Genomic DNA, 105,668 nt, shown 5'->3' with positions numbered 1-105,668 from the left:
ATTTATGCTAGCATCACCACAAGCACATTATCTTTTGGTACCACTGTTATATATGTGTTATGTGGTATATGGCTGTATTTTGTTTGCAAGTAAAAGAAACTGACTCTTGCATGATTTAACCAAAAATGAAATTTATTGGAAGGGTGAAATGGGCTCATGGACTCAATAAAAGACAGGTTTAAAGAATGAATATGATAAATACAGTTAGCCCTCCCAATCTATTTATTCCACATATGAGGTTTTAACCAACCACAGATCAAGAATATTCAGGAAAAAAAGTGGCATTTGTACTGAACATGTAAAAAATTTTGTATTATTATTATTATTATTATTAGTAGTAGTAGTAGTAGTAGTACAGGGGACTGGACTCAGGGGCACTTAATCGCTGCATCACATCCCCAGCCCTTTTATTTTTTATTTTGAGGCAGGGTCTCACTGAGTTGCTTAGGGTCTTGCTAGGTTGCTGAGGCTGACTTTGAGCTCACAATCCTCCTGCCTCAGCCTCCTGAGCCACTGGGGTTACAGATATGTACCACCGTGCCTTGCTCTTATCATATTTCCTAAGCAATATAGTATAGGAACTATTTACGTTACATTTAGTATTAAAAGTCATGTAGAAGTCATTTAAAGTATATTGGAAGATGTACACTGATTGTATTCAAATATGTCTTACTTTGTCTTTCAGTATAAGTGACTTGAGCATCGACAGATTTTGGTACCTGAAGAGGTCCCAGAGTTAATCTCATGTGGATATAGAAGGACAACCGTATAGAGATATATAAATAAATAAAGATATAGACACACTTCTATAAATGAATGAGAATGAGAGCAAATGTGTAAGCAGAGTGAGTGAACACTAAAGTTAGGCCTCAAAACTATTTATATCTCATATCTCACTTCCATAGACTTTAGTAAAGGATTGTAGAGATAAAAACAGAAAAACCACATTTCAAAAAAATTTAAAACAATAGGTCTGAATATGACTTTTCCTCTACTTTAGGAGAAAAGCCCCTAACAACATAAACTCTTCACATTGTGACTCCTTATAGATGCTCTTTAATTACTAACCTGCTTTTCTGCCCTCAAGTCCTATAGGGTAATGATTGATTGGTTTAAAATGTTTCACTAGTCATACGTAGTAAATGCTATTAGTTGGTTATCCAATAGCTATCCTTTTTCTTTTCTTCATTAATAATAAAATCCCAGTTTTATTCAATGCAACTGTTGCTTCATGTTACTAAGTTTTGAAGTAGTTTATTGGGCAACAGTACAAAGTAAACTGTGGACAGTGACTGGAGTGATATAAGCTTAATCAGGTGGTTATTCCAATTTCTACTACAGTTTCAGATGTAATCTATTTGCTAAAACAATTGTGCACCTTTCCTAACATTTTCTATTTTCATTGACCTGGCCAATGTTGAAATGGTTTCTTGAAGATTTTGCTATGTTGCTAGTTGTGACAAAACCTTGTGAGGATAGAGTACTATCCTACAGGATATGGAACATACTGTGAACCAGAGACCATTGAATGATGCATTTTTTCTCATGATCAGAATGTAAGAGGTCTGTGAAATATTGTGCTGGCAGGTTCTTTATATTAGGTATTCAAATAGGGCCAAATGGGGATGGCTTCTTTTGTTCCATGATGTCTAGGGCCCTGGCTAAGATGATGTGATGACTAGGGGCGATGTAAAAGCTTTACACTTAACACTTAAATCTAGGGTTAATTTTGAGTTCATTTTTTAAAAATATATTTATTTTAGTTGTTGATGGAACTTTTATTTTTATTTATTTATATGTGGTGCTAAGAATTGAACCCAGTGCCTGACACATGCCAGGCAAGCGCTCTACCACTGAGCTGCAGCTCTAGCCTCTTGAGTTCATTTTAATATAAGTTGAAAGGTTTATGTTAAGATTTTTGTTCATTTGATTTTTGGTTATTTTTGCCTACTGTTCTGGTACTGTTTTCTTGAAAAGGAAAACAGTTCCTCCACTGAAATGGACTTCAGTAAGGCTGAAGGGGAGAAGGAATTTGGGTGGCAAAAATCTTTTCAATTATTTCCTAAGATAACTGTAAATATTCATTTTGTCACCAAATGTCAAATTGCATATTTCTTTTTCTTTATAAAAATGTTAAGCCATAACCAAATAATAAAATAAAATTATTGTATCAAGAAAAAATTGGGGGCTGGGGATGTGGCTCAAGCGGTAGCGCGCTCGGCTGGCATGCGTGTGGCCCGGGTTCGATCCTCAGCACCACATACAAAAAAAAACCAAAGATGTTGTGTCTGCCAAAAAAACTAAAAAAAAAAAAATTAAAATTCTCTCTCTCTCTCTCTCTCTCTCTCTCTCTCTCTCTCTCTCTCTCTCTCCTCTCTCTTAAAAAAAAGAAAAAATTGGGAAATTTATGTAGGTCTATTTCTGGGTTCTCGATTCTATTTCATATATCTATATATCTATCTCTCTGCCAATACTACACAGTCTTGAATATTGTAGCTTTATAAAAATCTTTGAAATTGTATGAAGAGATTTATGTGTTGGTTTTGTATTGTAAAACCTTGCAAAATTCACATACTAGTTATGAGGGTTGTTTTTATATATTCCTTAAGATTTTCTGTGAAGACAAATATGTCATGTGCAAATCAAGACTATTTCATTCTTTCAAATCTGTATTCTTTTTGCTTCTTTTTAAAAATCTATTTTACTGGCTAGAACTTCTGTTACAGAAGGAGAGGTGTCTCCAGAGAATGGTATGAGGGGTTCCCAGAGAGAAGGGGGAACACAACTCATGACCACCAAGGGTCTTAGCTTATGTGATGGAAAAGAATTTCAACATACACTGATCAGAGGCATAAACAGTTTATTTAGGAAAGCAGATACACATTCAAGGAAGACTGTGGGCTACCTCAAGAGAGAAATGCCTTTGTGGGTAAAACAAGGAATACATACTCAGGGGAGAATATGAGCCATCTTAGGAGGGACAGATATGTTTTGGTGGTTCCTGTCTCTCTTTAAAAAGAAATTTGATGAAAGTGGGTATGAGAAGTTAGAATGATATCCGTCTGATAATCTCAAAAATGATTTATGATGGTCTAGTCAATGTCAGGATCCTTAGCTTGACATCATCTTTATTATCTGATCAATGGATAGTGCTGGAAAGTCTTCTAAATTATAGTTTCCTCAAGATATCATCTTTCTCTTTAATCTGTTTATTTGTGGGTTAATTAATAGTGAACAGATAGAATTACAGATTTTCTGACTTTGGAAATGACAAGCCTGGGAGAAAGACTGGCTTAGGGAGTAACAGGTATGAAAAAGGATGTGGGATTTTTTAATTAAAAATTTATTTTCTATTCTTACCTTTATGTCTCCTTTCTACCTACTTTAAATTTCTTCTGTTCTACCTAATTTCCAATACTGTATTGAATAAGAGTGGTAAGAGTGAGCTGGGCACAGTGGTACATGGTTGTAATCCCAGCAGCTGGGGAGGCTGAGGCAGGAGGACTGTGAGTTCAAAGCCAGTCTTAGCAACTTAGTGAGGTCCTAAGCAACTTAGGGAGACCCTACCTGTAAATAAAATATAAAAAGCACTGGGGATGTGGGTTATTGGTTAAGCACCCCTGGGGTCAAAGCCCTGGTACCACACACACCACAAAAAAAAAGAGTAGATATCCTCTCTAGGCTCACAATCTTAATGAAACAGTGTGCAATTTCTCACCATGAAATATGATGTTAGCTAAAGAACATCCTGTAGATATTCTTTAATGGTTTATTGAAATTCTGTCAAATGCTTGTTCTGTATTAAATGATATAATAAAATAAGACTTTTTTCTTTTAATTTTTAATGTAGTGACTTGCATTGATTGTATTTCAAATATTGAATGACCTTGACATGTCTGGGGTAAACCCCACTTTGACATGGTATACAATTCTTTTTATGGTTTTTTTTGTGTTCCTTTTGCTAGTATTTTGCTAAAATTTTTTGTGTCTGTAGTAATGAGGCATACCAGTCTCAGTTTTCATTTCATTTTTTTCAAAAAACTGTCTTTTTCTGGTTTGGGTATCAGAGTAATACAGGCTTCACAGAATGAGTTGAAAAGTATTTGATTTGGGCTTGTGACAACAGTTTCATGTGATTTAAAATATAACAATAGTGGATGGATGGGGATATGGCTCAGTGTTAAGTGCCCTTTTGGCTTAATTGGCTTAATCCCTGGAGTGTGTGCGTGTGTGTGTGTGTGTGTGTGTGTGTGTGTATAACAATAGTGGATATGATATCAGTATTTTCTCATAAGAAGTGAGAAATACTATCATTCACAATAATAAAGCCAAATATCATACTTCAGATGGAAACTAGGTGGATTTCACTCTGAGAGAGAGATTTTTATAGATGCTTGAATAGAAGAAAGAGAGTTCTCCTTTCTGAATTTTTACCATGACACTCCAGGCTTTATAGATTTATTAAAACAAGAGGTGGATAGGAAGTGGGAGATAAAGAAAGTACAGTACCCTGATATTATTATTGGACTCCGTACACACAAGTATAGCTGTTTCCTTATATCTCTCCATGATCCAGAATTTTCTTTTCAAATTTCTTTTCTTTTTGTAGCACATAATTTAGATGCATACTTCATGCCCATTATGACATAGTTGAAATAGAAACTCTTCTGTAAGAGTGAATGTTTATTTCCACAAATCCTTGTAGTTATAAGATTTATAGTACTAAATGAACTGCCAAACAAAACCTTTCACTTTCTTTTTTTTTTTAATCAATCAAGAGAATTATGCATGTTAAGCAAGTGCTCTACCACTGGGCTACATCCCAGGCTGGAGTGCCTTTATAAAGGTGTGAGCAAGGCTGTGAATCAGTAATGAACAGTGAAGCTCCCAAGGATTTACTACATTTGATATGGCTACAATTACTTCTAAGAGCTCAACCTGCCCCAAACTGAGACCAACAAAGAGTCCCAGTTATGGCAGCATTCTTTGGAGGGACCAGCCAGGCACCTGGTGGCAGACTGATGAAATTCATCTAGAAGGAGCAGCATTTTTTTTTTCCTCAAATAGGCATTTATTTTGTACATGGATTTTTTTGAACCCACATTTCTGCTTATTCTCACCCATGGAGTTCCTGAACCCCTATTTGTATGTGCAATATCTCACATAATAGCACTTCTGACTAAGGAAACCATCCTAAGGAAAAAGACACATGTCAGTGTGCTCATGTTCACCAGCAAAACTGGTGTTACAATGTATCTTATGACCCAGAAGCACCAATGGTGCAACATTGGTTTTATCCCACTGCAAGTTGCTTGAGACTGCCATCCAATCATATGGAATGCTTTTCTTTCTTTCTTTCTTTCTTTTCTTTTCTTTTCTTTTCTTTTCTTTTCTTTTCTTTTCTTTTCTTTTCTTTTCTTTCTTTCTGGCAGTAAGAAATACTATCATTATGATTGAACCCAGGATGTTTGCATACTAGACAAGTGCTCCACCAATGAGCAATAATCCCCAGCCCACAGCCCCCGTTTGGCATTTGTTTTGCCATTGAACCAACTGGCAAACCATAGGTCCTACTGAATTGGCTCAGATGATTGATCTTTATTATCAAGTGGAAATACAGTTATTGTTAAATAATGGGGTCAGGTAGTCTGTTTTCAATACAAGGGATTCTCTGGGGCACTTACTAATATTTCCATGACTAAGCAGCACCACTGAAGATCCAGACTTATTAGGAATACTGGTTTGGGTCACTCACTAAGCAAAGACTTGTGACCTCTTGAGGAGAGTAACAGTAGAATATTGGAAGAAGGAAGTTATAAATACCAATTATGGTCTCATGACCAGACACAGAAATGAGAATTGTAGTAGCCCCTCCCACAGAATATTTCCCATCTTCCTCTTTATATTTTTGTATGTATGAAATAAATGTTGATAGAGGTTAGCTTTATCATTTTTCTTTAGCTTATAAGATACTGATGTAGGGTGGTACTTGAACTAGAAGGGGAACCACTCTCTTCTAGACACTGGTATAACCTTTTTGTTTTGTGTACAAGTCTGTGTGTCTCAACTTCCATTTCACACTCATTATATTGGAGAGGTGGAAAAGCTAAAAAGGTGTTTAATGCTCTCTCTAATCTAGATTCTGGATGTCATTTAGGTTTGGCTAGTCAGATTAGCTGATGTGAGATTTAGAATGCAGAGAGGATGCAGACGGTTGCAGTGGTGGTGAGAATATAAGCGGGCTCTGAGATGTGAGTGTTGGCAGCAGCTGGAGCCAGCTTTGTGCCAGAAATTGTTTCCAAGCCTCTGCTTTGCAGCTCCTGTGGTGTGCCTTAAGTCCAAACTCTGATGCACTCCCGATCTCATTGCTCCTGCACTGCAAACGATTTTCTAAGTACCTACCTCTGTAAAATAAATCCCCTTCTGCTTGGAACATCTAAATTCTCTTCCCTCTCTTATCCCTGACTGATTATAGAAGCAAAATGAACCCTGCCATACAAAATAGTCATCTCTTGGGGGCTGGAGTTGTGGTTTGGTGGTAGAACACCCCCTGTCTCACAATGTGTGAGGCTCTGGGTTCCATCCTCAGCACCACATAAAAATAAATAAATTAAATAAAGGTATTAATTTTTTTTAAAAATAGACATTTCTCCCTGGAAATTCTGATTATATGTAGGGTATCAGGTTAAGAATTCTCTTTGTAAATCATTTGTTTTTTCCAAGTGTCACTTCCAAGTGAGAAGCATTGTATCCAGTGAAAACAGCATTGTAGAACAGGGAGCTGGCCAGATGCCAGCAAACATCACAGAGATGGTTACCACATCATGGATACTGGTTCTAACTTTTTAAAACAATATTTATTTTTTTAGGTGTAGATGGACACAACACAATGCCTTTATTTTTATGTGGTGCTGAGGATCGAACCTGGGTCCTGCGCATGCTAGGCCAGCGGTCTACTGCTGAGCCACAATCCCAGCCCCTGCTTCTAACTTTGATATGGTGCTTTTCAGTTATAAAGTATGTTCCCAAAGAGTGGAGAGTGGTGCTTGGCAGGAGGTTCTTGAGACAAACAGCCTTGACTACTTATGAATAATTTCTCAGTTGTGTGGCTCTGAACAAATGATATTATTACCCTATTTTTCGTTTTACTTACCTGAAAAATTGAGATAACAACACGGCCTATTGGATAGGATGTTTGTGCAGATCCAATGAGGTGATGCTTATAAAGTGCTTAGGACCATAAATGGCATAGTGTTAGCTTGGCACTGACAAATGTCACAATAAATATTAGGTCTTTTATTGTTATCATTATCATTTAGAGTTCTTACCATGCTTCCTGGTATAATTAACTTTAGATTCATCTTTTTAAATCTTAGAGTCAAAGAAATTGCTAGTACTCACTAGAAATTGTTAGTACTCACTAACTTTTGAATTTGGATCATTTGGGTTCATTAAGACATTTAAATAGTTTTGCCAGCTGAGGTTATCATTGATCTTTAGGAGCAGCATAAAAAACATAGTATTCTGCAAATAATCAAGTGGACAGGGAACTCACGGAGGAGTCCTTTTTTTTCTTCCTCTATGAACTACATGCATGGCACAAGTGGGTCATAGGTTTCTGCTCTGGTGCCCCAAGAGGCCCAGAGACCAACCCTTGTTGACGTGGTTGACTGGGGATGCGGATGAAGGCAATAAGTTCCACATGCTGTGCTCGCGTTGGGTCACAGAGCTCTTTCCGTGGGCGCTCTTCCGTGGCCCTTGCTACTCTGAGCTTGGGCTCTGCCATTAGCACAGTCCTTTGGGCCCCTGAGTGAGAGCGCCAAGGCGCCCTGCCCAGGGTCCCCAGTCACAGCACTTGCTCGAAGGGGCTTTCTCGACTTCGTTGCTTGCTTTTTCCCGCCATCTAAGACTGCGTGCAACTGCTCCTGTCCCTTCCCCGGGGGCCTTGGTGGCCGGAGGTGGGGGTCGCAGCGGCCTCTTGGAGCGGCGCTGGGCGGGCAGGCTTTGGGCCCGCCCCGCCAGCATCCCTGGCCCGACTTCCTCCTGCTGCAGGCGGCCGGCCCAGCTGGAGGAAGCGGCGGCGGCAGCGGCCACGATGAGCACGGGCGACGCCGTGTGCACCGGCTGGCTGGTCAAGTCGCCCCCGGAGAGGAAGCTGCAGCGCTACGTGAGTAGGGGCGCTATGCACCCCTGGCCTTCGTGTCCTGCTACCCCTGCCGGTACAGTGGCCGCCCCAAGGCCACGGGGAGCCCCAGGGCTCTGGGCGCGCCAAATGCAGCCGCTCCCAGAGCCCCGTCTGCAGGCGAGGCCGATCGACGGAAAGCGAAATCGCACGTCGAGCCAGCGTCGCGGCTGTGCCCTGCAGCGGGGCAGATCCCGGTGGCTCTTGCTTGTGGGTTTCAGCGGCTTTGGACAGTTGCTGACCGTGGCAGAGGGAGGCGGGTTGGGGCTGAAGCCCCAGGCACAAGTCCAGGTGCTAGAGAGACCAGGGAGACATCTCCATGAGTGCTCCTGCCTCTGGCGGGAAGTGGATCTGATTCCCATTGCCCAGCGAAGGGAACAGGGCAAGGGATAGGAAAGTGGACAGCAAGAGGAAACCTGCCTGAATACTGCAGGCAGGGAGGCTCCTGCATTACCCTTGGACTCTAAGGAGTGATCTCTCATTTAGTTACCACTAGGGATATGCCTGTCTAGAGACTTCTACATAGTATGAACTCATTTCTCTTCGTGTCGCTTCTCAGCTTTTTTTAAATGCTGACACCGCATTTTTCTCGTCCAGCAGGAATGATTGACTTTTACTATTATTAAGTAAGGGACACTTGGAAGAGCACATCTTCCTACACATCCTATTACCGTCTTTAATTATGCTACTAACAGCTCATCCTAAGAACTCAGGATAAGGTCTTAAAAACATTCTGCTTAAAGACCTGATTGCTACTGAGCTTGTTCTTCAGCGACTAGGAAGAAACACTTCAGTCCTCTGGGAGTAGAATATAAATAGATATTAGAGCTTTAAAAAGTTTTTGGTTGGGAGTAGCCTGATGGATCCATCTTATTCATAATTTCTAATTTCTCAGCAACTGTAGAACACTGGGGTGGGAACAAATCCACCCATGCCAGCGCCGATCTGAGGTAGCTGGGGCCAAATGCCTGTTCAGCCTGGTGCTCTTGTCTATAGCTCTCAAACAGCTGTCCCTAACCTCAGCAATATTTTTCATTCCCACATTTAAGAGCACACATTGTATGGAAATTGAAGAGACAAGATCACACAGAAAACTTAGGTAATGTATGAATACTTCTAGAATTTGTGACAGGATCTTTTCCTGAAGTACAATTTTTCACAGCCTCTTTCTCCATTCACCCTGGGAAAGACTCCTCACTCTTTGGTGTCTTTGAAAAGATTTTTGTTGTTTGCACCTATGAGCAACATTTTAGGAGAATGTTGTTCTACTTAGCATATAGACAAGGGAGATGGATAAGCCAGTAACATTTCTCTGATTAGCCACAAGTATGTCGCTGCATCATTCTTTTCGAGTCCAAGAGTCCATAAGAGCAAGGCTTGTATCTCACTGCTTTACCTCATCCAGCTGCTTCCCTTAACTGTGCAGTTGCTTAAAGTCTCATTAACACTAAAAGGAAACAAGAGAAGAAAACCTACTTCTACTCTCATGCTCTACTTTTTCGATGTTTTTTAGAGCATGGGTCTCTGAAACACACCTCAAAAAGAAAAGTCGATTTCCTCTATCATTAAGGTCTGCAGGAACCCTTTTAGCCACAAGATGTCGATCGTGTGTCACTTCCACCAGGCCTAGACAGAGCTGTTACTCACTAAGGCTTAATTAAAGGTTTTAATTAAGCTCCTGTCACAACTAGTTTCTCCTTCCTCCTATGAACTGGGCACCAACTCTAAACTAGGTTTTGTGCTGGGAATACAGAGAAATAAGACTTGATCCTAGTCCTCAAGAAGTTCATAATCTAACATGTTTAACACAATACCAACCAAAGCTAGTGGCACAACCAGGACAATAATTCAGTTCTTTGTATTGGCAGGTCAGCAAGCAGCACTGCATCAGTACCACAAATGCAAGCTCAGTCTGTGTTTAGGCAAAATGGTTAGTTCAATCTAAGCTTGTACTTCATCCACTTCATTCCATTAGCCAAGGCAACCAGAAAGTTATTCTTGCTTACTGATCTTTTAAAAGTTAGTTGACGTTTTTCTTTTGTAATTTTTGTTTTACAAGTAATAGAGAGATTTATTCCTACAGTAAAAATTCAAACAATATAGGAATAAGCACAAAGAGAAAGTCCCCTCTTCCACCATCCTATCTTCCCTTTGCACCCCTTCTTATTCCACTCCCCTCCCCGGGGATAACAGCTGTTAGCAGTGTAGTATCATGCTAGAAAATTTTCCAGAAAATATGTAACTATTTTTGCACAAATAGATCACTTTATAGTAATTGTCCTGCAGTTTGCTTTCTTCACAACAATTCTGGATATTTTTTCCAGGTTAGCACATATAGGTTTACTTTGTTTTTCTTTTAAACCATTGCCTTGTGATAAATGTATTATCATAACTTAACTATTTCCCAATTGACAAAATTTGGTTTACTTCTATTTTCTCATTTTTAAAGAATTCTATAACAATCATAACAAAGCTATAATAGTTCACACTTATTGACTGTTTATACCTGTTGGGCACTATGCTAAGGGCTTTACTTGTATTGTCTCTGGATACAAGTTATTTGTTCAGTATGTAATTCACAAATATTTTCTACTACTCTGTAGTCTTTTCACATTCTTTACAGTGTCTTTGGTAAAACTGGAATTTTAATTTTTTATGGAATAAAAACACCATTTTTTTCTTTTATGGATCATGCTCTCATTGTCAAATCTAAGAACACCTCACCTCCCTATGATTCTGAAAAATTTCTCCTGTTTTTCCTAAAATTTTTATGATTTTACATTTTATATTTAGATGCATCATTCATTTGAAGTTAATCTGTAAAAGTTGTAAAGTATATGTCATGGTTCACTTTCCTCCATATGGATTCCATTTGCTCTGATGCCACTTATTGAGTTGACTGTTTTTATTCCATTGATTTATTTTTGCAACTTTGTAAAAAAATCAATTTATCACATTTAATGTACGTCTGGTTCTTGATTCTCCAGCCTGTTCCATTGAGCTATTTGTTCATTTTTATGCCAACATCATGTGATTTGATGACCACAGATTTATAATAATTCTTGAAATGAGATAGTTTAGACCACCAACTTTGGTTTTCTTTGTCAGGGTTATATTGACCATTTTAGGTCCTTTGTTTTGGTCAATTTTAGAATTAGTTTGACATTTGGTTTTGTTGCTCTTGTATCCTGTATCCTTGCTAAAAATTACTGATTAGTTCTAGGAGCCTTGTTTGTTCTTGGAACTTGCAGTATGGTGAATGTTGCATAGAAATTATAAAAGCAGACATCCTTTACTGTTTCTTGATCTTAGTATGTCATCTGTAGGGTTTTTGTAGGTGTCCTTAACAAAGCTGAGGAATTGTCCCTGTATTGCTAATTTTGTCAAAAAATTTTTAAAAAATCATGAATTGGATTTTGTTCAATGATTTTCCTGCATCTATAAAAATAATAATAAGCTTTTTTCTTTATAGCATGTTACTAAGGTAAATTATTCTGATTCATTTTTTAATGTTGAACCAGAATTGAACTCCTAAGATAAACTTTACTTGGTTGTAATGTCTTATTCTTTTCATGTATTGCTGGATTTGTTTTTCTAATATTTTGCTGAAGATATTTGTGTCTCTGTTAGTGGGGGATATGGGCTTCAGTTTTCCTTTTTTTGTGCTGTCTTTGTTAGGTTTTGATATTAGCATAATGCTGGCTTCATAAAATAAAATGGGAAGTGTTCCCTCCTCTTTTTTTTTTTCTGAAAGATACCGTACTAAATTTGTATTCCTTCTTCCTTAAATGAATGTTAGAATCCACCATTTAACCATTTGGGACTGGGCTTTTCTTTGTGAGAAGATGAACTATGAATTCCACTTGTTTAACAGATACAGGGCTAAACAGATTATCTATATCTTCTTGATTGAGCTTCAATATTTTGTGACTTTCAAGGATTTTTTTTCTATTTCATCTGCATTCTTGAATTTATTGGCATTAAGTTGGTCATTTTCTCTTATTAGTATTTGCAATGATGGCTCCTTTTTCATTTGTGATGCTGTAGTTTATGTCCTCTTTATTTTTTCCCTAATCAGTTTTGTATCTTTTCTAAGAACCAGTTTTGAGTTTCATTGGTCTCTGCTTGTTTCCTGCTTTTGATTTAATTGATTTACCCACCTATCTTTATTATCTCCTTCCTTCTAATTGTTTTGGGTTTAATTTTATCACTTCTTTATCTAGTTTATTAAAGTGGAAACTTAATTTACTGATATGAGATCTTTCTTATTTTCTAATATAAGCATTTAATGCTACAAACTTCTCTCTAAAAGTGGTTTAAGTGCATCCCACAAAATTGGAATTGTTATGTTTTAATTTCACTCATTTTAAAACATTATTTAATTTCTGTCTGAGATTTCCTTTTTGACTTAAGGATTGCCCACAATTTTTTGTTTGATTTCCAAATATTGGGGGATTTTCTAAATTTCATTGTCATTAATTTCTAGCTAAATTTCATTATGATCTAAGAACAAACTATATCATTTCTATTCTTTAAATTTTATTAGGTTATATTATGGCCCACAACATAATTTCCCTTATTGAATATTATGTACACTTGAAGAAAATGGGTTTTCTATTATTGGGTGGAATGTTCTAGAAATTTTAATTAGGCCACCTTGGTTGATAGTGTTTTCAGTTCTTCCATATCCTTAATGATTTTCTGCTTACTTTTACCATCAGTTACTAAGAGATGAGTATGAAAATTTCTATCTGTAGTTGTGAATTTGTCCAGCCCAGTTCCATTTTTATGTCATGTATTTTGATGATCATTTGTTACATACATTTAGCGCTATTATTTTATTGGGTAACAGAAATCATTTTGTTTATTTATTTCTATAACTCTGATGTTATTCTTTGTTTTGAAGTCTTGCTTTTTTATTCATTCTTACCTTCTTTGTTTTTGCCTTCTCCTGAGTTAAATAAGCATTTTTATTATTGCACTTGTCTCCATTACTAACTTACTATTCATAACTTTTTACAAATTTTTAGCAGTTGCCTTAGAGCATAAAAAGACATTTTTAATTAATTGGAGGCTTCCTTTAAGTAATATACTACTTCTTGAGCAGTGTGAGGCCCTTAAAACAATATAGTGCCATGCCAATGTCATGCATTGTAAATACTAGAAACATGATACATTGCTTCTAATTTTGTTTTAACCAATCAGTTTTTTTCAAGCAATTAAAATGAGAAAAAATGTATTTTGCTTATTTCATTTCCAACACACTTCACTTTAGGCAGGCTCAAGTTTCTGCCTGTAGTATTGCTTTTCAGTGAGACTTCATTTCGTGCAGCATCCCCAGCAGTATTTCATTGTTGGTTTTACTCCATGCACTTCATAGGATTTGTGGAGGAAAAGCCAAGAGTGCAAACCTCTTCTACCTATGGTCCTTAAGGGCTTCACATTTTCTTGCTAGACTACCCTCAGCCTCTACCAATTCATCAACTATGCTAGGTGAATTCTTCTTACTGGTATTTGGTGGTCTCTGACCCAGATAAGTATGAGCTTGGTTCTAATCTCTCCCTGAAAGCTCCTGTTTCTTCCCAGATTTAACATGTATATGTTGCACTGCAACCTCAGGTTATTTAAGATCATGTTTATTTGGTTACTTGATTCCTTTATTATTATGAAATAATAATAAAATAATGTTATATAAATAATATTATGGGATATAAATTGCCAATTTTTAAAATTTAAACGGCCAGTTTTCTTTTTTTATTTCTTTGCTCTGAAATCTGCATTGTTTGATACTAATACAGCCATTCTAGCTTTCTTTTTTTATTAATGATATGATTTTTATCATTTTACTTTTAATTTTTCAGTGTTTACACTTAAAGTGGTTTTCTTATAGGTAGCTATAGTCAGTCTTGCTTTTTAAATCCAATCTGACAATCCTTTCCTTTTATTTAGACCATTGCATTTAATTTGACTATTAATATCATTGATTTTCAATCTCTTATCTTGCTACTTGTCTCATTTATTCTTTGTTTCTTTTTTTCTCTTTGTGCTCTGTTTCAGGTCAATTATTTTTATAATTCCATTTTATCTTCTTTGTTAGCTTTGCCTTTTGTGTTTAATTTGAAATTATGGTGGTGGCTTTAGAGTTTTAGTATACACTTTAACTGATCATAGTCTGCCTCAAAGTAATATTATATCACTTCATGTATTGTATATAAACTTACAAAAGTATACTTCAATTATCCCTCTCCCAGACTTTGTGCTTCTGCTGTTATATATTTTACTTCTACATATGTTATAAACCCCACAATAAATTGCTAATTCTTTTTTTTTTTGCTTTAAACAGCCAATTGTCTTTTTTAATTTTTTGGTACTGGGTATTGAACTCAGGGACACTAAGTCACATCCCCAGCCCTTTTTATATTTTATTTAGAGACAGGGTCTCACTAAGTTGCTTAGCACCTCACTAAGTTGCTGAGGCTGGTCTTGAATTTGCAGTCCTCCTACATCACTGGAACTACAGACATGTGCCACCACGCCCAGCAAAACAGCCAATTATCTTTTAAACAGATTTTTAAAAGAAAAGTGTATTTATGCACATATTTACAAGATCTGAGATTCTTTCTGTTCATCCATGTTTCCCACCTGGAATAATTTGCCTTCTGCTCTGTAGGTCTGCTGGTGACAAAGCCTTTAAGCCTTTGTACATCTGAAAAAGATATTTATTCTACCTCAGTTTTTAAATTATTTTTTTGCTGGGTAAAGGAGTCTTGCTTAATTTTTTTCCCTTTGAGTATTTTACGTATGTTATTCACTGTCTTCTCGTGTGTATTATTCCTTTGTACATAATGTGCCTTTTTTTCCTCCAGCACTGTTAGTATCAGTTTGGGGTTCATTGAGCTTCTTGGATGCACAGATCTGTAGTTTTTTCTTGGCAATAGTAATACTTTAAATATTTATTCTCTATCCCATCTCTTTCCTTTTACTCGGAGATTCCAATTACACCTATAATAGACTGCTTGAAATTGTTCATTTATCTTTTTTTCTGCACTGTCTACAATCTCCTGTTAATTTTATACAGTGTATCTTTTACCTGAGACCTTTTATTTTTCATATTGTGCATTTTAATCTTTTACATGTCTCCTTAATATTTTCATGATTTCCTCTACCTTCTTGAACATGAATTACAATCTGTCAATGTTCTTGTCTACAAATGAAATGTGCACAACTTCTTTATAGAGATTAACCTGTCCATATCATTAGAAATTTATCTTAGGGGCCAGGTTCCTGATATTTGTAGCATTAAATACATATTTTCTGGCTTTGCATAGCTTTGACCATATTAACCTAGAAGAGGCAAAGTTTATTTGGGCTCACAGTTCAGAGATTCAATCCACAGTTGGCCGAGTTCATTACTGTGGGCCCAAGTTGAGGCAGAACATCATGGTAGAAGGATGTGGCAGAGAAAAGCTGCTCAGCTCATGGCTCATCAAGAAGTAGAGAAAAGGGGAGGGGGCCACAGGGAAGACACACACTTCCAGGGCATACTCAAAGTGACCCACCTTCTCCAGCCATGCCCTACCTGCCCACAGTTACCACTCAGTCCATTCAAACTAGGAAGGACTGATTAGATTATACCTTTCACATTCCAATCATTTCACTTCTGAATATTTCTGCAGAAACATAGGAGCATTTGGGGGACAGCTCATATCCAAACTATAAAAAATATTTTACTAAATCTAAGGTCTTCTCTACTTTGTGCTCAGCTGGTCTCATCAGTATGATGTCATTAAGTATAGTGATTGCAAGTATGATGGTCTGTGAGATGTCTAAAGATCACTATCCCCACAGGCTAGATTGAAGTAGTAGGCAGCAGAGTTCACAGCCTTGAGGCATAATCATAATGATCTACTATTTCTCTGCCAGTTGAAAGTGGACTGCACTGCTGACTCTGCACGCTGATTAAAAAAAAGATAAAAGCATTTGCAAGATCAATAGCTGCATACTGGGTGCCAAGATGGTATTTGTTTGATCTAGTGAAGAGACTGTATCTAGAAAAGCAATTATAATTGACATCAAAACTAGATTATGTGTATGATAATACATTTTCCAAGGCCAAACAGACATGTCAAATTGGGTTGTGGTAGGAATCATTCCTTCTACATTTTTTCAAGTCTTTGATAATCTCTGTAATTCTCTGAGGTTACTTTTCTTTTAAATGTTTAGTTGTAGATGGATACAATACCTTTATTTTATTTATTTGTATTTAAGTGGTGCTGAGCATTGAACCCAGTGCCCCACACATGCAAGGCAAGCATCCTACCACTGAACCATAACCCCAGCCCTGCCGTATTGCTTTTGAATTACTATTCTGGTAGTGGGTGTGGGGAGTGCTGGTGACTTTTTCTTTTTACTATCATAACCATCCCTCCACAGGTAAGAAGACTGATGTGGGGATTTGATCAATCACCAGGGATATTTGTTCCAATTATATATTCAAGGATTGGGGAAATGATCATAGATCCCCTGAGACCACTCTGAGATGGAATTAAGTCAAAACTTTGTTTGTTACCTGGTATCCCTAAATTTGTTTGGCCTGTTTGTCGTCCTTCCGCACTCCCATCTCCAGCCCCAGATAGGAACTGCTCTCTATAGATGCACTTTTTATAGAAATGTCTTGATTGGAATCACAGAGTATATGCTATTTTGAACCAGTCTTCTTTCTTTAGCATTGACCACACAGTAGCCAGTGCATTATATGAAATTCATTTAAGGTGTATGCTGAGGCTATTGGTTGGAGATTTTTCTTAGTTTGTAATATAGACATTTACTGCTATTAAATTTCCCTCAGCACTGTTTTAGTGGCATTCAACAAATTCTATTATATTGTGCTTTCATTTTTGTTCACTTCAAGGTATTTTCTAATTTTCCTTGTGATATCTTCTATGACCTGTGAGTTATTTAGAAGTATATTACTGAATTCCAAATATTGAGAGTTTCAAATATCTATTTTCTTTTTTAAAAAATATTTATTTATTTATTTTACTTGTAGTTAACACACAATGCGTTTATTTTATTTATTTATTTTTTATGTGGTGCTGAGGATTGAACCCAGGGCCCCCTAAGCAAGCGCTCTACCACAACCCTGAGCCACAACCCCAGCCCTCTTTCTATGTTCTAATTGTAACTTAATTTCTTTGTGGTCAGGTAACACATTTTGTATAATTTGAATCTTTTAAAATTTGTTGAGACTTGTTTTATCACCTAGCATATGGTGGTGACAGCCAGCAAATGAGCTGGGGAAATGTCCCAGCATCAGAAGACAGCATAAAGAGGTGGTCTTGGTATTAAGATAATAGGTAAGCTATTGGAGACCAAGTCTCCAGATATGTCTATAGTTTTCTCTCATACTTATTATCATGTGTGTCCTTTATCTGATGTTCTGATTGGTAGTTATGTTTTCTGTTTTTAAGGACTTTTTCCTTTCAACATCAGTATGCCTATACTTTCTGGATATCTCACCATCCTGTGAGAATTTTTTCTAACATGTTTAGTATACTCTGGCTTCCTCCATTATATCCATATCCATATTTAGAGGAACAGGTTTCTAGAAAGAGGGAACAACAAGTGCAAAGGTCCTGAAGCAGGAGTATATTTGCCATATTCAAGGAAGAGCTTTTAAAATTTAATTTGGTATTCTTCAAACATTTGATAATTCTTTGGTGTCTGCTCACATTTGTATTTGATGGTATAGAACAGTGGCTCTCAGTGGAGGAGGTATTTTGCCCCCAGTCATGATGGCCGTATTTAGCAAAATAAATAAATAATGGACCTATAAGACATCCACTTAAATTTACATTTCAGGTAATAAAAAATTTTGGAGTGTAAGCAAGATTAGTATAAGGGTATCAACATTTTGGAATAAGGGAACATTGGAAATTTTTGATGTTAAAACTAGTGGTGAGGGTGCTATTGGCACTTCACAAGTAGACACTACACATGCCATTAAATATCCTATATTACAAAGATTTCAGGCCAAAATGTCAATAGTGCCAAGCATGAGAAATTCTGTTCTACATTTTGAACAGTGAATTTCTTCAGGTTAAATGACAATCCTGTTGACAAATATCCTGTTTCTGGATCTGGTGAAAAGGAAAGTCAAGGACCTGGGTTGAACATACTGGTGGCTTGTTTCTTGGGTCATGTGCCCCACAGTAACTGGAAGTCTCTATACTCAGGATCACCCCCTAGGGTAGCTCTTCTCCAGGTATCCCAGCTATCCCAGGAGAGCTGGTGACCACAGCTCTCTGATCAGCTCAGGAAAAAAAATTCTGTGTTTTGTCTAGGTTTTTGTCTCCAGAGGGAGGGAAGTTATTTGCAACTTTTTATATCCTAGGTGTTTCTAGCCTCGTGCTACTATAAACAATATTGTGGTGAATATCTTTGTACATTGGTGTTCGTGGTCATGTGCAATGATGCTTGTAAAAACAATCTTAGAATTGCTGAATCAAAGTACAAGTGAATGTACAATGCCAATAGTGCATGAAAATGCTTGTGCCTTGTTTACTCCTCAAATATACTGCATTATTAATGATTGACCTTTACAAAGTTGATAGATGATAAATAGTATCTTATTTTGATTAAATTTCTGTATGAGTGAGGTTGAACATCTTTTCATATATAAAATCCATTTGTATTTCTGTTTCTATAAAATCATCTTAAATGCAATCTCAATCTTAAATCTTTCCTTAGGTCTGCTTTGGGGGAAATATTGTTAATCTTCCTTGTCAATTAATATACCTCTGCTCAGTTTTAAAATTGTTGTAGAAGAGGTAATACGTTAATTCACACATTTCAAAAATTTTTTACAAAGACATTTGCAGGTTTTTATTCCCCCTTTTCCTACATAAATGAGCTTGCTCTATACACTATTTAGTACCTTAATCTGCCTCATTAAAATTTGCCCTAGAATTCTTTCCATGTCAGTAACCAGAGATCATCATTTTTGACAGCTGTAGATTATTGGGTTGTGTGGGGATTCTATTCTTTTTTGTTATTTTAAAACATTTTTATTTGTTCTTTTTGGTTATACACGACAGTAAAATCTATTTTGACATGTTTATACAAACATGGAGTATATCTTATTCTAATTAGGTCTCCAGTCTTGTGGATGTGCACAGTGGTGAGATTCACTGTGGTGTATTCATATATGAGCATAGGAAATTTATATCAGATTCATTCTACTGTGTTTCCTATTCCTATATCCACTCCCTTCCCTTAATTCCCCTTTGTCTAATCCACTGAACTTCTACCCCACCCTGCTTACTGTGCATTAGCTTTCACATCTCAGCAAAAAGATTCAACCTTTGGCTTTTGGGAACTGGATTATTTCACTTAGCATGATAGTCTCTGGATCCATCTTTTCTTCTGATATTACAACTGATGTCATATGAATAACATTTTGTTTGATATTTTGTGTTGCCAAATTTCAAGATTCTTGCCAAACACAAATAGGCAAGAAGTGATATTTGTGTGAAGGTTTAATGTAGTTTTTTTATTTAGAAGGAGGTTGAGCATTTCTTCATATGTTTCTTTTGTGTGACCTGCATGCTCTTTCTTCATTGTTGTTCTTTTTATTCTTGATTTTTGAGATAAAGAGTTGTGCATAGTTTTTCCTAGTTTGTCATTTGTACTTTGACTTTTGCTTAAGTCGTTTTTTATTTCTGTGTGTGTATGTTACAAACATATTGTATCCAGTAAAAGTTATCAATATTTTGTTTTATAGTTTTTAGATTTTAAGTCATGGAGGAAGAATCTTTTCTACTCCATGATTATAAAGGAATCTGCCTGTGCCTCCTTCTAGTGCCTATGTGGTTTTACTTTATTATATTTTCTTTAGATTCATGATCAATTTGTACTTTTTCTTAATGCAGACATAAAAGATGGATCCAATTTTATTTTATTTTCCTAACAGCTATACAGTTGTCCTAAAATTACTTATTACAAAGTTCACATAGACATGTTTTATTCACCCTGGCATTTATACATTTCTTTTAAGTTTATACCTAGAATTTTTCAGTTTTGTTATTTATACTTGAGGCTTTTCCTCAATTATATCTACTAACTGATTGTTGTTTGAATATACAAAGCCATTGTTTGTGTCTTTGTCTGGGTTCCTTAGAAAACAGATCTTGATCCAAAGCTTACTTGCAATATGTTGTTGGGATCATAATTCCAGTGCAGTATGAGTGATGGAAAAAGGGACAAAGGAAAGAAAATGCAAAATAATGTTACCAAATTGACCTCAGCCTCACAAGAACACAGCTAGTTGGGTTTTATTGGATGTATTTGAACAGGTTCTGTGGACCACTGTACCTCAAAATTGTCTTTTGCTGCAAGGAAAGAAGAGAAATTTATGTACCAGTTCCTTCATGGCTCTTGTCTCTTATTGTCCCTCTAAATAGTTACTGGGAAGACCAGACTCCATATTCTGCTTATCTGAATCTAGAAGTGGTGAAAGGAGCAAAGCTTTTGAAGGTTATTGTGGTTTGTATCTGGAACGTTCCCCCAAAGCTCATGTGTTGAAAGCATAGTCCCCAATGCAGCAAATTTCAGAGGTGGAGCTTTTAGGCAATGATTAGATCATAAGGGCTCTGACCTCATTTAGTGGATTAACTCATTTAATGGATTAATCCTTTGATAGCTGAATGGACTATTGCAAGGTGGGATCTATATGGGAGAAGTAAATCACTGGGGGTTACCCTGGCAAGGTTTAACGTGTCCCTACCCCCTTCTTCTCACCTGCTCTATTTCCCACCTACCATGAGCACACCATTTCATCTTGATGGGCTGCCTCACCTGAGGCCCAGAGCAATGGAGTCAGCCAACCATGGACTGAACCTCTGAAACCATGAGCCAAAATAAACTTTTCTTCCTCTAAGTTCTTTTTGTCATGTATTTTTGTCACAGTGATGAAAAAGCTGACTAACACAAGGATTCAGTTGGGATAGGCCTGGACATAGGAGCTTCTGTGCTTCTATCATGGCAGATACAATAGAAGAAGGTATTATCTGCAGGGAGGATAAAGTAGCCAGAATATGAGGGGCTATCAACAGAGGCCATTGCTGCCCATTAAGGGAGCAGCCAAGACCAGGAGGGCAGGTGGAACCAAATTCAGCTAAAGGTGCACAAAATTGTGACCAATATAATTTCCACATATAAACACCATATCCTCTTACCTTGGAATTTTCTTGATATTTGTAGTAGTTCTTCACTTGATTCTTTTGGGTTTTTCACATATACAATCATTTCATCTGAAGAGAACTAGTTTCACAACATTTTTTTCCAATTCTGATGTTTTTTTTTTTTTGTGTGTGTGTAAATATGTTGGATAACACCCCTATGTGAAACAGTATTATTGATAGTGGGCTATCTTATTTTGATCATATGTATATATGTCATATTAGAGAAATATTTCACTGATTCCTGTATTACTGAGTGTTTTTTAACCAGTCATTGTTGAACTTTATCAAAAGGTTTTTCAGTATCTCTAAAGATGATCATATGATTTTTTCATTGAATTTAGTAAAGTAATGATTTCTGTTAATAGATTATCAAATATTGAACTACATTTACACTTCTGGAGTAAATTACAGTTGATTGGGTTATTTTTAGTTGTGTTATTGAATTATTCATGCTAATATTTTATATTTTATTTTTGCATCAGTATTTGTAGGCATGATTGCTATTTGGTTTTATTTTCTGCACAAACTTTAGCTGATTTTTCACATAAATATTATATTTGGTTGATATAAAACTTTGGTTTTTGTGTATTCAGATCTTTGTCAACTTTCTCTATTCTTCTTTGGAAATTGATCTGTTTAGTCTCTCTCTCTCTCTCTCAGTCAATTTTGGTAAATTATACTTTTCTGGAAAAAATATTCCTATAATCCTGGTGTTCCAGTTCTTCCACATATGATTTAAAAAAATGATTCCTATGAATTTTATTTTTTATTCTTTCCTCCCCCACCCCATTAATTAGGTTTTTCAGTAGTTTTTCTATTTTTTATTTGTTTTTGTTAATAAATGGCTCTGTGTTAACTAGTCCTATTGAAATATCTTTGAACTCTTTAATATCTTCTGTCATATTTATTAATTCTTTTCCCCTAGTTGTATATTTTAGAGATGAGGAAACTCAAACTGATTACACATTCTGTGTAGATGTTGTACCAGTCAAGGTTTTAAGTGGCAAGCAAGCTGACCCTAAGTGGTTTAAACAGAAAAGGTGTTTATCAAAATGATATTGGGTAGCTCACAGAAATGTTCAGAGGATGGGAGAACCAGCTTTGAGGTTAAACAGCCAGGAAAAAACACCCCAAACCACAAGTCAGAACTAGTGCTGGTGAGAAATCCGCTGCCACGACTGCCTACTTCTTCCTTCCCTCCTGTGTCAAAGGGAGTAGGTTTGTCTGAGTGATGGCCTTTGTCTCTAGTATTGTCAAAAGTCTACCAAAGAGTCTGTAACTCTGTGAATTAAATTGAAAAACTTACTGCCTCCATCACATCCTAGATAAAAAAGTACAGAAAGGAAAGAAAAAGATGATTACAAAGTGTCAGAGCAGTGCAGAACAAATGGATCTGTGTTCTCCTTTTGCTTGCCAATACCTCAGTTGGTCAGGGCCACATTTTGCCCAGCCATTTGTTATCTGGACAATTCCAGGGACAGGAAAGTGGTTCCCAAATAATTGTTCAATAGCCTTGGTTGTGAGAAATTGGTCCTAGTGTCACCTCTTTAGAGAAAAACAGAACACATCTAGTTCTTTTTCAGTTTTAGAGCCCTACAACTATTCACTCCAAATGTTAGCAGTTTGTTCAGCTATTCCTTAGGACACAACAGGATTCTGAGTTTGCTCACTGTCCTATCTCTTCTGAACTCAATGGCTATCAGAACTGAATAATACCAGTTCTCTGACCTAGACAATTCAGGGCTAAGCAGAGCAGGATGATCACTCCTCATCTGGATGCTATGCTTCTGAGAAGGCAGCTGGAGATTCCATTAGCTTTGTTCTGGCAGCCACACCACACCGTTGACTCACACTGAGCTTCCTGTCAAGTGAACTTACTTTTCCTCTGTGTTTTGCTAAGCTATCTATTCTCCAGTCTGTTTTTGTGCACTGGTGTTTTGGATAAGTCCAGGAACAGTACCTTATTACTGTTAAATTTCATTTTTTTTTTTTTGGCAATTGGTTCTTCTTGTCAGTGTATGAAGATCTTTTGGGGTATGGAATAAAAGACCTAGTTTGGGGGCACATAATTAAGACTAGTACAAGCAGGCCAGGGCCTGCTTTTGTCAGCCAACTTCCAGACACCCCTCCTTCTCAGAGTTCTGACCAGTAGGGAAATGACAAGAAGCACAAGACGAGGCAGATGGAGGCAAAACAGCTGTTGCACTACTGAAAAAAAAAAAAAGCTGAATTGGAGAAAGCCACTTGGGCGTAAAGCCAAAGTGGGGCTTCCTACTCTTTCTGGTGAAGCTGATTCCTAATATTAGTAGTTTAGGACTGAATGGATGATGAGGGCAGTGAGAAGAGTGTCAGTGAGAGAGTGGTTAAGGTTAGTTGAACATCAAAGAGTGAAAACAAAGGGGAAGAAGGCATTTTATTCACTTGCAATTATAGTGACTAGAAATTCAGAGAGTTAGTCAGGTGACCAGACTGGGGCCTGACAGAGAAAGAAATACAGCCAAGTCATGAGCAGGAATCAAACAATTTCCAAAGGCACAGCTACATCTTCAGGCTCTGTATCATGTTTTTTTAAAATATGTTTTAAGTTGTAGGTGAACACAATACCTTTATTTTATTTATTCATATGTGGTGCTGAGGATTGAACCCAGGGCCCCATGTGTAAGTAGGCAAGTGCTCTACCACGGAGCTATAGCTCCAGCCTATACCATGTGTTTTACATGAGTTTCACTCATAGATGTTTGTGAGAGTGAGGATAGAACCTTAATGGGAAAACCTCTTGAAAAGCCTTTCCACAGTTCTTGTTCAGAACCTGGACCATGAGTGCAGGAACATAGCAGATTTAGTTCTCTGTAGGAAAAGCTTCCTAAAAGGTGTCCATAAGCTGTCAATAAAAGTGACCAATTCATATTTTATTACTAATACTGCAGAAAGATATCAGACGTATGCTTCTCCTCCCCCACCTGCCAACAGCTCTCACCCGAGGTTCCTATTGAAGGAATTGCTTTTGGCCTTCCAGAGACCTTTGTGCTTGTACTTGAGAGAGCTAAAACTGTCTGAAAATTTGCATTATCCAACTCCTTAATTAGGTGACAGAATGGACAATGTTCCAAGGTGGTGGTGGGTTGGACTGAAGCCCAAGGAGAGAGAGATGGAGTAGCTGTGAGGAGAGGGGTGATGGCAGCAGGTGAGAAACTCATGTAGGGTCTTATAGGCTAAAGTAAGGCCTTTAGCTTTTCCTCTGAGTGACAGAGGAAGACATTGGGGGTTTATGAACACAGAAATGACATTATTTGATATGAATTGCAACAGGACCACTCTGGTATCTGCATTGAATGCAGGAACTAGGGCAGAAGCAGTGATGGCTCCTAGCAGGAATGGAGTGGTAGAGGTGGATATATCCTGAAGGTAGAGCTAGCAGGATTATTTGATGGATCGGTTACTCTGTGTGAAAAAAAAAATGAGTCAAGAATTCCAGTGTGCTTTGCCCAAGCAAATATATCCCATTTTAAATTAGCATACTCTCTCTCTCTCTCTCTCTCTCTATATATATATATATATATATATATATACACACACACACACACACACACACACACACACACACACACACTTGTCATTTATACCTAAAAGGACAAATAGAGAAAGAGAAAAAATAGCGATTTCTGGATATATGATTTGAAGCCATTTCTGATTCTTTTTGTATGATATGCTTATTTATATATTTTGCCCTTTTATCTTACTGTTTCATAGAAGCTCTTTATTCATTTGATTTATTAACTATACAGTTACCTACATATTGATAATCTCAACTTCGCTAACCATGTGTATGTGTGTATATATATATTACTTTTTATAAGTAAATCTCTTCCTTTATAGTTTTTTGTGATTTGTTTGGCATTTCACAATTACATTCACATAATAATGAAACATAAAAGATTTAAATATTTTATAATCTTGGAATGGGGAAGGCCTCCAAACTTGCATGTGGGGTCTCTCCGCACTTCAGATAAGCTAGTATGGCCTGAAGCATGCTGGGAAACCCTGGCTGGGGTGGCTCCAGATCTGCTGTCTCCATAGCTAAGGGCTGGTGTTGGAGTAGAAACAGAGATCAAAGTTGATTTCCTTCCCTTGCAGAGCACCCTGTCTTGTTTACTTGTCTTTCTCTCTCCCTGAGCTGTTAACCTGTGAGCACAGGGATTGTGGTGGGCTTGCTCAGCACCATCATTCCCAGGGGCTTGGAATGGGAGACATCAAAGTTGGGGTTCCTTCCCTTGTGGGTCATGTGCAGTGCCTGAAAACACACTGTCTTCCTGCCAAGTAGAGCCTCATAAGAACATCCCATTGACCTGCAAAGTGCAGGACAGAAAAGCCTTCCCGTCCTCCCTTTCTGGCCCTGAACTTCCTTCTGTTACAACATCCATCATGCTGTATTGTGATTATTTGTTTGACTTGCTGATATCTGTAGCCCCAGTAGTTAGAAAAGCATTTTACTGGAGACTTTCTATCCAAGTAATTCAGCCCTTCTTGTCTTCTCTATGGATAAGAATTTGAACTTGCTTCATGCCAAGATAAAGCTCTTGCTATTACTTACTAAATGGTGGCAGCAGCAAAATGACAGCAAGGCTGTTTTCTTATCCCCTCACATACCTCTTTTTTCTATGCTTATTTCAGTTCATTGCCACTAGGTCATGACTTCCTATTTCACAATAAGTGAGTCTGTTATGTTGTGGCTTTCAGCACTGACAAGAAATCTGTGGTTTGGGGTCTTTGACCATGAGAATGGTATAATTACATTTAAAACCAGGTTCAAATACTAATCTAACCCCACCCAAATTTTCATACCAAATGAGAATTCTAACATCACCTTGCCAAAAGAAAAGGTACACTCTTCAGTCTTCACCCCTAAAAAGTCATCCTGATCAATATTATAAAGTAAAAATGAAATGAACATTATTGTCAAATAAACCTCCAAGACAGATACTTGACTCAAAGTTTTTATGTCTGAGTTCTTTTGAAATTTAAAGAGCAGATTACTCTGGGCTGGGGCTGGGGCTCAGTGGTAGAGTGCTTATCTCACATGTGTGAGGCACTAGGCTCAATTCTCAGCACTGCATATAAATAAATAAAATAAAGGTCTATTGACAACTAAAAAGTATTTTTTTTTAAAAAGAACAGATTACTCCTATGCTCTTTTTTTAAGAAGAGAAAGACTTAAGCACTTTATTTATTTATTTATGATGCTGGGGATTGAATCCAGGAGTGCTTTACCATTGAACTACATTCCCAGCTCTTTAAAAAAGAATTTTAAATTTTGAGTCAGGGTCTTCCTAAGTTGCTGAGGCTGGCCTTGAACTTGTAATCCTCCTGCCTTAGCTTCCTGAGTCTCTGGGATGGTATGCATGCGCTATGGTGCCTGACCTATCCTCTTGAAACCACTTAGAGTAAGATGCAAACTTCTTTCATTCATTGTATGTTAGTATGACATTGGGTAAGGAGTTTAAAGTACACAGAAGAGAACTATAGATCATTGTCTCTTAATGTACATATTAAAAATGAATTCCAGATGTATTACATTTAAATGTAAAGAAAATGAAATGATATAAACTTTATAAGAGAATGTTGTTGGATACCTATCTGATCATGGGAAGAGAAAAATTATCTAAACATGACTGTTGAAGAAAAATTATAAAGGAAGAAACTCAGATATTTGCTGTATAGAAATAAAATACTTTTGGGACTGGGGTTGTGGCTCAGTGGTAGAGCACTTGCCTAGCATATGTGAGGCACTGGGTTCAATCCTCAGCACCACATATAAATAAACAAATAAAATAAAGGTATTGAGTCCATCTACAACTAAAAAAATGAATAGAAATAAAGCACATTTGTTCATTCATTTACTCATTCAACACATATTTACTGAGCATCTACTATGTGCTGAATGCTATTTTAGTTATAATATAAACATAATATCATGACAAAGTTTGAAGGTTTTTATTGTATGTGTCAAGCAAAGAGTTCATATCCTTCTATGAGAAATCTTTTTCGGTTATCAGGAAAAGATCAACATCACAATTGAAAAATTGTCCAAGGATACTAACAGCGATTTACAGAAGAACTATAAAGGGCTGGGTACAATGATACAGACCTGCAATGCCAGTGACTGAGGAGGCTTGAGTCAGGAGGATTGCAAGTTCAAGGCCAGCATCAGAATTTAGCAAGACCCTGTCTCAAAATGAAAAATAAAAACGGTCAGGGATGTAGCTCACTGGTAGAACAGGGGCAGGAGATAGGGACCAGGGCATGTCTTGCACTGAGGCAAACCTGATATTAGTGTTCACACAGTAAATGAAAAGTATGACTGGTTACTGTTGTTGTGTCCAAGCTTGTTGGTATGTTTTGGACCAGAGCTCATGGATTCATTCAACAAATATTTTCTGAACCCTGAATTGCACATGTGTTCTTGGAAGGAAAAAAGGACATTTGGATCATCAGTGAGGAGACCAAGGGAATTTGCCTGAAACTATAAATAATAAAATTCTACTTTCTAGAAGATGTGCTTTGAGCCAAAAAATAATGAAACCAAGTTGAAACTGAGAATGTTCTCTCTCTGAAATTAAGAATTCGCTCCAGGTATCAGAGTATAAGTTAGCTGAAAGATCCCTCTGTGGTCTTAGCTTTGCCTATACTAAGACAGGAGCTTAAATAAATATTGGTGCCCCGTGGTGTTCTGGGTGGAGTGGTTTCTGTTGATTCATGATTATGTGTTGGTCTGAAGCTTGCAAGTTTTGTCAAGTTCCTCTAGCTAGAGGAGGACATAAAGCTGATGAACCTCCCTGTAAAAATCCATTGGGGGCCTTAGCTGACTATTGAACTTCCGACTAACCACAGGTGCTGAGACCCCTTTCAGGATTGCCCATATCATCCCTTATCGTCTCTTTGCATCCTCCCAGCCTCCCATACTCAGGCTCACATGGAACACATAGGTGTTTTAAGAATAATGAATTACAGTAGATGGGGTAGAGAGAGAAGATGGGAGGGGAGGGGAGGGGGGATAGTAGAGGATAGGAAAGGTAGCAGAATACAACAGTCACTAATATGGCAGTATGTAAAAATGTGATGTGTAACCAATGTGATTCTGCAATCTGTATTTGGGGAAAAAATGGGAGTTCATAACCCAATTGATTCTATTTTATGAAATATGATTGGTCATGAGCTTTGTAAAGTTGTGAACATCCAATAAAAAAAAAATAAAATAAAAAAAAAAAAAGAATAAGGTTTAATTCAAAATAAACCTTCCCTCAATTTCAGCTGACTCAATACATTCCTTTCTTCCTGAGGATCTCAATTCCTCTCAAATACCTCACCTATGGCCTCAGTCTTCTGGCATAGCTAAGCCCTTTGACCCAGTCAAAGGTTCAGCCACACAAAGAATAATGAGAAATTATCAGTCAGTGGATGACAGCTTCTCATCACGGCACACAGTGTGTGGTTAGGAATAAGGCTGAAATAGATGATCTCAGTTCACATATTAGCTTTTACCTTTAGGAAAGTTAATTAACCACTCTGCACCCCAGTTTTTGCATACATATATAATAACATAAAAACAATATGTACCTCATGTGGGGTTCATGTCAGGAGCAACTGATGTGATTTACTCCATCTAAAACACTTAGAACAATTTTGGAGCATATTGTTAACTTTTGTTAATCCTACTGCATATTTTGAGGATCCGTCTTTCTTTGGTCTTGGTTACTCTGGTTGTGACATCTTCTTTCGGGTGGAAGGATCATATTTTTCATTGTGGTAAAATAAGCATAACATAATATTAACCATATTAACCTTTTGCTATTGTACAGTTCAGTGACATTAAACACATTTATGATATTGTGTAGCTGTCACTACTACTTATGCCTAACACTTTGATGTGAGGGTACTTTTAGAAAGGTTATTCTCATGCTTTCATGTCTTTTTACAAGTACCTCTGTTTAGAAGTACCTCCTCTCCGCCATTTTGGTCTGGTTCAGCTCAGCTCCATCATTGCTTCCTCTGTATTGTAGCTTCCTTGAATCTTCATCCAGATTTGATTACCCCTTTTATGTTTCCATTGCAGTTTAGACTCAGTCTATCACAGAATTTACCAGAGTTTAAAATAACTGTTTATTCCTGAGTTGATTTCAGCTCATTGTTTCAACCCACTACTTTGTATCCTGATCCTGTACCTAATGTATTGGTGACCCTCCCAGGTTTGTAACACCTGCAAATTTGATTAGCTGCTCTTAGTGACCTCTAAGGTTCAGCCACACAAAGAATAATGAGAAATTACCAGGATATGCAATGGCACTTAGTTTGACAATACATGAGGAAGGTCAAGTTCATGTCATGTACTGGGGCTGTGCTTGAACATAGGCTCTCTTGTTACACTTATCTCTGCTGAACATTTCTCCTCAGGATTCCTCCTCCCAATGCCCCCCACAGCACAGAGATACAGGAATTTTCTGCCTCTGTTGACAAGCTATGGGAATAGATCATGTGGGCCAGGCCATCTCCAGGACAATCACAGGAAGTTATTCCATGTCTGGGACAAGTCCCAAGTCTATCTGGCAGGGAGCAGAAGGTTACAGGCCATCAGGCTGAAGGGTCACCAGCAATTCCAGGGCCCGTGGCACTGAGCCAGGACAGAGAAGTGCAATGTAACCTGTCCTGGAAATTCCCAACCCACTGCCCTTGGATTCCATGCCCTTTGTGGTCTCCCTTGGCAAGGAAGTGGAAGGCAGAGGGAACAGGCCCTCTTGAGTAAAGCTCAGCAGAAAATAGAAGGTTAACCAGAATTTGGTTTCTTCAGTTTTTATCTTTTGCAACTCATAAGTACAGCCCAAACTTCCTGAGTGCAGCAAGGTGTAAGCATGGAAAGAAAATGGGCTCTTAGCTTAGAGGAGCAAGTTTTGGGTAGTAACCAAAAATGTCCAAGTTGTTACCAAATGTTTCCTTTCATTTTATGCCTTGGGATACATCCAAGATTCTTAGAGGCCTTACAAATTGCAGTTAATAATTGAGTTGTTAGTTTTCCTAAACACTAACTAGCTTTTACTAAGCATGTGTCATTAGCAACCCTAGAACAAGAAAAACACAGTAGTGGAAACTTGTTCACAGTCAGAGGAACAAGGATGAGGAAGGATGTAAAAGGAAATGAAAAGTCAGTAAATCAGACAAGAGCAAGTCATATTCCTCTTTCCCTTTTTCCTCTCTGTTTTCTGGCCTCCAAAGAATAATGTTTGAATGTGAAGAGACAGAGTATTCCACTTTTAGGAAACAGCTTGATAGTTCCATGTGATAGAACAGTTTTTGTTGAAAGTGCTCTAACATGTGACTTTGAGAGTAACTTACTCTGTCACTCTTGCTTTCCTCAAAATACCTTCCAGTAAGCTGCAGAATATGGCAGGAGCAAGAAGCTTGAAAAACTACACAGTTAAGTTTTAAGCTATCTTGAAGGGTCACCAATCAACGTTGGTGGATATGTACCCTCTTGAACACTGAATGGGGATTCATGAGACTTGAGTTTCAGATTTACTGTCAGTCAATGAGCAAACCATTTCATTTGTCTGAGTGCCAGTCTCTTTATCTGGAAAATTTGTATAGTGGCTGCATTGATCCCTTCAAACATTTATGAATATAAGTTGATAAATTTATAAGAGAAAAAAATTCTATCCATGAAAGTTCATATGCCTTTGTTCCATGCAAGAGACTCTGAGTCCTTGATAATATGTTTCATGACATTACATGCCAATTGCAAAGCAGAAACTTGGGATTCAACCTGTAACCCTTCTCCCCCATCGCCCACATGTAGTTGGTGACTCAGTCATATTAATTCTGTCCCTAACTTGGCTTGTGTCTCTAGCCCCTGCCACCTCTATAGCTTCATCTTCTGTCACTCTTACCCTCCTGACAGGTATGAATTTGTCCATGTAGAATACTTCATGATGGTATTTGCCTAACACTTGGATCCAGTGGCACACATCCTAGGGCTTGACCTACAGTGGGCATTCAATAAACATCTTTTTACTAGAGCATCGAATTGATTTACATTTAAAGGGATTATAGATATATTTGGATTGAAAGCAAGCATCTTATTTTATGCTTTTTATATGTCCCACCTTTTCTAGGTTTCTTTTTCTGTACTTTTAAAATCTCTCTTGGATTTAGTATCTTTTTAAATTATTATTTTGAAATAATTTTATTTGGATGATTTTTTTAAAGAGACACTCAGAAAGCCAATTCATCCAGTTCCTTCAGTGTCAGCATCAAGAGCTACAATAGATGTGGAGCATGATGGCACATGCCTGTAATCCCAGTGGCATGGGAAGCTGAGGAAGGAGGATTGTGAGTTCAAATCCAGCCTCAGCAATTAGCAAAGCCCTAAGCAACTCAGGGAGGCCCTGTCTCTAAATAAAATATAAAAAGAGTTGGGAATATGGCTTAGGGGTTAAATGCCCCTGTTTTCAATCCCCAGTACCAAAAAAAGAAAGAAAGAAAAGAAAAAAAAAAGCTACAGTAGGTGTCATTTGTTGTATGTATGTGTCCTCATGTATCCATGTGTACATGTGTATAGCTCTGTTCAAGACTGCTAAAGGTACATTATGTACTTTAGGGACTAAAACACGTCATTCCTATTGTCCGAGAGCATGTAATTTATATCGGAACAGGCTAAGTTTCCAGGGAGAGTTGGAAATCAGTTAATGTTCATTGGCTGTGGCTTGGTTTCTAGGGTTATATTCTGCCTCTAATTTCAGATATTCCCAAAGTAGTCCACTTCCAACTTTATACCTCTCTTCATATGTGAAAGTGAGAAAATCCTGTATTAGGCCAGTTCACACAACCTGGAAGCCACTGAAAAAGTGACACTGAAGGAGACCAGCACCTATTCACAATCTGAATAATCAGACTCTGAGCACCAAAATCCTGGATCCCTAGACACCTTTAGGCAAGGACAGCACAGAGCATATCCATGGGTCAGGAGTGGAAGAGGCTTGCATAGTTCCTTTTGGTAAGTTAGGAAAAACTGCCATTGCTGAAATGACTATTTTGAAGGATCAAAACCAATAGCTCCAAGTGCAGATGGCTGTCAGTTTGCTCCCTCAGCCCAAGTTGGCCATGGAGACAGGTTGCTGATCCATCCTGTGCACATGCAAAGGAAATGATTTCATAGCTTAGGGATTTCAGCACTGCAGAGGGGGCAAGAGGCCAATTCTGTTGAAACAAAGGGACAGTAATCACTCTTGCCAGAAAAGCAGTTTAAATCAGAGGTGTCTCTTTACAGCCTCAGAGGCTTTCAGGATGTTTCTCCGTTCATTTCAGTGTCTTTTGACAATGGATACAATCCAGATGGACCACTTCAATTTTATTGGAGTGAATTCTGGAGCCAAAAAAGTGAAAATTGCTATAACCTAGCCAGATTTATTTTACTGTATAAGAATAAGTTTGAGTACAAGAATAAAGTGCTCAACTTCAGCCTTTATAGCTTATCCTACTAATTGATAAGTGCTCATTTTAGGTAAAATCTGGGAAGTCATTACCCCATCATTTTCACACTGAGTTTAATCCTGAGCAACATGCTACAATGTCTGGATACATCATTTGCTTGTTTTGAGTTAAAACTCTTGGTACTAAGCCCCCTCCTCCATCTAGACCCCCTTTCCTTACTGAACTACACACAATCTTCCTAATTAGTTTTATCTAGTCTTCTTTCTCTTAGCTATCATTCATTTGGTGATGATTTACAAAATTGTATTTCCAATCTGGATCTTTCCAGTGAATTTCTGACCCATATAAACAACCATCTAACTGACATCTCTACTTACAAATCTAAGAGTTCTCTCAAACTTAACACAGCCATTACAAAACTTTTGATTTCAGATCTCTCAGACTCACTCTTCTGCCAGCTTTCCAATGTCTCAGAAACATTAGAGTGATTCTTACTTCTAATCTTTCCATGCAAATCATTAGCAAGTTCTGTTGCCTTTACTTCAAAGCATTTTCTGGTCTATCCACTTCTCTCTATGCACATCTCACCACAGTAATTGTAGCCTCTCATCTTCCCATATACACTCTCAACTCCCTGCATAAATTTGTTATCAATGACCTTATAAAATCACAAATCAGATCATGTTACTCCCTTGGTTAGCACTGTCCAAAGGTATATGATTAAATACTACATCACCTATATATTACTTCCTTAGTGTTTTTCTTTCTGTGCTTCAGGTTCACTGATCACCTCTTCAGTATCTTAGATGGTGTTATGCTCATCTAGTGAATTTCTGTTTCAGATATTGTATTTTTACCTACACAATTTTCATTTTTTCTTGTCTACATTTTCCATTTCTTTCAAAAAATATATATGTATATATATTTTTTTTCTTTAAGCCTTAAACAACAATAGCTGTTTAAAACTTGTTTTCTTCTTATTCTATCATCTCTGTCATTTTTAGGTCTCTTTCTAATTACTGATTGTTCTCTTGGTTATGCATATTTTTCTGTTTCTTTGCACTTTTAGAAGCTGTACATTGCAAATATTATATTGTTGAGTGGAGTTTGTTATCTTCCCTTAAAAAGTGCTGAATTATGTTTTAGAAGGCAGTTCAGAAACTTGCAGATCAGCTTGGTCATTCTAAGGCTACTTTTTACATATTTTAGGGCATGTCTAGAATAGTCTATACTGTAGGACTAGTTCAGCACTATCCTACTTCTAAGGCACCTTTCTAGAGTCTCTACTGAATGTTCCAGGCCTCTCCATTCTGGCTTTTGCACTTGTCTCATTGGATTTAATTCTACCCACATACATGTTAGTATTCTAACAATGCCAAAGTCTCCTGAGGGAACCCCTATTCAGATATCTGTAGTTCTTTATCTACATAGTTCCGTCCTATTTAGTCCCGTTTCTTGCAAATTCTAGTCACTTCAACCACCCAGAATTCTAATCTCTATTTTCTCAACTCTGCCAGATCACTGTGGTCTGTAAAGTGCCTACAGGCTAAAAGCCAAAGTGGTCATAGGGTTCACCTCTTTTGTTTCCCTTCCCATAGAGATCACAGACCTGAACTGACTCTCTTCCAATGGCCGAAAGCGATTGTTTCATATATTTATTTTGGCTAGTTTCTAGTTTATTTTATGGATAGGAGGCAAAAGTGCCAGGAGCAGTAATATGGCTGGAAGTGGAAGTTCGCCTATGTAATTCAGACATACAGTAAAACTTGAGAAATGTATTAATTTCTTAGGGCTGCTGTAACCAAGTTCCAGAGATTAAGTGGTTTCTACAACAGAAGTGTATTGCCCCACAATGTCTTCTCTCTGTGCATTCCTATGTTCCAATTTCCCTTTTTATAAGAATATCAGTCATATTTTTATTAAGACTCATTCTAATGACCTTACTCTACCTTGATAAAGCCTCTATTTCCCAATAACATCATATTTTGAGATACTGAGGGGAACCAATGACAAAATTTAGATTCAAATCTCAGTCCGTCTTCCCTGGATAGTATGTCCTTTCCATCTACTTGCCACACACAAGACCCACTTTAGCCTTATGGGCATTTGCATCTTTGTTTACGGTGATGTGTGCCTTTCAATTGAGACACAAATTAGTATCTGTAAACTGTGAAATTAGAAAGTTGGGTTGTTTCAAAAGGAGAACAATGTATACTGTTTACCCTCAGAGATGGTATTCAATGATTTCTCTAGCAATTCCATAAAAACTAATAGACCCATGACCTAAAAACACCTTCCTAAAGGAGTTCGGTTTAACCTCCATCCAATTCTAGAAATGAGCACAAACACTTTTCCACAAGGTACAGGATGTAACAGGTTTTTGTTGTTGGAGATGATACTAGTGGGGTGGTAATGATTCAGCTTGGTGCCTGTGACAGGAAAGGCTGATGGGAAATGGATCTTTTGCTGGTCAGAGCTGGAAAAGTCCTCAGAGCTCATCATTGATAATGGTGGGATATGGGCTCCAGAAGGGCAGACATAGCCAAGGGTAAGTGGTACTATGGCCAAAAGTCACATTGCCATTTTATAAGTTACTTTAAAATTGATAATATTCTGCCATCCATTTCTTATTGGTTCACCACAATAACACCATTTAAATTGTTGTTATGTATTTATTACAGATGATAGGACTGAGGTTTTCAGAAGTCAAGTTGCTTGTGCAAACATGCAGAAAACCAAAAGCAGATTCAAAATTGAAATGCAGGTCTCCAGACTTTCAATTCAACACCAACCATCCTTTTGCTTCTCTGAGTTTTAGTTGTAGGTACTTGTTTGCATAGTGATTCTGCTTTCTAGATGCACTTGACCTAGGTTCATCTTCATTTCTCTTCTAAACTGTAGACCTCACCCTTTTCCAACTTGGCTTGCCATGTCACTTATGACCTTCTCAACAGAGGGGGCCTGAGGAGAGAAGGTGAAGTGCAGCACTCCTACATTTATCAAATGTTAACATTTCGCCAAGAATAAGAGTGGGCAGCCCTCACATCCTCACATTCTCACACCCTCTGTTCCAAACTACTTACACATTATACACAATAGCCAAGGTATGGAAACAACTGAAATGTACATAAACAGGTGAATGCATAAATAAAATGTGGTATGTACATGCAGTGGAGTACTGTTCAGCCTTAAAAGGGAAGATCATAGCGTTTGGTACAACCTGGATGGACCTGGAGAATATTATACCAGGTGAAATAAGCCATACACAAAAAGAAAAATATTGTATGAGATCACTTATATGTGGAATCCATTTTTTAAAAATACAGGGAGATAATGAAACAAAAGGCTTAGGAGGAAATGGGGTGATGCATGTCAGAGGATACAAACTAGCAGATAGAATTAATAAGTCTAGAGATTTAATGTATAAAATGAGGACTGTAGTTTAAAATTTTATTGTATTAAGGATTTTTGTCAAATAAGTAGAATTTAGCTGTTCTTGTCAAAAAGAAAATAATGATATGAGATGATAGATATGGTAATATGCCTCACTATGGTAACAATTTAAATGGTGTTATTGTGGTGAACCAATAAGAAATGGATGGCAGAATAAAGTAACTTATAAAATGGCGATGTGACTTTTGGCCATTCGAATGTTTTCTTTGTAGAAATTTCTGTTTAGGTCTTTTATCCATTTGCTAATTGTATCATTTGTTTTGTGTTAATAAGTTCTAAGAATTCTTTATAAGTTTCACATATGAAACCCTTATCAGACATGTGGTTTGCAAATATTTTTCACAGCTCAGAGGTGGCCATCTAATTTGTTGATTAATTCCTTTACTGTGCAGAAGTTTTTTCTTGTCATTTATCCATTGAAGAGCCTGGGCCTTTGGCCTGCTTAGCAAAGAGCTCCAAGGTTGCTTTTTTTTTCTGTTTTGGCATAATCATAGCTCTTAGGTAGAGATGTAAGAACCTAAAGGAGGCCATGATGGTGATTTTGCATAATTTAGCATTAAGATTGCATGACATCCTATTTGAGTTCCTGTGTGATTATTCTTTTTCTTTTCTGCCCACACACCAGCCATCCAGCTCTGCTGAACTACTCACACAGAGCTTTTCCATCTTGATGCCTTTGCACAAGCTCCTTTCTCTGCCCTGCCAGTCTCAGTTTAGCTACCACTTCTTCCTGGAAGCCTCCCCAGACCACTGATCTCACAGAGATGTCTCTTTTGTTTGTTCTCATAGCATCTTGGTTTTCCCTATCATAGCACTTATCTCACTGACTGAAATTGTCTGCTTATCCATCTGCCTGTTTCCCCTGCTCAAGACTGTGTGCGGTAGGGCCTGTGGCTTGCTCAGCTTGGCTTCCCCAGTATCTATCTGCACAGTGTCCTGCATATTAGTAGGCTATTGAAAGTTTCACTGTTGAGTGAATGACGCAAAAACTTATCTATCATTCTCCCTCTTGCACTGAGAGCAGTTAACATGAAATTCGTTTCTGTGCTTAGTTCAACATCCTCTTTTGGAACCATTTTTTGGTAAATGCAACAGAGTTCCTCTTCACATTTCCCCACCAAAGTGGCCTTTGGAAAGTTTGGGGTACCTCAGCTCCTCATGGATACTTTTGTCAGCAGGCACACATGACTTATTCCAACTCCACTTTGCCCTAGTTGATGTCAAAATCCCAAGTTTCCCACCTTTTGTGCTTCTAACCCCAGAGCAATACAAGTTTATTAAGTCATTCATTTTTCTTTGCCTCTTGGGTAATCTCCATAAGCATACAAACATACTATTATTTCTTTTGTCTTAAAAACATAGACTTAACCACACTGCCTTTTCCATCCCCTGAGGGCCAAACCTCTTCTCAGAGCTTTATATTCCTGTAAAGGCAGAACCAAGTTGGGGTTCACCTGCCCTAACCCAACATAGAGTGGCTGACCTCCTTTTGTTCACTGCCTCTTGCTATGACCTCAAAAGGAATTTTTGTTCTGAGGCATACTCATGGGTCTTTTGTAACAATTGACCTTTGCTTTCACTTTTCATTGCCTCTTTGGATTCTCTGCCACCTCAGATCTCATGTTGTCTGAGCAGGGAGGAAGTTGAGAACACTCCAACTGTCTTTTTCTTTTTCCTGGGCCTCTTGGTAAGAGCTGGTGGGCTTATAAAAGTGTCAGGCACAAATGAATCTAGAGATACAAAAGACTTCCTGTCCCATTGGTCACCATGCCTTCTGGCAGAACCCCGTACTTCCTGCTGTCACACATGCCACTGCATGGGAGAGAAAACCACAGACCTATAGATCTCTCCCCTGGCATTTTCCAACTGAAAAATTGAGTTTCTAGTTGAAGAAAGACTTGCTGTTGGTCTGTTACCCTTCTCTATGCCCAATTCCCAATTGAGGCTACAGCAGACAGTAAGCACAATCCATGCAGGCTGGTCCAGTGGCATATAATGTGAGAGGGGTTCCTAAATGTAAGAAGATGGGGAACTCAAAAAGGCTCTTTACTTCCTTCTCCAAACTGTGGGAATGAATTGCATTGCTAAACTCTCCAAAAGTGACCCTTCCTCAAAAGCATACAATAAAGCAGACATAAGACAGGCCCTCATCCTTTAATACAAAGTATCTCATTACTGGAATGGCTGATTTGCTTCTTTCCTACTATCCTTGTCACAACATATGTTCTTGGCAGAGTCCGAGAAGCAGGAGAAGTTAGTCTGGTAATTCCTTGTTGAATTGCTTCTGCAGGCCTGGCGCAAACGCTGGTTTGTGCTCCGGCGGGGACGCATGAGTGGCAATCCTGACGTCTTGGAGTACTACCGGAACAAGCACTCCAGCAAGCCAATACGTGTGATAGACCTCAGCGAGTGTGCTGTGTGGAAGCATGTGGGCCCCAGCTTTGTACGGAAGGAATTTCAGAACAATTTTGTATTCATTGTCAAGACTACTTCCCGTACATTCTACCTGGTGGCCAAGACTGAAGAAGAAATGCAGGTGTGGGTGCACAGCATCAGTCAGGTCTGCAACCTTGGCCACATGGAGGGCAGTGCAGGTAAGAGCAGAGTTGGTGTCCTGTGTGCTAAGGGGTGGCCTGGGATGCTGTGCCCACTGGAGAAGCTAATGTAGAAAAATGTTGAAAGGTGCCAAGCCTTTCTCCTTGGGGGAACTTTAGCTAATTTATATCAGAGGTATTCCTACTTAATTCACTACAATAGTGGAAATTGCCCTCTTTCACCTAATTCTAGGATTCAGGTCCAAATATGAAAGGCAGAGCCTGTCCATACACTGAGCATTCCAGGTCTCTGCAGGGAAAATAAGCTATAAGTTTTCTCTGAGCCATTTCAGGGCTGTGGAAGAAATTGACCCAGGAGGAGCCCCCCCACACACACATGCACACACATTACCCTTCCCATGTAATATGCCAGATATAACCTAGGATCGTAATTCCCTTCCCGTCATAGATTTTGTTGTTGAGCTCTCACTTATTGATCCATGCTCTGATCCTGAAAATATGTTATTCAGAATTTCCTTTTAGCTTCTTTGTCTAGTAGACAAAATTTTTCCCCTAAATCCTCTGGTCTACAATTGCTTCAACATTTCAGTAGTCACTTTCACCATTTGCTACTGAAATATCTACATTGTAACACTAGGTGGCGATGGACAGTCAGAGTTAGGTCTTACTCTACCTCTACAGCCTTCTCCCTAAGGACAAAGTCCTTTTCTTTTCACGAATTGGAAAAGCTTATTTATTGAGTGATTCTATTGAATAACATTGGTGAACTTTGAGAGTGCTCAAGTAACAGGAAATGAAATGATGGTAAGTTCTTTATCCTTGGTATAACAGGTAAAGCTTACTTGCAAAGTCTGTTTCACATCCAAGAGTTACCCCAGTGACCCAAGAGGAACAGGAGTTAAATTAGATACCAGACAAAAATCAGAAAGCCTGCCCTGGTGTGAGGTTCAAGGAAGCCGGAAGCCGGAAGCCAGAAACCTCCTCTTTCACACTCTTGGCTTTTATGAGAATATGAGGACAGAGTCCACTTCATTTGAAAACCATGGCAGAGTGACTTTCTTGTGGCTTTTCACATATAATAATCCTCTTTTTTCTGTGGGAGGTACATTTCAAAGACCCCCAGTGGATGCCTGGAATTGCAGATAATAGCAAATCATACACAAACATACATGCACCATTTTTCCTATATATACATACACAAGTTTAATGCCTTTTCCATCTTTTTTAAATTTTTATTTTTTAGTTGTAGTTGGATACGTTACCTTTATTTTATTTATTTATTTTATGTGGTACTGAGGATCGAACCCAGTGCCTCACACATGGTAGGTGAGTGTTCTACCGCTGAGCCACAACCCTGGCCCTGCCTTTTCCATCTGAACTAAGCACTTATATACTATGATCATGACCATAACTTTTGCAGTTTGAAGTGCAACAGCAAAACTAGCACAGATTCATGTTCCAGGAGCACAGAATATGATATGATATTTTATTATACTATTCAGAATATCCCACAATTGAAAACTTATGAATTTTGTATTTCTGGAACTTTCCATTTAATATTTTCAGACCAAGGTTGACTGCAGGTAACTGAAACTGCAGAAAGTGAGGGCTGGGGATGTGGCTCAAGCGGTGGCACGCTCGCCTGGCATGTGTGCAGCCCAGGCTCTATCCTCAGCACCACATACCAACAAAGATGTTGTGTCTGCCAAAAACTAAAAAATGAATATTAAAAAATTCTCTCTCTCTCTCTCTCTTTAAAAATAACTGCAGAAAGTGAAACAGAAAATAAGGAGGAATGACTGCGTAGAATTTGGTTTTGTCTTAAGCAACTATAGAATAGTCAACACACTGTGTGTGTCCTGGCTAGGAGCTCTGCATATTAAGTTATCTTATCCCCTTACTGGTTCTATGGTATATGTGTTATCATGTCCACTCTACAGAGAAAGAAACTTGGAGAAGGCAAATTGTAACTTGCTCAAAGTCCCAATGGCCAGGTAGTACAGCCTAGAGGCAGTTCAGGGTCACTCTGACTCAGGAATCCTGCACTACCAACTTGGCTCAAAGGAAAAATAAATGTAGGCTTTCACTGGTCTTTTCTGATCTGAAGATCTTATTGGCTCCTGATCCAAATTCATCTTGAGGGCCATATTCTTAAGTGATGGGAGAATGTTAGACTCCTTGAGTAACACAGGCTTTTGCAGTTATCACAACAACCTGTTTTGTCACTTCCCTTTACATCTAACAATTATTAGCATGATTCTTAATGTAAATATTATTTGTCTGTCTCCTCTGCTAGAATGTGAACTCCAGTAAGGGCAGAGCCTTTGTCTCAGCTGCTTGATGAGGGTTAGAACAATTCTGGTCACGTAGTATATGCAATAGCAGGGATTATAGATAGATAGACATAAGTACATACATGTATAAGTGCATATGTAAGTATACACATATAGATTTGTTATGCATAAATACATATATATGTATATATGTATATTTGTTGGGTAGATAAACAGTGATGCAGGGCTGCTGTGTAGGGCCATAAAAAGCAGTTTATAGACTATCTGCAGAATTTTAGGCCAAGAATACTTGGGTTTTTTTTTACTCTTAATGGATTCAACACTTTATTCTTGGAACATTGGCCTTCTTTCCCAGACATTGTTTATAGCTTGGGGAAATGGCCTCTTCCATCAGTACAAACACCAGCTGTGATTTGCATCTTCTATTTGGCTTCTTAGATGCTGTTTGAGAAATTTCAATCGAATGTTATAGCCATTCTTAAAACACTAACCTGGGAAATGATTTAACCCAGCAGATTCCATGGAGAGCCTCTCTTACATGCCCTCCTCTCTCCAACCATCCTCTGCCAACTCCCTTCATACTGCCCATGCTGCCAGCTCCTTCTTGCCAAGAGATGACCCAAACACTAATACCATAGCCACTGAGGAAACCAGAAGTGAGTCAGAGTTCCTCTTCCTTCCTGATTATCTGGTTCTGTCCAACTGTGAGACTGGAAGACTGCACCATGCCAGGTATGCTTACACCTGGGCCTCTGAGCCCTATCTCCTAGTATGCTGTCCTCTGTTCACAGAGCCCACACTGCCTTCTCCTGCAGAATCTGTCTCTGAGATATACTCAATGTGCCTTCAAATCAGTCTGTTTAGTGGGAGTGTTTTCTAGTGGGTGTGTCTGCTCTCACCTCTCTTCTTGCCAGTGCTAAGGTATGGACAGATCACTATCAGCCACTATGAAAGATGAAGCATGCCAGATACTAAACAAAATGACTCATATATTTCAGCATTGTGGCTTTCATTTCTAACCTTACATTTTCATATGTATCTCATGTTTACAGGATGAAAAAAAAATAATAAACTTTTTTTTTTTTTGTAACAAAGGGTTGCTGCAAAAAACCTGAGCATTTTAGAGGGAATGTAGCTCTACAAGTAGAACAAAAGCTGGTATTGGAGGAGTGGGAATGAGGCTAGCATGGGTTTTGTGGTGGGTGGTTGGCTACATTTCAGTCAAACTTAACATGTTTTTCTTCCCTCAGTCTTCCCACCAGATGTGATAGCTGGTCAAACTCAGACCGCTCACTGGAACAGACTTCATTTGATGATGTTTTTGTTGATGGCCTGCAGCCACTACCCTCCAGTAACTTGGTCCATCTCTCACGCCATGGGAATGGATCTCAGGAGGCATCTTCCATGAGGTCCCAGGCTATTATGATCTGGAATAGAGAAATCAATGGGCCTTCCAGGGACCACTTGTCTTCTTCCTCATTGCTGGAAACATCCTTAAATTCCACCATTCAGGCAGAAAAAAGCCAACTTTCCTTGCCCTGCACAGCAAAACAACTAGATGTATCCAACACTCCACCTCCCCGCCCTCCTAAACCAAGCCATTTCTCTGAACGGCGCCAAGAGGAGCAGCACCTGTGGAGTGGGCACAGCACCAGCAAGAAACCAGAATGCACTCTTGTGCCAAGAAGAATCTCTCTTTCTGGTTTAGACCACATGAGAACCTGGAAAGGTAAGAGTCAGATCCTAAGATTCAGGTACAGAGAAAAATTTGGACTTCCCTGCCTGGATCCTTGTCATACCTTGTGTCCGTATGAGGACTTTTCCCATTTTCCTTGCTCAAACCAGTCTTATCTCCTAATGGAGACCTTGGAGGAAGTGCACAGCTGGAGGGCAGCACTGTCCTGATTCTGGGTCCCCGACGTCCTCCTTTGAATTTGGCGTCCAGAGATATTTAGATTGTCATAAAAGATAAAAAGATAAAAAAATAGCTGGAGCCCTGGTCCCTTGAGATTGGCTTGCCTATGTGAGTCCTTGACCATGTAGTAGGCCTTCCACCTGAGACTGAGCTTCTGATGTTTGTTTGGGTCACTTGGGTACACACTTGGGGTCTCTGTAGCCTTCAGAAGGTGCTCAATGCAAGTCCACACAGAATCCTCAATGTGGCTTTTTGGTACCTCTTCTTTACTAGCTTCTCTGGATTTCTTCATCTTCCTGAATGAACTGACCAACCTAAACCTTTCCTTCATGTCAGCCCATCTCTCAGACAGACAACAAAAACTAACTCTCACTCTTTCTCTCCATTTATCCAAATATAATCACCCACACACCACACTATCTACCAAGGCTATGATTTAAAGGAATTACAGAGAGTACAAAGAATGCAAATTCATTTTGAAATCTCTCATTCTGACTGAGGACGTAAGTCACTCTGACACAGACCTCCTTCAGGGTTCCTAGAGATGTGATCATTACACAGTTCACTTCCTTCTGACAATGCCTGTTAAATGGATATATGCCAATCACAAAACAGGTCTTAATGTGCTAATGTGTGAACAGTGACAAAAGTAAAAATGAAAGAATAGGTAAGCATATGTTATAATGTGAAATGAATAAAGTCAGTAGAATAATGGAGTATGAAAATGAACCAATAGTCTGAGATTTAAGAATAAAATGAAGTAATTTGATATGTCAGTATGAACACAAATAGCTAGGTTGTGTTCTTTTACATGACAGCAAACAAAGATTAAAACTAATTAAAATAGGATTTTGACCATGAAACAAACACCAAAACAACAGGGATGAGTAAAAGCAGGGGAACGTGTAAAGCTTATTGTTCTACCTCTCTGATGCTGAGTACAGGCCCCTGGGGTGTACAGGGACTTAGATTCTAATTTCAATTGATGTTTTCCTGCAGTTCTCACCAGTCTGACTTGTTTCTTGCAGCTGAGATAGAATGCCAATCCTTAAGACACCGAGACAAGCGGCTTAGTTTAAATCTGGTAAGTTTGACACTTGGGTTCCTTTAAGACTCAATTTAATCAAAAGTAGCCTGACTCATATATGATCCTTTTTTTTCTTTTTCTTTTTTTGTGGTGCTAGGGATTGACCCCAGGGCCTTGTGCATTCGAGGGAAACTCTCTACCAACTGAGCTATATCCCCAGCCCAATATATGTTCCTTTCAATTCTTTTGATATTCAGCAATCTGAATCTCTGAGAACATTTCTAGTCTCTCTTTAAGACTTGAACTGGTTTGGGAACTCCTGAACTCTGTGTTCCATAAAGGCTCTGATGTTTTAAATTAAAATATCATACCAAAAATATTTGTATGAATTCATAACTCTCAGTCTTCCACCATCAGATCTAGGAGATTATCACACATTAGGTCCAGAGGCAGATCTTTGGGTAGAGGCTTTTCTAACTTTCCTGAGGAAGTTCAGAGTCATTCTTGGGTAATCTGAAACTAAAACCATATGCACAGCCTTGATGTCCACTGGTGGTAGTTTCCATGACCTGTTTTCTTGCAGCCCTGCAGGTTCTCCCTGATGTATCCCCCAGCTTCAACCAGTGCCGAAGACAGCTATGTGCCCATGAGCCCCCAGGCCATTGCCTCTGGTCTTGGACCCCATTGCAGCCAGGATGACTACATCCCTATGAGCTCAGGAAGCATCTCAAGCCCACTGCCTGAGCTACCTGCAGACTTAGAGCCTCCACCAGTGAATAGAGATCTCAAACCTCAGAGAAAACGTAAGGCACTTAAACAGGCCTGCTGTGTAAAAAAGGGGAGCAAGGTCCTTCCTAACTTTTCTTGGGAAGGAAGCACTAGAAAAACCATCTCAGAGAGCTGCAAAACATAAGGATATGAAAGAAATGGCTGGTATAGAATGGGGAGATTGGGGGTACCTGCTGCTGAAGATTGTCATGATAAAAGGAATCAGAGAAATTGTAGGTACTGTGGACCAGCAAATGCATCCTACAAAGCTAATTCATTCCAGTGAGCTCATCTTTGCCTGTTTCCCTAATAAAGTCCCAGGGATATGTGATGATGGGTCTGAATGGAACCATTCATGCAACACTAAATGTAATAACAGTGCCAGCCTTATGGAAGGCAGCCAAGAATGACCTTTGACACCAATTCCTTAATATCCTTCATGGTCAAATATTATTTATCACTCACTGCTCTGTGTATGCCCATCAGCACAGGTGATTGGGGATGGGAGAGAACTTCTATAATTATCAGACTGACTCCTGTGTGCACAGGACACCTTGTAGCTCCTGTATGAATATAGCAGCCTCTCTGCTTTGCTCAGCAGCATGGCCAGACAAAAAGATAGAAGATAGAAAGAGAAAAGGCAGGGTGAAGTAATTTCAGTCTTACCCACCCTCACCTTCCCAGTAGATTATGTGATTTTAAGAAAAAATTTCGTGCAATCACTCTGAGGTCTGATGTTCTATCTGGTCTGCTCATACCTTTCATTGCTTTTGAGTAAAACTATCACTTCAGGTGGCCATGCCCAAAGCTGATAACTAAGGTTCCTACTCATGCCTTCTCTGTTCCAGTCAGACACACTTGAGTCTGAGTCAGACCACATTTGTACTTTTCACAGCATTGGCCATGGGTACAGCACTGTGCCTGGGGAGGATGCAAAGATGAGAGGCAGATATGTAAAAACCATCTGGAGGGAAAAGCAGAATTATGAAGTCAGTACTAAATAGGAGAACAGACCCTGTCTTATGAGGTGCAGAGGAAATAGCCTGTCCATTCTGCCAGGGACTTCATGACTCATGTGAACTAACCTTACTGTGTATTGTCTTGTAGCACGGCCACCTCCCCTGGACCTGAGAAACCTCTCCACCATCCGGGAACACACATCTTTAACCAGGACCCACACCGTGCCTTGGTAAACCACTGATTGTTAAAGGAGCCCAGACATATCCAAACTTAATTAGGTTTCTTATTGTTGAAGCCCATTTGATCTTGCCTAAGCTAAAGGACAACCTGGTTTATTATCAAGAGCTAAAGATGATTTACATATCACAAAGGAAGGAGTATGACTGAGTTTCTTGGGATACTGGAATCAGGAATTGGAGTGCTATTGAGAACTCAAGGCATCTTCTCTTTTCTCTCACATTTACCTCTTTGTCTTTGTAGAGCTATTTTCTTTGTTGCATAATTTCTATGGCTAAAGATAGTGGTACTATAGCTCCTGAGCTTATTTATATGCCTCAATTCCAGTGCTAACAGAGATGAGCTCTTTATCAATATCAAGTCAGATTTTGTGAAAGGACAGAATTATGTTGCCCAGCCAAAGTGGAATCAGTTATGGCCCAGGGGGCAGAGCCAGTACTACCAGCTGAACTTACAGAAGTTTAACTTTGTGAGTGGTTCACAGGTTGGATAGACAAGCTCAAAATTGTATCTGTACCTTTTATGAGTTGAATTTTCAGAGTCCTGAGGCTAGCCCTACGGTTTCCTAGTTCATTCTAAATGCCATAAGACAATCACTTTGTGAATCAGAATTGCACAGGGAGGTGTATTTCCAGGCAAAACTTCAGAGACAGCTTGTGCTTCTGACTCAGGAGTAGAATTGAAGGTGATTTACAGTTCTTGTTATCCTATCAAAAAGGAATGGCAACACTTTCTTACTTTTCCTAGTTTCTTTGGAAACAAAAGGGTCACAGAGAAGTATTTTTTGCTAAATGATATGATGCCTTGGTCTGTTTCTAGTAAGTTCATGACCTATGTCATATGGAGGTCCTGGGAAAAAGCAAGTGGGAGCCATTTGCTCCACAAGTGGGACAGAGCTGCTGCCACAGTCTCTGTTTCTTTAGGAACTGTTTGGGCCGGAAGGAAATTGTGTCTGGAAGGGGAAGACTGAAGCCCCATGGGGCCATGTCAGTTCCTGGCTGCCTTTCAGAGCAGCTGTAAGACATTGCTTTGACCTCATCTGTATTTTTCTTCTTAGCAATCGAACCAGCTTTCTCTCTCCAGAAAGAAATGGTATTAATCCTACAAGATTTTTTGCCAGTCCTGTTTCCAGAGAGGAGGAAGAAAACTACATCCAAATGGTAATCCTATATTTTCACATTCTTTTACTTATCCCAGTGTATATACTCTTGTGAGTTTATTATAAAGAAAACACATCCCTCAGAAATCTCTGCAAACATAAAACAATTACTTGATTGTAAAACCATGTCACAACTTTTCTAGATTGGAAACAAATCAATTTGAAGCTGTTTTTTTTTTATCTCTGCAATATTCAGCTAATTATACTATTTTAAAGCCACACTATTCAGAAGAATGTAGGGTTCAGGTCTGTATTATGGGGAAAGGAAGATGCTAGCAATTTCTTTCACCAGGGATGTGGGTGTCATGGTTGAATACAATAGGTTGGTTTGTGATCCCCTGGATGTCAGAGTCTAGGCTGTAAAATACAAATAGTACATGCTTCCTTTTATTAGAACACCTGCCTCCAAATCTTCCTGGTGTGTTGTAGCCCCTAGAGACTCTCCTCTGTAGGGTATTTCCATAGACCTGGGTGGATAGAGACCTGACATCTCTATCTTTTGATTAATCCCACAATTCAAGAGTTACAATGTCTCCCTTTTGCCCTATTGTCTCTTCTGTTCTCTTCACCTTGGGGTCTATTGAGAGTGTGGGGTTTTGAAGATGCTTTTAGTACCTCTGGCTATTAATGGACACTTTAACAACAATTGTGCCCATTCTGCAATTTGGAAATGTAGGGAACTTTAGAAAGAACTTCTGTATGAACTATGAAATTAAAATGAATTATTGGTACATTATAATTATACACAACACTGTGATTCATTGTATTATATTCACACATGCACATAACATAATTTGCTCAATTTCATTCCCTAGTACTTTTTCTTTCCCTATCCTCCTCCCTACCCTGGGTCCCCTTCTTCTTCTCTGTTGGTATCCATTCTATTTTCATGATATCCCTCTTTTCCCCTTTGTTTTTTCCCTATCTTCTCCATATGAAAGAAAACATATGACCCTTTAATTTCTGAGTATGGCTTATTTCTCTTACCATAATGTTCTCCAGTTCCATCCATTTTCCTACAAATGACACAATTTCATTATTTTTATATAGCTGAGTAATATTCCATGGTGTATATACACCACATTTTCTTTATTCATTCATCTGTTGACAGGCACCTAGGATAATTCCATATCTTGATTATTATGGATTCTGCTGCTATGAACATTGGTATGCATATATCACTATATCATGTTGGTTTTAGTTCTTTTGGATTAATACCCAGGAGTGGAGTAGCTGGATCAGATGGTAGTTTCATTCCTAGTCTACTGATGAATTTCTATATAGCTTTCCAGAGTGGTTATACTAGTTTGCAGCCCTACCAATAATGTAAGTGTACTAGTGTACCTTTTCCTCCACATTCTAACCTGCAATTATTATTTTTCTTCTTCCTCCTCCTCTTCCTCCTCTTCCTCCTCCTATTCTTCTTCTTCCTCTTCTCCTCTTTCTTCTCCTCCTCCTCCTCCTCTTCCTTCAATTTAACCCAGGGGTACTTAAGCACTGAGCCATATCCTCAGCTCTTTTTTAAAAAATATTTTTTAGTTGTAGATAGACACAATATCTTTATTTATTTTTATGTGGTGCCGAGAATTGAAAACCAGTCATTGCCTCACACATGCAAGGCAAGCACTCTACCACTGAGCCACAACCCCAGCCCTTCTCAGCCCTTTTTATTATATTTTATTTTGAGACAGAGTCTCAGTTACTAAGGACTTTATTAAGTTGCTTTGAACTTGTGATCCCCCTTATCTCAGCCCCTTGGGTTACAGGCATGTGCCACCATGCCCAGCTTGTTATTTGTATTCTTGATGATCGCCATTCTAAGTGGTTTTATTTTCTAAGCTTTAGGAGTCTTACTGAGGAAGTCAGGGCCTGTACCCATATCTTGGAGTATTGACCCTGTGTTTTCTTCTAACATTTGCAGGGTTTCTGATCTAATTCCTGTCTTTGAATCACTTTGAGTTGACTTTTATGCAGGGTGACAGGTATGGATCTAATATCATTTTTCCATATATACATATCTGGCTTTCCCAGCATTTGCTAAGAAAGCTGTTTTTTTCTCTACTGTATGTTTTTGGCTTCTTTGTCAGGATCAGATAACTTCATCTGTGTGGGTTTGTCTCTGAAACTTCTATTCTATTCCATTGATCTACATGCATGTTTTTATTCCAGAACCATGCAATTTTCATTACTTATAGCTCTCTAGTACAATTTCAAGCTGGGAAATATGTTGCCTGAAGCATTGATCATACTGCTCAGAATTACTTTGACCATTCTGGGACTTTTATTCTTCCATATGAATTTTTGTTGTTGTTTTTGGTACCAGGGATTGAACCCAAGGGTGCTTAACCACAGTGCTACATCCCCAGCTCTTTTTATTTTTTATTTTGTGACAGCATCTCAAAGTTGCTTTGGGCCTTGCTAAGCTGCTGAGGCTGGCTTTGAACTTGCAATTCTCCTGCCTCAGCCTCCTGAGCCACTAGGATTATAGGCATGCACCACTGCAACCAGCTTCCATATTAATTTATTTTTTAAATATATTTTAATTGCAGGCAGACACAATACCTTTATTTATTTATTTATTTTCATGTGGTTCTGAGGATTGAACCCAGGGCCTCACATTTGCTAGGCAAGTGCTCTACTGCTGAGCCTGCGTATGAATTTAAAGACTATTTTTCCTAGTTCTGTTGAAGAATGCCATTAGTATCTTGATGGAGATTGGACTGAATCTATATATCACTTTTGGTAATAGGTCCATTTTAATAATATTAATTCTGCCTATCCAAGAGCATGAGAGATTTTTCAGTATCCTCACATCTTCTTCAATTTCTTTCTTCTATGTTCTATAATATTCATTGTAGAGGTATTTTGCCTTCTTGTTAGAATTATTCTGAAGTATTTTTTTGAGGCTATTGTGAATGGAATTGTTTTCCTGATTTCTTTCTCAGCAGATTCATTATTGGTGTATAAGAAAGATGTTATTTTGTATCCTGCTACTTTGTTGAGTTTCTTTAGCAGCTGTAGAAGTCTTCTGATAGAATTTCTTGTGACAAAAGTCTACAATCATTTCATCTGTAAACAGTGATAATTTGATATGTTAACTTTTTGTTGCTCAGACCAAAATACCTGACAAGGACAATTTAGAAGAAGAAAAGTTTATTTCAGCTTGTGGTTTCAGAGGTTCAGTCCATGGTTGAGTGATTTCATTGCTCTGGGTCCAAGGTAAGGCAGGACCTCATGGTAGAAGGGTGTGGCACAGTACTGTGGCTCTGCTTGTGGTGGCCAGAAAGCAGAGAGAGTGGGTAAGGGGAAGCAGAGAAGACATAACTTTCTAAGGTGTTCTAGTCATCTTTTTTTACTGCTGTGACCAAAAGTACCAAAAAGAACAGTGTAGAGGAGGAAACATTTATTTGGGGCTCACAATTTCAGAGGTCTCAGTCCATAGATGGCTGATTGTTGCTCTGGGCTGAGAGCATCATGGCAGAAGAGTGTGGTGGAGCAAAGCTGCTCAAAACATGGCAACCAGGAAATAGATCTTCTCACCATGGACAAAATGTAAACCCTAAAGGCACTCTCCCAGGGACCCACCTCCTCTATCCACACCCTATGTCCTTAACAGATACCACCCAGGTAATCCCTATCTGTTGATTAATTTACTGATTAGGTTAAAGCTGTTGTGACCTAACCATTTCACCTCTAAACCTTCTTGCATTGTCCTTCATATGAGCTTTGAGGGGGGAACGTTTCATATGTAAACCATTTCATAGGACATACCCCCAGTGACCTACCTCCTCCAGCCACACCCCACCTGCTTGCAGTTACCATCCAGTTACTTCATTCAAACTAGGATGGACTGATTAGGCTACAGTTCTCATAATCTAATCATTTCACCTCTAAATATTCCTGCATTATTAATATCAGGAGCTTTTGGGAGACATCTCATATTCAAGCCATAGCATTTGAATTCTTCCTTTCCTATTTGTTTCCTTTTACTTCCTTCTCTTGCCTAAGTATTCTGGCTAAAACTTCAAGTACTATATTGAATATAAGTGGTGATGGTAGACATCCTTGTCTTGTCCCAGATTTTAAAGAAAATGCTGTCAGTTTTTTCCCATTCATTATGATATTGGCTTTGGGTTTTTCATTTATAGCTTTTATGATATTGAGGTAAGTTTTTTCTATCCCTAGTTTCTTCATTGATTTTATCATGAATTGTTGCTGAATTTTGTAAAAGGCTTTTTGTGAATCTATTGCGATGATCATGTGATTTTTGTCCTTAATTCTATTTATGTAATGAATTACACATATTGATTTGCATATGACAAATCTTCTTTTCATCCCTGGGATAAAACCAACTTGATTATGGTATAAGATCTTCTTAATGTGTTTTTGGAAGCAGGTTGCTAATATTTTATTAAGGATATTTGTGTCTATGTTCATCAGGAGTACTGGTCTGTAGTTTTCTTTACTTGATGTATTTTTAATGGGATTTCATATTAGGGTGAAACTGATTTCATAGAATGAATTTGGAAATGTTCCCTCTTTTTCTAATTCATGGAATAGTAACAGTAGGATTCACATTAGCTCCTTTTAAAGGTTTTATAGAACTCAGCTGAGAATCTATCTGGTCCCAGATTTTCTTTGTTGGGAGATATTTTTTATTACTGTGTCAATATTATTTTTTGATATTTCTCTGTTTAGGTTTTGTGTATCCTCTCAGTTCAATTTGGGTAGGTCTTATGTGTCTAGAAATTTGTCAGTAGCTTTTAGATTTTCACATCATTTTAATCTTTCACCACTTTCCCCCTTTCTCTGTCTCTGATGGAGAGTGCTGGGACTTTTTTCCACATTATTTCAGCTCACCGTATCTGGGCTTATTTTCTGCTCAAACTTTAAGGTTGTTGTTTTTTTTTTTTTTTTTGACAGCATCACCTGTTTATCTTTGTGTGTGTGTGTGTGTGTGTGTGGTGCTGGAAATTGAACCTAGGGCCTTGTACATGCTTGTCAAGCACTCTTCCAACTGAGCTACATCCCTAGCAGAACCTGTTTATCTTAAGGTCAGTGGGAGAATTTCTTTTGGCTCATTAGGGAAGAGCTTCCCCTCCCTCACTGACTACCATGCACACAACACTGCTGTCATCTATTCCTTTTTAATTTTCTTTATCTTCTGGAAACTGATATTGTTGGCTTTCACAAGATTGTTAGTTCTCTGAGTTGCCTGTGATCATTTTCCAACAGTCTCCCTACTTCAATGTTCTACTACAGACCTGTTGATTTAATTCAGTCTCATATAGCTGCTGTGATATTGTGGGTTCCTATGACCTACCATTTGTTCTCCATCTGAACTATGAAATTTTGAAAAAAAACATCTTAGAAGGAAGATATTCAAAGCACTATGGGTGTATGCTCATCAGAAGACAATCCTATCCACCTATACATAAAGATAAAGGGTAATTGGACACTTAAAAATGATACTCTCCAGAAATAAATAATTGAATGGTTTATTTTGCCTTTTTATTTGATAAAATTGTGTTGTAAGTACACTTAACTATATGCAGATGTAAATGACTCATCTACAAATTTGATATGTTCTTCTCAATATTTTTCACACTTAGTAATGGCCCTTGGGAAACTTCCACAAGAAGACACTCCTGTAAATGATGCTGAACAGCTGTGCTTTATCTCCAGAGAATAGAAAAGGGTAGTGATCCTATAACCTATTCGAAAAAACGAGTACAGACTCATTCCAAATACAAGCAGTTTACTTTTGTTCTTTGCAGTTGTGAGATAGACCTGTGTTTCATTAACAATGCAGTTTCAAATTCCTTGCTTGCCTGAGTTTGTAATCACTGGTCAATGGCTGGCTGCATGCATTATTAGGCAATAGGACAGAGCAGGTGAAGAGCCAGGAACACTAACTGAAGGTAGTTTGGAGAGAATCACCATAAAAAAAAATTTGAAAAACTATCTTATCTCAACAATTCCTTTTTTTATTTATTTTTAGTTCTCGGCGGACACAACATCTTTGTTGGTATGTGGTGCTGAGGATCGAACTGGGCCGCACGCATGCCAGGCGAGTGCACTACCACTTGAGCCACAACCCCAGCCCAATCATCAATTCCTTTTTTTTAAAACCAGTAATAAGATTGTGTCAAGTGACTTTCATTTACAGTTTCCCATATGCCACACAGCAGCCTTATATAGTATTCAGAACTAATATGATTTATTTTTATTTTGCACATAATCATATGCATTTTTGAGGTAAAGTTCTGATCTGATTGTAAAAATTAAGGTCAGAGACTAAAATACAACTTTTGTTTTATTGCTATACAAGAGTACTGTATATTCTTGTGCTGGAAGCTTTGCATTACTTTGACCAAAATACCTGACAAGAACAACTTATAGAAGAGGTTTCTTTTAGCTCACAGTTTTGGATGTCTCCGTCCATGGTTGGGCATCTTTATTGCTTGGGGATGAGGCAGAACATCATTGCAGAAGGGTGTGGCAGAGGAAAGGTGCTCAGTTCATAACAGGTAAGAAGGAGAGGGATAGCAGAGAGAAGATAAACCCTTTCAGGCATGTTTCTAGTGACCTACTTCCTTTATCTAGGGTCCACCTCCCAGTAGTTGATCCAGCTATCAACGGATTAATTAATAGATTAATAATTAATAGATTAATTAATAGAGCCCTCATGATCCAATCATTACTTAGAAGTCTTGCTTCTGCACCTTAGTGCAATGAGGTTAAAAGCATGACCATGCTTTTAACACATGAGATTGGGGGGATATTCAAGATCCAAGCCATAACAATCCTTCTATAAATGTTTATAAACTTATAGAAAATTTAAAAGAGCAAAACATAATTTTAATTTGTGCAATTTCTCCTCTATCAATTTTCAATCCCTATAATTTAAACAGTTTTGTAAGAGCTTTATAGTTGAATTCTAGACTCTTAAATCTCACATTATTATTACAGTTTTATAATACTTCTAAGATTTTAAATCTGTGCAATTTACTGTCTTGGTGTATAGTTCTCTGTATATGTAAATTTGTGTAACCACCACAATCATGACACATAGTAGTTCCATCACCTCAAAATACTCCTTTATGCTACACCCTCCCCCTACCCTTAACCCCTGATAACTGCTGATCTGTCCTTCATTCCTATCATTTTGTCTTTTCAAGAATGCCACAAGAATTGATTCATTGGGATGGGGATGTGGCTCAAGTGGTAACGCGCTCGTCTGGCATGCGCGGGGCGCTGGGTTCGATTCTCAGCACCACATAAAAATAAATAAAGATGTTGTGTCCACCGAAAACTGAAAAATAAATATTTAAAAATTCTCTCTTTTTTAGAAAAAGAATAGAATCATATAAGGTTCACTTATTTTACTCAGAATAATTCATCCAAATTTGAAATTCATCCAAATTTGTATATGTGTCAGTACTTCTTTCTGTTTTATTGCTGAGTAATATTTCATTGTATGCATGTACCACATTTTATCCACTTATACACTAAGGGATAAATCCATTGTTTTGAGTTTGGGGACAATTAGAACCATCATGAATATTCTTTTACAGTTTTTAAAATATTTTTACTCTAGCAAAACATACAGAACATAAATCTTTCTGTTTTAACCATTTTTAGGTATGAAATTCAGTGGCAATAAATATATTCATAAGTTGTATAACTATCACCACTATCCATTTTGAGAACTTTTAAATTATCTCAAGCATAAACTCTGTAAACCCATTAAACAGTAACTTTCCCCTTCCTCTCTACTATTTTCTGTCTCTGAATTGGCCTATTGTAGGGCCCTCATAAAAGTAGAATGATACAATATTTGTACCTTTGTGTCTGCTTTCTTTTATTTAGCATAGTGTTAAGATTCACCTTCATTGTGGCATATATCAGAATTTAATTCCTTAAGACTAAATAATGTGATAATTAATAATATGGATTATATCACATGTGTTTATCCACTTATCTACTGATGGAAATTTAGTTCATTTTGCCTTCTGGCTATTGTGAATAACGATGCTATGAACACGGGTATACTTGTTCTTAGTTGAATTCCTATTTTTGATTCTTTTGAAAATATACTTAGAAGTGGAATTGTTGGATCATATAGTAATTCTGTTTTTTGAAAGGATGAACAAACTTGCCTTCCACAATGTCTACACCATTGTATATTTCTACCAACAATAAACAAGTGTTCCAGTTTTTCCACATCCTCACCAACACTTGTTATTTCCCCATTTTTCATAATAACCATTCTAATGGATATGAAATATTATGTCATTGTTGTTCATTCACTTTTTCCTAATCACTGGTGAGCTTAAGCATCTTTCCATGTCTTTATTGGCCATTTATTTATCTTTGGAGAAATGTGTTTGAGTTCTATTTTAGCTACTTTATTCATTGCTGTGACCAAAAGACCTGACAAGAACCATGTAAGGTAGGAAAAGTTTATTTGGGGCTCACGATTTCAGAGATCTTAGTCCATACATGGCCAATTCTGTTGCTCTGGGCTGAAGGTGAGGTTGAACATCATGGCAGGAGGGTGTAGTAGAAGAAAAGCAGCTCAGCTCATGGCAACCAGAAAGCAGAGAGAGTGCCCCTCATCATCCAGGGACCACCTCCTCCAGTCACACCCTACTTGCTTGCGGTTACCACCCAGTTAATCCCTATCAGTGGTTTAAGTGCTGATTAGGTTAAAGCTCTCATAAACTAATCATATCATCTCTGAATGCTCTTGCATATTCTCACACATGGGTTTTCTGGGGACACCTAATATCCAAACCATAATAAGTATTTTGCTTATTTTTTAATTAGGTTGTTTGTTTTTGTTGTTGTTGAGGTGTAGGAATTTTTATGTATTATGAATATTAAACCCTTATCATCTGTACAATTTTCAATATTTTCCTTATTCTGTGAGTTGTCTTCTTATTCTCTTTACAGTGTCCTTTGATGTATAAAAGTTCATAAAAATTAATTTTTATGAACTCATATTTATCTTTTCTCTTTCATTGCCTTGCTTTTGGTGTCACATCAGTGAAATCATTGCCAAAGCCAATGTTATAAAGATTTTTCCAAATTTTGTCTAAAAATTTTATATTTTTAGCTTTCATGTTTAGATCTTTAATCTTTTTTGACTTGATTTTTGTATATGGTATAAGGTTAGAGTCCAATTTTATCCTTTTGACTGTGGACTTTTTTTTCCCCTCATACCATTTGTTGAAAAGAGCATACTTTCCTCATTGAATGGTTTTGATGCCCTTATGAAAATCAATTGACTGCATTTGCAAGGAGGGTTTATTTGTGGACTGTATAACATTCCATTGGTTTACATATTTATATTTATGCCAGTACTATGCTATTTTCACTACTATTGTTTTGTAGTAAGTTTTGAAATAAGAAAGTATGAGACTTCAAACTTCATTTTTGTTTTTCAAGATTGATTTGGCTATTTGGCTTTAAGATTCCATGTGAATTTTATGGTAGATTTTAATATTTCTGCAAAAAATTCCATTGGTATTCTGATATGGAATATTTTCAATCTGCAAATTATTTTGGGTGATCTTATAATCTTAACAACATTAAGTCTTCCAGTCAATGAACATAGCTGTTTTTCCATTTAGTTATGTCTTCTCTGCTTTCCTTCAGTAGCATCTTTGTAATTTTCAACATAGAAATCTTCGTCTACTTAGTTACATTTATTTTTAAGAATAAGTATGAAATTATAGGCCAATCTTGCTCATTGTAGAGATTTAAAAATTATAAAAAGAATATGTTCAACCAAATATTTATACACAAATGTTAATAGCAGCATTTTCCATAACCAGAAAATGAAAATGACCTACACTTTCATCAACTGGTTAATTCCATATGATAGAAGTTTATACAGCCATAAAAAGAAATGAAGTATTGATACCTGAAACAATGTGATTTATCCTTGAAAACAATATGCTGAATAAAAGAAGTCATTACAAAAGGCCACATAGTGTATGATTCCATTTATATGAAATGTTTAGTTTGGCAAATATATATAGAGATTGAAATTAAATTAATGTGGTGACCTAAAGCTGGAGAAGATGAAGTATATTATTACCAATATTCTCAGAGGAATGAGCGTTATAACCATAAACCAGGAGAACATATTAAATCAAGTGAGTACATGCACTAATTAAAGGAGGAAATGATACTGTTATCTTACTAGATGCAGAAAAAAAGCATTTGAGAGAACTGTTCATAAAAATAATCTATTAGTAAACAAGGAATAGGACTTTTCCTACATCTCATAAAAAGGAGTCTTATAGAATCTATAGTAGGTATCATACTCAATGATTAAATACTATAAATCTTTCCTTTAAAATCAGATGCAAAACAAGGATGACCTTTTTTGTGGTGCTAGGGGTGGAACCCATGGCCTGATACAAACTAGCCAAGTGTTATATCCCTGAGCTACACCTCATCCCAAGGAAAACCTCTTTAACTACTTCCATTCAGCATTGTATATGATAGAGAATAAATTAAAGAACCAAAAGGAATAATAATTAGAAAGGAAGAAGACTAACAATGATTATTCATAGATAAAGCAATTGTCTATCCAGAGAACCCAAAATAACCTACTTAGGATAAAGCAATTAATTAAATCATAAATAAAGTAATTAACAAAATGATTAGAATTAATGAAATATAAAAGTTGATGGATATAGAATCAATACACAAAAGACAATTGAATGTCTATACAGTGGTAAGAAACAGAAAATTGGATTTAAACAAAATCTACCACCAGGTGTGGTGGCACACTCCTGTAATCCCAGTGGCTCCAGAGGCTGAGGTGAGAGGATCACATGTTCAAAGCCAGCCTCAGCAATGGCGAGGCCCTAAGCAACTCAGTGAGACCCTGTCTCTAAGTAAAATACAAAATAGACCTGAGGATGTGGCTCAGTGGTTGAGTGGCCCTGAGTTCAATTCCCAGTACCAAAAAAAAAAAAAAATCTACCATTTACAGTAATAACAAATCATAGGTATTTTTAGATAAATCTAAGAAGAGATCAGTGAACAACGTTATAAGCAAAAACATTAAAACTTTATTGGGGGCTGGGGTTGTGGCTCACCGGTAGAGTGCTCGCCTAGCATGTGCAAGGCCCTGGGTTCAATCCTCAGCACCACATAAAAATAAATAAATAAAACAAAGGTATTGTGTCCATCTACAACTAAAAAATAAATATTTTTAAAAAAACTTCATTGAAAAACTTTAAGGATACTTAAATAAATGGAAATATAGGCCATGTTCCAGAACAAGAAGATTTAAATATTAAAGACATTATCATATCAAATCCCTAACAGCAGTTTTTGAGGAAATTTAAAGCCGATTTAAAAATGTGTATATAAAGGGTGATGATTACACAAGACATTCTAGAAGAAGAACAAAATGGATGGAATTTGTCCTGCTCATTAACATCAACAATGATTAACACAAAGTAGGCCTGGTACAAGGATGAATAAGAAAAATGCAAATACTTCAGCACAAAAGCCAAAAACAAACAAAATAAAGCCCAAAATAAAACAGGCAATTCACAGAGGAGAAAATAATAAATTGCCCTTCAACAAATGAAAAGATGCCCAAGCTACTTAATAATCAGGGAAATGGAAAAAAAAAAAAATCAAATCACCATTAGGTATTACTTCACCCACCTCAGACTGGAAAAAGGTTAAAACAGCACTGACAATACCAAATATTTGCCAGGATGGGAAGCAAAAGAGTTTCTTATACGCTCCTGGCACCCATGCAAATTGGTGTATCTGCAATCACTCTGAAAAGTAGGTGGGTTTTTTTGTATTTAATAAGGTTGAAGATGAGTACATCCTATAACCCAGCAATTCTATTCCTGGGTGAATGTCCAAAATTCTCCCATGGGTGCAGAAATGCTCATGGTGACATTGCTTGCAATAGCTCCCAAACTGGGAGCAACTCAAGTATATTTTGGAAGCAGAGTGATTAAATAAATCATGCAATGAAATAATCTGTCCTGGTGGAAATGAGTGCAGTGGAGCTAATGCATCGACATGCGTGAGTGTGGACTATATAATTTTGAGCAAAAATTGAAGCCACTGGACATACATAAGGGGCTGGGATTGTAGCTCAGTGGAAGAGTGCTTGCCTAGCATGTGTGAGGACCTGGGTTTGATTCTCAGCACCACATAAAAATAAATAAAATAAAGGTCCATTGACAACTAAAATATTTTTTAAAAAATACATGATAAGGGGCTGAGGCTGTAGCTCAGTGGTAAAGTCCTTGCCTCGCATTTGTGAGACACTGAGTTTGATCCTCAGCACCACATAAAAATAAATAAAGATACTGTGTGTTCATATACAATTAAAAATATACATAAAATATTTTCAAAAAAATACATGATAAGATTCTATTGATAAGATATTCAAAAACAGGAGAAGCTGGACAGTGTGTTAAGGATACTTGCTTGCTCATCAAACTACACTTTGAAAGAAAAGAAGTTGTAAACATAAAATTCACGATAGTGCTTTACCTGTAGTGGGGAGAAGAGGAAATGGTAGAGGGGAGAGTCACTTCCCTAGTATGCTGCTTCTGAAGCTTGGTGGTGAGTTTCACTATAACTGTTTCTTCGAATTGTATAAAGTACCTTTAAATGTATTTGGGATACTTTTACTGGAAGTTTAATAAGTGTAGTTGATCTTATCAAGACTTAATCCCCAAAATATCATGAGCCTATCAGATCCATAAAATGAATTCTTTTATGAGGGAATTTTGGCAAACCATTTCCAATAATTATATGGTTTCATATTAAGGCTGAATGACTATATTGTGTTTGAAATGCCAACTCTCACTCATGTGCAGACAGGTTTGTTCAGGTCTTATCAGACCACTCTCTTGTGATCTGGTGGCAGCTACTTGGATGGAGCCACAACTTACCTTCCTCTCCTGACTCATTAACCAGAGTCCTGTGATGTTGTTTCCTAGGAGGAGCACCAAACAGCCAACTCCCTGAGCAGTGGTGCTCTTACCTGGACAAAGAAGTTCAGCCTGGATTATTTGGCCCTGGACTTTAATTCAGCTTCATCAGCCCCTGTACAGCAGGTAGGAAGAATTTTATGTCTGAGAATTCCCAGAGAACCTCATTTCTGCTTAGATTTTCTGATCGCCAAGCCATGTGTGTTGTCTTTAGGAGGTCTTAGAAATACAGATGTGTGGGCTGGGGATGTGGCTCAAGCGGTAATGTGCTTGCCTGGCATGCACAGGGTGCTGGGTTCGATCCCCAGCACCACATAAAAATAAAATAAAGATGTTGTGTCCACTAAAAACTAAAAAGTAAATATTAAAAAAGGAATACAGATGTATAATGAAAAATATTGAAAGAACCTTAAACCTTCCTTCCAGAGAGAATGGAATCCTAGTGTATTTCTTTCTAGAGCATGTTCTTTGTGTGCATTTGTGTAAACAGATGTTATATTCATGCTTTTCTAGGATTCATACCCTAGTAGTTATAGAAAATTCATAAGACACAGAGGAGGATGGGCCAGGCATAGCAAGGGCCTGTTTAAGGAACAAGTAATAGGCTAGTATGGCTAGACTTTATGCAGTGATAAAAGGAGCTGTAGTTGACATGGAACCCCTCAGTAAAGGGCCTTGAATTGCCAGGTTGGACTGTTTCAAATCCTTCGGATAGTATTTTCATCTGTAAATTAGGGATCAGAAATAATAACATCTACAATGAGAGCTATTAGGAGGATTGATTGATTAATACCCATAAGTGATCCTAGCCATTAAATAATATACACTTCACAGTTTGAGTCATGGAATGAACTAACAGTGATAGATGGACAACTAATATATTTGAGTGAGGGATGGGCATAATCCCATAATGTGTCTAACAATGTATTATTTGGTGAAAAAAAAACAGCTCACTGAACAGAAAGTACAATATGATTCTCTGTGTGTGTGTGTGTAAGGAAAAAAAACTCTGGAAGACCTCCTTCCCCTTTTGCTGAATGAATACCTACTTTTCCCCATTTAATATCATTCCAAAAACCTGAACAGATACACAAGAAAAGTTGGTCAGAAGGGTGGGAGCAACAAGTACAAAACGCATGTTAGTCAGTTTAGGCAGAGTAAACAACCCCCAAATTTCAGGTACACACAGGATCAAAGGTTCTTTCAGTTGTTATTCATGAGAAAGCCTATTTCAGGCAGGAATATTGTGTTCCAGGTCATCTACAATACAGGGCTTCTGGCAGAGGAAAAAAAAAGAGAGAAATTAGAGAATCCCAGAATGCTTCTCTTCTCCTTAGGATTGGCATGTGTCAACTCTATTCAGATTCTATTGGTCCAACCAAATGGCTAAAGTTAAGAGATGTTCACACACATACATCTAGAACATAATGTTTCTGCAGGAAGGAAGAGGGAGTAAATAGTACAGTAAAGATTACAGTATAACCTACCACAGAAAGGTAGGCAGTATCCTGATTTTTAAAAATTAGATGTAATGAAAACTTTTTGTCCTTCTTCAGAAACTTCTTCTTTCAGAAGAGCAAAGAGTAGACTATGTCCAAGTGGATGAGCAGAAGACACAAGCTCTCCAGAACACCAAGCAGGAGTGGACGGATGAAAGGCAATCCAAAGTGTGAGATGTGTGGGTCTGGGCCAGGTGTGAAACTGGGAAGCTTGGGGTTCAGTTTGCATTTTTTTCACTAAAAACACACCAATGGTCAACACAGGTCAAAACCAAGAGAGAATGTGTAGTTTCTGTGGTATTGGCGAGAACTTTTAGGAGGAAAGGATCTGTTTATGCATTGGATGGAAAGGAGAAGCCAGCAGTTTCCTCTCAAGCAGGTATGAAGAGGGCCAACCCACACCCCTTTACCCCCACTTCCAGAGCCTGTGACAGAAGGTCATTTCTCCAGCCTCAGAGATGCTTGCAATGGTTCCACCGTCACAAAAGGAAGAGATGAAGGGTTCCACAACCACAGACTGAGATGTAAAAAATGCCATTAATTCAGGAATGGTAAGAGCAATAAAAACAAGACTTTAGAGAACATTTTTCCAAATATTCTGTTACAAAATTTTCAAATGGAGTATTTGGAGCAAAGATTGGAGCCAGTATTACCGCCAACAGGCTGACATTGTTTGCCTCCAATACCTGAAATTTTGTCTGGTATCCTGTGCTTTGATCAGAACCAAATTATTCTAGTAAAGTGTACCCTGAAGACCATTTTGTCATAGCCCTTGAAGACACAGTTGAAATCAAGCTCAGCAATGGTCACAGAATTTACACCCCTTACTCTTATGACTCTATCAGATCAATCATTTCTGTCCCTAGAGAGATACAATTTGAGTGATGGGCAATGGATCCCAGGCTCCATGATGAGCAGCATATCTGATGACACTGGTGGCTATAAAGACATTTGTGTTTAAGCTGCTATTCCATTGCTGTTGGCATTTTCCCAGCATGCTTTCTTATGTATCATCTCATCCCTTCCTCTAAAAGGCCCCAGAAGCTATGCATGGCAGAATCTGTTGCTACTGCCACTTTGAAGAGAAGAAAACTGAGAACTAGAGAAGGGAACACATTGACCAAGATCACTCATGGGGCTAAGATACAGAGTCAAGCTTAGAGTTGTCCAGGCTGCCAATTACAAACTCATTCCACTATCTTATACTACCTCTGAGGAAATTGACAAAACTGATCATTTGGGGGAACACCTGCAGACAAAAGATGAGCCATCATCCCCTCTTCCTTTCATAGAGATCTGAGCAAGTGCTCTGATTCTTAAAAGGTATACATGTCCAGGGAGGGGTTCTTTTTGCAATGTTCAATTGAAACTCTACATTTTCAGTAGTTACAATTAGAAATACCTCCTGATGATCTGTCTGAAATTTTGGCCAATTTTCTCTTCTGATTGAAAAATGACAGATCCTGAGACTTTGAACACTCCATAAAATGGGGGCATTGTATCATCTCATCCTCGGTGGATAATGGACCCAGGGAGCCCAGAACGAGGGTCTCAGTTGGGCATGGAATTTTATTTAATACCCCTTCTTAATCCTTCTGAGAACCTAGAGCCATAATACATATCTAAACAATGAGGAACTAAACAGATACTGTATAAGGATTGATCAAATAGGAAGCAAACACTCACTGCAGTTGGTGCAGTTGTAGGCTTTACCACAGGATTTCAGGGTTTCAACTGACTGAACAGTAAGAAAATATGTAAGTCTTGTTTTTTCAGACCATACAAGAAGTCACTTTGATTTTCATAGCAGTAGATTCTGGTGACATCATTTTCCTTGTGTTGTAAAGCAGGGAAAATTGCCAAGTACTTTAAATTGAGTCCAGGGTCCTTAATGAACCTAGACAAAGCAAGGAGAAGGCTCCCCAGTCCTTGCATCTTACAGCCACCTCCATATCACAACAAAACATAGGCCAGAGCCTATAAGGAGCTGCCTTCTTCCTCATGTATCTGACAAAAAAAATCACAGAGTCGCAGGAAAAGAACCAGGGCTACAGATTGCCATTTCCTGTAGATGGTAGCTTTATGTGTGTGGTGGGGGGGAATTGTGTTTGGATCTTTAATTACCTGGAAAAAGGCTGCTACAGAAAAATCGTAGCCCTGGGGGTCAAGAATGACACCAGATTGAAGAAGAAAAACTACAGCTGAAATTATGTCAGTAGTGAAATATCATTGAATTGGTGACAGAAAGGAAGAAAAAAGAAATCTCTTTCCTACAAAGCATTTCCAAGAATGTATTTATAACATGAAGCAATATACACAAGAGTAGTATGACTTGTTTGGATGTGATTAATTAAAAACAAGAATGCTCTGAATAGGTGCTCTCTATGTTAAAGGTTGACACCATTCATCATTTCCAGGGTATATGCAATTATGTCCTGCTTTGACAAAACTACTAAAGGATGGCTATGCAAAAATCATGATGATACAGGCAAAGAAAATACAGGTAGTTTTTGAGCTGACAGCAGCATATGCTCCTGAGGAAGGCACCATTAAGTCAAAATGGTGCCAGCCAAATGTTGTTTTCTGGTGGAGACAATTGATATATGTAAGACAGGGCTGTGTTTCTGACCAAGGGCCGGGGGTTTGTTACACAATGATAGCAGAAACCATTATGGTATGTCTTTACACTGAACAGTAGATCTTTCCTGAAAGGCTCTGGAATCAATATAACAGGGCAACACAGCAATTAATCCCTCATTTCTATTAGCTTCTGTTTCTTTTATTTCCAGTGTATGATGGAAAACAGAAGGGTCTCAACCCTGAAATCACAAACCCAGGAATAGAGGGAGTTAAGCATTCCTTGGGGAGGGAGGAACCCTGAGGCCCAGCACACAGCCTGGATATAAAGGCACAGAGCTATCCAGTTAGTGTCACTGTATAGGCCACTTCATGGAGCAAGGATCAGCTGAATCATTATGATGTATAGGTCCATGTTCAGACTGAAGGCTCCCCTCAGGCCTGCCTTTCTCCTCCTTGCTCCCTGTTTATACCAACTTTGTACCTACAATCACACAGATTTTTCAAATTCATTCTGCTCTTACTGTTTAATTTCTGGCATTAATAAAGTCTTATACGGAGAAATCACAACTTAAGTTCTCTTTTGTTTTAAGTGATAACATCAGATATAAATAAGGAACACATTTAGGAAGCTGAGTATTTGAAAATAGGCTTCATCACCATTTTATCGAGTACAACAAACTTAACTAGATTCATGTGCAATGTATGTTATCTTGTTATAAACAGTTGAGCAGATGGCTGTCATTAATACTGCTTCTGCTCAGTTCAAACCACATCTTGACATCTTTTTTGTCAGAAACTAGTTTCAATATTTGACAGTAAATTCAACTGCTCTCCCTAACACAATGTATAACGTGACCTTATCATTATATAACAAAAGCAACAGCCTTAGGCCCACCTCTCCCTAGCAGGGTTCTTTGTGCAATCACCTCCCTTTTCTCTGTGGCTGATGCTCCCAGCAGCCCTGGATGTTAGATTAGTGGCATCTCTAGGCCATGAAGAAAGGTGGGGATGACCAAACCAAGACAGTAAGGGTAAGCTCAGGATTGGATGAAACAGGTACATGAGAGAGTACTTTCTGGAATAATGAAAATGAAATGAAATGTTCTTAATCACAGTGGTTATATGATTGTATACATATGCAAAAATGTATCAACCCATAAATTTAATATTTGTACACTCACTATATGTAAATTACACCCCAACAAACCAATTATCTTGAAGGGAAAAAAACTCCAGGGGCATTATTAAGTTAATGTAAGAAACATGACTATAAAAAGTATTATAAGTTACAGGAAAACTTACTATCTTGGATGTGGAATACCTTTAGCAGCAAGGCACAAAAAGCAGAATAAATATTTATGTCCATTCGCAATTCCATTCAATTCAACAAATTTTAGAGACAGGTATGTGGTAGGCACTTGGGATACAAGAATAAGTAAAATAAAGGTCTTTCATTAAGAAACTTACATTCTGACAGAAGGTAGTGGGCAATGTTGGTGCTCCACTCAAACTTTCTGGGACCCCTTTTTCTGTTTGGTGTAATCCTTCCAAGCCTCATTTTGCTCCTGATTCTAACAGCCCACACTCCTAGAAATGCTTGAGTAGAGAACTAGAAGTGCCTCAGAATTGAGTCCCCTTACCTTACCAATTGAAGGGTGCAACATTACCAAATCATAACTCCTTTATCTCATGTTGGGACAAACTTTAAGTAGGAATTACACTCCAGAGTTCTGTGGGACCTAGTTAAACCTTTCCTCCCTCTGAGATTTCACCCTCACTTGGATTCTTCCTCTTCCTTATTCTGATTCTCCCATAATTGTGCTTCAGCTTTTAAGGACCCAATTTTAGTACATGGTCTTCCTTAAAAATGGTAGCAATAATTTTTCTTATTATTCTTGCTTTTCCAGAATTTAGGTACCCTCTATTAAGAAGTGGATTGTAGCTGGGAACAATGGTGCACACCTGCAATTCCATGCTGAGGCTCGAGGATTACAAGTTTGAGGCTAGCCTGGGAAATTTAGTGAGACCCTTCTCACTAAAAAAAATTCTAAAAATTAAAATGGGGATGTATCTCAGTGGTAGAGTGCCCCTGCATTCAATCCCCAGTACCACTAAAAGAAATAAAAATAAAAGAAGTGGAATCTGTGTCCCCTACTCTGGAAGTTGGGTAGGACATCAGAAGGGACCCTGACTTCTGAGGCTGGGACAAACAAGGAATTTTAATTAGCTTTTCATCACTATGACCAAAATACCTGGCATAAACAACTTAAAGGGGGAAAGATTTATTTTGGCTTATGATTTCAGGGATTTCTGTTCATGGTCACTTGGCTTCATTGTTCTGGGCCTGAGGTGAAGCAGGACACCATAATATAAGGGTAGAAGAAAGATGCTCAGCTTATGGCAGCCAGGAAGAGAGAGGAGATGGGAAACAAGAAATAATCTTCCAGGGCAAACACCCAGTGACTATTTCCCCCACTATGTCCCACCTACCAGTAGTCCATTCAACTATCAATGGATTAATCCACTTATGAGTCTTCATGATCCAGTCATTTCCCAAAAGCCCCACCTCTGAACATTGCTGCAATGGGGACCAAACCTTTAAAATATGAGTCTTTGGGGGATACTTCATATTCAAGTCTTGCTACACAGCCACCATCATGCTGTGAGGAGGCACGTGAAAAGGAATCAAGGCACCTCAGATTCTGCTAAAATGTCCCAGCTGGCAGTGAGCACAAAATTTGAAACCTTGTGTTAACATCTCTCAGAAGTAGATTCCTCTATCCCATCCCTCCAGCTCTTGATTTAACCATTGAACCAGTGCTACATGAGTACACATGAGCCTTACCCCCAGGGACTGTCCAAATTGGAGATATGTGTGCAAAAGAAATGAGTGTTGTTGTTTTAAGTCACTAACTTTGGGAGTGGTTTGTTATGCCATGGTAGTTGCAAGAATGTTAAACCAAAGACATACGTGAGATAGCAAATAGAAAAAAATGAACCAAATTTATATGCTGTACTCTATTTTAGAAGATGACTGATATGGTACAGAGAGAAAGAGCAGCAGGAGAAGAATTGGTTATACATTGGTCTGTGAGGGGCCAGCTGCTTTATGGACAAGGATGAAGTGAAAATTGAGCAGAATTGAAGGAGTTGAAGGCCAAGGCAGAGAGAACAGAACAAAATGCCCTCATTCAGCAGAAACCCTGGAATGCTGAAGGCACAGCTGAGGGGCTATTGTGGTTGCATGGAGTAAGCAAGAGACAGTAGGGTAGAGGGATAGAGAGGTAATGAAGGACCCACAGATTATAATAGGCCCTTGCCTACATGGTAAGGATTTTGGCTGATATTCTGAGTGAGAACAGGGCTTGTGAAGAAAATCATGTAGGATAGACATGTGATCAGGCTTACACCTTGAAAAGAAAGATTTCAGTAGCTTCTCTATTGAGAATTGACTGTAAGAGGTCTAATGTTAGAATCAAGGAAACAAGGTAGGAGGTGACTGGACTCAGGTAATACAAGATTGTGGCTCAGAGCAGAGTGGCAGCAGAAATGGTGAGATGTGTTTGGATTCCAGATCATTTAGACATAATGACAGAGTTTGCTTAAGGATTGGATGTGGGCCAGGAGAGAAACAGAGGAGCCAAGGGTGACTGCAGGGTGTTTTGCCTAAGCGATTGGCAGGACAGGCTCCACTGCCATAAACGCAGGATGGAAAGACTGTGGGTGGAACAGTCCTATGATAGGGTTAGGGACAGAGACCGGGAGTTCTTCAGCCCCACTCAGGCCTTCCGTGGAAAGTGGGAAAGCCCTGGGGAAACCTCAGAGCACTCTCAGGTTGGGTAGGAGGAAGAGTGCCCAGGTAGACTGGATTGTCTGGGGAGGCTGAACCAAGTACTGTTCTATAGCCAAGAGGGCTAAGAGACTTGACATGCCAAGTAGGCATCTGGATATTGGGTCTGGAATTTGGGGGAAAGTGTGGGCTGGAAATGCACCTTCGTGAGCCAGTACAAGGCATTTAAAGCCCTGACCGTGGGTGAGCTTACCGAGGGAAGTCAGAGTGCGTTCAGAAGGGTGTGTGGCCCAAGCGTGCAGCCCTGGGCTACTCAGAGATCAGAGAGGAGAAGAGGCTCTGGCAGCAGGGTGGGAGGGAACCCAAGAGTGTCTCAAGGAGTCCTGCAGCCTGAGGAAGGACCCCCTTCAGGGTCAAGAAGGGGAGAGCGGCCTTCTCTGCAGCTGCTCAAGGAGGATGGAGCTATAGCACACTCCCTGGGTCTGGCAATGAGATCACAGAGACCTAAACAAGAGAGGTCTGGGTGGAGGAGGTTTGGGGCTAGAAGGCCATGGGAAGGGGGCAGTCTATACAGTGAGTCTAGACTACACTTGGGAAGGGGCTGCATGCTGGCCATACAGAGTAGAAAGCTCCATAATTGGAAGGTGCTGGGAGTCGAAGTGAATTGGTGGGTTTGTTCAGAGGTGAGAGATTTGAACCATGAGCTTCCCACAGGGGCTGCAGGGAGTGGATGGGCTGAGTCATGCAGGACAGAAGAGCCCAGCTGGAAGTGGGGGGCTTTGATAGGGAGAGCTGGGCCTTTCCCTTGAGTCCAGATCCAGGGGACCCTTCTCCTCCAGATTCTCGCTGCCCTGGACAGGGATGCGTCTTGTCGGAAGCACAAGTTGCGCCAGAAGCTGGAGCAGATCATCAGCCTCGTGTCCAGCAACGGCTGAGGGTGGTGGAATTGGTGGTAGGGGGCTTCTCAGTCCTGAGCCAAGCTGTCCACTGCCCCCATCAAGGGGTGTGGCTGGCTCCAGCCTGAGTATCTGGGGCAGAGCCCCAGATCAGGTGTTGTGGGGAAGATCATTGAGCCAAGATGCCCCCAGCACACCTGGGCCCCCTTCATTAGTGCCTTGCTTTGGGCCCTGCACGGGGAGGGGATAATGGGACCATCCCCCCCCAGCAGCAATACCCCCTCCCTCCTGCCCATGTGTTGGGATAGCCCCGCCCTCTGTGCTATTTATACCCCAACCACCTATTTATTAAATTTGATTCCACATCGATTTCCATCTGTAAGTATGTGTCCCCATGGAGTGTTGCCAACCTCACTCCCGATTTGCCCAGGCCCACCTCAGCTTATCCTCCACTGGGGAGGTGGAAAGTTGCCATGAAGCAGTATGGCAGTTAGTGTCTGTGCTCTGTTCAAATCCCCCAGGGAATTAATTCACCACTCCACAAACTCCTTAGAATCTGTCACTCCTTGCTTTCCAGGTTCGATCTCCCATGTGCCTATCAAGTGTTAGCCCCCACTTGTTAAGCTGGGGAGTTGAGGCAAGCTGGAAGATACTAGGAAAAGAAGATAGCATTTGAAAAGAACTGGGTGTGAAACAGAACATGGATGATTAGTAGCAAGCTTGCCTGGGACTATTCTGGGCCAAGGTATCACTCTTCTCGGAGCTGCAGATATAATAAATAACCCAGAAAAAAAAAAGGAGGTTGGGTGGTTATAAAAGTCTGAGGAGTTAGTATTTGAGAAGGACCTGAAGGAGATCAGAGTGAGTCAGGTAGAACCCTGGGGAAAGAGTTATTTTCAGACAGGAAAGATCCAGTACAAATGGAATGAATCTGACATAACTTGATGCAGGAGTGGACCTGGTATGTTTCATGGAGAAGGAGGCTAGTGTGGGTAGATCAGTGTAAGCCAGGGGGAGATTGGGAGGGGAGGTCAGAGTCAATCACATTAGACTTTGCAGGGCACCAAAAGGGCATCTGATTTACTCTGAGTAAGAGGGGAACTCATGGAGGGTTTGGGATGGTGGAGTAATGCAACCTAACCTGGGTTTTAAAGTAGCTCAGCAGCCTCCACTGTTCATCTGTGGATTCAGGACAGATGACTGATTCTAGTCTTAGCTGGATGTTGGAATGACAATCACACAAAGTCTGATGTACTATACATCAAGAGCTTCAGACAAAAAGAAACCTACTATCCAGAGGGTTCCCCGGAAGCATATAGCAGACTACTGATTAGCAATTGCATGTGAAAAAACTAACTCCCTTTCCAGACAAAAACAAAAGCAAGAAAATTGGGAGATAGGGTATCTGAAAAGAAACTCAAACATGGAATTACTGCTCAACTTTATTTTCTGCAGTAATAAACATTTACTTGTGTTCCCCCTGCAACAACTGCGTAACAAAGCAAGTGACAAGTGTAAGCAGAAAAACTAGGCTTCAAGAATAAAGTGGCAATCAATCCAGAAATCAAAGTCCTAGGGAAATATACACTGTCTGACCTGGGACATGAGGATTCAGCCCCCTTTTCCTAGCAGAGATGCAGGGGGAAACAGTGGCCCAAAGTGCTGCATGGTTCGCAACAGCTGGGAAAGGTGGTCAAGAAAGGAGGTGAATGAAGTCTGGAGGCTGCCAGGGTCTTCAGCAATCCAACTACTAAAAGTGAGAGAAAATTAAAATCAAGTTAATAATGGGAGCTGTCACCCACATCCAGGCAGCATACCCTTTCTTTAGACCTAACACTCTATCTCCATTAAAATGCCCCTCCATCTGAGTGCTTGTGGATACCCTCCCACCCAATCCCTTCTAGGACTGACACAATCAGGAAGCTGCCATCCACTGTGAACTCTCTGTGAACGGCAAGGTGTTCTTCATAAGTAGCCAAGGATCGTTCGGCAACCTCCGCTTCTATGGGACACAGGAAAGGTACTCTGAGGGTGCTGGTGGAGAATTGGTTAAGGCATGATCCTCTATTGACTTTGCCTCTGCTTCAGGCCTCCTTGACCCACTATGCCCACTTTCTCCCAGGCAGCCCTCAGGCTAAACCTAGGTCCACCCCAGTGACCTCAAGCCTCAGCCTCCTTCCTGAAAATTTCCTCAATCCAACCCTCACACGATGCCTGCCACACTCCACTCCATCTTCTCAACCCAGCATTTTTCCTCCTGACTCCCTTTGGGACTCTCATCCTCCTGTATTCTCAAGTCATCCACACATGTCCCCCTGTCCTCTCAGGCCACATTGGACTTTGTCTAGCCCCCTTGGGCTTCTCCTTTAAGATATTATTGATCTTTGCCAGGTTCCACTTTCTGAATCCCTGTTCCGCCCCACCCTGATGTCTCTTTGGTCTCTTCCAATCTCCTAAACTCTACTGTCCTACTAAAGGATACAATTCATGCAGGTGCCTACCCTGCCTTCTGGCCACAGGCAAGGCTCTGGCAAGAGGTACCAGCCCAACGTGTGGAATACCTCCAATGTTGGCACGCTCAGCACCAACGCCACCAGCCACACCCAGGACATCCTGGATTTCAGGGCCACCCTGGCCAGCAAGGATTCTATGGCCGCCCTGGCCATCTTCATGCCCCGCTGCACCACCAGTACCTCCTGCACTGCCACCTGGGGCCTCCATGGCTACAGCAGCTTGGCCCTCACCAACCTCAAACACCACCAACCGCCCCCGTCGCGCTGCGTCCAAGTAATAAAGAACCCTACGAAACTCCACCCCCTTCCCCCACAATGCAACTGGACACACCCATTACGCCTGCGCAAAGAGGCCCATGTGCAGGTGGGTTCTCCCCTAGCTGGTGCTGCAACACACCCCTCACCCCTCTCCAGGCCTCTTGTTTTTAATATTTTTTATTTTTTTTAGTTTTTGGTGGACACAACATCTTGATTTTATTTTTATGTGGTGCTGAGGATCGAAGCCAGCACCCCATGCATGCCAGGCGAGCGTGCTACCGCTTGAGCCACATCCCCAGCCCCCAGGCCTCTTGTTTTTCACGCCAACCACCACGTTCACGGAGCACCTCCCCTTAGCCCATGGGGACACCCCAGTATGCTTCCATAAATGGATCCCTACATGCTTCCTTGCCTCCAAGCTGCTCCACCCAGAAGTCCCAGAGATCCCCTAGTCTACTGATGGAATCAATGCCCCAGGAAGTACAGCCTCGTGGTACGTGCAAATGAGCACTGCCTGGGTGGTGGAGACACACAAGTGGTCACTGGACTTACGGTAGCTCCCTTCAAGCCTGACCTGACCCTAGAATTCCATTGGTCCTGAAAAATTATGCCTCTGCTCATGGGAGCAACCTCATTGCTGACCACATTGCTGATTGGTCCCCTGTCCGCAGTCCCTGGGGCTGGGGCAAACCTTGATCCTCCAGTGATCTTTGTCACTATCAAAGAGTTTGGAGGGGTGGATTAATTCACTGGGGGGTTTGAACAGAGCACAGACACTATCTGCGTACTGCTTCATGGCAACTTTCCATCTCCCCAGTGGAGGATGAGGAGGGCCTGGACAAATTGGGAGTGAGGTTGGCTGAGGTGGGCCTGGAAAATCAGGAGTTGGGTTGGCAACATTCAATGGGGACACATATTTAAAGATAGAAATCAAGGTGTAATCAAATTTGATCAATAGGTGGTTGGGGTATAAATGGCAAGGAGGACAGGGTTATCCCAAAACATGGGCACAAGAGTAGGAACCAGGGGCATTGCTGTTGCTGGAGTGGGGCTTGGTCCCATCACTCCCTACCCATGCAAGACCCTGGTAACTAATGAAGGGGGCCCAGGTGTGCTGGGGGTTTCGTGGCCTGGAAACACCAGCCCCAGCCCCAAAATCCACCTCTCAGCAGGTAAAGTTAGGATCCCAGCCAGCATTGCAGTTTACTAACATTCAGAATGCGTTTCCGAATTGGGTTTTCTCGGGATCTCCAGACTTTGGTTGGCATGCACCAAGAGACCCTACTGGTAAGGTCCAGGAAAAGGCCAGGCTGGAGGGTCCCTTCTGGGTCTGTCAAGATAGAGCTGTGTGGCCCCCAGGCTCTAGGTTACCAGAGAACATCAAAAGCTGCCAATCAATATGGCAGCCTTGGTTTAGAGCAAAGGACTGTGCTGGGAGGGCTGGGGATGTACCTCAGTGAAAGACTAATTGCTCAGCATGTGTCAGGGCCTGGGTTCCATCCTTAGCACCCCAAGAAATAAAAAAAGAAATAAAGTAAAAAGTTGGACTGGGCTGGGCATAGCTCAGTGGTCAAACACTCACCTGGCATGCACCAAGCCCTGGGTTCAGTCCCCAGCACTGCCAAACAAATCCAAACAAAAAGCAGAAATATAAAAGGCAATATGCTAAAAAATTGTGCTGGGAGCTTCACATACGTGTCTCGTTTCTCACTCATCTTTCAGGAGAATGTACGAGGGAGTGGTCCATAGGCAAGGACACCAAAGCTCAGCGAGGTGACATAACTGTCAGACTTCACTCTGCTAGAGTGAGGCAGAAGTGGGTGCGAATTCAGCTGTGTCACACTCCAGCGCTCCTGTCCCTGGTGACCATCTCAACTGTCACCATTTAGAATCCTTTAAATACTTGTGGATGGCCTTCCATATGGAGGATGCAATTTAATTCCGAGGAACAAATGATGCTCTGAGACAGAGCAAGAAATGCTAACTCTGGAAGTGGTGACTTGCCGGACGTTACATGGCGACCATAATGCAGAAGAAGTTCAGCATTTCCCCCAGATTCCACTTATGGCAGGTGGGGAGTGATAGTAGCAGATGCTGGTTATGCTGGGGGTGGGTGGTTATGCTGGGAGCACAGCCCAGTTCTTAGCAATCTGCAAAGCAAGGCAGGGTGAGTCCAGAGCCCAGAAAGCTGGGTTCTTCCCCTCAAATGCCCCTACTTTCCTGATAGCAGCATCTGGCTTACAGAGCAAATGGTGGAAGTGACCTGCTCCGTCAGGAAGGAAGAGACCACAGACAAAGCCAGGCCAGCTATACTCTGATACTAATGACTCAGGCCACCATGTGTAGAGGAGGAGGCCCAGCCCCACTTCACGTGGTGCACCCGGTGCAAGGACTGCTGTTGAAGATTGATTCCGAAGGCTCGGCTCTGGAATGTAGGGCTATGACAGAAATCGAGAGGAGACCCATCCATACGGTTCAGCAGTAACACTATACGTAGGCCAAGGGGTGGGTGGATGTGCTTGTTGGGGAGCATTTGAGGACACAGGAGTCTAGACAGGCAGTGGGAGGTGGGGACAGAAGGAGTAGAAGGGGTGCTGGCGATGGGCAAGGGTCTGGATTGAGATAGTTTTATGGAGGGGATGGCATTTGAGGAGCTTGAAGACCTGAGTCCAGGATGCATAGGGGATGGATTCTAGGAGACCATTTCAAGGCAGAAGTGGGATCAGGCATTTGGTGATTGTGACATGGTACACAATGCCCGGTTGCTCATCAGGGTCGTGTTTCCCACAGCCTCGGAGAGAGGAGGCATTATATGAAGGTTGAAGTAGCCGACCCCCATGTCATGCATGGATGACACTTGGGGTGACAAGTTCAGTGATAATTCACTTTGGCAGTGGTGGCCAAAGTCTGAATTATCCTAATTTGGGCTTCGTCCTATCAAGTGTGTGGCATGTGGAAAAACAGAGACATAATCAGAGGGGTTCGTATCCTCATAATTCCTTGTCTTGGTTATCTTGTTCTTCCAAATAAGTATTTAGGATCCTCTCCTGGTGTGCAGGTCTGGAGAGACTCCAAAGAAGGACCAGAAGTGTCTTCCACTGGTGGAGCTTGCTTTGCTCTAGAGGAACGGACCCAAGGCTTTACTCTGCAAGCGTCACTGGGTTGTTAAGAGTGAATTGTATGGTCCTTTAACTTCTTGGTGCCCTTTTCTTCAGGTCCTCAGGTCCACCAGGATGGAAGGGGCAGAGTGGCTCGTAAGTCAGGTGGGAAAACCTGGAAAGAGCACAGGGACCCAAGATAGTTAACATCTGACCCAACCGTACATGTCGTTCAATTATGGCTTTGTTTTCTAATTTAAAAGGTGGAGCAGTGACCACAGAAGCTAGAAAGGGTCTTCCATCAAGAAAGACCATATCCAAACTGCCAGTTCATTCATGCCACAACATGTCCCTTCATGTAGGTGTTTTGAGACTGGCTTCAGCCAGGCACAGTGGCTCATGCCTGTAATCCCAGTGACTTGGGAGACTGAGGCAGGAGGATCGCAAGTTTGAGGCCAGCCTTGGGAACTTAGTGAGACCCTGTCTCAAAATAAAAATTCAGAAGGGCTGGGGATGTAGCTCAGTGGGAAAGCACCCCTGGGTTCAGTCCCCAGTGTCCCCAAACCCCCAAACAAAACAACCTGCTGAGGCACAGGTACCCTACTGGCCTGTCCCAAGGTGGACTTTTCTGCCTTATGTAAGATGTCTCTGAGTGACTTCTCAGACACAGCGTGTCCATCCTTTGGTTGTTTGTTCCAGTTGTTTGAAGAAAGAAGCTATAGGTCCAGGACAATCTCCAAGCACCTGAGCAAGTAGACATACAACTATGTCTTGTTTTTCGTGGACTTACAACTTGGAGTGCTTTTGAGACTCAAGCCACCCTAAGGCTATGCTGATGTCAATTTTCTTTGACAGAGTTAGAGGCTTGCTGGCACTCAGTGGTCTAATGTCAGGACTGATTCTAGCCCTTGAAGGCTTCATAAAGAGAGATTTAAGGCTACATCCAAAATTAGGACCCTGGATTGGGCAGAACTCTGTGCCATGCCTGGAAACTCTCACAGCCGTCTCCTGTTTATGGGGACTTTGACATTAGTGATTGTTTCCAATTGGACATCAAGCTCCCTTTTCCTTGTTTAAATTAAAACTCAAGGTAAACTACTCTCTGCTTGCCAATCTGACCTTCCTAGGGCGACACTTTGTATCCATAGCACGCTGGGTGATTCAGTACCAAAATGGTGTCAAGTGGACATTTTTCCTAAACGGGGCTTGCTCTAAGCCAATCATCAACATATTTCAGCAAGACCTTCTTCTCTTCCAAGTGCAGACCTCTTCAGTCTTTGCTCAAATCTCACCAAGAGTGGTGGTGGTGGTGGTGGTGGGGGTGGGGTGTTAAAAACCCTGAGACAGCAGAGCAGCATTGGAAGATGGCTTTTGCTCCCAGGACAAAAGTTCTTTAATTTCTCGCCATTCAAAAGCAAACAGTAACTGAGAAGTGCCCTCCCAGTGGGATACAAAAGAAAGCATGCTTCCTGCTTCAGGTCTAATACCGAAAGCTGTTGGTGATGCCCAGGTATAAGAATTGATATAGTACAAGGATTTGGCAAGCAGGGTGAACATGTTTGTTGCACAATGTTATCAGTAGCTCTCAAGTCCTGAAGAAATCTGTGCATGAGGCTTACGTCCTGGCAGAACTGGGATATTGTAGTGTGACCAACAAGAGCAAGTTAGTCCACACTGAAGAAACTTCTCTAACACTGGCTGCAGTCCTTCTAAAACTGTATTCTTCTTCTAACAATTGTTCTTCTTTACTCTTTAAACTCAGCGTTTACTGGGTGGTCGCTCACAGTTGCACCCAGGGCTCCATCTGTGCTGTCTCATAGGTCTCAGAGGGAAAGGACCCCTCTGCTGTTTCCTCCTTGTGAGTAAGCAGCTTCTGCAATCTTATGGCTTGTTCTAGTGAAACCTGTAGGTGGAGCTGCTGTCTTTTTCTGAGAGAAGGTTACCAGATCATTTCTGGACAGCAAATCCCATCCTGATGATGGAGTTGACGTCCTGGCACGCAGAGAAAACTGTTTAAGTTTTAATTCTCCTAGTTGGCATTCCACAGGTTGGAGGAAAGTTTTCTTTTGCATTTGCACCTAAAACAAATACCGCCTTTTGTCTACAGCAAGCCACTTCAGTATTGAGAACAGAATAGGTGGTACCAGCACGTAAGAAAATCAACCATTTTGTTCCCCGTTGTCAATTCTAAACAGGGCTCCTGTGAGAAAGTTGGAATTGGCTCCAGAAGACTGAAGGGAGACGCGGGAGTCCCCATCCATCATCTGAATCGCAGCTGTAGTTCACCATCTGTCTATGCGACTTCCCCTCTCCCTTTCACTCCCTTACTTTAATTTCAGGCAGTCATGCTGCCAATGCCACTCTTCCTTGCAGTATGCACATGGATCCCTTCCTAGGGATGCTCTTTTTTCACATTCCCCTACCGGTTTTTGTTTCCTTGCCTCATGTTCTCTTCTGCTGTAACCACAAAAACTGCAGCCAGCCTTGCAAAACTGGAGACACATGATTCAGTCTTTTCTTTGTGGGTTTTTTTTCCTTTTTTTTTTTTTTTTGGTACTGGGGATTGAACCCAGGGGTGCTTAACCACTGAGCCACATCCCTGTTTGTTTTTTTTATTTAGAGATGGGGTCTCACTGAGTTGCTTAGGGCCTCTCTAAGTTGCTGAGGCTCGCTTTGATCTCACGATTCTCCTGCCTCAGCCTCCTGAGCCACTGGGATTACAGACATGCACCACCATGCCAGGCTGATTCAGTCATTTTTTATGAATTATCCTTACACGGTATGTTAGAACCTTTTCAGTTTAACAAATCTGGAGTTGAGAATGGGCAATAAATCCAGTTTATCTGGCCAGGTGACTGTTTGGGTTCAGTCGTCCAACTGGATGCTGTCTGAGACAATATTGTTCTGCCCTGAGAAGGGATGCTCCCTGGCCAAAGTGAGAGCCCTGTTGGGTGTTAAAACGGGGAGACCGTTCCTTACTTGCTTTCATATTGTGTAGGAGATATGGTTCCTGTGACGCCCTCATTGTCCCTGGGACCTGGTAGTGCCATGGCCTCACACCAACTGGTGGCAGATTTATAGCATTTCAAAGACAAATTTCCTTAACCTCCTGAGTTTTTGTTTTTGGAACTGGGCACTGAACCCAGGGGTGCTTTACCGATGAGCTACATCCTCAGCCCTTTTCATTTTGAGTTTTGTGACAGGGTCTCGCTAACTTGCAGAGGGTCTCACTAAGTTGCCCAGGAACTTGCGATCCTCCTGGCCTGGAACTTGCAATCCTCCTGCCTCAGCCTCCCAAGTCCCTCTTTGTTATGATCCTCGTTATGGGAGAGTAGTTAAGGGATTTCACCCCCTTTACCTGTTCTCTGAGAGAACCAGTCCTATTGTAAAATAGTATGGCAATTTAAAGATCTGAGAGGTGGTCCTCTGTCATCTGAATGAAATACATATTGTTATATGTGTATACAGTGTTGCAATAGAGTGCCAATTTCCTTATGGTCACAGGGTCATAGCTATCAGATATCCAGTCAGCTAGTGTCAGCCCAGAGGACACTTAAATGGTATTGAAATCAAGACATCAAGACACCCATTTGAGAAACAAAAGAAAAGTAGTTATATAAGAAGAGAGAAAAAGAGAGAGAGAGAAAAAGCCACACCAAACAAACAGAGTGCTCTCCACACAACCAGATTTCTCCCACAGTAGAAGTTGCAAATACTAGTTCTTAGAACCTGACCTCACAGCAACTGGTACTGAAAACAACCCAAGCAAGGTCTAAATGGCTATCTGAGCCCTGAGTGGCAGAGATAGAGGAGTCCCAGTGTGCACCCAGGTGGGACTTATCCATCCTGGAGTTTGAGGACTCCCCCAAAGACCATTTCCTTCTACCAAGAAACCTTTCATAGGCAACCTGTGTGGAGAGGAGGAGTGAAGGGAGAATCCCTGAGACCAAAGGCTCTAAACAGCTGCTGGGAAGTCCCTGTAGTCCCAGCCACAGAGTTATCTTGTCACCGGCAGCCTGCTCTTATAAGCAGTTGTGGCTCTCTCTGGTAGCCTGAGTAAGAAAGCCCTGCTCTGCTGCTACAGGCAATTGCTCTTTCTGTTGAAAATTGAAAGGTCTGTGTCACTCCTTGGGCACAACTCCTGTCTGGCTCACCAAATTTGCTGTGGGACCCAAATCTGTCTGCTTGGTACTCAAAAGCAAATAGCTGGGAGAAAAGTGGGTGGGTAGAAAATCAGGTTTATTCAAGGGCCCGCACTGTGAGAAGACGGGAGGTGGGCAGCTATCATGGAAGAAAGTGTCCATCTTGGGAAACTTATGCAAAAGGACACTTACAGGAAGAGAAAAGAAGTGTGGTGGGATAATAGGCAGGAAGGCTACTTGCTGAGTAGGGGTCTTCATCATCTGGGGCAAGAGTGTCTTTCCTTGGCCAGAAGATCGCAATTGACCTTGATCTCCTGAGCCTAGTCCCTGCAAGTGTTTAGGAAAACACCCTCCTTTTCTGCAAATTAAACATCATCTCAGAAATGTGCTGATGCAATCTAAAGGCCACTCTATGTACTGGGTTCTGTAGATCTACAGAAAGATTATTTGACAGTTATTACCTTAATTATTTAGATGCAGCCTTTCCTTAGCGTTTAGAATGCTGGGTAAAGGAGGGCAAGTAATTGCATAGGGAAACTATTCAAGAGTGACCACTGTTACAAGAACTTACATCTTTGTACTTTGGGTGCCTCATTTTTAACATCATTTTATAAGTACTACTTTATGCATTTGTTTTTCAGTCATACACAAAAAAATAGGATTTGTTACCCAAAATACGTTGCCTCTCATGTATTTCCCTGTGCATTTACCGTTACCAATATTCTTTATTGCTTTGTAAGCCTTCCGGTGTCCTTGTATTTCAGCCTGAAATACTGTTTTGGCATGGCTTGTGAGTTAGATCCATTAGCAATGAATGAATCATCTCAGCTTTAGACAGCCTTTGTTTATTTGGAAATATCTGACCTTATTCTTCATCTTTGAAAGAGAGTTTTGTCAGATGGAGAATTCTTGGTGGATAATGTTTTTTGTTTGTTTGTTTGTTTGTTTGTTTTTGCTCTTTAGCACTTTAAATGTCACCTCACTGCCTTCTATCCTGCAGGGATTCTAATGAGAAATGATCAGTCTTATTTGGGTTCTCCTGTATGTGATGAGTGGCTCCCTTGTTACTATTGCAACATCATCTCTTTGTGTTTTTCTTTTGACAGTTTAATTATACAATGAATTGGTGTGTCTCTTTTTGTGTTTATCTGACTTGTAGTTCATTGAGCTTCTTGGATGTGTAGAATCATGTCTTTCATCAGAATCGGGACTTTTGGGTCATTATTTTTTCAAATAGTTTTTCCGGCCCTTCCTCTCTGTCCTCCTTCTGAGACTCCCACAAAACGTGTGGTGGTCTTAATGATGTCCCACAGGTCTCCTAGACTCTGTTCATTTTCTTTATTCTATCTTCCTTCTCAGACTGGATACTTTCCAATTGATTCATCTTTGGGTTCACTGATTATTTCTTCTGCCTGTTCAATTTTATCATAGAAACCTTATCCAGAACTAATCCTTTCATTTGGGGAAGGTACCTTTTAGCTTCACAATTTCTATTTGATTGCTTTGTACAAATTTCATTGCATGATTGATATTCTCTGTTTGTTCAGTCTTTGTTCTCACAGTTTCCTTGACTTCTTTGAGCATGGTTTCCTTAGACTTGTGAACATCTTGAACAGAGTCAAAGTCCTTATCTAGGAAGCTCAATATCCTTGACTCTTCATAGATCATTTCTGCTAATTTGTTTTCTTTCTGTGAGTGGGCCATAATATCTTGTTTATTGCCAGGTATCATCAGTTTTCCTTGAAAATGGGTGTCTTGAATATTATGATGTGGCAGTGCTGGAAATTGGATTTTTCCCCCTGATTGGTGTTATTTTGTTGTTGTTGTTGTTGTTTCTTGCTGGGAGTTGTAGTTGATTATTCATTTGATGACTTTTCTAAGCCATTTTTTAAAAAGGACCTTTTAATTGTACCTGGTTGCTAAAGTCTCTTCTTTTAGAGTATGGTCAGTTAGTGGTTTGACAGAGATTCTCTTAAACACCTAGAGGAAGGAAGGAAGGGGGGAGGGGGGAGAAGAAAAAGAATCTTCTGGTCTTTGCAGATTGCTTCCATGTTGGTGGCTGTCCTCTAGTGCTTGGCTGGTCTGTTTACAACTCCACTGTAGTTGTCTTTATGACCTATTTCTTTCTGAGCCTAAATATCAGTAGGAGAGGAGAGCTTATCATATTCTCAGGTCTTTTCCGAGAATGCACCCGTCCGGGGGCATGCAAGTGATTTTCTGGATTCTCCATTATAGACAGGAGCTGTTCCAAGCTCCTATTCCCAAATGAACTCTCTCTCTCCATTATTTCCTCCAAGGCATATGGTAAGTCTGTTATTTATTCCAGCCGTAATCTTTTGCCCCAAGAGACTGTGACCTGTTCATGGTTTTTTAAGGAACTCCCTTCATGTAGCTGCTTTTCTGTCCTGAGAGAGTTCTGGGTTAGCTGAAACAAAGGCCAGTGCCTTCTGTCAGTCCTGCTGGGAATACCAACATAGATCCAAAGAAACAAACATAATTTCTTGGAAACAAAGGCTGCTCTCCTCCATTCCTAACCAAGTACCACACTTGAAATGTTGGGTGACACCTGAAAGACTGCTGCTGTGCTAGGGAGGCATATGGAGCAAGGCTAAAGAAAAACACAAAAAAAGTTCTTTTAACCTGTTTAAGTCACCTTTTTCTTTTCTTTTCCTTTTAGGTACCAGGGATTGAACTCAGGGGCACTTGACCACTGAGCCACATCCCCAGCCCTATTTTGTATTTTATTTAGAGACAAGGTCTCACTGAGTTGCTTAGTGCCTCACTAAGTTGCTGAGGCTGGCTTTGAACTCACGATCCTCCTGCCTCAGCCTCCCCAGCTGCTTGGATTACAGGCGTGCACCCCCCACACCTGGCTAAGTCACCTTTTTCTTTTCTTTTTTTTTAAATATTTTTTTATTGGTTGTTCAAAACATTACAAAGCTCATGATATATCATCTTTCATACATTTGACTCAATTGGGTTATGAACTCCCATTTTTACCCCAAATACAAATTGCAGAATCACATCGGTTACACACTCACATTTTTACATAATGGCATATTAGTGACTGTTGTATTCTGCTACCTTTCCTATCCCCTACTATCCCCCTTCCCCTCCCCACCCATCATCCCTCTCTACCTCATCTGCTGTTGTTCAATTCTCTCCCTTGTTCCCCCCACCCCTTTCCCCTCACATCCTCTTCTATGTAATTTTGTGTAACATTGAGGGTCTCCTACCATTTCCATATGCTTTCCCTTCTCTCTCCCTTTCTCTCCCCCCACTCGTCTTTGTTTAATGTTAATCTTTTCCTCATGCTCTTCCTCCCTGTTCTGTTCTTAGTTGCTCTCTTTATATCAAAGAAGACATTTGGCATTTGTTTTTTAAGGATTGGCTAGCTTCGCTTAGCATAATCTGCTCTAATGGCATCCATTTCCCTGCAAATTCTATGATTTTGTGTATAGATGCTACATTTTTTTTTATCCATTCATCTATTGAAGGGCATCTAGGTTGGTTCCACAGTCTAGCTATTGTGAATTGTGCCGCTATGATCATTGATGTGGCAGTATCCCTATAGTACGCTCTTTTAAGATCCTCAGGGAATAGTCCGAGGAGGGCGATAGCTGGGTCAAATGGTGGTTCCATTCCCAGCTTTCCCAGGTATCTCCATACTGCTTTCCAAATTGGCCTCACCAATTTGCAGTCCCACCAGTAATGTACGAGTGTACCCTTTTCCCCACATCCTCGCCAGCACTTGTTGTTGTTTGACTTCATAATGGCTGCCAATCTTACTGGAGTGAGATGGTATCTTAGGGAGTCACCTTTTTCTTGATTCCACATTTGCTAGGGTGCTGAAAGTCTTTGGCTGTTTTTGTGAGTTCGGAAGAAGTTGATTCTGGTAGTTTCTGCATATTTTTCCAGTGTTTCTGTGAAGGACCAGTCCCCAGAAGCTTCATTTCATGCTGTGTTTGCTGATGTCACTCCTGGGAGTCTCCTTTAAGATGGCAGAGGAAATATTGCGTTGGCAAGTAGCAATGGGAGGGAGGCGTGGTCATTGGCCCTGCTTCCTGAACCTGAGTTATGTGAGGTAAAGGGAAAAGACAGTCTCCCCTGGACCAGACTGAGAAAGTAGTGTCCCTGTGGACAGAGCCAAGCATATATTAAGGTACAGGGTGGAGCAGTGCCTTGAGAAGACATGGATCACACATTATGAGTTGCAGAGAGCACATGGAAAGGGTTGGGGTATGAGGGAGACGTCTGGGTGGGGCAGCTTATTCAGGGGAAGGGACATCCAGGCTCTGGTGCTTTGAGACAAGCCTTCAGTTGCAGTTTCACTAAGGGCTTCAAAAATCAAGAGGGAACACCAAATTTAACAAGTTTCACTTTAGCATCCATTCAGTTCATGATCCAGTATTTCTCTTTCCATCAATTGTTTTACTCAATCTCATTAACAGGAGTCATAATATCCACCACAATTTTATTCCCACTTAATTCATTAACCTTTCACTACACTTTGCTCATATTCAAGATTCGTGTCTCACTATTCCTTTGTGTGTACACTGAGGTTGCCTGGTTTTAGCTTCAATGCTATGCTGTCTGGAGGCCGTGGGGATTGAGCAGTGAACAAGGTAGATGTTATTCCTTTCCCAGTAGACTGTTAGTATTTGATATGGGGTTAGGGAGTTGACCATCTGATGAATTAAAATAATTTATTCGTTAAAAGCACCTGGGTCAACAGCATGTAGTTCATCGTTATGGGGAGAGCCACGAGAGCTTTTCAGTCTCTTCCATGGAGAGTTGTCTATCCATCATCTATCCCTTTTTGAATCAATATTTTAAAATCAATTTTTACTCTCTTTACTACTTCATCTGAATTTCAGATTTATAAGCATAGCTATGTCCATTGGGTGCAATCATGCCACGTAGACATGTCGCCTTTGCAGATTCCATGGCCTGGACCCGAGAAGATGAGACAAAGACATCGGGACATGACTTCTTTTTTTCAGAATCGGTGCATGTTAACTATGCCGAAAGTGGGTTTTGCTGCGGCATGTACATATATGCATATAACACAATCTGATCAATTTCACTCCACAGCATCTCCCCATTGCCCTGTGCTCCTCTCTCCCCCAACGCCCTTCCTCTACCCTATAAAGGCCTCTCTTCCGCTTTCTCAAGGGCCCTCTTTCCCCCCCTTTTTTCTCTCTAGCTTCCCCATGTGAGAGAAAAACATTTGACCTTTGACTTTCTGAGTGTGGCTTATTTCGCTTCACATGATGTTCTCCAGTTCCATCCATTTTCCTTCACATTTTGTTCTTTGTGGCTGAATAAAACACCATTGGGTTCTACATTGCATTTTCTTTGTCCATTGTTGTGTTGATGGACACCGAGACTGGTTCCATAACTCGACTACTGCCATAAACATTGGTGTGCAGGGATCATTACAGTACACCGAATTTAGATTTTTCGAATAAATACCAAGAAGTGGGATAGCTGGTTCATATGGTTTTCAGGAATGTTCCATACCAATTTCTATAGAGGACTTGCTAATGTACAACCCCCACCCCCAACAGTTTACCAGTGTTCCTTTGTCCACACATCCTTGCCAGAATTCATTATTTCTTTCTGTTCTTGATGGTTGCTATTCTGACTGGAGTGAGATGAAATCTCAGTGTAGTTTTGATTTGCATTTCCCTGGTTCTAGGGATGTCAGACATTTTCTCACATACTTGATGTCCCTTTGTGTTTCTTATTTTGAGAAATATCAGTTTAGTACATTTGACCATTTATTGAGTGAATTATTATTTGAGGGCTCTATTTTTTGGTGTTAAGATTTTTTTGAGTTCTTTATATATTCTGGATAATAACCCCCTGTGGGAGGGAATAGCCGGCAAAGATTTTCTGCCATTCTGTGGGTTCTTTCTCCATGCTCTTAATTATTTCCTTTCCTGTGTGGAACCTTTTTAATTTGATGTCATGACATTTCTTAACTCTTGACATTATTGTGTGAGCTTTACAGGTCCTGTTGAGGAAGTTGTTGCCCATCCCTATATGTTAGAGGGTTGCTCTTATGTTTTCTTCCAGAAGTCACCAAGTTTCTGGTCTAATTCCTAGGCCTTTGATCCATTTTGAGTAGACTTTTGTGCAAGTGAGGGATGAGGACCTATTTTCATTCTTCTACATGTGGTAGCACCATGTATTAAAAAGGCTGTCTTTTTTCCCCAGGTATGTTTTTGGTACCTTTGTCAAGGAGACTATAGTTTTGTGAGTTTGTCTTTGTGCCTTCTATTGTATTCCATTGGCCTTTGTGTCTGTTTTGATGCCAGTACCATGCTGGTTTTGTCACTACAGCTCTGTAGTATAATTTGAGTCAGTTATCGTGATACCTCTAGCATGGCTTTTATGGCTATTCTGGGTCTTTTATTCTTCCAAATGAATTTTAGAGATGATTTTTTTTTAGTTCTATAAAGAATGTCATTGGTATTTTTAAAAAATATTTACTTTTTAGTTGTAGTTGGACACAATACCTTTATTTTATTTATTTATATTTGGTGCTGAGGATCGAGCCCAGGGCCTCGCACAGGCTAGGCAAGCACTTTATCACTGAGCCACAACCCCAGCCCCTGTCATTGGTATTTTTTAAAAAGGCATTTCTTTTTTTTTAAACCTTTAACCCAGTGCCTCTCACACACTGGGCAAGCGCTGTACCACTGGGCTACAAACCCAGCCCTGTCATTGGTATTTTCACGGGGATTGCATTGAATCTATGCATTACTTTTGGTAGTATGGCCATTTAAAAAAAAAAAAAAGGTTATAGGTTGACACAATCTTTTATTTATTTATTTATTTATATATTTAATATGGTGCTGAGGATTGGACCCAGTGCCTCATGCCATGCATGCTAGGTGAACGCTTTACCTCTGAGCCACAACCCCAGCCCAGTATGGCCTTTTTAACAATATTAATTCTGCCTATCCATGAACATGGGAAGTCTTTCCATCTTCTGAGCTCCTCTTCAAATTTTTTCTTCAGTGTTCTACAATTTTTATTGTCGAGGTCCTTTGCCTCTTTTGTTAGGTTAAATGCCAAGTTTTCTTTAAAGGCTGTTGTGGGGCTGGGGATGTGGCTCAAGCGGTAGCGCGCTCGCCTGGCATGCGTGCGGCCCGGGTTCGATCCTCAGCACCACATACCAACAAAGATGTTGTGTCCGCCGAGAACTAAAAAATAAATATTAAAAATTTTCTCTCTCTCTCTCTCTCTCTCTCTCTCTCTCTCTCTCTCTCTTCCCTCTCTCACTCTCTCTTTAAAAAAAAAAAAAGGCTGTTGTGAATGGGACCATTTTCCTGATTTCTTTCTCAGCACCTTTATTACTGGAGTATAGGAAAGTAACTGATTTATGAATATTGCTCTTATATCCTGATAGTTTTCTGAGTCTGCTTGCTGATTCTAGAAGTCTTCTGGTGGCGTTTTGGGGCCTTCTAAATATAGGACCATGTCTTCATCACACAGCTAATTTGACTTCTGCTTTTCCTATTTGTATCCCTTTATTTTCCTGAAGGAAGGATAGCTTTGCTGGGTCTGCCCATCCAGGTTGGTGGTTATTTTCTTTGGGGGCTTGAAACACATTCTTCTGAGCTTTTCTGGCCTCAATGCTTCCTTCTGAGAAATTGCTGTTTTTGTGATTCATTTTCCTTTATTGGTGACCTGGAATTTCTCTTGCAGCTTTAAAAACAATTATTTCCCTTTGTTCTGGATTTTCAGAATCTTAACTATAATGTGTTGTGGCAAGGTTCTTTTTGGGTCTTGTCTATTTGAGGTTCTAAGTGTCTCCAGTACCATCCTGGATGTCCATCTCATTCCCAAGGTTTTCAAATTTTACTGCTATTGTTTCACTGACTAGGTTATCAGTGCCATTGGCCTGTGTCTGTGCTTCTTCCTCAAAACCTGCGAACCTTAAGTCAGGACTCTTAATTTCGTTCCAGATTTTTGCGTATTCTGATCATAGTTTCTCATTTTTCCTTTAAGAGCATGTGGATATTCATGTCTGCCCATTTTGTCCTTGTGCTCCGAAATTCTGTCCTGTCCTGGATCTAATCTGTTGGGGAGACTTTCAACTGAGTTTTCACTTGACCTAATCGTGCCTTTCATTTCCAAGATTTCCTCTTGGTTCTCTTTCAGAATCTGTCTCTCGCTATTGACGTATCTTTCATATCCCATATTGTCTCCCTCTGTTCCTTCCTTAGTTCTTCTTTCAATGCATTGATCATTTGAATGACCAAGTTTTGTATTCTTTGCATTTCATCCACCTCAGTATCAGTGGATTCAGTTTTGTGGGAGATGTGAACTTTTTCAGGCATCATGGTTCCTTGTGTGATTCTGTACCGCTTGTGAATCTGTTGGAGTGGATTCCTCTTTGTCTGTTATATGAGGGTCTTTTTAGTAGGAATTTGTCTCTCTACAATGTGCCCTGTGCTGGAGATGATTCTCTGCATCAAAACAAACAACCAGTGGGATCAAGTGTTAGGTTTGGTCAGCAGCACAACTTGGAGAGGAGAGAGTAGTCACCAGTGGAACTGTGGCATTGGTCACTTAAGGGCACACTGTGTCTCAAAAAATAAGAGATAACTTATCAATAAGGACCTATAAACTCCACTGACAAGTAAGAAAAGTGGGTGAGAAATAATATAGAATAAGTGGATAAATTAAGTAATACTAATTAGAATAAAATTTTAAAGATAAAAATAAAATTAAGTAATAATAATGGACTACTTACAATACAATCTTCCTTCTCAGGTGGCCCATGGAGCCATGCAGGTGGCAACACCCCCATTGTTCTCAGAGCCTCAGTCCATGTGCTGCAAGGGGTGTGGGGAGAAGGGCCCAGGTCTCAGTAGTAGATCCTCCAAACACCTCTGAGCATGGGGGAGGGGTGTACGCCCCCACAGCCTGCCCTGGGCAGCAGCTTCCACCAGACCCAGACCCAGACCCATCCCACTTCCACTCTTTGCCAACCTTCCACCTTGTCACAGAGTTCAGACACCAATTTCAAAAGAAAGCACCCTCCACCATCCTGCATTGCTGACAGGCAGCGGCACCTCCCACTGCCTCCTGGAGCTTCCCGCCCTTCCATGTCACAGTCTCTTTCCTAGCCCAGATGGACTTAAGGCTCCGGTGTCCACCAATCCAGTGACAAGTGAGGCATAGGTGGCTGTTGGACCGTGGGTATGCATGCGCCAGCGGGTGCACACACACCCAGAGCACATCAAATGCACAGAAAGCAGGGGCGGGGGGGAACTTCAGGGATTTCCAATGTCCCAAACAAACAGTTTAAACACTTAGGTGCTCTTGAACTGGACTCCCCTGCTTTCACTGCCATCTGCTGGGAAGTGCCCCGGAGCTTTCTCCTCCTGCAGTGCTTCTCCTTGCAGCATCAGAGCCTTTTTTTTTTTTTCTGCTCAGATGGCAGTTTTTGTCAACAGCATAGGCTGCATTTCTTAAATTCACTGGGAAAGTCTCTTTGAGCCAGTCATATGCCACTCGTGGTGCTGTGTATTTCTTTTTGTTAAATCTTCTACTATTCTCCCTAAACTGATATTCCTGGGTTGCCTCTGGTTACTGACTCTCTGGATGGAACGAACCCCAGGCCTTTCCCATGCCATTGCTGCCTTAGCATGTAGCCCCAGAAACTGCTTTGATACAACTCCTGGGACAACTACTATGTGGAGATGCTTCCAGTGTGCCATTTCTCCATTCGTAGGACACAAATGCTTATTGTCACTGGGCGGCACAGGACCCCACTTGGGGAAGAAAGTGGCTAGGCCAGAAAGCTCGCTGTTCAGAAACGTTCAGAATGGGGAAGGGAGTATTCTCAAATCCAGTGGGCTTCATGATACACCCTTTTGTATGACACTGTTTGCGTATGAGCCCCTAATTGTGCTTTTGTGTGAGAGTTGCCCTTCACAGAATCCTCTTGGAAGACTTGTTGACATCAATACAGCACAGTGGGAAAACCGATACATGCTTATTGTATTAAGAAAGATGCAGGGGCTGGGGTTGTGGCTCAGCGGTAAAAGCACTCACCTAGCACGTGCAAGGCCCTGGGTTCGATCCTCAGCACCACATATAAATAAATAAAATAAAGGTAGTCTGTCCAACTACAACTAAAAATATAAATATAAAAAAGAAAGATGCAAGTTACAATCACATCCCAGAGATAACCCCTGTTAACATTTTGATGAATATCTTCTTCAAGTATATAATGTGCCTCTGTTTGAGCACACTTTCTCTCTCTGTCTCTCACACACACGCGCGCGCACACACACACACACACACACACACACACACAATTTTAATGTAATCGTCATCTCTCACACCTCTACATGGACTAGCAAAATGGTTCATGGAGGTCAACCTTGGTCCTTTTTGAGAGTTCCCACTGAGACAAGTCTTACACAGTTGCCTCTACCCAATCCCCCCCCCTCCAAAAAAACCCCCAACTTTCCTTCAGTTCTCTGCCTGGATCTTTCCTCCCCAGGAAGCAGGAGGGGGGTTGACTAAGGTCAGTCCCACGGAGAACCTCAGCCCTCAGCAGCACCCTCAAGACACTTGGTGGCCTGTAGGGTCCCCATACTCTCTTGTCCTGACTACCCCAGGCTGGAGATCCTTCCATAAGCATCACAAAGTATGATTTCCATCAGTGACATGGGGGTGTTGTGTGTGCTTTCCCAAACTGCCTCTGGTCGTGTTGATGGATGTATTTCCAATGTGAATTTGTAGAAACTGGAAGCCATGGTGAGAAGTAACGTGACCATCGTCTCAGAATTCCTCCTCCTGGGACTGTCAGAGGTGCCTGGACATTAACCCCTCCTCTTCTGCCTGTTCCTATCCATGTACCTGGTCGCGGTGGTGGGGAACCTCCTCATCATCCTGACTATCGGCTCTACCCCCACCCTCCACACGCCCGCCCATGTACTTCTTTATAGCCAGTCTATCCTGTGTGGACGTCTGCTTCACCTCTGTCACTGTACTAAAGATGCTGCTAAACATCCAGACTCAGAGCCAGTCCATCCCTTATGTTGGGTGCCTCACTCAGATGTATTTTCTGATTTTATTTCTAGAACTGGACAATGTCCTCTTGGCGATGATGGCCTATGACCGATTCGTAGCCATATGTCACCCTCTTCACTATGCCGCAACCATGAGCCCCAAATTCTGTGTCACCTCCTTGTCTGTGGCTCTGATTGTCACAAACTTCTATCCCTTGGTTCACACCCTGCTTATGGATACACTGTCATTCTGTGCAAGTGTCAGAATTCAACACATTTTCTGTGAACTCTATGCATTGCTAAAGCTCTCCTGCTCAGATATCCATGTCAATGAGTTGGTTGTTTATACCCTGGGGAGTCTTCTTTTTGTGACCCCCTTCCTCCTGATTTCTCTTTCCTACATGCGCATTTTCTCAGCCATCCTAAGACTGCATTCTTCTCAGAGCAAGATGAAAGCTTTTTTCCACTTGTAGTTCTCACCTTGCGGTGGTGTCCTTGTTCTATGGGACCCTGTTTGGGATTTATCTGCGGCCTTCCTCGTCTTACACAGTTGAGGATTCCGTGGCCGCAGTCCTATATGCAGTGGTGGCTCCCATGCTCAACCCCTTCATATACAGCCTAAGGAATAAGGACATGAAGGGGGCCCTGAGGGGCCTCTTCAGTTGGAGCAATGTCTGGTTTTGGTGACACCAACTTCTGCTTCTGAGCCAGGATGCCTTGTCTTTTCCTCCCCTTCACTGGGAGGGGACTGTCCCTCTCTCAAGACCCATCTCCCAAGCGTCTGGCTGTGTCCCACATTTCTGCTGTCTTCCACCTTCATCTGCTCAATGAACCAGCACTCCCAGATTGACTTTGGTGTTCCTGGCCCTGGGGACGTAATTCCCGGGCATTCTGTATGTCCCATGTCCCTCACCACCCGTCTGGAGTCCTGCCTGTCCCTTGAATTTGTATATGTACCGACTTAGGCCCTGTGTGGTCCCCAGAGGTAGGCAAACGGAGGCTCAGAGAAGGGTTCCCCTTCTGTAGCCCCCAGGGGTAGGAACTGTTTGGATGGAGCCCAAGAGCTTCCTTTCACTTCTCAAGAACAACAGGCACAATGAGGTGCTCCTGTCCCTGGGCAGCAATAGACGTATGGGCTCTGACCTCATGGCCCAAACACTAGGCTTGTGAGCCAAGTGGAGGAAAGTACAGGTGCCCTTTCTGTACTCCTGGGCTGAACATGGCTGTCTTCCTCGTGTCCAAGCCACGCCCCGGACTTGTTGACTTTGCAAAGGACAGTCCTAGATGAAATGACATTCACGCCCCTCTAAACACGTGCATATGATAATGATAACTGTGTGGCCGAGTGTCTTTCCAGGGATGGACAGGATGAGGGTCCATCTCATGTGTTCTACACCTTGGCCTTGACAGCCTCCTTTTGAGACATGGGGTCTGTGTCCCTCCCCTACCCTGCCCCCTTGAATGTGAGCAGGTCTGGTACTGCTTCCACTGCTGGAGGACAGCGGGGTCGATGCCGCTTGACATGATAGCAGTGAAGCTTCTCGATTGTTCCCTGGAACAGGGCTCTGAGAGCACTGAGCTGCCTGTAAGAAGTTGGGTTGCCCTGGGGCTGCTGCCACGGTGGAGAGGTCTTGAGGGCATCTCTGGTGCACAGGGCCTGCCTTGGAGTCTCCCGCACACAGACAGAAGACCTGTGAGGGAAGGACTCTCGGATGATTTGGCTTCCACCTGCTTCAGATGTCTTGGCTGATCCTGCAGATGTCCCAGAGCAGAGGCCACGAGTGCCTGCTGGGCCCTGTGGGAGTTGCTGGCCCAGTGCATCTCTGGGCACAATGAAATGGGTGTCTGATTAGGATCAGTTGATTTAACAAAAAGCAGATACAATCACACAGGAGAGAAGGGACAGAAACTAAATGTTGAAATTGCAAAACTACCTTGAATGCAGATGAAATGAGCAGTTCTGTAGAAATAGATCAATTTCCCAGATTGACACCAGGGGATCTAGGACAAGGCCATTCCCTGTAGCCAATATTGTATGACAGTCTGCATCTCACAACGGCATCACGACTCCTTTCCTTGCCTGCTGGTGTCTAGGCATGTGGTATCCAAAGGTTGCAGATGGCGGTCGGCACTTCATGCTCAGTGAGACGCTTCCTGTGCACCATGTTGGAAGTGTGCCCCTCTGTGAACCAGAGCTCCTTGACCTGCAGAGCCTAAATTTCCAGGTTCCTGGCCAAAAAGCCAGGCCGTTTACCCCTGATCCTGAGTTACGGTGTGTTCTAAGTTCCAGACACTTCTCTTTCCATACACGGTATATGAGCAGGTGCAACACCTAAAACTCTGTCCATCAGGAGGATGGTTTCCTGTCACAGCTGGGTTTGACAGCCATCCCTGAAGGGACTGTAGTGCATCAAAAGTCATTTTTTTGGCTCCCCCCCGCCGCCCCGTACCGGTTGACCAGGAAACAAGCTTGTCTTTTGGTTACCTCTGCCAGCTCACAAAAGCTTTCCCTCCCTTGCTAAAGTCTTCCCTGTCTCATCTGCCTTCACCGGGCACCATGATAATTTCCCTGCATCATGACTCCTCTGGGAAGCCTTCACAAACTCGTCTCCCTTCATAAGGCACTAATACCCCTCGCTTCCCTTTGCTGAGACCTTGTGTCACTCATTTCCTCTCACAAAGGTCTTGCCTTCTGACACTAATGGCTGCCTTGCCTCTATATCCCCAACAGATCCTCCTGTCACAGGAGGAGAGATGTCCCTCCCCAAAGAAGGGTCTGAGGAGTTCCCGGAGAGAAGGGGAGACTTGACGCAGGACCAGTGGGGTTCTTGGCATACCTGATGGAAAAGAATTTCAGCCTGTGGCCGACAAAGGCATAGAGAGAGGCTTATTGAGAAAAGTAGGTACATGTTCAGGGGAGGATGGGGGCAATCTCAAGAGAGAGATGCCTTGGGGGTAAAGCAAGGAATATTTGGATGCAGACCATCCCCAGAGGGAAAGTGAGCTGCCTGTTGGTGTGGTGTGTTAACACTTAGAGGACGACAGTTTGTAGGGGCTGGACTAGAGGTGGTGGTGCCAGGATAGAGTTCTGCAGTTCCCAACTAGTTTTCCCTACCCTTTGTGTCCCTCAGGAGTTGCAACTGTTCACCAGTGCTTTTTGCCTTTCAGTGGTTCATGGGTGTTTCCTGCGTTTTCATGGTTCTTGGGTGACTTCCTCTGAGACTCAACAACTCTCCCTTTCTCCCCAAATTCCTATGGTTGCAGAGTCCTTCTTTCCCTTCCCTCCCCATCTCCTGGGCTTCCTCCTGAGCTTCCTTCAAACATCTCTTCCCTGAACCACCTCCCCTGACAAAAGCCTTCCCTGTCACTGCTCTCCTCACAAAAGATTTCCCTCCTCCATTCCAGCCACAAAGCAGTGATATCCCTTACCTCCCCTCAAAGTGTCCTTCCACCCCTCACTTCACCTCACTAAATCCTTCATTCCACCAACTGCCCTCAGAAAGGCCTTCTCTCAGACCACATTGCCTCTAGCAAAGCACTAACGTCCCTCCCCTCCTCTTGAAAAATACTGACTTCCCTCACCTTCCCTCACAAAGACCTTCCCTCCCCAATCTCTTCTCACCATCTCTTCCCTCTTGGCTCATGAAGTTATCACACCCCATTCACTGCTCAGAGAATTCTTTGCTCCCTCCCTTTCCTTCACGAGTGCCGAGCTTACCAAGGGCTTCCACCCACACCTTGCCCCAGAACATAATGACCTGGCTCTCCCCTGTCATCAAGACCCTCCCTCCCTTACCTGCCTTCACAAAGTCCTTCTCTTCCTCAACTCCACTTTCAAAGACCTTTGGTCCCGCACCTTTGCAAACTTTGAAACAAACAGGCTTCTTCCAGCTTCCTTCAGAGCCTGTTCTGAATAAAACCAATTTTCCTCCCAATTTAACGCCAGATAATTCTGGAGCAGCGAGTGTGTGGAGCCTAGCCTTTTCCCTCCCGGGAGGTATTGTTACCAAAAGCTGGGACCTTGATCCCTATGCCAACCCAATAATGGGGCACTGTTTTGACAAAAAGGAAAAACAAGTTTGATTGCTTTGCCAGCAACAGAGAAACTCAGGGACTCCTCTGTCAGAGACCGAGATTCTGCCCAAGGGCGGGGGTGGGGGGGGCAGGGAGTTTTTAAAGAGGTGATTCAGAGGAATTCAGTTTCCCTGAGATTAGAAAGCAGACATTAGGGAGGAGAGGATCAGGGAGAAGGTCATGGAGGAGGAGGTCATGGAGGAGAAGGTCACGGAGGACCCAGTCACAGAGGACCAGGTCACGGAAGACCAGGTCATGGAGGACAAGATTGGGAAGAGTTAAAGAAAAATTGTGAGTTTTAGAACAACAAGGGATACAGTCAAAGCATAAAGTGAACCACGGTGACAAGGAAAGGGCTCAGGACTGACACACTCTCCCAACTTGCCGGACCTGTACTTGGAACCACAAGAAAGGTCCTGCAGCTGCCTGGAGATATTAAATCCCAGGGCAGTTGCCCTTTTCCTTCCTGTTGCAACTAAGTGGCTACTTAAAACTTGCTTCATAGGTGAGGAAAATGAGGTCACTGGAAATGGTTGATGGGCCATTGTTGGTAGTCCCACCAGGGTGCACACCAAGGATTTTATCGGCACCAGTTGAGGTTCTGGACCTCGAGAGGATCATTTTGCAGTCTACATAGGGCTTGAGTGAGCCATTTGGAGCTTAAGCTGTGTGGAGAGCAGGCTATGCCCCGCTCACAGTGACTCCACAATGTATAGAACAGCCGTTTTCAGGCTGTGTCTAAACCTGAGTTGCTCCGTTTTCTGTGTCTAAACCTGAGTTGCTCCATTTTTTAAAGCAGTGGTGTGCCATGAGCCACTCCATTTTGAGTATAAGGCAGAATGAGTCTGGCCCTTGCTCGTACAAGTAAACCACCACCATCTGCCCAGCGCAACCATGAGGCACAAACTGATAACCTATACGTGGCAAGTTACCAAACTGAATCAAGGTGCACCTGGATACGTGGACACCCCAAATCATATCAGGAACACCAGACGTGGTAGCTTATCAACCTTACCAGTCGTAACCCCCTCACCTAAGACTCACAAAAGGAGGAACACCTCCCACTTCCCACTCCCTGCTGAGACTGAACATGGTGGCACCCCGACCTCATCACTGCTCACTGCTCACGAGGCTTGCCCAGGAAAACCGGCAGAGTGACGAACCTTCAATTTCCAGTCCCATGGACTTTCAGTGCAGCATGGCTTCCCATGCCCATGACAACCACACACGATGCACTCCGGCTGACACCTCGAGCTTACACTCCAACAAGACTCTGAAAATAAGGACCTCCAGGACCCTCTGCTTTAAGAGGTCTGTGGAAACGGTTCATAAAAATCCCTAGCTGACCCCTACGGTGCTACCTCTTCTCTCTCTGCAACGCGCAAGGATTCACGTTTCCACGGCAGTGTTAGCAGAGATTCCTACTGTGGGGTAAGGCTGGTGCCAGCAGTGGTGTGTCGGAGCCAGCCCCTATCTGCTGGTGACAGGCAGCCCATGGGGACCATCTCTTGTCACCTGTGCCCCCAGTGAGCTCCTATTGGTAGCTTGAAGTCGGCCAAGCTGGGAGTGCATGCAGGACATGGTTTCCGGCAAGCGCCAGAAATCAGGGCTCCTCCCCACCTCACAAGGGCCCATCGCTAGACGTTTACTAACTCAGGACGGGATCTAAGCCCTCGTTTCTTACGTGCTGTTCAGCTGTAGCAGGTGCAGAGTGGCTGTGGGACTCGCAGTTAGAGAGAGGGGAACCTTCCTGATACAGTACTTGGACGATAGCAAGGGGGGGGTGTATTCCCAGAAGCAATGGTAGGTAGGGTCAGCAGGTTCCTGATCTCGCTACCATCCTCTTGTGGTACGGGTTCTGGCTCCCCAGGCAGGTCATTCTGTGGTATTTGGGGAATCATTGTCAGAGTCTGGATCTCTGCGTTAAAGTCCCTGTGCAAAAGTTGGCCAGTGAGGCTTATGTTACCTGCAGATGCATGCCGACTGATACACGCAGACGTCCTCATGTAGCTGCCGGATGCCTGCATCTACCCTTGCAGCAGTATGCAGAGCACAGCAGGGAACAGACGGCACATTCTAATCTAACATACGCAGCCGAGAAGCAGTTAATGAAAGGGCCATGTAGAGAGGTGGGAGTAGGACACTGGTGTGCCGTGGTGGCTTAGCTCCTCTGGGCTCCTGAGGGCTGGTTGTTATAATGCCCCATTTGGGGGGAGGAGGTTGTTAACTGTGGGCATCTCTCAGATGTTAGTTACATATGCTACATTTTTTAAAGCTATAAAAATGTCATTTTACTACACTGTAGTGTCGTTTTTTGCTCTGGAGATTGTATTCATCTATTGTATCTGTTACGAAGGCGTGTGGCATTGACAGACTGATGGAGAAACGCTACCTCCACACTGAAAGGGCTGTAACATGACCATGGTCATTAGTCCTCCCTGAGGGCGATGAACTTGCAATGGCTCGCCACATCTGCATCACCCGGACTGATGTCCTCAGGCTGGCCCTCTGGCCTGGGAGAACTGGCCACCAGCAGCTTCTCCTGGCACGATCCGTCTTGCCCAGACACTGTCCTCTCAGCCCGAGAGCCAAGGGTGTCTAACAGGTCCTAGGTCCTGTCCTCAGCGTGGCTGCCCGTGCCTGCTCTGTCGTTGCCGCCGCTGAGGAGAGACCCAAGTTCCACCCGAGACCCTGCTTCCCCCAGTTCTCTGTATGGTCCACAGGCGCTCCAGGCTCTCACTCGAGACTGGGGGTGGGGGCCCTCAGCAGTGTAGGCCTCATGCCCAGGACGAAGGAATTCAGGGCAGGCGGTAATATGAGTAGTTGTCCACACTGGCCAAAGTAGAGCCTCGCGACCCCTTAAAATGGCGGGAACTGAGGCGGTCACAGGCAGCCTCATTAGGGGCCTGCATGCGCGGGTCCTCTGGGAGGGCCTGAGGTGCCTACAGTCAAGGGGCGGGGCCTTGTGAGGGAGTGACCGACGGGGCCGCCCAAGGGCCCAGGGGCAGCAGGGCAGGTTTGGTCGAAACCCACCACACGGCTGGTGCCTCAGCACATGGGGGCCTTCGGGCGCAGGCGCAGTGGGCCTCACAGGGTGCATTGTGGGGGAAGGGGTGGGACTTCGTGTGGGCACCTCATTCCTTCAGCACAGCGTGAAGTGGAGGTTGTGTGCGAGGTGTGCTCTGAGGGGGCACGTGGAGCAGCCATGCAGGCCCCAGATGGTGGCGATGGCGGGTGTCGTGATGCGGCAGAGGGCAGTGCCAGTGGGTCCAGTGGCCCTGGGCGCTCTGGAAACCCCGGGATGTGGGAAGGCGGAGGAACAGAGGGTGCTGCTGCCGGGGAAGCGCCCCAGGTCGACGGGGCGTTGCTCGGTTCAGGGCGGGGTGCAGAAGCTTCTGCAGAGGGTGTGGGAAACCAACAGCTGGAATTGTATCCTTCCCAAGGGTCGAGGCAAGGCTGAGGGCTAGGCTGGGAGTGGCCTGGGATGGGCAGAGAGTGGTTTGGGGGTCTGGCGGGGAGGAACATCCTCCGGGCCGAAGGACGACGAGTGAGGAACCGAGGCGGCTAGAGGAAGCGGACTTAGGGGACCAGCCTGACGGATGGGGGCTATGCCGTGGGCTGCAGTCGGCGGAAGGGGTCGCGGGTGGCCCGCGTCTCCAAGTTGCCTTAACTGGTTCTCCACCAGCGGCCTCACGGTGCCTTTCCTGTCCTTCATGGATGCGGAGATTGCCCGCAGGTACCTGGCTCCGGGCATCGAGGCCCTCGGAGGGGCGGTTCACAGGGAATTCACCGTGATCGGCAGTGACCTGGTTATGTAAGTTCACAAGGGGCCTGGCTGAGCGGGAGCAGGTGGCAGCAGGTGGCTGACCCGTCTCGCCCTGAGGGGGCACTCTGTGAGACACATGGAGACACCCAAGGGTTGGTCAGAGGAGGGCCGCAGTGCAGGGGGCGCTCTAGGTGAGATACTGAAGGATTAGCTGCATGGCCCGGCGGGGCGGGGCGGGGACCAAGGGAGAGGAGTTGGCATCTTGGTTGTGATTTTCTTTTCCCCTTACTTTTAGCCGATTGACTGCTGAAAACTCCAGCCTCCTGCAGATATCCGTCGCCTCCTTGCTCAACCAGCTTTCCATGGTGGTGCAGGCCATGCAGCGCTTTGTGCCCCCGTATTTCCTGAAGCCTCAACCAGGAAAAGGAGGTTGAGTTCTCACCCTGAGTTCTCTTCCAGCCCTAGGGCACTGATTCGTGCGGTGGTCACCCGTGTATTGGTGGGGATGGGGGAGCGGTTTGTTTCTCTGGACTGGCGCTAGGGTGCATAAATGTTTGTTAATGCTGGAAATAAAACTGAACTACTGTTGTGTGCTTGAGTGTCTTTTCACCTATTGCTTGTCTGGCTTTTCTCACCCTTGTCCTTGCCTTGGGGGAGCAATTCTGAGATTCAGATAGTCAAATATCATAAGATAATCGAAGATGCTTTAGAAACGGAAGGTGAAAGTCGATTGGGCGTCAACTATACCGTCAGGAGTTGGAAATATATTTGTCCTTACTCTCTTTTGGGGGTTGGGGGGACTGAGAATAGAACCCAGCGGCGCTCAAACAAGGAACAACATCCACAGCCCTATTTTTCTTTTGTTTGGAGACAGGGTCTCGCCAAGTTGCTGACATTCCAAGTTGCCGACATTCGTCTCCAACTTGCAATCTTCCTGCCTCAGCCTCCCAGCTTGCTGGGATTACAGGCTTGTGCCACCGCACCTGGCGTATTTGTACTTTATAAAGTCGTAGTTATACACAAAATGGATAGCAGCCACAGAAACATGAACTCTTTTGCTTGCAAGTTTAATATTAGTTTTTTTCATTTAACCTCCAAGTTTTTAAAAACTCTTCCAAACCATGTTAATGCAAAAAAAAAAAAAAAAACACAGCCATGTGATCATTAAGCATTTAAATTGTGCTTGATCTCCTCACCTCATCTTTTTTTTTTTTAAAGAGAGAGAGAGAGAATTTTTCAATATTTATTTTTTAGTTCTCGGCGGACACAACATCTTGATTTTATTTTTATGTGGTGCTGAGGATGGAACCCAGCTCCCCGCGCATGCCAGGCGAGCGCGCTACCGCTTGAGCCACATCCCCAGCCCTCCTCACCTCATCTTGAATGAGAATTGCTAGGGATTCCTGTACACATGCCCTTGAGTGAATGGTGGATTGTATAACAAGGATTACATGACAATGCATTACTTTCATTTACTTTTCTACTTATTTCAGGTTCTGGAATATGTTCATACAAAATTGTTCTGTCCTCCAGGAATTGTGCCCTTCCACCAGAATGGTGGCTTCCTCACATCTCTTGTCACTGCTGGATCTAGTTCTTCTAGGATTTTTTTTTTTTTAAAGAGAGAGGGACAGGGAGAGAGAGAGAGAGAGAGAGAGAGAGAGAGAGAGAGAATCCTAATATTTTATCTTTTAGTTCTCGGCGGACACAACATCTTTGTTTGTATGTGGTGCTGAGGATCGAACCCGGGCCGCACGCATGCCAGGCGAGTGCACTACCGCTGAGCCACATCTCCAGCCCTAGGATTTTTTTTAATTACTTAGTTTGCACCACAAGAGCAAGCAGACTAGAAACACTAGAACAAAAATTTAATGCCTTACTATGCCTGTTTCAGATCAGCAAAGAAAAAAAGTGTCAGGGCAATGAGTTGAGTGTTTTCAGGGTGAGAGGGCTGTAGCATTGGGAAAATACAATTAGAAAGAAAATTGTCTGCCAGCCCAGGCAGAGACCATCCGCACAAAGGTAGAAAATGATTTCATTATTGAATAAGCAGTGCACCAGAATGTGATGCACATTAAAGCCAATCCATTGAGACTGCAAAGGGGCAGAAAGGCATCACCCTCTCATGTAGCCAAGCAGATCTAACTCATTCCATCCTTGCTCGGTGGGGTGGGGGGTGGACAATAACTAGTCATTGGGAAGGATGACTTGCCCGTGCCATCTCTCACACACAGTACATACTAAATTAACTTGGCATTCAGGGCGACCCTATGTATTAGTTTATTGCTGTTAGGGACTGACTGTGCGTTCCCCCAGATTCATGTGTTGAAGTCCTAACCAATCACCAGTGTGGCTGTATGTGGAAATGGGGCCTCTAGGGGAGTAATTAAGGTTAAACGAGGTCCCAAGTGTGGGGCTCTGATCCAACATGGCCTTCTAAGTAAAGGCGAGGGCTCTGGTGCCCATTTAGGGCACATATGCTGGAGAAAGACCAAGTGAGCACATAGCCAGAAGGTGGCCAACTACAAGCCAGGAGGAGAGCCCTTGCCAGAAACTGAATTTACCATCACCTTCATCATGGACTTCACAACTGTGAGAAAATAAATTTCTGTTGTTTCAGCCCACTGGTCTGTAGAACTTTGTTATGGCTGCCTGAGCAGACTAATATAACTGTCTTTATCCAAGGGAAAAATAAGTAAACTTCTCACATTCTTTTTTTTTTTTAAAGAGAGAGTGAGAGAGGAGAGAGAGAATTTTTAATATTTATTTATTTTTTTAGTTCTCGGCGGACACATCATCTTTGTTGGTATGTGGTGCTGAGGATTGAACCCGGGCCGCACGCATGCGAGGCGAGCACGCTACCGCTTGAGCCACATCCCCAGCCCCAACTTCTCACATTCTTATGACAGGATCTCGTTTTCACACTTGGAGCAAGGAGCCCACTGAAGTAAGACTTCTAGTATTTCCTCTCCCCCCACCCCACGCTCCCTTTCTCTCACAGGAACTGGGAAGTGGGGGAAATATCATCCCAGCTGTTTACTTTTCATAGAGACCAGACGGTTCCTAGGTCCTTGAACACACTTCCTGGGTCATAAAGCTGGCAAGAGGCTCTTTCTTTTGTACCTTTGAAAAGGTATTTACATCCTTTTCAGAGATGGAGAAAGAACTTACAAGTTCTCCTAAGTCAATGCTTTAACAAAGGGGGAGGAGGGAGGAGTCTCTCCAACAGTGAGAATTAAACCTGTTATTTTATTTTATTTTTGTGGTGCTGGGGATCAAACCCAGGGCCCTGTGCATGCAAAGCAAGCACTGTACCAACTGAGCTGTGCCCCCCCCCCCCAGAAAAAAAAAACTCTTATATTTAATTCGCATCTGTCCTTATAGTAGCTGTCTCTAAAACATATTGCATCCTGCAAACACGCCAAGCTCACTAATTAAGTAGCTCTTTTGTAAATGGTCTCAGGTTTCATGCATAGATGATCATGAGTGCAAATGAAGGCAAGGTTTTTTGTTTTTTCTTTACCTTCCTTTCTAATCTGGATGCCTTTCATTCATTGGTTTCTCTCCTCTCTATGAGTTGCATTTTCCTGCTGCTTTGTATCCCGTTCCACCTTCTTCCTGGACCGCTGGGTATTTCTGTATTCCTAGACAGAGCCCTGAGCTGTGTGCTGGGATGCTGTTAGAGTGACTTGGAAAATGTTTGATCCTTCTGGGTCTTGCTTTGAGGATGAAGGACATGAGACCAGGGCAGCTCAGTGTAGGAGACATATTTCTGTGCTGACAGGGCACGGCCCTCATGAGTGCCCTGCCTGATGCCTCCCTGTCAATGTGACCTTCCCCACCTGGTGGGTGGGGAAAGCTGCTGATCTCTTTCCTCCCTGAGTGCTGTGCAGTTACTTGCATCCTCTTGAGGGGCAGAGCCTTTCCCAGGCCTCAGGTAGTTTCCTCACGTGCTTGTGCTCCCCTGTGGTCTGCTGAATACTCGAATGGGACACACTGGGGATGTTGGGTTCTCTCCCTCTGCAGTTCCCTTTGCTCTGGTCCTCTGCCCTGGAAAGCTCCACCTGTCTAGACTCTGTGGCTCAGACTTTCATGTTCCGAACTCTGGGTATCTGCTGGGCCCTGGCCATCAACCCTCCTTCTCTCCCTCCATCCCTCTCTCCCTCACCTCACTGCATGCCTTACAGACATTAAGTATTGATGAACGGGTGAGAATGATCTCTTTCACTACACTATCCACTCTGCTTCCCTTCACGCTCTCATTGTGGTTCTAGTAGATTCTATCCATTTCTCAGGGACTTTCCACCCCCAAAGTAGAAAACTGCTTTGTCTCTCCCTTTGGCTTAGTTTCTGTAGTCCTGTAAGGGTTAGCATTTTAAACCATCTCTCTTGTCCTCCATTCTCTGTTGGGCTGGTTCTTTCTAGGTGCACTGAATGCACAGGTGATGTCCTGGGACATCCCTTTGCCCTGAGCTGGAATCCCAGTCCTGCTTCACAGGTATCCCTTTACCATCGTACTCCTTTTGTTCCGTTTAGTTGTATTTTTTTTTGTCAAAAGGTTTATTGAGGCACAACTTACAGACCATAAATTTCACCTCTTTCCAGCGTGCTGTTCTGTGAATTTTAACAGGTACATATGGTTGGTTTCCACCACCACCACAATTGAGATACAGAACGTTTTCATCACCCTCGATGTTCCCTCATGCCTCTTTGTAGTCAAGCCATCTCCTGGTTCCTGGCCTGGGGAGCTCCAAGAACCAGGCAAAGCAGATGACTGCCCTCTTGCTGTCCCTTCAGGCAGCCAACTATCCAACAGGTCGAAACAGAAACCACAATCCTTTGGGAAGAAAGTCCACATTCCTGCTGTTGGGACTGCTTACATTGGTCAGGTATGCTGGCTGCATTCCTCACGCCACTGCTGATCTGGGTGTTGGCGATGCTAGGTGGGTAATGAAAGATGGGGCAGGTTTCCCTTAGCTGCCAGCCAGCACCTTCTTTCTTCCATTTTCTTTTCTTTTCTTTTTTTTCTTCCTTTTTGGTGCTGGGGATGGAACCCAGAGCCACGGCACATGCTAGGCAATCCCACTACCACCGAGCTACATCACCAGAACCACCTTCTTTCCCCTCCAAGTCTTTCCCTGGTGATTATACATCGTTGTCTAGATTCCAGCCCTCTGTAAAAGTTGATACTGACAGTTTCTGCCTGCTCATTCCTTGCTTTGGTGGAGAACTTGAGCCCTGGAGTTCTCTACTATTCCGTGTTCAGGGATGTCACCCAGAAAATCCTTGCATTGTATTTTAATCAATACATAACAGTTCTACAACCAAACACAAAGAATGAAGAAGGAAAGAAAGGAACAGAGAAAAGAGGGAAAAGGAAGAAAGGCAGGCAGGCAGGAAGGAAGGACGATCAAGGGTGTGAGAAAGACAACAGCAAGCCATCATCGTGGGCTCTGAGGTAAATATGGTCCAGACCACCTTCAGAGGTCTTATTGTATGACTGTGGACAATTAGTAAACCAATTTAATTTTGTTGCCCCATGAAGAGTGCCAAAATGACTCAGTTGTTCTCAGAAACTGCAGTAATGTTAGAGACTGCATGTTTTATGTTTCATCACTAGAGTCATTAACAGAGATGTGTTATTCTTACATCGGTTGGATACAAATGATTGTCCTACTTCAACAAATACTTGAAGCTTTTATTTAACACAAATAAAGGTATTTCTAAGGCAGCAGAAACTTTGCCTGCACTCCAGTTGCCATTTATCGTCTTCCCAATTTATTCCCAGTATTTCTTGCAACAATATAAGGAGAATGGCAATTCCTTATTCTGCTATATTCATGATTTTTACATTTGTGAAAAAAAAAGAAACGACGTCATCAATAAGTGATGCAGCAATGTCTCTTGCCAATGAAAATGCAGATGGTATTGCTGTGCCAGAAAAAAAAGAACGTGTAGCTGGGCATGGTGGCACATGCCGGTAATCCTTGCAACTCGAGAGGCTGAGGCAGGAGGACAAGTTTGAAGGCAGTATCAGAATGTTAGTGAGACCCTGTCTCAAAATTTTAAAAATTGGTAAAATGGACCGGGGTTGTAGCTCAGTGGTAAATTGCCCTGGGTTCTATCTCCAGCATGTATGTGTGTGTGTGTGTGTGTGTGTGTGTGTGTGTGTGTGTGTGTATATATATATATATATATATATATATATATATATATATATAGTGTATGTTTCCCCTAGTTTCCTGACTCTGTAACCCACAGCTGAAGCAATGAACCATCCTCTTAGGATTTTGTTCCCTTCCCGAAAAAGTGGCCCAAGTAGAAAACAAAAGAAAATCGAGTTTCAGAGACTTACAGTCTTAGAGAAATGACCAATGAAAGATCAGTTGGGGAAGATAAATTGTGGTGGTTCTGGGAAAAGCTATAATACTCATTCAATCAAGTACTGAGACAAGCAGCATCTAAAAGGCATGATGGCAATCTAACTTACCTTACGGTCCTCTACTGGGTAAAGATGCTAGATAAAATAGGTCGGACACATATCTTATTTAGATCAGCGATCATTTTAATACAGTGTAAAGTCAAGTGATAAATCTTCATAGGACAACCGATGTCAACGACAAATTTACCAATACTATTAGCATTTTTTAAAGCACACAAACCCCCAGGAGAGGTGTATAAAAGACGGTGGTCATCATTACCCCAAGTACACGTATAGTGCAAGTACCCAAGACATGAATAGTGCAACTCTACTTTGTGTACAACCAGAGACATGAAAAATTGTGCTCTATGTGTGTAATAGGAATGGTAATGCATTCTGCTGTCATACATAATGAATTAGAATTAAAAATAAATTTTAAAAAACCCAGGAGATGAGTGGTGAGTGATTGGCATGAAAAATTTCTTACAAATCATAGTAATGCCACATAAACCACATTTGTTGACAGGACCTCTGCACCCAACAGTTGCAAATGTTAATGTTGCTTATTGGAAAATTACAGGATCAAAGCTCTCAGAATGGCTGGATATACAGGTTTTGTTTCCAACTCTCTAGAAGCCATCAGAGCTCTTCCATGAACTCAGAATAGTAAAATGTAGGAATTTTATCCACCTTTAAATGAACAAGTGAAATTCCCATTTTAAGCTTAGTTGGCGCAATGTTCACCTTTTTTAAAAAAAAACAAACGGCTCAGAAGTACCCAATTTACCCAATTTGAGCTTTCTGAGAAATGGATACTGGTAGACTGCAAAATAAAGACAGTGCCATAAAATAATTAATGACAGCCACTGTGGTGACCCGTGAAGTGACCACGATTTCCTCCCATCTATGTATGTGCCTTTTCAAAGGGACTTTGCTGCCTGTTTATCCCGACAAGAGGTGAAGCCAATGCCTCTGTCACGTAGATCTGGGCTGAAACTTGTGACTTTTACTGGCCCAAGGGGCATTGCAAACTTGGTCAGAAGCAGATGCTTGAGGAACACTTGCACCTTGGGTTTTATCTCACCACAGGGAAAATTTTTGTCACCATAAGGTCAAGCCGGGGGCAGGGGGTGGTGGTGGGCCAACCTCCCAGAGGAGGAGGGATTGTTGCGGAGATGTGGCAGCCCTCTCAGTCATTGCAGGCAGCCTAAAGAGTGCATGAGGACATCCTGGATCACCCAGCCCCGGCCAGTCAGCCTAAACTGGAAAACTGCCCGGCCAATACCCACAATTGCAACCAATAATAAATGACAGTCTGAAGCCAT

General features: G+C 41.3%; 1 protein-coding gene across 4 annotated transcripts; it reads left to right on the top strand.

The window, feature by feature from the left end:
* The first annotated feature begins 7,956 nt into the window (after positions 1–7,956).
* GAB3 (GRB2 associated binding protein 3) lies at positions 7,957–64,363 on the top strand. 4 transcript variants are annotated; one of them, XM_081278404.1, is made up of 11 exons: positions 7,957–8,167; positions 38,645–38,948; positions 41,719–41,935; positions 42,454–42,932; positions 44,147–44,202; positions 44,729–44,948; positions 46,021–46,102; positions 47,168–47,270; positions 60,274–60,390; positions 61,821–61,933; positions 62,186–64,363. In XM_081278404.1, exons 1-11 carry the CDS (start codon positions 8,096–8,098, stop codon positions 62,259–62,261), a joined length of 1,839 nt encoding a protein of 612 aa, XP_081134530.1. In that variant the 5' UTR covers positions 7,957–8,095; the 3' UTR covers positions 62,262–64,363. The 4 variants fall into 4 exon arrangements, with proteins under 4 accessions (XP_081134530.1, XP_081134529.1, XP_081134531.1 ...); XM_081278403.1 differs by having other exon boundaries at positions 41,716–41,935; XM_081278405.1 differs by having other exon boundaries at positions 41,716–41,935; positions 62,028–64,363.
* Positions 64,364–105,668: the final 41,305 nt, after the last annotated feature.

Source organism: Spermophilus citellus (assembly GCF_964194105.1).
Source record: "Spermophilus citellus genome assembly, chromosome: X".
In the NCBI taxonomy this organism is placed as follows: Eukaryota; Metazoa; Chordata; class Mammalia; order Rodentia; family Sciuridae; genus Spermophilus; species Spermophilus citellus.
The sequence above is the reverse complement of the archived record's forward strand: the minus strand, read 5'-3'. Positions and strand labels throughout refer to the sequence as shown.

Excerpts from the sequence above, each read along its gene's own strand:
- GAB3 (XM_081278403.1), top strand. The coding sequence starts at position 8,096 with ATGAGCACGGGCGACGCCGTGTGCACCGGCTGGCTGGTCAAGTCGCCC. Across the intron at positions 8,168-38,644 it reads AGAGGAAGCTGCAGCGCTAC|GCCTGGCGCAAACGCTGGTT; the intron begins GTGAGTAGGGGC and ends TTGCTTCTGCAG. Across the intron at positions 44,203-44,728 it reads AGCGGCTTAGTTTAAATCTG|CCCTGCAGGTTCTCCCTGAT; the intron begins GTAAGTTTGACA and ends GTTTTCTTGCAG.